At 45.1% G+C, this 120,818-nt stretch overlaps 4 protein-coding genes across 6 annotated transcripts; 2 read left to right on the top strand and 2 right to left on the bottom strand.

Annotated features, from left to right (window-relative positions):
* The first annotated feature begins 5,768 nt into the window (after positions 1-5,768).
* On the top strand, positions 5,769-25,196 carry TMOD1 (tropomodulin 1). Of its 3 annotated transcripts, none has more exons than XM_065745547.1 (10): positions 5,769-5,838; positions 6,191-6,354; positions 8,214-8,370; positions 10,795-10,914; positions 12,281-12,370; positions 14,550-14,680; positions 16,210-16,317; positions 18,063-18,206; positions 19,133-19,277; positions 23,495-24,934. In XM_065745547.1, the coding sequence occupies exons 2-10, from the start codon at positions 6,235-6,237 to the stop codon at positions 23,557-23,559; spliced, it is 1,080 nt and encodes a 359-aa protein (XP_065601619.1). In that variant the 5' UTR covers positions 5,769-5,838; positions 6,191-6,234; the 3' UTR covers positions 23,560-24,934. The 3 variants fall into 3 exon arrangements, with proteins under 3 accessions (XP_065601619.1, XP_065601618.1, XP_065601620.1); XM_065745546.1 differs by having other exon boundaries at positions 5,834-5,920; XM_065745548.1 differs by lacking the exon at positions 5,769-5,838 and adding an exon at positions 25,059-25,196 and having other exon boundaries at positions 6,126-6,354; positions 23,495-23,584.
* A 517-nt stretch (positions 25,197-25,713) lies between these two features.
* TSTD2 (thiosulfate sulfurtransferase like domain containing 2) lies at positions 25,714-43,283 on the bottom strand. The gene is made up of 9 exons (XM_065745545.1): positions 43,161-43,283; positions 42,813-43,090; positions 41,046-41,154; positions 38,116-38,241; positions 35,652-35,757; positions 32,882-33,000; positions 32,066-32,224; positions 31,065-31,203; positions 25,714-29,823 (listed from the first exon to the last, which is right to left on the bottom strand). Exons 1-9 carry the CDS (start codon positions 43,272-43,274, stop codon positions 29,564-29,566), a joined length of 1,410 nt encoding a protein of 469 aa, XP_065601617.1. The 5' UTR covers positions 43,275-43,283; the 3' UTR covers positions 25,714-29,563.
* A 70-nt stretch (positions 43,284-43,353) lies between these two features.
* On the top strand, positions 43,354-78,147 carry NCBP1 (nuclear cap binding protein subunit 1). Its single transcript, XM_065745544.1, has 23 exons — positions 43,354-43,465; positions 43,619-43,704; positions 44,094-44,194; positions 45,371-45,527; positions 47,434-47,541; positions 48,095-48,216; positions 49,683-49,752; positions 51,171-51,386; positions 52,295-52,392; positions 53,708-53,771; positions 60,872-60,982; positions 62,735-62,799; positions 63,373-63,435; positions 64,708-64,782; positions 66,279-66,382; positions 67,110-67,232; positions 68,659-68,761; positions 69,693-69,786; positions 72,187-72,290; positions 72,511-72,625; positions 74,680-74,811; positions 75,224-75,337; positions 75,816-78,147. Exons 1-23 carry the CDS (start codon positions 43,423-43,425, stop codon positions 75,927-75,929), a joined length of 2,382 nt encoding a protein of 793 aa, XP_065601616.1. The 5' UTR covers positions 43,354-43,422; the 3' UTR covers positions 75,930-78,147.
* A 1,532-nt stretch (positions 78,148-79,679) lies between these two features.
* Positions 79,680-85,634, bottom strand: XPA (XPA, DNA damage recognition and repair factor). The gene is made up of 6 exons (XM_065745638.1): positions 85,430-85,634; positions 84,936-85,052; positions 83,061-83,166; positions 81,528-81,693; positions 81,001-81,118; positions 79,680-79,868 (listed from the first exon to the last, which is right to left on the bottom strand). The coding sequence occupies exons 1-6, from the start codon at positions 85,587-85,589 to the stop codon at positions 79,720-79,722; spliced, it is 816 nt and encodes a 271-aa protein (XP_065601710.1). The 5' UTR covers positions 85,590-85,634; the 3' UTR covers positions 79,680-79,719.
* Between the last annotated feature and the right edge of the window lie 35,184 nt (positions 85,635-120,818).

Below are 120,818 nucleotides of genomic sequence, written 5' to 3'. Positions count from 1 at the left end.
CAGTCTGCTTGTTTGTTAGGAGCTGTACTGGTTTTCTGAATTCTGATGCCTTTCCTCCAGTTCAGGGCATTCCTTTCCCTTCTTTTTGATCGTTCACTCTTCATGGGAATTGATTCTGAGGAATTTTGAACTGCTGCTCCCTGGAAATGGGAGCAGGTAGCGTCCTACGAGCACATGCATGAGTGCTCTGAGCAAGGTATTTTATTTTATTGTTTTTGTCTACTTTTAAATGTGAATGGCTTTGAGAGTGCTTAGGGCTAATACAGACCTTATTGTGTTTCATAGCCTGTTGCCTGGATAATGCCAGCATGCTGCCTGCATGGGTAAGGGAGAATGGGCAGAAGGGGAACTATGGCTTGTAAATGTGCAGTGTAGAAGATGAAAGAGCCTGGCAGATGTTCAGGAGAATGAAGGTGCTTTTTGAGGTTCTTTTCTTATCCCTGCTCTCTTCTTAGTTGTAGCTAATGGTTGTTGTGGAATTCAAACAGCCTTGAGAAGAAGCAAGGACCATTACTCAGCATCATTGCCTTGGCACAGATCAATTTGGAGCCTTCATGTGGTGCCATGGCTAAGCTGTTATGTGATTAAACAGATCAGCGAATCTACACCATCACTCTCATAGAGAATTATTTTGTGTACGCAGGAGCATCCTAGTTTACTCAGGAATAGGGTTAACTATCTTCGTAACAGATGCTGTGTTTAGGCTTTGGGATGAAAACTGTGTGATAACACACAGATGTTTCAGCTGTTGCTGAGCAGTGCTGCACAGAGCGAAGGACATTTCAGCTCCTGGTGCTGCTCTGCCAGTGAGGGGGACACGAGGAGCAGGGAAGGCACAGAACTGGTACAGCTGACCCACACTGGCCATATGCTATCCTGTACCATGTGGTACCACGCACAATGGATGAAACCAGGGGAGCTGGCTGGGGGGCTGCTGCTGCTTGGGACTAATGGGCCATTGGTCAGCTGCTGGTGTGCAACTGCATTGTGCATCACTTATTTTTTCCTTATCTTTGTTCTTTTTTTTCCCTCTTATTGAACTGTCTGTATTATTAACAGATGTATAGTTAACAGAACAAGTGGTTCAAGTAGTATGGTCATCAGGATGTATAAGAAAGGTTGTTGTGGTGGGAGGGAGTAATCAGAAGGAGAGAGAATGCTCACCTGTTCCCAGGTTCACAGTGGAAACTCCAAAGGAGCAATTTCCAGAAAGAGATCCTTCCCCAGTGGTGGTCAGCCCTTAAATGGAGTCTAGGAGAGGTGGAGCCAGACTCCACCCCCTTCTGGTCACACAGGTGCATTGCCTTCACCTGTGCTCCTGCGTCTGACTCAGTGCTTGCCTCAGTGGTCAATCAGTGCTTCAGGCCGTGATTCAACAGTTGCCATACAATGTCTTTATCTCAACCTATGGGTTCTTACACTCTTCTTCAATTCTCTCTTCCCCTCTCCCACTGTGGGGCAGTGAGCAAATGGCCAGGTGGTGCTCAGCTTCCTGACAGGTTGAACCACAACCATTCTAGCACCCAAAACAGGACTTGAAGAGTTTTGATAACAGCGACCCACTGATTCCAGAGAACAGAATGGCTTCATTTGTTGTAACTACCATATTCATTCAGCAGTTGCTGTTTGCGATGTCGATTTCTTTGCAGTCAAAGTCGTTTTGTGTCACTGCATTTTTTGTTCCCTTTACTTCCTCTCACCTCCAGGCTGGCTAAGGGATGCTTTTCATTTTCTTAGCATGCCAGACCATGCAACACTCAGTTATGGTAAGAGCATTGGCCAGGAGCCTGACCTACTCTTGGTGACTTAATTATTAAACTTATTACTTTTCCTCCAATGGGATCCACTCTGTGATGGGAGATGAGGGATGGCCCCTTCCCCTTTCCTCGTGGACAACTACAGTAACTCCAGAGCATTTTGAACGTGCTTGGGATGCTGAAACCGGAATATTCCTATTGCTTTCTCCAAAATGTGGAGTTTTGTCCTTTTTTTTTCTAAGAGTAAGAATCATAGGGGTTGGAAGGGACCTCGAGAGATCATCGAGTCCAACCCCCGGAATATTTTAGAATGTCACCCAGAAGTGTGCCCTGAGTCAGAGTGGTGGCTGTGGGTGGCCAGGTGCATGGGAGGATATGAGCAGTCGTTACTGATGGTGGTTTTGGGACTTCACCCACAAGCAAAAAGCAGTGCTGGAGGTGCTCAAGGGAACGTGTAGATGTGCTACTGAGGGATGTGGTTAGTGAGCATTGCTGAGGGCGGGCTAATGTTACACTAGACAGTCTTACTGGTCTTTTCTGACACCAGTGATTCTACAACAACAGCTGTCAGCCTCCACAGGAGTCCTGCAGGCAGGTTTGGGTGCTCCCCCGCAAGAAAGATGTGGGTAATTTACAGGGAGTCCTTCTGAAGGCAAGAGCAATCACACCTAGGAAGTTTGGCTTAAATGGAAGGATTCAGAGTTAGCCTGGGTAAGAGAAGGCTGAAGAAGGAAAACTTGTAAAAGGTTTTGGGGATGAAAAATCTTTTATAGGTGGAGAAAGTAAGGGCACACAAGGGCTTAAACTGGAGAGAGGTGAATTCAGGTTGAGATGGTAGGGAATATCACTAAAGCCTAGCAACTCATCGGAATTCAGGTTTCATCGCAAGCTCTAAAAATGGGTAGGATGCACCGGCAGAAGCCGGGGCTGTCCTCTTCTCCGGGCTGGAGGTAGCTGTGAAAAATCCTCGTCCTCTCTTTACCGCGCTGAACGTACGGCGAGATCAGAGGAAACCCGGGGCGGACCGTGCCGGGGAAAGGGAGACGAGCGGGGAGCGGGGCGGGGAGCGGGCGGCGCCCGCGGAGCGAGGCGGACCCCGCGTGGAGCGGGAGGCGGCGGCGGCTCCGCAGGCGGTGCCCGGTACGTGCGCTGCGGTTGCTGCGCGTTGCGCCGGCTCGCGTGGCCCCGTTCCTTTCTCAGCGCGACCCGCGCGCTCCCGCTCCGCACCGCGCCGCGGTTTCCCCTCTGTCGCGGGGCCGGGAACCGCGCTGCCGCTCGCGGGCAAATCCGGCTGCCCCGGAGATGGACCGGAGCTGCACCGCGTCTCCCTGGGGCGGCGGCGGTGCGTGGGATGAGCCCGCGGTGCGGAGCGGGAGCGCGGGGTGACACGGCGCTGCGGCGATGCTCCGCTCCGCTCCGCTCGGGGCAGCGAAGAAGCCGCTGTCGCTCCTGCGGCCGTCCGGGAATGGATGGGGAGATGTGGGTCGGAACTGAGGAGGACGGCTTGCAGGCCGCTGAGTTTCCCGACGAACGCTTCGAGTCACAGAGCGCGAGCTGAGCGGACGGCACTGCCGGCGACCCAGCTGCGAGCTGGTGCTTTTCATAGGGGTTAGAACTCGAGCAATTAAGAAGCAGATAGCAGGTGCAGGACCGCCTGACCCGAAGGAGGATGCGGACCTGTTTTCGTGTACGCAGAGGCTGCGATGTTTGGTGATGGGACTTCGGCGGAGTTTGACCACGCCACGTGTTGCCTGGTTGCCGTTACGTTGTCTTGCATTAACAATGCGCTGATAATGAAGTCTGCTTAATGTGAGCCGGTGCTGAGTTGTGTGGCTGGGGAGAGGAAGTCTGGGAGGCACAGGTGTGCTTTGGCAGATCCTAAATGACAACTTCCAGATGCTGCTTTTCTAATACCTAACCGAGGTGAGCTTGAGTTTTTGCATTGTGCCTTAGTTAACAGCTGCTGGCTGTAAAGGTTTTGTCAGTCCTGAGGAAGTGCAGGTCTTCACGGATAGAAGTTCCCACCATCAGCAGGATGGAGGTGTGTCTGCTCACTGAGAGAAAGCCTGTTGGTTGAGAATAGGGGTGATTGGTCCTGATGCTCTTGAAGTTTTTTTTCCAGACCTAAACACTTCTGCGATGCTTGGCTAGTCTAGAAGCTGGTCAAGTGTTTCTCGACATAAGAAAGCTGCAAAGCAAGATGGGATGACAGCTCCTGGAGGCTGTCTTACACACTGCTGCAGAAGCAAGCAGCTTTGCCAAGGTGACCTTCAACTGCGACTGAGCTCACAGTGGCTTAGCAGCATATTGCAGGGGAAGGCAGCTAAACCAGCTTACATTGAACCAGAAATGAGTTCAGATGTGAGTCACAGCAGCAAGAACTTTGCTTCAGCTGGATAAATGAAGGGAACTAAGAAGACAGTTGTTTTATTCTTATAAAAAGTAGGGATCGCCTTGCAGCCCAGTTCCCATCCTGGCTTTTAAAGGAGGAACCTGGGCAGATTCTGTCAATTCTTCTAAGACCAAATTATGGAAATTTTAGATAGGATGGCAACTCTGGAACTTCCTAGTCTATCAGCCTCCTCTGAGCAGGCTCAGTCCCAAAGCTTGACCAGTCTGCCGAGGGCCTTCTCCAGCTGAATTTTGCAAACCCAAGTGGTGACCCCAGCAGCTCCCTGGTCCCTCTCCAAGTTCTGCATCGCTTTGTGGCAAGGAATTTTTCACACATTACCACTTAGAGTTCCTCTTGACACAGCTCATCCCTATTGCCCCCTGCACTTCTTCCAGGCACCTCTAAGAGAAGTTTGTTTCTGTCTTTCCTGCAATTTTTTTTTTTTTTTTTTTTTGGACAACGGATGACTGCAGTAAGAGTCCTCTGCTGCCTTCTGTCCTGATTTCCACAAGACAGTGGTGATTTTCTTCATAGTGTCTGATGTGATGCTGTGTTTTGGCTCTGGGAGAAAAGCAGTGTTGATAACACATGGCTGTTTTAGTTGCTGCTGAGTAGTGCTGCAGAAGGCCAAGGCTGTTTCAGCTTCTGGTGCTGTCCTGCCAGTGAGAGAGCTGGGGGGCACAAGGAGCTGAGGGTTCAACCACAACACTTCCCCCTTTAGGATGAAGATGTCTGGGTCTCTCATCTTCTCACACAGTGTTTCCTGATGGCCCTGCTTCCTATCCCTTCAGCTCACCCAGACCTCCCTTGTGCTGTGGGCAGCACACCAGATGCAGAATCCAGAAGCAGCTTTGCTGGTGCTCTCTGCAGGAGAATGACCTCAGTGGGCCTCCTGGCTACGCAACAGTGCAGCCAGACAGTGCGGGTATGGTCCCCTGCAGGACCAGCAGACATGCTGCTCGAGTCTGCCCGAGAAAGGGTGCTGGCTCCAGGTGTGATGCTTTGTATGTTGCATTGCATTCCCATGGCAGCACACTTGCTCTTGTGTCCCTCACGAGCAGGGGTTAGCAGCTGTCCATGGATTGTAGAACCAGGAAGACCTGCTTTTTGTATGGCTGCAGTCCTTCATAATAGTGGTGCCAGAGGTGTTGTTTGACATTGGCTTGTGGTTTTTGTGCTGTAATGATAACCATTTTGAATTTTATCACGTTTTTATGCTTAAGCCATGAAAAAAGAAATCTAATCAAAGGATGAGGTGAATAGGAGCTTTTCTCAGGCTGGACTGCCCCTCACAAGGGTAATCCCGTCCTCTGGTGCTGTTTAGCAGTCTACATGTGTTCTTACTCCATGTTTGCAAGTGCTCAGGCTCTGCGATGCACAGGGTCGCCCCAGGTGGGTGCTTAACACCTGCTGGGAGACAAGCTCGCTGCTGGCACCACCACAAACAGGGCATCGTTCCCCGGCCCCAGGTGCTGAGTGTCAGGAATGTGAGGACGGCAGTCGCGCCAGGGGAGGCCGAGCATCTGAGCAGATGACGGCTCTAAATTTAAGGGCTTGCCATTGAGCTATGTACGTGTTAATGTGCCCTTTTGTGGCCAGGCTAAAGATAATTTTCCTATCTGGAACAGCAGCTGCCCTACGGAGTTGTGTAGAGAAACCGCCCTGCTAAGGAAAACGTGCTTTAAATAAGTTCAGTACTGGCTGTAGGTCTGAGTCAGAAAGTGGTCAGGGGGCTCCAGAGGGGTCCGTGGGCACTGCTACTTCTCAAAGGGTGTGTTTTAGGGTGCAGCAGTGCAGCGTTCCCCTGGAGGTGGCTCACACCACAAATCTGTAGGACGAGGTGCTGCTGTGTCCATAGAGCGTGACTCCCATCTGGAAATGGGCAGGGGGCCCTTAGCAATCTGACGGGGCTCTGCAGCTAGCCACGCTTAGAGCATAAATCTTGTGCAACTCTGTGATAGCCAGCACTCCCCCGCCAGCCAGCAGGGCTGCCGGGTCATGTTTCATGCAGGCAGTGCTATGCTCTGTGTTTGCATTTCAGGTCCTGCTTCAGCACAGGAGTGAGATTCACCAGACTGCTTGAAGATGTCTTACAGAAAGGAGCTAGAGAAATACCGGGACCTGGATGAAGACAAGATCCTTGGAGCCCTGACAGAGGAGGAGCTCAGGAAGTTGGAAAATGAACTGGAAGAGCTGGACCCTGATGTAAGTCACTTTTAATTGAGACTTGCTCGGTGGTAAATCCCATGTAGCTATGGGCAGATGAGCTCTGCTAGTGACCTGTGGTGTGACCGAATCCTTGGTGGAGCCTGCATTTGGTGCAAGGATGGAGGAGCCTGCCCCAGAGAAGCAGGGGCTGTTGTGCCACTGTGAGCCCTGGCTGTGTGAGGGGCTTTGCTTTTGTGGTGCTCCCCTGCCTGATTCCAGCATGCACACATCAGTGTGACAGCACCGTACCAATTTCTGGCTCAATTAATGGCCAGACTGTTGGAAAACTTGCCTGTTGTTGCATGGTTGTTGCTCTGCACCACTTTTTGCAGCATGATCTTGGCTACTTGGGCTTTTTGCACCGTCTTAACGCCCTTATATTTTGGGAAGATCTGCCTTGATACATGGGAACCTGAGGAAGCTGGATAGTCACCTTGGAGGGGGTATTTGGGTTTTTTGGCTGGGTTTCATTTTCACAGCAGACCCCAGGTGGTTGATATTTCCCTATGCAAAGGCAGAAGAGCAAACCCCAAAGGGTTGCTACATCTCTTCCTGACATTGCCAAGGGCTGCATGAATGCACACACTGGATAGTGTGATGCCAAGCAGCGAAAGCCTTTTGGATGCAGAGCTGTCCTGTGCCCACGACAGGGGACATGCAGGGCCAGCTGGCGGGCTGCTGGCTTATGGCAGCACTAGGTGATGGGGCTGGGCACTGCCAAGTGAGGAATTGTTCCTGCAGTGTGCAGTCAGTACTTCTGGGGGAAACAATGGGTAGCACTGATTGCATCATCAGTATTTTTAATAGCAAATGACAACACAGAAGAATAATCAAGGGGTGTCAGGCTGTCTTACAGGATGAGGCGTGTGTGCTGGTAGGCTCACCTGGCACAGCACAACACACACAACGCAGCTTGAGTAGCTTGTGTTTGATCAGTGCTCTCCTGCACTGCCCTCCAGGTTTGGATTTATCTAGTTGTTTCCTATTAATTCTTCACAGGATCTTCACTGCAACAGGTTTCAGTTAAAATCAGTTATGTAGGTGGGCACAGAAAAATGAGCATCTTGTTGAAAATCACCTTGGATGCCTTAAAAAATAAATGGTGTCTTCTCTCCAGCAAAGCTTTAAAGAACATGCTTACTGCCAAATCAGGGAACAGTCTCTCTTATTGCATTAAGGCTGTTCTATATTTAAATATAAGCAGGTGCTTACGTGCCATATGTGTCAGGCACAAAGCAGCTTCCCATGGTGGCTGATGTGGCTGAATAATGAGGAGGCAGCCCTGAAGAAGAGCTGGGGCTCTCAGGGCTTGATTCTGCAGTGGAACTGCAGCCATTCCAGCATGACTTTCTCTGCCAAACCTCGTCTGTAGTTGTGTGAAGGGTCACAACTGTCCACAGAGAGCACTGCAGCTCTCTGGTGTGCTGCATGACAGATGTGGGGGTTTGCCTGAGTTGATCCTCATGGGACCAACGTGCACAGCCTCCACCTCCAAGTCCATGCTGGCATGCAAACAGGCACAGAGAAGATGTGTTGAGCTTGGACAGAAGTAGACAGTTAGCATGTGGGAAGAGGGCAGGGAGAGTGGCTGAGAGCCTCTGGGGAAAGGCTGGTAGTTGCTGCTGTAGAGAAGCATCCACTTGGCAGGATGGAGATCTTGCAGCAGAGCTTGTGTTTGAAATTTCATGCTGAAGTCTTCAATGGGGTGGGAGTCAGCAGGGCTGGATGGAGAGAGCCTGTGACACAAGGAGAAGGAAACTGTCCAGTGGTGTAGAAGAAAGGATAGAGGTGGAGAAGGGCAAGAGTAATGGACCTGGCCTGCAGGGGTAATCCATGTTCCTACCTTCTGTGCACAGAATGCGTTGCTGCCGGCAGGGCTTCGACAGAGAGATCAAACGCAAAAGCCGCCAACTGGCCCATTCAGAAGGGAAGAACTCATGGCCCACCTAGAGCAGCAGGCAAAAGACATTAAAGACAGAGAAGACTTGGTCCCTTTCACTGGTGAAAAGAGAGGTAAGGTCATCCTTTGTGCTGTGGTGGAGGCGGGGTGGGTGGGAAGCCTGCAACACATGCACGGTAGGATTACCCTTCCTTCTGCAGATGCTGTTGTGCCTTCCACCACCACTGCTTGTGCTCCATCCCTGCACCCCGAGTTCCTCTTGGTACAGAGGTGATATTCCTGATGGCTTCCTTCTGGTCTCCTTCGTGTTGTAACAGTCCCAGCTTTGTTTTCTGGTCTCCCACAACCTGTGTGCCTCTGCCTTCCCGCACCATCCCTGCAGCAGCTGACGCAGTTCCCATCTCCTTGGCTCAGGGTGTTGCTCTGCCTTATCTTTTTCCTCTCCTCCACACAAGTGGCTTCCCTGCTCCCACTGGCACTGTAAATGTGACCTGACATGGGACATGGTCTGTTCTATCCTCGTCTCTCCTCTCCAGGAGCTTCTCAGCCGCAACATTTTTGCTGCAGTGTGTCCCCACCCAGGAAAAAGAGCTATCCATACACTGTTCTCTGCTGGAACTAAAACACAACTGTGTGAACATGTGGTAAACACTGATATCACTACGTCCCAGTGCAGCCTCCCTTGAAGCTACCTGCCCCATCTTAGTGATCCCTATGCCTCGCTGGGCAAGGAGTGGCATTAGATGAATCTATTTGACAGAAAGGGGAGTTCTCCTTGGAATATCGATGAAAATATGGAACTGAGTGCTGTCAGCAGAATTTAGTGGCTTTCAGCATTCCTGAAACCAGCTTTGGTCACTGACCCTGCTACTGGAGCAGGAGGGTATTTGGATTAGTCCAGGTTTTCAGCTCTGCGCTGAGTTAATGATGCTCAGCGCAGTGTGATTCAAACACGTCGAGAACAGTTTGACTGGAGCAGACTGCTGAGCGAAGATACTATTTGAGTGTCAGCCAGAGATGGTGCATTTTTCATGGTAGGTGCTGGAACAGAAGTGAGGGATGATTGCCTTCCCAAGGGAGCGGTGCTCCCAGTTGTGCCACTGCACTGCCAGATGTAGCATCAGGTCTGCAGGTCTCACTTCACTTGTGCTACAGCACAGCCAAGAGAGGAAGCTTCCTGAAACTCAGACCCAGTGCTTACAGTGATACGGCCAAAATGAACTGCCAGAGCTGAGCTTGCCCAGTGTTTACTGTTTCTTGCCCAACTTGAGCAGACAGCGTGTACAGCCTGTGGGCTGTCTGGCCTTGCTGCTGTGCCCTGGGGTGCATGGGCACATGACCTGCTGTGCAGAGTGGCTTCGCCCTGTGTGAGGACAGCAGCACGGGGGGAGAGATGAGCCATTTTGCTGCTTATTGCCACCCCTGTCTCTCTTTGGGAGAGCCCTCCTTGCAGCTGCTTCTTTCCTGGGGCTAAATTTAGCTTGTCTGTGCCTGCACACCCCTGTGAGCAGGATCTTTGTTTCTCCCCTCCGGTCTCTGGCTCTGGTTTCAGAGAAGAGACAAAAATAGCCTGGCCAACATGCCAGGCCTTGCACTTGCTATCTCTGCAGTGATGCTGGTCTCTCAAGGGAGGGCTCGTAGGGCCTAGCCCCGCTGCTGGTGCCCTCCCAGAGCCTTCTGACCATGGGAGGGATCCCTGCCCAGCACATGCCCACCTTCAGGGGAAAGCCCAAGGGCTGTTGCTGCAAAGGGAGAGTGCCCTTCTTTCTTGGGGGCAGTTGGATGGGTAACACACTTTCCATTGCCCTCAGCCTGGGGCATGGGGCTGTTGTGCAGGACAGCAGAGAGTGCTCAGGTTCCCCAAGGAAGGCAAGGAGGCATTTGTAAAGGTGCACTTCTGTGATGCAACCTTCAGAGAAGTTTCTGAGGTCAAGCTGTGTTTTCTGAGTGCTGTGCACCAGAGGGTTGTGGTTCAGTATGAAGTGTCCCTCACCTGTTGCAGGTACAACTGTTAAAAGCATCCAGCTCTAGCTGGGAGGTGTACACAGGGTCTATCCTGGCATGCTGAGGTAGGATTGTGGTGGTTGCACCCTGATGTGCAGCTGTACTCTGCTACACCGCTCTCTTCTGCTCTCCTCAAGGGGGGAGAGAATGTGATGGAAAAAGGCTCAAGGGTTGAGATAAGTACAGAGAGATCACTTGCCAATTATGGTCGTGGGTCAAACACAGTATACTGGGATCAATGTCATCTATCGTTGATTGCTAAGAGATGAGAGCAGTGAGACCCACAAGCAAACTAAAATCACTCCCCCCACCCTCCCCCTTCTCCCTCTTTCCCGAAGCAGTACGGAGGAGTAGGGGCTGCAGTCAATCCCTAACACTCCATCTCTGCTGCTCCTCCATAGTCACTCTCTTCTTGGTCTGGGTGCCCCCTTGCCATTTGCACCGTGCAGATCTCACCCTAGCAAAACACAGCCCTGCAGCTATGGGACAGGAGCTGCAACTATGCTAAGTGTGACCTCACTTTACATTTATAGGAAAAGCTTGGATCCCCAAGCAGAAGCCAATGGATCCCGTTCTGGAAAGTGTGACTCTGGAGCCGGAGCTGGAAGAAGCCCTTGCTAACGCCTCTGATGCAGAGCTCTGTGACATTGCTGGTAAAACATGTGAATTGGGATTTGAGTTATTTAGATGCTAGTTTATTTTTTCTTTTTTCTGGGAAGTGAGCTATTGAGCTCTTTGCTGATCATGTGAACATCACCGGTTTTGACTGGATTTAGCTCTTCATTAAAAAGGAAACACATATTTACAGTTACTTTCAGTCCCACATCCCTGTGTGATTTGTGAGGAGTGTGCCTCATCCAAAGGGTGTGCAAACACCTCTTGGTTTCTTCACCAATTCTGTGTGCCCCCACTGGCATAGTTGTTAGTGGTAGTTCAGTACTGCTGGTGCCCTTTCCCTATGTGCAGCCTCAGTACTCATGGTGCTGGCAGGTAGAGGGGCTGCACTGTCAGACTAAGTGATGTGTACAGAGGCCTGAACCTGCAAATGAATCACTTTTCCTAGCAGTCTGTCACCCCTGGGAATTCAGTTGCCTGATAGAGAAGACAGAGACAAACACTAAAGTTGCCATCCCCACCTGAACAGCCATCCAAAGGAAAAAAAATAGTAATAATAATTCTATGTATTTATTTACAAAACATGTACAATGCAATTGCTCACCATCTGCACTGACTGATGCCCAGCAGCAACCCCCCAGCCAGCTCCCCCAGTTTTATAGATTGTGCATGGCACCACATGGTACAGGATATCCCTCTGGCCAGCGTGGGTCTGCTGTACCAGTTGTGTGCCTTCCCTGTTCCTTGTGCCCCACCTCCAGCCCCCTCACTGGCAGGGCAGCACCAGGAGCTGTGTGCAGCAGAGCAAGTAAAGTACAAAGGTTGATTTAGAGCTCCCCTCCAGCTTGTTGCTGGGCTTCGGATGATGTTCACCCTGTGTATTGCTGCTGGCCAGGCTGCTTTGGCAGAGTATCAGTCACCACTTATCCCATGACCAGTGGTACTGCAGAGCATGGCATGTGATGAGCATGGTGTCATGATCTAGTGCCATGATCATGCTCACCTGGGTGAGCATGGTGCTGAGGATATGCAGACTCCTGCTGCACTGGATCCCTCGGGTTGAATCCTGCCAATGGCTTTTTTTTTTAAGTTTACCTTCCCCATGCTTTTTTTACATGATGCTGAATAACGGGTGTTGTTAAGAGACTTTGGCTATTTGTTTGCTGTCTGCACAACAACGTTCCTTTTCTGTGAGTCAAGCTACACTGGCATGAACGAGAGAGCATTTGAGCCCTGCTGTGTGTCTGTGACAGCTGGGAGCTTGGTCCCACCTTCATATGCTGTTCTGTGCCTTGACAGAGAAATGCAGTGTGCTGCTGACTCTGTTTTGGGCAGCGCAGGCACGTGAGCTCACTGGCTGTGGACCCTGTACCAGATTTTGTTTTCCTTTCGTTTTATCTCTAGCCATCCTTGGCATGCATACCTTGATGAGTAACCAGCAGTACTACGAGGCACTGGGTAGCAGCACCATCGTGAACAAAGAAGGACTTAACAGTAAGTGATCCAGCACGCCTTACGGGCTGCAGCATTTGCCTGCCAGCTTGGATGCAGAGGTTAAGTGGAGATTATTTTTAGGCTGAGGGTTGGGGTTATATTTTCACTGGACTCCTGACACCCCTGCCAGGCTCGTGTGTGAGCAAAAGCCCTCTCTTTGGCTGGAACACAGTTGCTACAGCTGTCCAGCCTTGGGCTGGTGCCTGCCAGGGAGACGTCTCCTTTGCAGCCTGCCATCTCCTGGTGCTTGCCAGAGAAATGGCACTTCTGGGTGGTGGAGTGGCTGCACCTAGCCAGGGGTGACACATGAATGGAAGTGTGTCCTCCCATAGTCTGTTCAGCAGCTCCCCTGGGGAGGTCAGCTGAAAGGTTAGTCCACATTGAGCAGACAAGGCGTCCCTTGAGAAGGTGTTCCAGCCAGAATGATTTCTTCATGTCAAAAGTAAAGCGCATCACTTTCAAGAGGAGGTGAAGATATTTCATCATGCTCAGTCTTTCCTTCCAAATCATGATCAGTAAGAGACAGGAGCCACTCAGAGGAATGGTGGTATCAGATCAAGGTGATGGGAAAAAGCTGGTGCATTAGCTGACAGAACACTTTGCAGTGGTGTGGCTGTCCCTTCTTTTCCGTCTCCATGTGCATCTTAGCATGGGTCTGCTCTCTGTTGGGAGTTAAAAGTGTGTAGGATCATAGTATCCTATCCAGTTCCCACCCTCTGCCATGCACAGGACTGCCCCCACCAGCTCAAGCTGCCCAGGATCCCATCCAGTCTGGCCTTGAGCACCTCCAGAGATGGGACACCACAGCTTCTCTGGGCAGCTGTGCCGCTGCCTCATGAGCCTAGTAGTGAAGGTTCATAGTGAAGTCTTCCTAAAACCTAATCTGAATCTCCTCTCTTTTAGTTTAAAGCCATTATCCTCTGTCCTATCGCTGCACCCTCTGATAGAATCCCTCCCCATTTTTCCTGTAGCTCCCTTTAAGTTTTGGAAGGCCACACTGAGGTCTCCCCACAGCCTGCTCTTCTCTGGCCTGAACAAGACCAGCTCCCTCAGCCTGTCTCTGCAGTGGAGCTGCTCAGCCCTCTGATCATCTTTGTGGTCCATCTCTGCTCCCACTCCAGCAGCTCCACATCTCCCTTGTTTTGGGGGCTGCAGAACTGAGCACAGTGCTCCAAACTGAGTTTTGGGAGTGTGGAAAAGAGGGAGACAATCCATCCCCTCCCTCATTCTGCTGGACACCTCTCTTTTGATGCATCCCAGGATACATATGGACTTCTGGGCTGCAAGCTCATTGCCAAGTTATGCCAAACCTTGTGTCCACTAGAATTCCCAGGTCCTTCCCTGCAGGGCTGTTCCCTGTCCAGTTGTCACCGAGCCTCGGTTTGTGCTTGGGATTACCCTGACTGAGGTGCAGGACCTTGCACGTGGCCTTGTGGAACTGCAGCTTATTTGTGTGAGCCCACCTCACAAGCCTGTTGAGGCCTGTCCAGACAACATCTCATCCCTCAGGCATGTCAGCTGTATCACTCAGTTTGATGTCATCCACAGACCTGCTGAGGGTGCACTCAGTCCCATTGTTCATTTTGCCAATGAAGGTGTTAAGTAGTTTCCATCTCATTGTGGACCCTGGGGAAGAGCATTCACCACTGATCTCCACCTGGACACTGAGCTGTTGACTGCTCCTCTTTGGATGCAGACATCCAGCCGATTCCTTGTCCACTGAACAGTCTGTCCATCCACTCTGTATCTCTCCTAGTTAGAGACAAGGATGTTGAGTAGGACCATATCAAAGCAGGGGTCACGACTGGCAGAGCAGCCTGGAGCAGTCTCTGGTGCATTTTTGCTCTGTTGCATTTTTCCTCAGCCCTGGGCTCATCCAGGAGGATGTACAGCCCACACGGGTGAGATGCCTGCTGTCACGTGGCTCTGGTCCCCAGGAGCACATGGCAGCAGATGCCAGCCATCCCATGCTGGTTGTCTCTAGTGCCAGGCAGCATCCATGGATGCACATGAGCATGTGCCAGGCTGGTAAATGCTTGAGCAGTTTTTCTTCTTGTGTCTGCTGCTCAAATCGTTCTTCTCTCTTCCAGTGTTGCTCTTCAAAGAGGAGAAATACACCTAAGGAGGACATGCCATTACTCTGGGTGCTTACATTTTTTCCCTTGCTTTTCATTTTCAGGTGTGATTAAGCCCACAAAGTACAAACCAGTCCCTGATGAGGAGCCAAACTCCACGGACGTGGAAGAAACTCTGAAACGAATACAGAACAATGACCCTGATCTTGAGGAAGTCAACCTTAACAATATTATGGTGTGTGCACTTGCCTGCCCTCCTCTCTAACAGCACCAAACATTTGATATGCAGAGGGTGAAGACCAAGCCTGCTTTGCTGCATGGGGCAATACCATAATCCTGCATGTGGCCAGATAAGAAAACCTAGTGCTTCCCACCTTTTGGGCAGGAGGAATTGGTACCTGCTGTGGGATAACAGTGTGGAGCTGGTGCCTGGAAGAGTTGAGCTGCAGTGGGAGCAGGTGCAGAAAAGTTGTCTCCAGCCTATCTGGTTCTAGTGTTTGGATTCTTTAAATGGTTTAGTCAGTTGCATTTGGTAATGGTAAGGTAGAGACAGTGTTCTGTAAGACAAAATGGTGGGAAGATAATGGCTTTGTAATCTTGATCCTTGCCTTGAAAACACAAACTATGTAACACAGTCCATCTCCCACCTGTCCCTTCTGTGGGACTCCTTTACTTCTTGCAGAAAGCAGACCAGGGCAAGGCACCACTTCTTATGTGGCCCCTGTGGCTCCTGGTGGGAGGACCCCCAGCCCATGGGGTCTGCTGAATTATGATGGATTGAAATGGCATGTGCTTGTTGAGAACATTTGTGCTGTGTAGTATGCACCTTTCTGTAGTGAAAAGGTTTTTTACTTGTGCATATGCAATTCAGGCTAGTAAGCATGAATGTCTGGGGAGGACACCAGCCATAGGTTCTGGTTGGAAGATAGATTTTTTTAGTGTTAGATCCATGATTTTGGAACAGTTTGTAAAACTGGGAGGTGATGGTAAAGCAAATAATAAACTGCTGACTGCAAATGTCTTTGACTATGGGTAACACCAAATGTTGGACTCCAATGGCATGAAGCTACAGCTGAAAACTTTTAATCAGTGAAAATTCTGAAAAGGGCACCTGAAATGCTCATTAAGCAAATATTACTTGTGTATGAACTGAGGGTAAGCAGCATGAATTTCCATTCTATTCTGGTAATGGTAATGGTAAATGTTATTCTAAGAATGTTGTGTTTTATAGCTTCATTTATATTGCTTTGTAGCACTCAGAAGTGATTGTAGTTTGCACTAGAGGGAAATCATTTCAGGTCTTTCTGGATCAGGCCCTCATACTTGGAAAGTTTCTGGAATGTAATCTGGACGTTGCTCAGTCCCGTAATTCATACTAGAAAGCATAGGAACAGTGCTGTGTGGGCTTATGCATCCTAGCTACGTACATCTTTGTGAGTCTATGTTCACACGTATCTAAGTTTCTGGAGAATTAAATCTAACAGCAAAGAACTTGCAACTTCAAACTAAGGCAGTGAGCGGTCAGCAGGGTGGGAAACAGGATTAAGACATCACCAGGCTCCTTAGGCTATGCAATTATAGCAAGAGAGCTTATAAAAACTTCTCAGTCCTTTCCTAGATTGCTTCAGGGCATTTAGTGAGTTGATCTCAGAGATAATTTTGAAATACAGTTTAAAAGTATTGCATATCTTTCATACCAAATGTATTGTGTATCTTTCATACTGATGATGACATAACACAGGTCTTCTGCATTCCTTTTCACAGAATATTCCCATACCAACTTTAAAAGCCTGTGCTGAAGCACTGAAGACTAACACCTATGTGAAGAAGTTCAGTATAGTTGGAACGAGGAGCAATGACCCTGTTGCTTTTGTAAGTAGGATGTCACACCATGTTGGCTGCTTGCAATGGAGTTGTAACAGGGCTTGTTAATGGAGTTGTAACAGGGCTTGTTATTGAAGAAGGTGTTTTCAGACTCAGGTGGGCAAGACTTGCAACTGGTTGCAGTATGGTTTTAGTGTTCATGTGGAGGAAACCTTGGGCAAGTTCAAGGTTTTCCAAAGCCACTGTGCTGGCTTTGGAAGAGGGACAAATGAGAAGAAAGGCTATCACAGAGTAACCACGTGTGGGAGCTGTCCCTTTTTGGAGTGGGTCTAAACATTTCTGTGTACAAGGCATTGCTGTGGTCTCTAGCACACTCAGGTTCAAGAATTCCCTTAGAATTAGAGGGAATCCCCTTCATCTTTCACAGAATCGCAGAATTGTAGGGGCTGGAAGGGACTTCTAGAAATGATACACTCCAACTTCCCCTGCCAGCAAACTCTCCCTTGTGGTGGCAGTGACACCACAGAGCACACCAGCTCTTCCAGGTATCCTCCAGAGAAAAGAGGAGTGACCCACCTGGTGGATGAGGGAAAGGATGTTGATGTAGTCTACCTAGACTTCAGCAAAGCCTTTGACACTGTCCCCCACAGTGTTCTCCTGCAGAAGCTGTCAGCCCATGGCTTGGACAGATACACTCTTGTCTGGGTAAGAAACTGGCTGGAGAGCTGGGCCCAGAGAGTTGTGGTGAATGGAGTTAAATCCAGCTGGCAACCTGTCACAAGTGGTACTCCCAAGGGGTTGGCACTGGGGCCTGTCCTCTTCAGTATCTTTATGGATGACCTGGATGAGGGCATTAAATGCACCCTCAGTAAGTTTGCAGATGACACAAGTTGGCTGGAAGTGTTGATCTTCCTGGGGGTAGTGCAATCCCTACAGAGGGATCTGGACAGGCTGGATTGCTGGGATAAAGCCAATGGGATGAGGTTCAACAAGGCCAAGTACCAGGTCCTGCACTTTGTCCACAACAACCCCAGGCAGTGCTACAAGCTTGGGGCAGAATGGCTGGAAGACTGTGTAGAAGAAATGGACCTGGGGGTATTTGTCGATGCTCAATTGAACATGAGCTGGCAGTGTGCCCAGGTGGCTAAAAAGGCCAATGGCATCCTGGCTTGTATCAGAAATAGTGTAGCCAGCAGGAGCAGGGGAGTAGTTGTCCCCCTGTACTCAGCACTGGTGAGGCCACACCTCGAGTACTGTGTTCAGTTTTGGGCTCCTGACTGCAAGAATGACACTGAGGCCCTGGAGCGTGTTCAGAGAAGGGCAACAAAACTGGTGAGGTGTCTGGAGCACAGGCCTCATGAGGAATAGCTGATGGAGCTGGGATTGTTCAGTCTGGAGAAGAGGAGGCTCAGAGGAGACCTTATTGCTCCCTATAACTACCTGAAGTGGGGATTGTAGTGAGCTGTGGGTCGACCTCTCTTCTCTTGTGTAACTGGTGATAGGACTAGAGGCAATGGCTTCAAGTTGTGCCAGGGGACATTCAGACTGGATGTTAGGAAATACTATTTTTCTGAAAGAGTGGTCAGGCACTGGAATGGGCTGCCCATGGAAGTGGTGAAGTCACTGACCCCAGAGGTATTTAAGGAACATTTAAATGCTGTGTTGAGGAACATGGTTTAATGAGAACATTTGGTGATTGGTGGGCAGTTGGGCTGGATGATCTTCTAGGTCTTTTCCAACCTTGGTGAGTCTATGATTCTATGCCAACTCTTCCCATCTGCTTCTGCCTGCAGGCACTGGCAGAAATGCTGAAGGTCAATAACACGCTGAAGAGCCTGAATGTAGAGTCAAACTTTATCTCTGGGTCTGGCATCCTGTGTCTTGTTGAAGCACTCCAGAGTAACACATCCCTCATAGAGCTCCGAATCGACAACCAGGTAAAGCATGGATGAGCAGGAGCTCTGGCCAGGTGACAGTATCCTGTTTGCAGGGATTCAAGTGGCTGGTCAGGTGGGAGGGTAACTACCTTCTGTTGATGCCAGTTTGTTTTGGGGAGATTTTAGCTCCTAGCTTGTGCTGCAGGTCTGCTTCTACCTTCAACAGCAGAACAGGTTTCTGTATTCCCAGTGCTGCCCTGGAAGCGCAGTGATGCACCTGCCCAATGTCATTCTGTGCTCTCAGCTCTTAGTTTAGCTGGAAGTCTAAATAATAGTAGTAGTTCAGTAAAACTGAAATTATTACTGCAGTGCAGGGAAAGAGTTGGGTACATATCAGGAGGGCTGTGAAGAGCGCAGTGGTACAGATGTCTTGGCAAATTTGTCTTCTGCAGAAATCCAGTGGATGGAAATAAAGCTGCTTAGATATTAGGAGCTCTGGGTTGGGTGACTATGGGATCACAATGATGGGTTCCCTGGGCACCTCACAGCTGAAAGTCACTTCAACAAATATAGTCTTGGGCAGAACTTGTAGGTGTCTCCTAGAAGAGCTGGACCACCTGGTTATACTGGACCAGGCCAGCAGGTGTTCCAGCAGATCCAAGTCAGAAATGACAAATGAACCAACAAATCCACAAAAGGGAAGGAGTAGGATAGCAGATATAACTGCTCATTCTGAACCTGACCAGCTTGACAGAAGCTGTGAGTCTCCAGGCAGAGGGGACAAAAATGTGTGCAAGTCTCCTACAACAATGAAACATATGAACTTTAATAGAAGGGGTAGTAAGGGAGAAGCAGGAGCATCTGATCTATCTGCTGGCCAGCTGGTGGCAGCTGAGGGCTGTTGTATAGAGGCACATGCTGAACTGTTTAGCAGGAACGGAAGCACATCTATCCTCACTTGCTTTTCTGTTTTCTGTTTTCAAAAGAGCCAGCCTTTGGGCAACAACGTAGAAATGGAAATTGCAAACATGCTGGAAAAAAACACCACCCTGCTGAAGTTTGGGTACCATTTCACTCAGCAAGGTCCCCGGCTTCGTGCATCTAATGCCATGATGAATAACAATGACCTAGGTGAGTGGGGCTGGCTGCAAGCTCTGCAGCTACTGTGAGCAAGCCCTTGTGGGAGGAGGACAGCCATTCACTTGGAGGCTGTGGTGGGTGTACTTGAGCCAGATACCACCTCCCCAAAGGCCTGATGATTCCTTGATCCTCAAGGAGAAGCAGCCTCCACCAACCAGTTCCCAGATGCCACAGGACCGGTTGTGTTGCTGTTGGTGTGGCAATGGAATGTGCTCAAAACCTGGAGATGCTGTGCAGGGCAAAATCCTGGATGAGAATGTTTGTGGATATAACAGTGGGTGTTGGGAGGGAGTGAGAGCTGTAAATGTGCCTTGGTAATGATGTCCGTGATACAACATATGGCAGTGCTTGTGATTCCTGCCAACTGCCTGTCTTCCTCCAATTTCATTTCCACTTTAACAAGGAGATGAAATAGAGTTGAATTTGGAACACAGTGGGACTTGGCCTGTTCTCCTCCGTAAAGCAAGCTTGAAGTATTTCTAAGGAGACGTGGGAAGCCACGTGGCTTTCAGTTCTATTAATACTCTCAGAAATGTGATCAGAACTGCTTGGGAATCAAAACATGGAGTCTGAAAAGTGCTGTTTAAGCTAGTGCATGTAATAGAGGGTTACCATTGCCTGGCTACCAACTGCCATAGAGCACTGGATTTCTGTCCAGCAGATAAAGATTGGCAGTGCCAGCTCAGGTTGGGTAGATGAGGTGATGACAGACATAACCACCAAACCCTTCTGAGTAGTTTCAGACCTGACATGGAGGGAGGAGCAGAAGTTTGCAGACCAGGTGTTTGGTTTGCATACCTTCCTTGGAAACCTTTCCTTGGAAATTTGCACAGTGCCCAGGAACAAAGATTGCCCTGCCCCAGTGCAAGGGAGATTCCTGCAAGGAGGTGGGGCCATCTGAAGACAGACCTAATGTAAAAATGGCAGTGGTGAAGAAATGATGGAAAACCTAGGACCCTGCATTTTAATCTGCATGTGTTTTACCATATATGGTGTCTCCTGATCCTTTGTAAATCAACTTCAGATTGGAAAAGCACAAAAGTCAATAAGCAGTTGTCATACTTAGATGATAAATGTGATGTAATTTTTGTTTTGTTTTAAATAACAAAGTGCTCTTGCTTCAGGCAGTCCCATGTTCTTAGGAAACATGGTGAAACGTAGACCTACATGTCAATTCTTCACTGCCCACATAGAATACTTACTTATTACAGCTCATTGTGTATTTATTCTGCCTTCTGCTGGATTTCAGTTCACTAGAGAGCTGCTCCAGGAAAGGCTTGCCATTTTCTGTCTTCAAGAGCAAAGCTTTTAATGAACATGAATACACAGTATTCAGCTGGAAGATCTGGATTTAATATTTTAATTGTTTCTGCTTCAAAGGGAAGGAATGTACAGTTTTGCCTTCCATGTAACAGTTGTACATCTTGCCTCTTTGACTGTTAAGATCTGCATTTGTGTCTAACTTGGTTCTTGTTTGCAGCTTGCATTCATTGGTGTGATGGTCTCTGGCAATAGCTTCTCACCTCTACACCTGAATGATGTATAAGTATAGAAAAGCTTTTATCTTCCTCCCTGTCAGCAAATGTTCTCTCTGCTCTACTCCAGAGCTCTCGCTTACCATCACCTGATGCTACTTCTTTAAGATGCCCAATCTGAACCAGCTATGAAGGTGTTCCATGCTCATGAGCTAACTTCTGCATCCTCTCTGTACTTTCTATTCCGTTTGTTTTTTCCTCACGTGTCTTGAGAAGTCAGGGATGCAGCTGTCAGAACTGTAAAACCAACTCAAGCATAGCTATGAAGCTGCTTTGACCAACTTAATCATGATCAAAGGGCAGAACGCTCAAGTTGTTATATATATATAATCTAATACAATATATTATATATATATAATCTAATATAATATTATATATATATATAATCTGACTGTGAAAAACTAGAAAAGAACTATGACTGACAAGACAGACATCCCAGTGGGGGTCTGTTATAGACCACCTAACCTGGATGAAGAGACAGATGAGGTGTTCTGTGAGCAGCTGGTGGAAACTGTGAGATCACCAGCCCTTTTCCTCAGTGGGGACTACAACTTCCCTGACATGTGCTGGGAGTACTACAGAAGAAGCAGTCTAGGTGGTTTCTAGAGTGTATGGAAGATAACTTCCTTATGCAGCTGGTGAGAGAGCCTACCAGAAGAGCGGCCTCACTAGGTCTGGTGGGGGATGTGGAGGTGAGGGGCTGTTTTGGATAGAGTGACCATGAAATAGTAGAGTGCTCAATTCTGGGTGGAGTCAGGAGGAGGGACAGCAAAACTGCTACTGTGGACTTCCAACTGTCAGGCAACTATTAGGGGGGATCACCTGGGATTCAGTCTTGGAGGGTAAAGGGGTCCAGGACAGCTGGTTGCTCTGCAAGAAAGAAGGAAGAAGTCTTAAAGGCACAGGAGCAGACTGTCCCCCTGAGCCACAAAAATGAGCTGGCAGGAAGACCAGTGTGGATGAACAAGGCTTCAGGAGAAAAAAGAGAACCTACATCCGGTGGAAGAAGGGATGGGCAACTCAGAAGGATTACAAGGAGGTTGTTAAGGTGGGCAGAGAGAAAACCAGAAAGGCAAAAGCCCAGCTTGAGCTCAGTCTGGCTGCTGGGGTAAATAGGAACGAGAAACTCTTTTACAAATGTATCAACAGTAAGAGTAGGACTCAGGAGTGTCTCCATTCTTTGCTGGATGAGATTGAAAATGTGACCACTGAGGATAAGGCTGATGTTCTCAATGCCTTCTTTACATCTGTCTTTAAAAGTCAGACCAGTTATCCTCAGGGTACTGGGGTGAGAGGTCTGGGGAATGGAAGGCTTCCCTTTGGTGAGGCAAGAGATGGTCTGAGTGTGTCTAGGCAGCATCAGTGTATGTAAATCCATGGGCCTCAACAGGATTCACCCACCTAAGCTGAGGGAGTTGGCAGAGGTGATTGTTGAGCTGCTCTCTCATCTTTGAAAGGTCTTGGAGAATGGGAGAGGTGCCTGAAGACTGGAGGATAGCCAATGTCACCCCAGTCTTCAGAAAGGGCAAGAAGGAGGATCCAGGGAACTACAGGCCAGTCAGCCTCATCTCCATCCCTGGAAAGGTGATGGAACAGCTTGTTCTAGATGCTGTCTCCAGGCAGTTGGAAGAGATGAGAGTTATCAGGAGTAGTCAGCATGAGTTTACCGGGGGGTGGGGAGAGGGGGATCATGGTCTATGTGGTGGCCTTCTGTGATGTCTTTACTGGCTGTGTTCCTATGGGGTTGGTGATGGGTCTGGTCCTGTTCAACATCTTCATCAAAGAACTTGATGGGGGGATAGAGTCCACCCTAAGCAAGTTTGCTGATGATACAAAGCTGGGAGGAATGGCTGACACAGCAGAAGGCTGTGCTGCCATTCAGTGAGACCTGGACAGGCTGGAGAGCTGGGCAGAAAGGAACTAGAGAAGGTTTAACAAGAGCAAGTGTAGAGTCTTGCACCTAGGGAGGAATAATTACATGCACCAGTACAGGCTGGGGAATGAACTGCTGGAGAGGAGCCCTGAGGAAAGAGACCTGGGTGTCCTGGTGGATGACAGGCTGGCCATGAGCCAGCAGTGTGCCCTGGTGGCCAAGAGGGCCAATGGGATCCCGGGGGGCATTAAGAACGTGGCCAGCAGGTCAAGGGAGGTGACCCTCTCCCTCTACTCCACCTTGGTGAGGCCTCATCTGGAGTACTGTGTCCAGTTCTGGGCTCTCCTGTACAAAAAAGACAGGGATCTCTTGGAAAGAGTCCAGCAGAGGGCCACAAAAATGGTGAAGGGCCTGGAGCACTTCTCTGATGAGGAACAACTGAGACCTGTGTGTGTTTAGGCTTGAAGAAAGAAGACTCAGAGGGGATCTGATCCATGTCTATATGGATCTACATGGAGTGGGAGGCAAAGGGACGAGACTTGACTATTCTCTGCAGTGCTGTGAAGTCTCCATCTCTGGAGACGTTCCAGACCCGCCTGGACGCCTACCTGTGCAACCTGGGCTAGGGAGCTGCTTTGGCAGGGGGTTGGACTCCATGATCTCAAGAGGTCCCTTCCAACCCTACAATTCCGTGTCGCTGTGGAAAGTGTTTCTGAGGTCCTTCTCACAGTGGCAAAACCACCCCCACCATCCACACCTTCCCACTGCCACCACTGACCCCTCTTCCTCTTCTTTTTCAGTGAGGAAGAGAAGACTTGCAGAGTTGAATGGACCCATTTTTCCCAAATGCAGAACTGGAGTGTAGTTCCAAATCGTGGAGGTCATACCCAGTGGGTCTGTGCTACTGTGAAAACCTAAAGGCAAAAAGTGCCTTGACAGAGTTATTTGCGGTGCCTCGGTTCTGTTTCGTGCACTAACAGTTAAAAGTAACTAGCAGCTGTAGTTGAAGATTTTTACCCAGTAGGACTGTTATGTTTTCTGTAGAGCTGGAAACTACTCAAGCCAGTACCAACCTGCCAGTGTTCTGCAATCTCAGTCAACTGTACATCCCAGTGTAGAAGTAACTAAATTAACCTGGGACCTCATTTTTCTGTAAACTTTCTGCACACTGTGTCATTCTGGTAGGATGTGGTTTGCCTGAGTGAAAGATAAAACCGTTCCACACAAATTACACAAGTATTAGAAAAATACTTTATTTTTTTTCCCAAAATGATCTCAAGTAACTACAGAGGAGAACCTAGTTTAACAAGTGCTAATACTATTCTGAAACATGGCTAAATTAGAGAATCGCAAACTGCACCTTTGTTTGTTTTTTTACCAACGTTTGCTGACTCAGATGTGCTGTTTCAAATGAATCCCCATGTTTGTTTGGAAAGATTGATTCTCACCCATATCCACACAGTTAAGTTGAACGTAAGGCCACCAACTGTAAAATAAGAATCTCAGAAACTGAGTGCTGGAGAATGGGTTAGCATCATTCTACCCTGTGCATGTCTGAGTCAAAATATCACTTTTAGGGATCTGATACAAATTGCAATTTTAGCCTGAAATAGCCAAACTAATCAGTAAATGAGAGTCCTCTCTTCTTATCCCCACAGTTTCCTGATGTTAAAAGTGCACGTCCAGCTTTTCACTGGAAACAAGTCAAATCCCTTCTCTTTGCAGTTTTGTCAAGATGACCCTGTGCATTAATTAAATTCTGTTATGCTGCACATTGTTTTGCTTAATGCCACCCCTAACATATGCATAGGCATAAATGCAATACTAAACACTGCATCTTCAGAAAGCTGCTAGCATAAACATCCTGACTCTAAACTTACACTGCACAAAGTCTGGAAGCCTTCTGTCATTCCCAGAGGAGTAATTCCCCCCTGGGGATACATACCTCCCAGACACACAGTGCACTGGACCCAGGACAACCCCATCCAGCATCCTTGCTGCTAATGTGGCTAAGATCCTGGCTGATTTGGGAAGAGTTGCAAGGCAGAAGCATTGCCATACGAAAGCCTCACTCTTGGTCTGACGACAACATACCCTAGCAAGCATTCTCACTGACACCAATCTATCTGTACACATCCATAACAAGTACTTCTGCAGCCTCTTACACATACTTCAGCAAAAGCCCCACAGATTTCTAGAGAGCTTGTACACAAATACACACAATTTCGATGCAGCCAACAGAGCAGGGAAACACTGTACTTTGATCAACGTGGGAAACATACTTATTGCTCTTCAAAGCTTAATAAATGTGCCAGCAATAACAAATGAAATGCGTTACTATAGCTTCTTCCTCCCTCCCCCCAGGCCTGCAAGTTCCATTTCATAAAATGAAAATAATAACTAAGAAAGTGGCTTGAAAATATTAAACAATAAAAAAGAAACTGGCAGAAAACAAACCTCTTTCTACCATAAGTACTGTGAAGAGTTCAACTAATTCATCAAACCAGCCAGTTTCAGCTGAGCCATCTTCTCAGATTTGCATGGTATGTGCTCAGCAGCCCAGTGCCTTTAGAAGAACATAAACACACCTCATCCTGGGAAATGCTGATGGTGCCCAGGGACCCAGACATGCAGTGAGATGCAGACAGCACTGTCATGGATGTGACAGCAGCATTTAGTCTTCAACAATAAAAGCTCTTTAAGAAACATCTTTTCCTCTTTTGCTGTAGTAGCATCCGCATTAACCATGTAGTCCAAATGTAGTCAGGCTGCTGGGACCAGACCTGATAACTCAGCTGGTGCTGCACATGGAACTGCTTTGCTAAACATGCAGGTAAGAGAACGTAAGCAAGCTAAGCACTGTGTAGCAAAGATGCAGCATCAGGCTTTGTGGTGAAAGGCATCAAGTTCTGCAGCAGTGGAGTTACAAAACAGTGATATTTGGGAGCAAATGGATCACTGTTTCATCTCAGCAGCTCTTCAGAAAAAGGGGAAGGAAGCCCCTCGGTGACTGCTGGGTGACTGCAGCACCTGGCAGTCACAGCCAGCCCTGCTTCATTCACCTACCCTGGAGCTGACATGCCTTTCACTAAGGAGTTACCACTGAGGTGCCTGGACCCCTGCACACAGCAATTCACATTTTGCACACCAAGTGCTTTCCGGTGTTAATCTTGGAAAAGCAATCCAGAAAACAGGATAAAGAGGCTGCTCATGGGACTAAGATTGCATCTTCCACTCACTTCTCCACAACAGAAGGAACCTGACTGCATATTTCAAACCCTTCTCCACTCTTGCCTTAATACAGCAAGGACCAGAGAAGGCTCTGTGACTTTGAGGTAGGTAGGCTCTCCAGCTGTCAGCTCTCAAGAAACTTGTACCTGGTAGCCAGGTCTGCCACATGGCAGTTAGCTGGGTTTCAGCATTTACTGCTACCAAATTAAGCACCAGCAATGTACAAATGAAGTGTATTTGTGCAGTACTTCAAAAACTATGATGGAAGCACTAAAGGTTATTTATCATAGCAGTTTCAGAGGATTACATATGAAAAACAGTCTTCCTTGCTCCATTCTGTACTGAGAAGTGATACAGAAACAATCTTTCAACTGGATTACACCATTGGACATTTGCTGATACACTGAATTACAAAATGTCCTTTTTAAGTTAATACCTGACAGTACTGACCAGAAACGGTGTTGTGTACAAGCTTAAGCTCCTCCACCATTGCATTTGAAAAGTCTTGCAACTAGAACTTGCATATTTTTCCACTAATATTCCAATCTTCCCCAGAAGTTAACTGGACAGCAAACCTTTGGGGAGTAAGATACCAGGGGACCATGGGACCCACGAAGGCTTCTACTGGCAGTAAGCAACTACAGAAGCATAAGTAAATATGCTTTTATCTTGCTTTTAGAAGTTGCCTGATTGAAAAAAGAACATTAAAGTCACCATTAACTGATTCTGTTTTACTAATGAGTTATTACTAAGAATGACAGGATGTTTCAAAGAGATTTTTCAGTCAGTAAACACATCCTGGTTGGACTGTATGCGATCCCTTCCAATCCCTACAGTTTTATGATTCAATATTTTACACTACTTACAAAACCCCTCCTTATGTTACACAGCATCAGGGAGGTGGGACAGCAGCAAGCAAAGTATTTTGAGCTCATATGCTGTGTATTCCTTCAAAGTCAAAGACAATTCCCCACTATTACGATCTGAAAATTGCATAAGCACTGCTTGTGCCTTTGCTAATGAGTGTAGCGAAGGTGTCAAGAGAACTGCCTTTTTCATGAGAAAAGATGCTAACCACTTGAATAAATGGGTGGGAAATTCTGAACAATAGCTTTGTTTATTATTTGACAGGCATATCAGATGAGACCTTCAATCATTTGCTTTGATGATCTTGCTCCTGTTAAGGCCAATAAACAAGATCAGGTTCATAGTTCCACATTACTGATGCCTTTGGCACTTAGGTATGGCTTAGAAAGCAGAAGGAAGACTGCAGTAAACTGAGGCACCAACAGACAAGATTCCAGAGATCCTTCTTTGTGAAGACCTGGATTCTTTGATCCAGACTTCTACCCATGCCAGATAAAGAGGCTAGAAACAAGTTTTCAAGATACACATCCACAGCTGGGCACAGATCTTGATGAGCTCGCTGAAGAATGTGTTGGATCCTGTGGTGCTGATGTAAAATGTCTACATGCTGAATCTGCCCTATGTGCCCTGCACTGATGCTCTCCTCAGATACACACAAGCAGTATATTAAAATGAAAGCAAAATTCTTCAGGGCAGTGCAGAAGACTACTGCAGCATTGCAGAGGACTGTGGGCACTTCTTAGAAATACACTAGAAAGAATTCTAAGCCTTGCAGAGGTTACTTCCATACGCAGACCTTGCACAAAAGGACCAAATGCAAGAAAGTACGAATCAGCCATGTCCAACCTGTGGCACAGGAGTGCTAGTAATTAGCTTCTCAGATTTGTCCCACATAAATTCGTGATGGTCTCCTTGAAGAAGGTAACACAGCTGACAGTCCAGCTGAAGTACAACCAATGGTCACAACATGGAAAAAAAGCAGGAGCAGATGAAAGCCACTGCAACTAGACATCCGTGGCATAAGAGCTACCACAGAAATGCGATGAGACAAATCATCCAAGTGGAACACTAAAATTGAGGGCTACAAGCTTTTTAGAAGAGAAAAGCAGGGAAGGAGGAATGAAGGAGTAGCCCTCTTCTTTAAGAAACAGATAGATGGTAGAGCTGCCTCTGAAAAACCACCACGAACAGGTTAAGAACTTGGGTAAAATTTGAGATCAGACCAATGAAGGGCACCTGTGGTTGCTGTCTTCCACAGGCTCCTGATCAAGAGCCTGTTGATGAGATCCTCTTGCTTCATCTATGAGAAGAATCACACTCTCAGGCTCTTACCCTGATGGAGGAACCTCAGCCACCCATGTCTGCTGGGAAAGCAACATGGCAGGCTGTAAGCAATCCAGGAGACACCTAGAGTGCACTCATGGTAACCTCCAGGTCCAGATTAGACAGCCCAACTGTGGCTGAAGTATTCCTGGACCTGGTCCTCACTGATGCAGAAGAGCTCATTAAAGAGGCTAGAACTGGAGGCAGTGTGGGCCATACCAATCATAGAATGGATAGGCTTGGAAGTGACCTCAAAGATGACCTATTTGCAATGCAGCACAGAAAGCCAATTGTATCCTGGGCTGCATGAAAAGAGGGGTGGCCAGCAGAGCAAGGGAGGTTACTGTTCCCCTCTACTCTGCCTTCATGAGGCCCCAGGTGGATTAATGCGTTCAGGCCTGCAGTCACCAGTGCAGGACAAGGAAAGGGGGTTGAAGTTCATTCAACCCAAAAGTCATTCTGTTTCTGTGATACCAAAACTCAACCTGTATTTGCACAACACAAATGCTGCCAACATCTTGAATTATTTAATGTGGATAAAGAATCTCCTTATTGCTGTTTCAGACATTTACACACATATGGCAATGGAAGTGATGGCGATAACTGGTATTATGACAGTCTCTGTCCTCCTGAGTCTCAGTACCAACATGCTTCAAGCTGTCTTTTTTTTTTTTCCCCAGTGCAAGCAGAGCTGAGTCCTGGATGTTTAATGTACTCACCAGCTGAGGGAAAAAAGGCAAACAAAAGCATCAAAATGGGAATCACTTCTGCTGGTCAACCCACAGGTCACAAGCAAGTTCAGCCAGGCAGACAGTACCTGTGTGCAATGCATATCCTCAACCTTTTCTGCAGTTGTGATGGGGGTCCTTAGTCTGCCTTCAAGCTTTTACACTGAAGTTGAGTCTTTGCCCTCCAGTAACTATTGCGTGCTTCTCACTATTATAAAGCAAGAGGTGCATGCAGATGATATGTATGTGGAAAATACCTTCCACTCTAATCTGGTGATTTAGCCAGGCATTCATAAATCTGCAGTCCTTATAATGCTAGCACTATCTATTACAGCAAATGCACAATTAATGGAGAGGCCAGAAAGATCCAACTTCATGGAAGAAGAACAGTGGAATCTTTTTTTTTTTGTCTCTTCAGTTTCTTTTCTAAATTGTGAGCAGCTGTGTCCCATCACTCAACCTCTGCTGCAAAATCCCCATGGTAGAGGCCTGGATACAAGACTATGCAGGGAGAGGAATCTTATAGCACTAGTAACAGATTGTACACTCCAGTATATATGTTCAAGTAATGCACATTTTTTTCGGGAAATTAAAGTGGGTTATAAACAAGACGTTCCAAGCAAATGAACTTTTGTGATTTCTTAATCCAGTTGAGTAACAGATAGGGATTTGGTTTTAGAAGCCCTTCAAATTAGCTATCAGATCAGCTAATAAAACAGCTTAATCTCTTGCTGTGCCCCATGTCCCTTCTGAGATATGTTCAATAGGTACCCTTGGCCGTCTCTGTGTACATTCACATTCCTCCTTCAGTGCCTGTCCTGAAGCCCCTGAGGTCACCTGAAGCTCTTTCTCTTGACAAACAGGGCAGCAAGCTGTGAGACCTTTCTTGCGACAACTCAGACATGTCAGAACAAGCTGTCGGCAGTGCTGGCTGGAACAAAGTTTATACTGGTCCCACAGCATCCCACAGTATCTGCATGCTAGAGGGAGGAGGAAAAAACAAACAAACAAAAAACAGTTAAGACCCACACCAGCCCCCCTCTGACCCTCATGCAGAAAGTCTTCCATGGCACAAGGAGGTTCATCTCTCATTTAAATGGCTATCCATTGTCTTCCTGCTTTAGTTTTATTTTCTAAAGACATACTTCAGTTTTAAAAATCTGATTGATAATGAATAAAGTCACCTTAGAACAAGGAAAAAGCACTTGCTATTTTTCCTCTAGTTCTAGATCAGACATGACAGAACAGATCTCTGCTGCCAGGAGAAATTTAAAGATACTTTGGTGCAGAACTCAGGAACGTTTTCCACCTAAATACAATCGCATATGGGTTGTCATTAGCAGTTCTACTAGATTCCTTTCACAACATCTGACGCCCTTTAAAAGAAAGCCTTCTGCTTTTAAACGGCACACCATCAGCTACACCATTGAGAAAGTGCCTTGTGAAACTTCTGGATGAACGAGTGTGATATATCCAGAGTGTATTTTGTTTCTGCACCAAGCCAAGGACCTTCAAGATGGCACGGTAAAATGTAGAGGAGAAATGGGAAGTTATGCGGAAAAAGTTACCTAGTCTGAGAAAAAGCAGCACTGCTTCCTAAAGGAAGGTAAAGCCAGGTTTCCTCTGTTAACTTGGCAACTGAGTACCTGGCAACTGAGAAGACAGCAGCAGGTATTTCATTTGAAATAGATGAAGAGTGACTACAGCCAGAAGACTTAAGTCAAATTCTTATCAACTTCAGCTAGAAGTCACTGAAATTCTGCAGGCCATAGAAAGCTTCAGAAAGCATGAAAATAACTAAGTGCCATTTATGCTGATGTTCTCTGAGATCACTGGAGCAGAGACCACCTGATAGCAAAACTCTTTAATGCTTCCATCACTTGGCCAACTGCAGTCTGATCGTGGCTATGGGCAACAAGCAGATAACACTAGTGTTTGACATCCCCATTGCTCCTGATAGCACTTAACAGCAGCAGCTCTGCAGGAGATGCTTCATTTTACTGCCCAGCTTAAGGAACTGTTTAGTGTCGCTTTTGCTCTTATTTCTACTTTATGTATCAAGACCACAGAGTTGACTATCATAATGAAAAGTCACCATACTGACAGATGGTGCATCAGTACAAAGATGAAATATACAGACCAGTCTGGTGTTCTACACATCTCAGAGGAACCCACTGCAGTAACTTCTTGGCCTTTTGTTGCTTCTGCTATCTAGTCTTACCTGAGATGACATCTTCATTGGAAGAAATGGCATAACGATCATCAAATACAAACAGCTTCCCCCTGTAGAACCCATCTGGAAATTCCTCCAAGTACTTGTGAATTCCACCTTTTAGCTGGTAGACCTCTTTGCACACTGCCTGTTTAACACACAATAACAGAAATGCTGAAGGAGACAGTAGCAGTGTGCCTGTGCCAGGGCTACAAAAGCAAATATGAAGACAGTAGGGGGTCACTGAAAACAAGCAGTTTCTCAGTGACCCCAGGATAGCACCACATGTGCCCACAAATCTAGTCGGTGCAACTGGACAGCTCTCACTATGCTGGCTTGTTGACAGAATTCCAAATCTACAGTTCATGGTACACTAAGGAAAAAAAAAAAAGATGGAAACCACCTTGACTGAGGGAGCTTTGCTGCATCACAGGCCAAATACCTGAACCTCTGTAAACACTGCTTATTTTTGTTTTATGTAGTGAGCAGTTAAAAGGAGCAGAATTTCTGAATGTTCATCTTGGTGCAGCAGAGAAAGAATCAAGGTTTACACATCTGGAATCAAGGTTTACACATCATTCCCGTGCACTGTTGCCTTGTTCCATACAGGAGTGGGACCTAGGACAACAGTGGGATGGAATAGAACAATGCAGTTCTAACTCCACTGCACTGGAAAATCAGTGATAAGCTGACATGCACCACAATAAAATGCTCAAGCTGTGCAGTAACAAGCGCAGAGCATAACGTAGATAGAGCTTGCAGAAACACTATCAAATGCTCTCAAACTCTCCTGAAACACCACTGAAATGGTCATCCTGCTACTCTAGCCCATGCTTCTCATGCTGAGATGCAATACATCACCTGCATCCTGGACAGGCACCACGAAGCAGATGTGAGACACAAGTTTCCCAATACCAAGCAGTTCATACTTGTAAGAATTTACCAGTAAAATAAATGACAGCCTACCTCTGAAGCAATCTCAACATAGAGCACTCAGAACGATATCTCACCTTGCTCCGCAGGTAAGCAGAGCCTCTTTCACAACGAATGCCTCCTGTGCAGTACATCAGGACACGCTTGTTTTTAAACAGCTTCAGGTTTTCATCAATGTAGCTGGGAAAATAGCTGAACTTCCTGATGTCTGGAGCCAGACAGCCCAGGAAATGTCCCTGCAACAACAACAACAAATAGGTACATGAATAGATATAAGCTCCCCTACATGGTAAGGTCTATGTCTCGGACTAGAGGAAGTAGCTAATTCTGGGTCTAGATCAACCAGGTCACTGCACACACCCAACACTACACATACTTCAGACTGCTCCTCAACTATGTTTATGCATCAAAATAGCTGTTCAAATCTTTAAGAAAATTTAGTTTATGTTTCCTCACATTCAAACATAAATTAAGGATCTAATCAGAACACAACTGTCAGAGAAAGGATGAACTTACTGTATAACAGTGCAGAAGAGTTGGTAAACAGAACACAACAGGCAGGACAAATCCATTCACACATTGTGACATATGGACAAGTCAAAAATGCTGGAAAACGTTCTCACAAATTTACTAATTTATTTCAAACTGTAAGCTATTCCGTACTCATGTTCTATGAATCATTTTGTCTTTTCACTCCAAGATGTGTAAGCACCCTGCCAGGCAGGCTCCATTCTAGGACATCACTGCCTCTATCTAAACATCACTGCTCAGCTGAACTTGTTACATATTCCAGTCAGTGTGACCAATCCTCTGCAGTGGAGTTACATCCCCCAGATGTGGACTGCTTCCCTGCAATAACTGTAACACACTACAAGAAGCAAATGAACACTTACTATTTTACTTTCATAGAAGTTCCTACAATCCAGCAAGATGGTATCACTTTGTCCTTGACTGGACTGAGACAGATAGCGTTCTACTTCTCTGTGAAATTCCTGAGGGGTTAAATGGATTCCTTTAAAGTAAAGAAAAAGAAAAAACAAAACAAAAACAAACAAAAAAACAGTTTTGAGAATCAGAACTACAATATAATATAATACTACATATGATCTTAACTGATTGATATTTTCTTCAGATTTCCAACAGAAAGCTAGAACAGAAAATATTCCGTACAGTTTACAGTGTTATCATCTCAACTCATCCAGAAGTGTATCCATGTTCAGCTTCCAATTGGTAAATGAAAGAAACCACAGTTATTTCTGTTCCACGTGACAAAAAAAAAAAAAGCAACAGATACTTGCCTGTCTCTATGACCTTTGTTACATCCTTCTGGCAACTTTTATAACTCTAAAGAAATAAGAAAATACATTTCCTTTCACTTGGTTCGTCTTTTATTGCATTTTGACATGCAGAAACTTAGAGAAGCAACCTGAAATTCACCTCTGTTGATGAAAATGGAAAATTATTCTACATGCAACCTAGGTTTACAGTTTCCCTGCTTTAAAGTTGCTCAGGACTTAGAACTCGCAACCTACTAGAAAACAGATAAGCCTCATTCACTAAAATCCCTTAACATACTAAAAAATAGCCCTACAAGCAAATCACCAAAGTGACGGGAAGTATCTCCACAAAATACTGTTAAACAGAAGTTAAAAAAAAATAGAAAAAAGAAAAATACAAGCAGAAAAGAAAAATACTAGCAGAACATAAAATGCCTAGAAATGGGGAAAAAAATCACCTGCCAAAACTGCAGAAAAACACTGGGGAGAGGGGAAGTCACGAAAAGATGCTGTAGAAATTTGCCACCATCAGTAACTACTGGTAGGAAAAAAGACCAAAACTGCTCTGTTAATTGGTATCTGTAGTACTACTACTCACTGTTCAAGTGCACAGTAACACAAGACAATTTAGGACTGATCAGAGATGCTTTATGAACTACGATCAAGAGCAAGTTTGGACAGCAGCTCCCCTGTCCTCTGTGATGTGAGAGCAGAAACCCAAACAATATACAATTTCAGAAAAAGGGGTGAGAAAAAACAATCACTCCAACGCTAAAGCAGCAAGGTATCCGTGCCTGGGAGGGATGACTCCAAACAATTAAATAATTGTTAATTAGGGCTCCCAAGAAGGCGCTCCCTCAGTAGCTTGTTAACTGAGGAATCCTAAGTATTCAAACGGTAAATAAGACAGAGACGGCTCTTGACATAGCCCATAGGAATGAAATATCCAATGTTTTAAGCTTAGAAGTGAGGCACTGCAACAGTCACAGACTGTTAGCTTTTGGTTTAAGCAAATGTTCTTTTACTTGATTAACTCCTTACCCAGACTCCTTAATCTCAAATATAAATAATTCTACCAACCCATTACCACCTATGCAAGTGTCCTTACAGTAGACACTTAGCCAGTTCCTTCTTACCAGCCTTAATCCATACTATGCACTTATAGGAAGCAGGAAACAAATGTTCCTGGCAGGATCTGGCATGGATCTGATTCATAAGTGGCTCTACTGTACTGTGACAGACAGTGGCTATTAACTTCAACACAAAGAAAGGCAGATCAACAGTGCCAAACAAGGAAAGATGTATATACTCAAGAATAAGCTCCAGCAGGATTCTAGTACTTTCTAGAAAAAAAAGTTATATGCAGGTCTCCGCACCCACAGCAAGAGAATCTATTGGATCCAAAGGTCTACAGGATAACAATGACAATAAGAGCACTAGAACTCTCTACTCTTTTCTAAGCAATCACAAGCACCTACAAAATATTCTGAATACATATACTCCTGGATTGAGCGTCCTTCCTATGTCATACCATAATAATCTCACTCTACACTGCCTTTAGCAGGTGTTCAGGACGCTCCCTGATGAAAGAACAAAGTCCTTGCCTACCTCAAAACAAGGCAGCTGCTTGCCACAGAGTTATCTCTAGATCTGAGTCCATGACAAAGATACAAAAAAAAAAATTAAAAAAAAACAACCAGAAAAAAATAGAGAGGGAGAGAAAAAAAAAACTGCCCTGCCTTTTGCGCCTCAAGTCTCTGAGCAGGAGAGGGGGAGAGGGGAAAGAATATGGAGTGAGCTGATGGGTCTAAAAAAAGCAACGGCAACGACTTGAGGAGGAACAGTAAATTTGACAAAAAAAAAATCAAACAAACTGAGAGACAACAGTGTACTCTGCAGTACACTGGCAGAGTGCAGGGGAAGCACACATGCTTTTCTCCACAGCCAAAACTGAAAGAAAAAAGCGTGCAATCCAGAAGGAGAGGGCCTTGGAGTCTGGCCAGGAGCTCCACCCCTCTTTCTCTGACCCACCACATTAACTCTTCAACTCTCACTGTTTTATGTGATGTTCTGATGTGGAATCACAGAACCACAACACTGCTTGATGTCATCCGAACTGTGAAGAGTTTGCTACAGAAAAAGCAGTTAATTCCATGCTTTTTGAAGCAGATAAACACTTTGGAAACCAAACCCCAGGCCAACAAATTCCCTGTACCATAAAATTATACCATAAATTTTGACTACTAGTGAGAGACCAATTTCTGTATTTACTCTTTCTGCATCCTGGCCACCGTGCAGAAAGAAGTGGTTTTTCGTGAAGCTACTTTATTCTCATTTACACCTCAACTTGGGTGAGATATTTTTATTTTTCATGTAATCAGCTTACCAGTTTCTTTATAAGAGACTTCTTTTGGATCAATGCCCAGTGGTACAATTTCTTTGAATACTCCAACTCGAAGATCCGGGAAACAGTGAGCTCCTCCTGCACTACTCTAGGAAATAAAACATAGGAATGACTGAATACAGTGTTTTAGATGTGAAGATCAAAAATTTACACTTGAATTTGTACATACCACTAGAATTTGAAAATGTCTCAGTGGCTGAGAGAAAGAACCTGCAAAAATCCATATTCTGAATCCAGAGGGCTAGAGATCAGTTCACTCCCACCACCAACAGAAAAGTGTCTGTCCCAGTGACTACCCAGTATGTGTGTCAGGCCCCATTTGGCAGGAGTCAGCAAGCAGTGGTAGGTCTGAAAAAAACTGTTATTTCTTAATTAAAAACTATGTTACTAGCATCTATGATGAGAAAGTCAAGGCTATTACCCAGCTTACTGACTCTGACAGATATGTTAAACAAATAATCCCTTCCAGTGACAGATCATTTTGATGCACCTGAGTCTGCAGATCTCTTCAGCTCCTCTGATCACCACAGTAAGCACAGATAGGCCTCTTGTCACATGTCCAAAGGAGACTGCAGTGTTTCACAGACTTGAAAAAGACATTTGGAAGGTGTACTAGATTTAAGTCTTTAACAATAGAGCCTGTCTCCCCTATGAGACTCAACTTTGGAGGTCATGGCAAAACCTTTCTGGTAGGCAACTCTCAGCAGAGGACATGATGTGAAAATTTATGTAGAAACAACTCTCAAATATAGTTTAGAAACTATGGAACATACAAACACACTAATGAAAGTGCAGAGCAGTACTATGCCAGCTCTCACAGAAATCAGTTTGCAGCAACTCTGAATATTTTCACAGCCACAGGCCCAACACTCGCTTGCTTGTTCCCATATTCTTGGCATAGGAACTGGAAACACTCATATTGGTATTCAGCATGCAGAGGAACCGTGACACAGAAAATACCACCATGGGCTAATGCATGAGTGCTGGTGCTTGGAGAGGTCATAAAAGACCACAGACTTTTCCTAGGTAAAATTCCATCTGTACTTTGTTTTTGCAACTGCATATCACAGTAACAAGTCAGGGTTTACCTATGTGTTTCATGCAAATGCAATACACAAAATGCTAAGACTGAATCAGCACTGCAGTTCTGTGTGGGATTTGAGTCACACATTTCACTAACACTTTTCAGCTTAGTTATTTATGGGAAATAAAACAGTACTACCTGCAAGTAAAACTGCGTGCAAAAGAAAACAGTCCTAAAAACAAAAGCAGCTTTTCTTCCCTTCAGAAAATCTACATACAGGGAAGGGGTAGCAAAAGCCCTCCAGAAAGCCATATGGTGCACACAGCTACCACCATCATCTTAAGACAGTAATCAGCACATATACTCATGCTCAGGTAGAGTTAGGCACTAAGAAGAGTGAGGAGAAAACTCTTGGTGCTGCCCATATTTATTTGTTTATCATAAAACACATCCAATTCATAGAACTGACAATGCACCTGTAAGGACAGCAACGGCTGCACACTTAAACCAGTAGGTCAGGACGGGAATACTCTGCATGGATTGTGATACCTAGATTTTGACAGTCAAGTGAGAGCAAATGCTTGTTTAAGAACTGCAGAATAGAAGCATATTCCCTGCTTCACATGTGTGCAGACCACAAGACTTTAAAACTGATGCTGTTGCTTGCAGTAACTGCTATTGCTGCTTGTACCAGCAGATTTCTAAACAAAGTTTAGGAACACATTTCTTCGGTTAGCACAGAGAGAGCAGAACTGCTACTGAACAGTATAAGTACTGAGAGAAAAGAGGTTTGTGAACAAGGTGACCTTGCAAAATAGTTCCACAGAAGTTTGCATGTTCCTCTCTGCTTGATGTCTGTAATTATTTTGTTACCTTTCAACAAATACAGCTTAAGTTACAAAGGTTGATCGGCAACTTGAATTTATGAACTTTGGACTTAAAGCACAGGCTTAATCAGCTAATTAGTATTAATTAATATATTCTTCACCCCAGGTAGCATTAAGTTGGAGTTAATTACACATGCAATGCATGATATAAAGTGGGGGTTTACATATCAGGGGAAACACTTATGTGGCAGACCAGGAAGTCTGTAACCTCCAAGTATTTCAGCTAATGAGGAAAGGAAGAGGGACAATAGAGGAGATAGGCATATAAAGGTGGCTGTGCCTTTGACCCTCTGAGATCCTAAGGGGAAAATGTCCCTAGTAGACTGTCCCTGTATATGAATAAATAAAACTAAAGACTCTCCTCTGTATATTTTTTGGGGGAAAAAGAGAACTGAGCAAACACATTTGAGCAAAATTTTTCCCATCAAGTATACTATTAAGTATATTAACTTAACACGCTATTAACTAGTGTGCTAATTTCTTAAAAATTATATGTGCTGCATTAACAATGCCTATGTAGAAAAGTCTTTCATACCTTGAAATCATCTCGACACAAAATGTCTTTGAAGAGAGGCTGAGCAAGCATAACTTCAATGTAGAGATTGGTAGCTACTTTGCTTCCACCAACTGTTCCATTAATTCCTTCTGAAGCAACTCGTACCTAGAAGGCAAGAGGAGAAGACAGGCCTACAGCTTAGTAACAGCAGAAACAGATCATGGTGAAAATGAGCAAAATATGATTCAGTGATGAAACACAGATGCAGAAGGAGGTTTGAAAAAGAGACTACTGAGGCAGGAAAGGAGGCAAAGATGATTACAGTTAAGTTGAGCAGAAAAAGAAAACAGTAAAATAAAAACTGGAATTAAAAAAGCAGTAACTACTTTAAGTTGTTTCAGAAGACTGACATAAGAGAGCTAAGTTTGAGCAATAAACAGAAACGATAACCGGTTAACAAGCATACTGCACTCAGCATTAAAATTCCTACTGAAAGTCTGCTTCAGGAAGAGCAGTGGGATTGTGCTCAATGACTCAGATAGCTAAAAGGAAAATGTGATAATGTGTGATATAGCATGCAATACTAAATGTCAGCATGAGTAATTTTACCTACACCACTGGAAAAGTTCTGAGGTGGAGGGAAAAGAAAAAAAAAAGACCGAATACAAGAAAGGAAAAAAAAAAGCATTTGAAAAGGCAATTGTTGAACCAATTTGGAAAAGAAAAGAAATAAAAGACACCTTGACACCTTTCTCCTCCCCTATCCAACCATCAGACAAGATACTGAGCAAAGAAAAGAAGTTAGTGGTCAGGACATTTCACCCCCAAACTATGCAGATGTAGAACAAGAAAGATGCCTTCTTTTCATTCCTTCAGAACAAGGAAGGCTGGGTCTGTAGAATGCAGAGCACTGAATCCACTCTGCTTTAAACAGAACCAGCTCTGAGAAACACATTAGACTGGATGCAAATCTGTTAGCTGAGTTATAATACCTTAAGAAATTTCTGTTGCCAGAAATTAAAAACAACAACAAAAAGAAGAAAAATAAAAATACTATCTTTTGAAAGAAGACAAAAAAATAAGGTTTTGAAGTTACAATCCATCCTGCACCAGTGCATACAAATAGACACTGTCCATACAGTAATTTCTTATTTTGCAAGAAGGAAGATCCTGGTAATTATAGGCCAGTCAGCCTCAGCTCTGTCTCTGGAAAGGTGATGGAACAGCTTGAGCTGGATGCCAGCTCCAGACAATTGGAGAAAAAGGAGGTTACCAGGAGTAGCCAGCACGGGTTCACCAAGGGGAGGTCATGCTCAACCAACCTGGTGACCTTCTATGATGTTGTCACTGGTTGGGTGGATGGGGGAGGGTGGTGGGTGTAGTCTACCTTGATTTCAGCAAGGCATCTGATTCTGTCCCCCATGACATAACAAAGCTAAGGAAAGGTGGGACAAATGAACAGACAGTGAAGTGTGTTGAGAACTGGCTGACTGGCAGAGTGCAGAGGGTTGTCGTTGGCGGTGCAGAATCCAGTTGGAGCCCTGTAACCAGCAGTGTCCCCCAGGGGTCCGTGCTGGGTCCAGTAATGTTCAACATCTTCATCAATGACCTTAATGAGGGAATAGTGGCCACCCACAGCAAGTTTGCTGATGATACGAAGTTGGGAGGATTGGCTGACACACCTGAAGGCTGTGCTGCCATTCAGCAAGACCTGGACAGGCTGGAGAGCTGGGCAGTCAGAAGATGGATGAAATTTAACAAGAGTTAAGTGTAGAGTCTTGCACCTAGGGAGGAATAATTGCATGCACCAGTACAGGCTGGAGGGTGAGCTGCTGGAGAGGAGCTATGCAGAGAGGGACCTGGGTGTACTGGTGGATGACAGGTTGACCATGAGCCAGCAGTGTGCCCTGGTGGCCAAGAAGGCCAATGGGATCCTGGGAGGCATTAAGAAGAGCGTGGCCAGCAGGTCAAGGGAGGTGACCCTCCCCCTCTACTCTGCCCTGGTGAGGCCTCATCTGGAGTACTGTGTCCAGTTCTAGGCTCTCCTGTACAAAAAAGATGGGGATCTCTTGGAAAGAGTCCAGCGCAGGGCCACAAAGATGGTGAAGGGCCCGGAGGATCTCCCCTATGAAGAAAGGCTGAGTGAACTGGGTCTCTTTAGCCTTGAGAAAAGAAGACTGAGAGGGGACCTGATTCAGTTTATAAATATCTGAGGTGTGGGGGACAAAGTGGTGAAGCCAGACTCTTTTCAGCAGTGTGTGGAGACAGGACAAGGGAGAACGGACAGAAACTGCAGCACAGGAACTTCTTTACGGTGAGGGTGACGGAGCACTGGCACAGCTGCACAGAGGGGTTGTGGAGTCTCCTTCTCTGGAGATATTCAAGACCCACCTGGACACCTACCCTGGTGTAGGGAATCTGGTGTAGGGAACCTGCTTTGGCAGGGGGTTGGACTCGATGATCTCTTGAGGTCTCTTCCAACCTCTGTGATTCTATGAATCCATAGCTAAGCCACAAAGAGCTCACATGAACATTCAGAATTAAAACAAGAAAAAGAGTCTTACCAGGAAGTAAAGGATTAATAATAAGAAACAAACACAAATAACACAGAAAATAATAAAAAGTAATAAAAAATAAAAGTGTATGAATGGTCAAACTGGAGTAACCCTTCATGCATGGGGAGGGCAACAGTATGCTGCACATACACTGGAGTCTTACTCAATATGAAACAATTAATGTTTCCCAGCATCCTAAAGGATGTAAAATCATCTGCAGTTTCTTTTTTGCTTTAGCTCTAACAATAATGTTCTAAATGATACTTCACAGACCCAGAATGCCATACTTAATGAAACAGTAACAGACCAGCACCTTGTAATGCAAAACACTTGCTGGCTCACAAGCCCACGATTCTGCAGTAAACAAAGAGTATGCTTTTCTGTAAGGAATACAACTGTTGCCTAAAACCTTACCTTGCCAGTGAGATGCAGATGCTGGCACAGAGCCTTTTGCCAAGCACAGAGTTTCTCTGGATCCTTCACCTCACAGTAGCAGTAATACAGAAGTACTTCTCCCACCTTGCTGCCCATAGCACAGCAAAGATGAACAAACAGGGAAAGGATGTTAAGAGTTGAAAGCACAAAAATATATTATTACCATTAAACCTTTAAAAAGCAACCTATTTTCTCCTGGTGGATGTGATGGGAAAAAAAAAACCACAAAATTTTAGACAGGTTAGCACTGCTGAGTCTAACTAATTTCCAAGAGAAAGGACAAAAACTAAGTGAAGTTTCAAATTCACTTCCTCCATGAAGTGAGGGATGGACGTCCAACCCTCTAGCTTGCCTGGGCCACAGTGAGTGAAGAGGAATAGTCCCTGGTCACATACATGTAGGTCATTCCAAAACTAATGCCTCCTTCCTAATTTCCAACCCATTCAAAGAACAATAACAGTAATAGAAAAAATTATTAGCTAGAAAACACATTTTCAGCATTATCACCACCATTTGCTACACATTTCACCAGCAATGAACAAAAGTCTGCATTCCAAGCTTGTAAAAATCTCTACCAGTCCAGGTAATCTACTGCTGCTGTTGCCACTGCTGAAACACACCAGCCAGCACCTCACTGTTCTCACATCCACTGTTTGGTCTCCAGAAAAGTTCAACAAAAGTAGATGAATATCATTGGGTGCCATTTTTTTCCACATGCAGAAATTCAATGACACACATTTACTTCATCCACACTTCCATGCCAGTCACTGTTCAGTCAGACCACCCCTCTGCTGCCATCTCTCGCACAGCAACAAAGTGGAACAGAACTGACAGGAAGATTCAACCCCTACGGCCATACCTCCAACATCTGCCTCTGACATTGTGGGTGAACACTGCAAAATAGAAGGCATCAATCTTGGAGCAGCCCTCAAAAAATTGATAATATAGTTAATGCATTTAAGTAACAAAGTTTACTCTGATTTCAACAAAACATAAAACTAGTGGGATACTTGAGCTGCTTTTGTGAAACCAGCACACCAAGCTCATTCAGTGGCAATGGCTGTAATTCCTAGTGAGCTCTCAAAGTGTTCATCAGAGATATTTGATGAAAATATTTGTACTTCCACCTGTTCACAACTGTACAAACTACCAAAAAGTGATGACGTGAAGGGAAGGATATTTCTCTGTGCTAAGAGGGGGCTCATAAACATCTGGTAAGAGACATGATCGGGCTTTTGAGTTGAACATCTGATTGCAACTCCATACGTTCAATTTGAAAACTTGCAAGCTGTATATTTATGTTGATTAAAAACGGATTCACAAATATACCAAAAAAATCAGAAGCTATTGGCAAATTCCTGTATGGAATGGAAAGCAAGAGCACACACTCATACACACAGAGCAAACTGCACCGTTCTCCCTTCTACTGCTGCCCGTCCTCACAGACTCCAGATGTCAGAAGCACAGAGCTGCTCTGACAGCCTGCTTCTCCAGAGCTCCAATCTTAAAAGGAAATGCAATTTTACTTCACCATCGGGAACTTAAGTCTGTTTCACACGGGATTCAAGAGGGCTTATCTGAAGTCTCTTGAAGTGATTCCTGCAGGCAGTCTATAGCTGCCGATTCAAGGAGACACCTAAAGAAGGCTCCTGAGCGCCACGAGGTCTGACAGCTAACTTCCTGCAGGCGGAGTATCACCCCCACAGAAGCGCGGTGAAAGCAAGTGCCCGGCGACGGTGGCCTTACCTGGTTAGCTCCTCAATGCGGAGACCGCTGGTATCGGGGAGCGCCTCGCAGAGCTCTTCACAGCCTCGTCCCCCCGTCCCCTCAGCGGACACCGCCCTGCCCGCACATCCAGGCCCAGTCGCCTGCTGCTCCACGTCCCCGCCGTGCTGCGTGCCAACGTGCCGGTGGATGCTGCGGCGCTCGCGGAACGTCTGCCGGCAGCACCTCCACCACACGGCCGCCCCACTGCCCGGGTACGTGGCCGGCACCTCTTTCGCCTTGACGAACAGGGAGAACGCCTGCAAGGCAGCCGGCCGTTACCGCAGGCGGCAGCAGCAGCCCCGAGCACCATGTCCGCGCCCTACATACCTTCCTGCGGGCGGAGGCGCGTTGCTTCCTGGCGGCGGCAGCGGCGGCCGCCTGAGGCGCAGCGCTGCCCCGAGGCACGATGCCCACCCCGGGCTGCACCTCGCCCGGCGCCATCTCCCGCCGCGAGCCCCGCCCCGGAAGAGCTGCCCGACAGAAAGCGGAAGCGGAAGTGGAGGCGAAACCGCCGGAAACGGGTGGGGAGGGAGCGCGGTCGTCTCAGTCCCGCGCGGTGCGGCTCGGTCCTCGCTTCTTGCCTGGCGCCATGTCGCGGCGGCGGCACAGTGACGATAGCGATGATAGCGATGGTGAGCACTGGTCGTCCTCGCGCTTTTGCCTGCCTGGCCCTGGGCGGGCGCGGGCTGTGGTGGGAGGCCGGGTGGGACGGGACGGGACGGGACGGGTGGGCGGAAGATGAATGGCGGGCGGGCGGTAACGGTGTTCTCGGTGTGTTGGAGCAGGGCAGCCTCACAAGCGGCGGAGGACGTCAGAGCCATCGGAGATCGAGGAGAGGCTCGAGTCGCTCATTTGCAGAGTGGGGGAGAAGGTAGGGACGGTAACGGCGTGCTGGCGGGGCGGAAAGCGCCGGGCTCGGGGCTGGCACTGGGGCAGCTTTCGGCGGCAGCGTTGTATTTCCAGGACGCTGCGGGATCCCCGGGAGCGGCCGCTGCGCTGTGTGCCGTCTAAGCTCCCGGGGGCTGGGGATTTTCCGCGTGCGAGGCCGTGCCTGAAACGCTGCCGTGAGGAGGGGGGGACCAGGTGTGCCTCTTGCCAGGGGTCGTCAGCTCTCTTGGGAGCTGCGGGTTGGGCTGAGCAGCCGTTCAGCACGGGTTCACCTGGACGATGCTCGCAGTCTGTGTGATTTCAGTGTCGAGACTTAGTGTTTCCTGGTCAAGTCTGAAATATTGTCTTTTTTTTTCGTTTTGCCTTTCTTAGAGTAATTCATCCCTGGAAAGCAACCTGGAGGGCCTAGCTGGTGTGTTGGAAGCTGATCTACCAAATTATAAAAGCAAGATACTAAGAATTCTGTGTACTGTGTACGTATGTGGAAGATCAGGGGGACTGAGGGGTGCTTGATTTCTTTGTGTTGGTTGTGTAATTTGAAGTGTTTATGGCAAATTGAGCATCTGTGCTGGTATTTAGTTCTTGAATGCTGTTACTATGTTGAGTTGGCTTTCCTATAAGCAGAAGAAATAGAAAGGATGAACTCACTGAGCACTGGGTGTAATTTAAGGAAAATATTTCCTTACAATATTTTAACTTGAAACGTATACAGGGCTTCAAGCAGAAGAAAATCAGTACAGCTCCCTAGCAGCAATAAAAGTTCAGTACTGGATAACACTGTGCTTCCCAAAGAAACAGAGGTATTGAAGCTGTATGGTGCCAATACCTACTGTCTGTGATGCTTTCCTGTGGCCTATTCCTCTGCTCTGACCATTTGGTGCTCCTGATTAATGAGCCTGTTCTTGGGAATGCAGGGGGCTAATGGCAGTACTCCATTTGCTCCATAATGAGCAACAGAAGCAGATGAGCCCTGCGTGGAGATGGACCTGTGCAAGGTGCTGCCACAGTGCATGAGAGCAGCACAAAAGAAGTGAAGAGGGAAAAATTTCCAGCAGTTTGTGCTATAGCATTGCATGTTTTAAAACTGTTGTGCAGAAATGTTTGTTGATATAATGTCATTTTTTCCTATAGTACTAAGATGTATTTGAAAACATAGAGTTAGTCTACAGATATTAAAAAGAAATTGAGGTAATTAATTATTTAGAGTAGAATCCAGCATTTTCTGTTTCTTCCCTGTGCCTTCCCTTAATCAATTGCTTTGACTCAAACTTAATGGTGTAAAATGTGTAAATCTCACGTAGTCTTGCTACATCTAAACTATGAATTTAAAAGACTGTTTGCATGTTTGGATAAATTATGTTACTTGGCCAGGGCTCCAGAATACTTAGCAATTAGATATAAATAAAAAGCAGATAACTTAAATGTAGTTGCAAGTGATAACTGCTTTTCTAAATGTAATCACTCCACCCCTCAAAAAAAGTCTGTAGAGTATTAAGCACAGGACACAACTAAAGATCATGCTAGCACTTTTTGTTACTTCTGCACAAAACAAGTTTAACTTACTATAAGCAGGTTCTGAGCTGCTATGCTGTTGCCAGTTGGCGTACGATGAATAAGCTGCTAACACTGTGTTTCTTTTTCTGTGTCAGTGCACGTCTGTTACCAGAAAAGCTTACTGTTTACACAACACTAGTTGGGTTGCTGAATGCCAGGAACTACAACTTTGGTGGGGAATTTGTAGAAGCCATGATTCGTCAGCTTAAGGAATGTCTGAAAGTCAATATGTACAATGAAGCTGTGCATTTAGTAAGTGTCTCTTTGTGTTAGACATTTGTCCTCACATCCCTTTCACCTTTCTTATTCCACAAGAGCTTGGTCTTTCTGTATGTATTATGGTCTTTACAGTATCTTTACACACATCACTGCGTGGTGTGGTGTTACGTAGATATACTGAAATGAAACATGTTTTGTGAGGAGTATGTCCTTCTCAGCGGGAGAAGAATAATATCACAGTTCCAAATGTTTATTTTTTCAGTTGGAAATTAACTTGCAGCCATAGGAGGTCATTCTACCATCCCCAATGTTTTCTGCAGCGAAATACAAAACGTGAATGAAAGTCATGCTTTACTTGATCATTTTGTATACGTTGCTCTTTTTGGAGGTAGAAGAAAAGGCTCAGTCTTAACAGCATTTTCATGGCTGGATTGTGTTATCTGTCCCCCAGAGAGGAGCAGTCACCAAGCAGACAGTTTTTAGTGCTTTCTCTGAAACCACTTGTTCAGCTCTCACTGCTTGTAAGTTGAAGTTTATAAAAAATTACTAAGGCTTTGGAGGTCTCATAAGTAAGAAGTCCAGTTGCAAGCTACCCTGCCTAATTTAAACCCCATAGGTGAAAATGCATTTCTAGTATATCAGTGCACCATGTCAAGTGACTGCTGTTTTGCAGTGGGACCTCTATGGTAATAACATTCTCGTTATGCTGTTGAACGTGCTGTCCTTTGTTTTCAGCTTCACCTCTGGTTGTGCTCACTCACAAATGACTTGTGAGAGAATAACGATTAAGAAGGTGGCAGTGGAAGGCTATTCTCAGCTTTGTCAGAGGCATGTCAAAGACTATTCTTTGCAATTAATATTAGGAAAGTGAAAATTGGATACTTCTCTCTGCTGCGGTTACTCTTTGAGCACTGCACTGTGCTTAGCTCAGATTTATTTCTTTCTAATGATAGGCCTTCATGAAAAAAAAGCCCTTTGGTGTATTCAGCTGGGTTATTTATTTATTTATTTATTTGTTTGTTTATTTATTTATTTATTTATTAGACTTCTGTGTGTGAGTATATCCTTAGGAAAAAATAAACCTTAAAAAAAAAAGTAAGATTATCATTGTTAGAATTTAACTGTTTCTTGAGATCGTGGCAATACTATGAGTTACACCAAGACAGGATACAGAGCAATCAAAATGTTGGTAATGGAGGAAAGAAGAGTAGAAGACAGTTCCCAGTGTAACTTGTAGCACTGGAGTACTCCACATTTATGTCAGTCTAGATTTCTTGCTAGTATGCCACCAAATCTGTAATGTATTCCTGCCATGAAGAATATTTTCCTTCCAAAGACTGATTCCCAGCCTTTGTCACCTTTGTGGGACAATGCAGTCAGCTTTTGTGCAGGCTTCCTCTGTGTAGCGATCTGTATTTAAGAACAAATAACGACAGAAATTTCTTTTGTCTGAGAGACTGTCTGTATGGTATAAAGATTCACTTCTGCTATTTCTGGTGTACCTCTGGACTCAGGAAGAAACTGATCAATGCATCATCATCATTTAAGAAGGCTTTTTTTTTTTTTTGCCAATTCTGTAATTTTAGTGATCTTTTTCCAGAGAAAGTGTGATCATGGTTGTTCTGTAGCATGTTTGCATGCCTTTAAATGCATATTCCTGTGTTCCATCCTGACATAATTAGGAATTGTAACTTTAAAATTATTGCAGATGTTACAGACATTATGGATCTTATGAACATTACAGTGGACAAACTGTTACACTGTGCTTACGTTACTTGTTTCTTGTGGTTGCCAGATGTGCCTGTCCAGCGTGCAGTGTTTCTGCCTTCTTAGTACTGAGTGATTACCCACATTTGGTTGTGGATGTTCAAGTAATGCTTATCTAGGACAGTGAGCTAAAATACACTAATTGTAAACACTTTCTTTGGACTTTTTTTAGGTTCGTTTTCTGTCTGATCTTGTAAATTGTCATGTTATAGCTGCACCTTCGATGGTCGCTATGTTTGAGAACTTTGTGAGTGTGACACAGGAGGAAGACGTACCACAAGTAAGCCAAACATCTGTAGGCTCCTCCAGGGCTGTTTTCACAGGCACCGTTACTATACCATTGCTTTTATACTTTGATTTGGTTTGGAAGGTTTTAGAGACAGCAACCTAAATGGACTGTCATCTGTGTGTTCCTTGTTCTGAGTGAAAGTGGCTCCTGGTGGTTAGGAAATACTTGTGTACAGTAAGGAAGTGTGGGCCTCTGTAGTGAGGTGTCTGTATTGAATTAATCTTACTTTACCTTGGCAACTGCATAGAGCCTGGCTTGTTCTGCCAGGTTTGTTTACACTCAAAATGTAAAGATAATCTGCAGAAAGACTGTGAAAGTAATTGTTTTCAAGTCTGATTGTCATAATTCAAGTTAAAAATTGTGCATTTCAAACAGTACTATGTTTTTGGGTGTTTTTGTTTTTTTTTCATGACTTGCCAGTCCAGTGTTTAGCTCTGATCTTTGTGTCATCACAAAACAGTAGTTTAAAGTAAAATGGAAGAGTGTATGAAATCTTCTGGAGCTTACTTGTATGCTCAAGTTTCAGAATATTTCTTTCCTTTAGGTACGATGTGACTGGTATATGTTTGCATTTTTGTCATCTTTGCCTTGGGTTGGAAAGGAATTGTATGAGAAAAAGGATGCTGAGATGGATCGTCTCTTATCTCAGACAGAAAGCTATCTGAAGTAAGTTGTAAAATATTGTTTTAGATACTTATTCAGGATAACAATAGCTTTGATTTGTGTTCCTTTAAAAAATACTGGGGCCTAGGTCTCAGTCATTATGTTGGGGGGTGGGGTGGGGCGGGAAGAAGAACACTGAAAAAATGAATGGATGTAGTGATCTTCCTTTCTAATTTGAAAAGGTAATATGCATTATGCTTGGTGTCCCCTAAGTATTGGGGCCCATCTTGTTTAATATCTTTATTGATGACCTAGACGAGGGGATTTAGTGTACCCTCAGTAAGTTTGCAGATGACACCAAGTTGGGAGGATGTGTCAAACTGCCTGAGGGTAGGGAGGCCCTTCAGAGGGATTTGGATAGGCTGAATAGCTGGGCTGAGCTCAGTGGGATGAGGTTCAGTAAGACCAAGTGCCGGGTCCTGCACTTTGCCCACAATAACCCCATGCAATGCTATAGGCTTGGGGCAGAATGGCTTGAAGAATGTAGAGAGGAAAAGGACCTGGGGGTGTTGGTTGATGCTTGGCTTAACATGAGCCAGCAGTGTGCCCAGGTGGCCAAGAAGGCCAACGGCATCCTGGCCTGTATTAGAAATAGTGTAGCCAGCAGGAGCAGGGAGGTGATCATCCCCCTGTACTCAGCTCTGGTACGGCTGCACCTCGAGTACTGTGTTCAGTTTTGGGCGCCTCACTACAAGAAGGACATTGAGGCCCTGGTGCGTGTTCAGAGAAGGGCAACAAAACTGGTGAGGGGTCTGGAGCACAAGTCTTATGAGGAGCGGCTGAGGGAGCTGGGATTGTTTAGCCTGGAGAAGAGGAGGCTCAGAGGAGACCTTATGGCACTCTACCACTTCCTGAAGGGGGGTTGTGGTGAGGAGGGGGTGGGCCTCTTCTCCCTGATAAATAATGACAGGACGAGAGGGAATGGCCACAAGTTGCACCGGGGAAGATTTAGATTAGATTTGAGGAAGATTTTCTCTGAAAGAGTGGTCAGTCTCTGGGATGGCCTGCCCAGGGAGGTGGTTGAGGCACCATCCCTAGCGCTGTTCAAGAAATGTTAAGATGAGGTGCTGAGGGATTTGATTTAGTAGTTCAGTGGGTAGGGATGATGATAGGAGGATGGTTGGACTCTTGTAGGTCCTTTCCAATCTATGAATCTATGAATTATCTAGTGCAAGGGTATGGTGACGGTCTTGTCCAGCTTGTGCTGGGACAGCTGTAGCAGTAACTGCTGAGAATACTGAAAGCTTGCTTTAGTACTCTGCAATGAGACTAAATTTTCTCTAGTTGATTCAAGTTAACGTTGCTCTCAGGATGTAATAACAGAGATTATAATTACAACTCTTCTTCTTTTTTCTTTTGCATACTAGACTTCAACAACTGAAGAGATTAAGTAGTAGGGTACTTTTTTTTTTTTTGTGACTGTACTAAAAATGCTGTTAAGGGTTAGGTTTTCTTTTCTGTGTAAACAGACGCCGCCAGAAGATTCATGTACCAATGTTGCAAGTTTGGACTGCTGATAAACCACATCCACAGGAAGAGGTGAGTGGTTTCTGTATTATATTATTTGAGAAAGTTTGAAAAACTGTTGTCTGAAATGTGCTTTCATCACAACTGCAATATTAAGAGGTACCTCTGAAGGTATTAGTGCTGTGAATTGTCTCCTGTTTGTCTATTTCTAACGAGCTCTATTTAAGGAGTTCTCGTCTGCTTTGACCTAAATTGTAGCGTTTTATGGGTGAGTAGAAAAGCATTTTCTAGCTTGCCCACAAGTCCATGAGGAGGTGTTATTAAATGAAGAATGGTTGTGAGCTGCAGCAACATTTTTGGAACTGCAAATACAAGGCTTCATGCTACTTTTATGAAAATCAGAGTGTAATTTCTTACTTCATGATGTCTTCTCTTTGCTAGGAAGGAACCTTTCAAGTGACTTTGCTTTTTCAGCACTGGAAGTGCCAAACAAATGTACAGAAACTGTACTCAGCAGCTTCTGTGCCATCTTTCACAGTTAAAGTAAAAATACTACAGGGGAAAGGTGTCATCTGTCTAGCTTAGTGGTAGAGTTTACCTTCTCTGATTGTTTTCATTTGCTTTTGTTTTTCTTCCTCCTCCCTCAGTTGTAAGAACAAACTTGTTTGGAAAGTGTGATAAAAATTAAATTGTTCTTCTGGGAATTGTTTGACTAGTAACTTTTGACTTTTAAGTTTTTACGACTGTTTTTAAATTCCCAGTCTTAATAACTGTCTTGTTAATCTCAATTTGAATAAATGGCATTTCTGATTATGGGTGATTCATCACTATGAGTATCCTCCCTGCTCAATACCTATTTTCTGACTTAGTTCAGTAAAAAAGAGGTTAGTGGAGTGCATTTTAGCCCTTGTGCTTTCCAGAGTACCTTAAACGGCACTTTCATGTCAGGTACTAGTCTTTTTTTTTTTCCTATTTCATAATGTGATGCAATGACTGCCATGTGGAGGTATTTCGACAGTTGTACCTTGAAACTTGCATTCAGTAAGGCCACAGGCAGGTAGCTAGAGTTTGTGGCCTCCAGGGTTCTTGAACATGCTTTTAAAGTAATAAACAAAGTAATCCTGTTGCTAGTTGTACAAGTAGATGTTTGTGCCATTTCTAAGGAGCTTGCAATCAATTTGAAAATCATAGGAAAGATATTTAATATTTGGTACTATTGTATTTGTCTTGAATATGCAGCAGCTGGGAGTTGTGAGCAACTTGGTGGTTTTCCAGGATGTCTCTTCACTTTTAATATGATACTGCCTCTCTTTTAATACCACTTGTGAGCACTGACTGAAATGACTGTAGTCTTGCTGACGTGTTCAAAGGATGGATGTCAAGACATACATTTCTGATTGCTCCATGAGCTGCAAGTTTTGTTACAAGATTTACCTGTTATTAGATGATGTTTCTTGTAACATTTTGTTTCTCACTGTTTTTCCCTTCAGTATTTAGACTGCCTCTGGTCTCAGATTCAGAAGCTGAAAAAAGACCGTTGGCAAGAACGACACATTCTGAGGCCATACCTGGCTTTTGATAGCATTCTTTGTGAAGCACTACAACACAATCTGCCCCCATTCACTCCTCCACCTCACACGGAAGACTCAGTATATCCTATGCCAAGGGTTATTTTTAGGATGTTTGACTACACTGATGACCCTGAGGTACGTGACCCCTGCTGGGAGGGTGAGCTGATTTTACAGGTAGTGTCGTGGTACAGCCCAGGTCAAAGTGTGATGTCCTTTCTCCTGGGGTAGTTAGTGGTTTGAATATCAGCAGTAATTATACTGTGGAAGTGAACTGGATGATCAAGTTACCGCACAAAGGAAGTCTATGAGGAGCAGAATTTAGGAAGTGAAATGTTTCTGATGCTTTGATTCAGAATGACAATGTTGAATAAATTCTCTAATGTCTCTAGTAACAGCATTCACAGGAGCAGCATTTCTTTCTTTAAAGTTGGTGATTTTGATCTTTTTTTCTGACAAGGTATTTGTTGTGATGTTTGTGAAGTACTGTGTACTTCTTAAAACTAGATGATGCAAATTATGGGAGAAAAAATTTGTGATTCATTGGTCTAGGTTGAAGGTCCATCTAACCCACACAGACTACTTCCAGCACATCTGCAGCATGTGCATAGATAAAACTGTGTAGAAATAGGGAATAATATTGTATTTTTTAAGTCCCTTTGCTTTCTATCAATTTATTGCTTAGTGATTTTTGCAGTCAATGAGATCATGACTTTGTTCTCTCCACTCTGGCCTTTTCTATCATATCCTTACTCAAGAGTTTTTCTGAACAGCATCTCAGTTGACTGCCTGATTTCTGTATAGACCAAAAGAGGAACTGGATGCTTCATGAACTTGTAATTATTTTCTCTGATTTTGTTCTCCTCTGTAATGAATCCTTGTATTCGTTTTGTTTTAAATACAGGTCTTGGGTGTGCATGGAACTGTGTCACACCAGCTTCTCAGTAGGATTGTTGAGAGCTCACCATGTCTGTTCTATAAATTGCTAACTGCAGTAGCACTGCAGTAGTTTTTCATGAGTCCTCACTTTTTTTTTTTTTAACTAGGGCCCTGTCATGCCTGGCAGCCACTCTGTTGAACGATTTGTAATAGAAGAGAACCTTCATTGCATCATCAAATCCCACTGGAAAGAGAGAAAGACTTGGTAGGAAGAGCTTTGCATTATGGAGCCCAAGCGCTTTTTATATAAGAACATGGCTTTGGTAGCATCAGGAATATGCAGAGTCCTGGACTGGTTAAGCTAGAGCTTGAGATTAAACATTTCCTAGAGCATTTAATGAACTTGTTTCACTGCAGTTATCTGTTCTGAAACTGCTAGCTGGAGAACTATGGGGCTGTAGTAGTGAAGAGTCCATGTGATCCCAGGGTTGAAGTGACTGTGATCCCTTGGGAAGGGAATTTGTTGATAATAAAGAGCATGCTGCAAAAGTTGATGCAGATATGCCTAGCTCTTCCTGCTTCCTATGGAAGAAGCCTTATGAAGAGTGTGGCTGTATGATGCTTCCTGGAATTTTAGAGAAGCTGATTTGTTGAGGTGCAGTGAAAGAAAACCTTGAGTTAGTTTATCTGTAGCTGGTATTCATGAATGTGCTTTGCAACCTACTCCTTGTTGCAGTCTTATTTTTGGGATCACATGGGAGAGATAACTCTGAGCAGTTGTTACAGGGCTGGCAAATTTCTTTTGTTTGAATTTGGAAGTGCCAGGAACCAGTCAAGCCCTGTTTCTTTCTGCTTGGGGAAAGTTTGATGTGGGTCATCAGTAATCCAGGTTGTTTGCCATGGGTGATAGTCTGTGTCATACTTCTGTGTGAAACCACTAAACTTGGTACAGTATGTAAAAATGGTCAGAACCAGTGTTTGATAGTATTTGGTGAAGTTATTTGCTTGAATTTTTTTATTCTCTTGAGTCAGGGTTTTTGCAGTTACTGGAGTAGTCTGTTATTCCTCTGAGAAAGTAAAAGAAGATTTAAGGTTTGCTAGAGGTAAAAATGAACTCAAGAAATTATCAGTAGTTTTCTATGAAATGATAGATAATTAACTATTTAAAAGAGGAACCATTTGAAGACTAAAAGTTTCTTATATAACCAGTTAGCTTTATTGTGCTTCTGAGTCATTCTGAATGTCTGTTAGAGTTTGGGGTTTTCTTTCCTCTTCATATACATATCCCAGAATTGCAGGTGATTGTGAAACTACATTGTTTAACAGTATAAAATTCAAATAAAGAGAGGATGAGAAAATACATCCTTACAGATCTTAAGTTTGGGCTGCGCTGGTGTGATCTTATGCTGATTGTGTCATGTACAGCAAGGGGCAGTCTTTGGAAGGGCTGTTGATTGGTGCGTGCTGATTTTTGCATGAATTCCTGCCCAAAATTAAACGTTTCCTGTAATTTTGTTAGCTAATCTTTACATTATGTTTGCTCTGTTACACTGTGAACTAAATTTTCCGTGCTTTTGCAGTGCTGCCCAGCTGTTGAGCTATCCAGGAAATAACAAGATACCCTTGAACTATCACATAGTAGAGGTATGAATTTTATGTTATCTCTTGTGGCTCTTTTTTCTCTAAAAAGAAGTTCCAGTTAGCTCAGTGGTAGTTCAGTTAAATTAGTTTGATTTGGAAGTCAACCCAATGCTTTAATGGGCAAGTTAAGGTATATACAAAACAATTAGTAGTTTTATTCTTTCTGTTGTTACTTGGTGGGGAGGGGAGAGTGGTGTTTGTTACTCAAATTGATTGTGTTATCCTGGTCCTGAAAAAAGCTTGATGTGAAAAGTGGCTTGCTTTCTTTAGGGCTCCTTTCGTTTTAGAGGGTGTTTCAGAAAAACAATACGAATTTTCACTTGCTGCCTACTTTGAAGATTTCTCCTCAAAGAAAAAACTTTCTGTTTTCAGGATACAGGGCTGTTTAAAACTTTGCTCAACATCATTCAGAGTTTAAAGGAATTAACAGATTTCAGCAACAGTGGCAACTTGTCATCAAAAGGCTTTATGAGGAACTAAGTATAAGCAGAAATTTTGTAGTTAATTATAACAATGAATATCTTACATGGAAGATTTAATAAGGATGGGATTGAGAATTCCTGCTGCCACCAAAATGACAAATATTCTAAATGCAGTTGTGTTACTTATGGTCGGGCTGCTCTTTTTGTAATTTTGATTTCATAAGGGAGAAATCTTAATACTGGCAGTAATTTTCTGTCTTAACATCAAAGCATCTTCAGTGGCCTTCTGTATCTTGAGGAACTGTGTGTGGCAGGGCTCTCACACATTACTGTTGGCTATTGCAGTTCCCAAATATGTTAGTTAAACATTTTGGAAATTCACTGATTAGAAAAGTTGCAGGGTATGAGAATAAAGAAGGTCTGCATAGATAAAATGCCTGCAGAGAAGTGACAGTTACAGTCATACAATTCATATACCAATCTTGCACAGTTTTCTTTTTTCTGCAATTTCCAGTTCTTTCAGAATTTTAACATTATTACCTATGACCAGAATTTTAATGACTTTCCAGATGTTTTAAGACTTAGCATGTATTTTACAGACTTTTATACAATCTACTTGCTGCTGGTCCTTTATAAGGTCTCTCTCAACAGTCAGGTTAGAATTATGTTGCTTTCAACAACAGTCCAGCAGGAAATTTCTCTCAACTTCTGTAGTACAGTGCAGAACAGTAGAAATAATGTAGTCTAACAAATACAGGAAAGGATTTAAAGGATTCTGAAAGTAGCAGACAGAAAAGTAAGAAAGACAGAAGTAAATGTATTCTGATGCTGCTTGGTACCTTCCCAAAATAAACTTATTTTTGAAGTCCATGACACTGCATGTCATGGTCTGTGTGGTCAAGCATGGAATGCTCCATGCACAGTACTCTAAAATGGGTCACCTTTCTCTATGTAGTTTCTTATTTTTGTTTCTTTGGGTAATACTGGCAGCTATGTGCAGAGGTTGTCTGCACAGCATCACTAGGCTGATGAACTAGTACGAATGTACCTGTAATATTAGTATGAAAATACCTGTAGTATTCGTAAAGGTTTTGGTACAACTTGGGCTTGACAAAGTTCATAATTCAGGTTGTCGGTGTCTTGACCTTTCTTGTTACTCTGGTGTTTCCATGAAATATGGTAAGACGTTACATGCTTTACATGAATATTTGATAATGAGCATATGATGAATATCAGAATTAACCATCTTAAGCAGTATCTGAAATACATAATGATTGATCATCCAATTGTTGCTATTTCCTATTTTGAGAGCAGAAGCATTTCTGTACCTAACGTGTTCCCCTGTGCCCTTTTACTACAGCTGTCTTTAACAGTATAATATAATCGTAGAATGGCTTAGAATGGAAGAGACCTTAAGGCAAACCAACCCTGAAGGATTGCCACCCCACAGCTGAGACTGTCCGAGGCCCCATTCACCCTGGCCTTGAGCATCTCCAGGGATGGGGCATCCACAGCTTCTCTGGGCAGCTGTGTCAGGGCCTCACCACCTTCTGAGGAAGAATTGCCTGCTTATATATAACCTGAATTTCCTGGTTTAGTTTGAAACTGTTCCCCTTGTGCTCTGTCACTATCAGACCATGTAAAAAGTCTGTTTCCCTCCTGTTAATAAGCTTGCTTTAAGTACTCTAAGGCTGTATTGAGGTCTCCCTGAAGCCTTCTCTTCAAGGCTGAACAAGCCTAGTTCCTCAGCTTTTCTTCATAGGAAAGTTGGTCTACACCTCCTATCATCTTGAGTAAAGAGGGACAGTTCCTCCCCTCTCCCTGCTGGACCCCCCCAGTTTTGTTGCAGCCCAGGATACAGTTGGTCTTTAGGGCTGCAAGCACACAGTGCTGCCTCATGTCCACCTTTTTGTCCACCCAAACTCTCCTGTCCCTTTCCACAAGGCTGCTGTTGGTAAGTTCCTTTCCTGGTCTGTGTACATATCTGGAATTGCTCTGACCTAGGTGCAACCCCTTGCTCTTGGCCTTGTTTGATTTTTTTTTTTTTAGGTTCACATGCGTGCACTTCTCAAAGACTGTACAGGTTTCTTTGGATGGCATCCCTTCTGCTGCGTCACCTGCACCACTCAGCATTGTGCCATCAGCAAATTTGCTGAGACTCTGCTCAATCCCACTTTATAAATCATTGATAAAGGTGTTGGAGAACACCAGTCCCATGATGGACCCCTGGGGGACACCAGTCAGTCACCAGCCTCTACATGGATGTAAAGCTGCTGAGCACAACCCTCTGGCTTCTACTTCTACTCCTGGCCCAACTACTTCTTTATCCACCCTTAAAATCTGTATCTCTCTAATTCAAAGATAAGGATGTGGCGTTTTGTTGCACCAGAGGAGGTTCAGGTTGGATATTAAGAAAAATCTTTCCTGAGAAAGGATGGTTAGGCATGGGAACGAGGTGCTCAGAGAAGTGGTGGAGTCACCATCCCTGGAGGTTTTCAAGAAATGTGTAGGTGTGACATTGAGGGATGTCATTTAGTAGAAGTGGTAGTTGGTTGACGATTGTAGTTGAGCATTTTAAAAGTCTTTTCCAACCTTAATGATTCTATGAACATGTCAGAGGCCTTGCAGAAGTCTAGGTAGATAACACCACTTGTATTTCCATTGTCCACTGATGCTGTCACTCCATTATAGGTCACCAGATTGGTCAGGCACTGTCAGCCCTTGGTGAAGCTGTGGTTTCTGTCTCAGATCATCTCCATGTCTTTCAGGTGTCATAACATTAGCTTCCAGGTGGATCTGTTCCTTGATTTTACAAGGCACAGAGGTGAGGCTTACTGGCCTGTAGTTTCACAGGTTTTCTGCCTTAAAAATGGAAGCAATGTTTCCCTTTCTCCATTCACTGGGGACTCTCCCTGACAGCCATCACTTCTCAAATATGATGGAGAGTGGCATGGCAACACATCAACCAGTTCCTTTAGGACTCTGGGGTGTATGTTCAGCCCTGCAGACTTGTACACTTTCAGTCTCATAAGGTGGCCTCAGATTTGCATTTTGCTTTCAGTGGGAGTGACAAAACAGCAGCAACGATCTGAGGAGGAAAGCTAATTTACTAAATAAGATATCAGAAAGCAAAATTACACAGTATAATACAATATAATTGGAATTGAGACAAATGAATCAAATAAAATGAGCAAGAGAGAGTGTCTGATAAACCGAAGGCCTTAACGCTAACGCTGAAGGCGGACGGCTGCAACAAACACCCACTGCCAAGTTCCATCCCCAAGGGAAGAGAGATGGTCCTGTGACCGCAGACAGTTTTTATCTTTCCCTCTGAGCAGAAACACTTAAAATGCAAAGCATGGCACAGTCCTCTGGGGAATGTAGTTCTTCCTCTCTTCTGAGACAGGTATACCTGGAACTATCAATGATCCATATATTAATTCTTTAACTCCCAATACACCACACGGTGCTATGATGTGGAATATCAACAATATAACAAAAATCATAAAACCATAACAAGATCCTTTGAATCATAGAATGCTAGAATTGCTCAAGTTAGAAAAGACCTTCAGAGGGCTTGGACAAGATGATCTTTGGAGGTCCCTTCTAGCTCCTACAATTCTGTGATCATTCCGTCCAACCTGAACCTATCTAACAACCCACTGCTAAATGACTTCCCTGAGCACCACATCCAAACAGATTTTAAACACATTTAGGGATAGTGACTCAAGCGCCTCCCTGAGGAGCCTATTCCAGTGTTTAACAACCTTTTCTGTACAGAAGTTTTTCCTTATTATCCAACCTAAACCTTCCCTGGTGCACCTTGAAGCTATTTCCACTTGTCCTGTCAGTGTCACCAGTGAGAAGAGACCAATCTCACTCCCACTGCAGTAGGGTCTCCCCTCAGCCCACCTCTTCCCCAGAACAAACAGCCTCAGCTCCTTCAGTCACTCCTCATAGGGCATATTGTCCAGGCCCTTCACAAGCCTTGCTGCCCTTCTTTGGACCTGCTCCAGCACCTTAATGTCCTTTCTGTATTGAGCGGCCCAAAACTGAACACACTACTCAAGGTGGGGCCTCATCAGTGCTGAGTACAGAGGGAGCAATTCTTAGTAGTCCTACTCACCACACCATTCCTGATACTGGCAGGATGTCATTGGTCTTCTTTGCCACCTGGGCACACTGCTGGCTCATATTCAGCCTATTGTCCATCACCAGACTAAGGTCCCTTTCTGTCAGGCAGCTTTCCAACCACTCCTCCCCAAGTCTAGGGTTTCCTGGGGTTGTTGTGACTAGGATGGAGGACCTGACATTGGCCCTATTGAAACTCATACAGTTTATCTTGGCCCATCAATCCTGTCTATCCAGGTCCCTGTAATTCTCAGGCAGGTCAACACTCCTTCCCAACTTGGTGTCATCTGCAAACTTATTAAGGATGCACTCCATCCCTTGTTGAGCCATGCCAGTTTCCTTCCTTCTCTGCTTGATTTCTCATTCTGGAACTGGGGAATTCTTGTGCTCTCCGAAGGGTGTCTTTGAAGAGTTGCCAGCTCCATTACCTTCCTTTGTCCATAACAACAGCTTTCAGGGGATCCCATCCAGTAATTCTTAACAGATTAGATATCACTCTCCTGAATTTCAGGGTCCTGACTTTGCTTTGTGCCAGGCCCATAGGTTCATAGGTTCATAAGGTTGGAAAGGACCTACAAGATCATCTAGTCCAACCATCCTCCTATCACTATCCCTACCCAACTACTACTAAATCAAATCCCTTAGCACCTCATCTAAACGCTTCTTGAACAGCACTAGGGATGGTGCCTCAACCATCTTCCTTAAAATCACAAACTCAACCAGGACATGGTTTCTACAGCCCACACTGCCTCTAGTCTTAACCTCTTCCATGATTTCATCTGCATTGGGAAGCACCAGGTCCATGCTTCATCTCCTGTTAGTATGTCTGGTCTGTCAGAGACAGCTCTTTGCTTTCTGTTCATTTCTTAACATATAGAGCAGCTCCTCTGCCCCTTCTCTCTCACCTATGTCTTCTAAAAACCTTGTAGACCTCAATCAAAGTGTTTCCATTGTTGTGACTTGTCTCACTACGTTCCTGTGATAGCAATTGCATCATAGCTTTCTAAGCACCATGGCATCCATCTCCTCCTGCTTATTTCCCATGGTGCATGTACTGATTCAGAGGCACTTCATGCAGGCTTCTGGACATGTTACCTTCTTGTAAGAGTCCTCTGAGACAAATCTGAGGTTTTTCTTTGCTGCTTCTTAAGCGAAGGTGTTTTCTTTCTTTTCTCTGTCACTTAAAAGTACAAGCCCCTCCCCCATCAGATCTTATTTTAAGTTCTGTTAGTCAGCCCAGCCAGCTTGATTCTCATTAAATTGTTGACCCATCCCAACAGTTGCATCCCATCCAGTGTAAGCCTGCCCAACCTCTTGAATGTGTGTCTGGAATCATAGAACCCATAATCCTAAGCGTAATCCCTAAGAACACCATCTGTGCAGCCAGTCATTGAAGTTGTCCTTTTGCTGCATGCTAAGTGGGTCCCAGTCTCCAGCAGGAAGAACCTGTATTACTGATATTCTATATGTTCCTGATAGTCCCATATCCCAAGGGAGAATCGCATAGTTTTTTTTTGTAATTTCCTTGTGTCTTACTCGCATAACCTGTCTTGAAAGAGCAGGAGTGGATAGTAGTCATCCATCTTTATCAGACCTGGCAGCTTTTTCCATGGAGAAGTTCTTCAGCTTGTTATAGTCTTGTTAGGACTGCATGTCTGTCCTCAGAATATAGCATTTTCTAATCAGTATGTTTTCATGTGATGTTTGTGAAACCTATGACAGTGGTTTCTTAAACTAGTAAGAATATTATCTACTGCTTACTAGTTTAAGCTTTAATTTTTCTGTGTTTATTCAGAAGTTTAAGGTTGTCGTTGAGGAAAATTACCAACTGTAATGAGTGGTTCACAATTCCTGTGATGTAATTTAAACCTAGTTGAGACTGGCACACAGACTAACCAGAAACTCAGATATGAATGTTGCACAGTGATGACTTCTTCATAGCCTTTAAAGATAGACATACTACTATAAGCAAATTTGGGGGAAAAAAAAAAGAATGCTGGCTGCAAGATTTTTAGTTTTAAAAGGATCCTCAGCCAAGAGGGTACAGAGCATGCATTTTTGTCATGTGGAATCGTAGTTATTATCTTCTGTTGCAGGTCATGGCTTTATTCATTTATGATTTTGTGTAAAAGAGAAGAGTGTACTTTGAAAAAGTACAGTCTAATTTTCATGTAAAACTTCTTTCCTATGTTTAATTTTCGCTTAATATGTTTATTGTTTAATAGAATCAGATCATTCAGCTTTGTGTTGCCAGCATCATTTGGTAATGCTACAGTAGGGCATAATATAGGTGTATTCACTTTCCTAGATGTAACATGTTTGACGCTGTGACTATGTTATGTGAGTACAAAATGATGAGGGTGGTTTTACTATGATGTAGAGTTATCACTGTCTTTATAAGCTTCACCTTTTTATCCTAGAACTTGTGCTTGACAATAATATCAGCCTATTTGGTTACGTGCTTTTTTAAAACTGATGTTGCTGTTCTGAACCTGAGGGTTTTGTAGGACCTATCAAATTGCTTTGATTCTATTTCTTCTGTTCCTACAGGTAATTTTTGCAGAGTTGTTTCAACTTCCTTCTCCACCACACATCGAGGTCATGTACACAACACTCCTAATTGAACTGTGCAAACTTCAGCCTGGTTCTTTACCACAAGTTGTATCCTTTCTTTGCTTCTGGCAAGCATTTTTTAACTGGAGTCTTTATGTCAATTCTTTGGAAATAGCAATAAATACCGTCAGTAATCTATTTTGCAGTTGCCATATAAAGCTTTGTTTGTAATACTTACATGAAATAACAACACAACCCATGTAGTTGGGGTCTAGTCTTGCTGGCTGGGCAAGACTCCTCAGGTTTCTGGACATTACTCTGGTACTCCCTCTCACATTCCAAAGAAATGCTGTTCTAGTGTCCTGTTAGGACTGTATGTGTGGCTTGACTGCATATTGAAGGCTGAGAAGGAAAGGAAGGGACAAATATAATGTATACTTCTAAGAACTGTGAGCGTAGCAGGTGATTTAAATGGACCTGCTCAAGTTTCCACTCAAGTGCTCTCACTGGAAGCATTCAGAATGTCAGTAATAGTCTGTCAGCTCAAATAGAGTAGTTAAATGATGTGGAAGAAGGCATGACTCTCAGTTAATTCTGTCTCATAAATTGTTCCTGTTCTGTTGCAGTATTGGATAATGTTAGCTCATCATTTCACATCAAACTACATACTCTGAGAACAGATGCCCATCTACTGGTAGCTTCATTCACGAATTTTCATTATATATCATGATGTCATTATAGAATCATGGAATTGTAGGTGTTGGAAGGGACCTCTGGAGATCATCTAGTCCAACCACACCCTAAAGCACATTTCATTCAGCAGTTTGCAAAGGAAGTCACCCAGGTAGGTTTTGAATGTCTCCAGAGAAGGATAATTCACGGTCTCTCTGATCAGCTTGTTCCATTGCTCTGTTAGCATCTCAGTAAAGAAGTTTTTCCTCAGGTGGAATTACTTGTATTCCCATTTGTGCCCATTGCCCCTTTTCAGTAGTGTCCACTGACATGACAAGAGCCTAGCCCCACCCACTCAACACCCATCTTTTATGTAGTTACAAGCACAGACAAGGTCACTTCAGACTTCTCTCATCCAGGCTGAACAGCCCCATGTCTTTCAGCCTTTCCTCAGATGGGAGATGCTCTGTGTCCCTAGTCATCTTTGTGGCCCTGTGCTGGACCCTCTCTAGAAGAACCCTGTCTTCCCTGAACTGGAGAGCCCAGAACTGGATGCATTACTCCAGATGTGGCCTCACCAGGGGAGGAAAGGGAAGGATCATCTCCCTTAGCACACTAACCACACTCGTTTAAGTGCACCCCAGGGTAGCTTTAGTCTTCTTAGTCACAATGCCACACTGTTTGAAAATCATATCATCAGTGATCAGAGCTTGAAGCGTTCCTAGAATTGTGGGGATCTCTATGCAAAAGACTTTTAATGTTAATAGGGATGCTGTAAAAAGAATAAAGCCCTTATTTGGTGAAGCCAGTATAGACACAGTTCCTTGAGTTTCACTGACAATCAAAGGTTGTTTGTGAGTGAGTATCAACAGCAGTGTGTGAAGGTACAGGGAATGTTACAGAAATACTTGTTTGTTATCTGTTCATGTCTGTGCAGTTTCCCTTGTGTGAAGAGAATTCTGACTTTCTGTAGGAGCCAACAGTCTCACTGCAGTGGAAGAAAAATAGCATTAGACACTTCTTGGCCTCTTGTTTTCCTTTTTTTTCCCCCACTATGGATTCACTGTGATTTCTCTGCTGCTGGAATAGTCCAAGGGAGCTATCATAGAGCTATTCTATTCCAGAACTGAATGAAATTGCATTTTATTTATGTAGTGCTTTTCTATTAACCTTAACAAGAAATTTCAGCTTGCACAAGCCACAGAAATGCTCTACATGCGTTTGGATACAATGAATACAACCTGTGTAGACAGGTAAATGTGTTTTAGAGAGATGGAAAATATTATTTGTTTTTCCTATGTGTTGGGCATTAAGGAATCTATGGAAAGAATAATCCAAAATCCTTGTTATAAATTCATGGTTGCTGTTCATAACAATTTTGGAGGGTTCTTGGTTTGATCAATCCAAATAGAAGTTTGGGGGGCTTGTGCCTTCCCAAAGCACTCCACTAAAGTGCTGTAAAAAACTTCAAGAACTGAAATTGTGGTACTTTTGCCACACAGAGGTGGAGCAGAGAGTTGGTTTGAGTGAAGGAGAACTGTTAATTACTCATCAAAAATGTGAAAGCTGGATGTTAATAGTGAGTTTGTTTTAATTGTAGCTTATTATGTCATCTGTCTGTACGGAGCAGTAGAACACGACAAGCTGTCTATTGACTAGAATATTTAGTTTCTGATTTTCTGAACTTAGTCTTTTGTATCCACCAACATAAATGTAATGCTGTACTGCCTTTGACATACAGAATATATTTACAAGAAAATCTCACATGAAAGTTTTTCTGCACTTTGAATATTTAATAGAGCTTTTTTTCCCCTCTTATGATGAAGATTCATTAACTGGTTTTCTCACCACTTGAGCAACTTCCAGTTCCGTTGGAGCTGGGAAGACTGGTAAGTTTTCTCATGTTAATCTGAAATTCATATTGCAAAGACCATAAACTTTCAGACTTACCAGAAGGTGTCACAGTATGCTAGCCCTGTTAATTGCTTTCTTCCAGCTTTTCAGAGATTTATATTTTTGATGGTTCATCACCGTTGTAGAGGTAGATTTCCTGATAATCCTTTCAGTCTCTCTGTATTGTCCCTAATTTTGTGATAAATATCAAACCAGTGCAAGTGTTCCCTGAAGAGGAGAAGTAAAAACACCATTCCTTTGTTTTATCCTGTGCCCTCTTGGTTGTTGGCAGACTTCCTGGAATGGCTCCCTAGCTTTAGTGATTAGCCCTTGTGTTCTGTCTATCCCATGCTCATTCTGTGATGTTACTCTCTGTCCTATGCCAAACCTTCAATTTTCAACTTTATCTGTGCGATCTTGGAATCAGTTTCCCTCCTGCAAAATCTTCATACCTGACTTTCCAGTCGGGCTGGCCCTGCTGTCCATTCTTATGCTAAATTTTGAACTTGCATTCCTGGCATGAGCTCGCTAGTCTCCAGCAATGCCTAACCACAGGCTTCCATGGGATTTGTATTCTGGGCACTGTGCTGGCTGCCTGCTGCTGACTTTCTGTTTAAATCCTTCATTCAGACCCAGTTTCTGTAGATTGCTACCATATTTACTCCACGACTGATCTGCCCAGCTCTCATGGGGAGGGGTTCCGTCTTTAAGATACATTAATTGTGGCATTACTTTAAGTTTCTTTTGTTGTCCATCATAGAGTTGTGTGCTTGCTGGTTAGTCTTAAGTGCATTGTTGACTGACCCATTGGAGATCTTCAGAGAACCAGTTTTTAATTTGCATGGATGTTTCTTGATGGGAGTTCTTATGTTCTTTTTCTTACAAGCTGCAGTTTTTCACAAATCTTGTAATTATTTGAGATACTACATTCGAAATCAACCAGAAGCTCAGAAATTCATGTGAGGGAGAAGCAGACTATAAAATTGCACAATGTTCTCTTAGGGAAAAAAGCACAAGTTACTTTTCATCTGTTGTGCAAAAGATTGCTACTTAAATATATCACATAAAGATGACTTTTCAAGATTACTGATAGTAAGGAAATAACAGTGAGCTATCTTGCTGTCTTAAGAATGTGTATACTGTAAAAGAGTGTCGAGCAGTCCAGCTGTGCTTACACCATGATTGTTTTATACATATTAGACCAAGCCAAAAAGAGACTAAATCACAAACTCTTTCCCTAAAAGCCATCACCTTCTTTTCTGTGGTAGGTCAGATTGTCTTACTCAGGACCTTGAAAAGCCCAAACCCAAATTTGTGAGAGAGGTTTTGGAAAAATGCATGCGGTAAGTAAAATCTGTAAGTAGCTATACTCTAGGTTGAGCGATCTTTGCTTCTGGATGCTGACAAACTCCTTGTAACTTGTTCTGTATGTCTGTTGATAATTCCATTTCAGCTGAGACAAGTCTGCTGTTTGTATGATGTCATTCTAATTCAGTTGTTGTAGGGCACTACTAGCAGACAGAGAGAGAAATTGGTGAAACATGTAGCAGTGAACTATTTCCTCTAGTTATGCTTTCATCTGCTTATGAAGAGACACCCTTCACCATAGGCATGGAGAGAAAGAGATCAGCCAATAGTCCTGAGAAGTATTTGGATTTAGGTACTCTAAAAATTAAAAGTGGAATTTTAGTTCTTGTGAGTCTCTTTGATGTCAGTAGTCAATTTAAAAAAATACACAAAAGTAATGCAGAAGTAATGTTTCCTGTTTTACTATGTTGCCCACACTGTCAGAAGCAGATGTTGATGGTGTGGCAGCAGGAGTTGAATCTCCATGCCAATATTCCATTCCATGTTGTGGCCATGCAACAGATGGCAGCAGAGGGGCAGTCTGATGTATGGTACAAAGTGCATATGAAGCAAAGGCGAGGGATTTAATTCCTCCTTGGGGAAAAGTGGCACCCTTTATTATGTTGAGTATTCATGGACACCAGCCAGTGGATGTAAGCACAGTGAGGGGTGAATGGTGCATTTCAGCAGTGGTGACAGCGACTGAGGTCAGCTCTGTTGGTGTAGATTTTAACAAGCACAGCATGCAGGCTCTTGTTAGTTCTGCATTTTCACCAATGAACAAGGTGACCATGCTGAAAAGTAGTCTTTCATAGCTGAGAATTTGCTCCATCGAATAGTGTTATTGTGTTTACTGTAGTTTCTATAAGAATCTACTAGGAGTCATTACATTCAGATCAACCTACATATTATAACCTACAAACTAAATGCTGGCAGAACCCAAAAAGAATGCACTATCACAGTTTCTGACATAAAGGGATAGGAGACATAGTAAAATGTTCATAAAGACAACACTGTTCAGAATCTTAGGTATAAACAGTCTGTTTTGGAGTGAGTTTAATACAGGCATATGCAGTATTAACGTGTTGCAGATCTAACCCAGGTTTTCTGCTGTGTATCTCCATTTTACCAAATTACTCCTTTTTAGGCTGGAAGTGAGCTAGAAAGTAAAAATCAAAGATCTTTAGACTTGAATTTTTTTTGTCCTTTGACTGACAACGTCTTAGTTTTCTGAATAGCATCTTAAGCTTTTGCACGAGACATCCTAGCAAGCAGCCTCTAAGAAAAGCTGCGTGGTGTGAGGATGAAGTCCTAGTATCAAGGTATTCAAGAAGCAAGCATCTATTAATAATTCACATAGATCTTACTCATGAGCACCTCATTCAGTACAATTGTATTATCTTAACATACGTGAAACTTATATACCAGGAAGCCATTGTAAAGGAATGACTTTAGAATTAACCCAGTTCTACTGCTGTTAAATTATTTGCAGGCTCTCCTACCATCAGCGAATAATTGATATTGTTCCTGCAAGCTTTTCTGTCCTCAGCCCTGCAAATCCAGTGTGTATCTACAAGTATGGAGATGAAAGCAATAGTAAGTATTAAAGTCAAAAAGTCGAAGCAAGGGAGCACACCACTGTTTTGAATTCAATAGAACATTCCCCTAGTATTGTTTTCACTAGTAAATGTTTCACCATTCAAGATAAAGTGAAGGAAAAAAAAAAGAAAGCTAGTATTGTATTTTAGGAAGTTGAGGGAAGCTGTTGTTAATGGCAACAGGCCAACACAATGAGAAGATATTAAGAAGAAAGAAGAAAAGGGAATGCTCACCCTTCTCTGAAGATTGAGGCTTGCAGTAAAAACTCCAAAAAGGAGAGATCTTCAACAAGAGATCCTTCCTCAGTGGCAGTCAGCCCTTATATGAGGTCTAAGAGGAGTGGAGCCTGGCTTCCCCCCCTCCAGTTGCGCAGGTGAATTGCCCTCACCTGTGCTCCCAGGACTGACTGGTTCTTTTATCCAGGTGCTCTTAAATCAGTGGTTCAGGTGGTGACTCAGCAATTACCATACAGCTATATAGGGCTTTAAGATAAAAGAGTGATTTCTTGCACTTAGCTCTAAAGATTCTGCCAAAAGTTTTGAATTTGGTACAAAGATGAAACTTGCTTGAATAGTTTTAATGGAATAGTGATGTGGACAGTGATGTTGAAACAGCTACTTAGGCGCAGCTGGGAAACGTACTTGCTTCTTTGATAGGCAAGCTTGTATTAAAAGATAGTCAGTTCCTTTCTAATTTTTTTTTTTACCTCTTTGCTTTTGTTTAGGGTCTCTTCCTGGATATACCGTGGCACTCTGTTTAACAATTGCAATTAAAAATAAGGCCAGTAATGATGAAATCTTCAGCATTTTAAAAGATGTGCCTAATCCAAACCAGGATGATGATGATGGTAAGGTATCTGCTGTTAGGTTTTGCAAGACTCTAGTTAACGTGCAGTCCTTTTGCACTGTATGTGTGCTGGTTAACCACATTTTGTGTTTTTCCTTCAAATAGATGGTTTGAATGTAATAGTAAATGATAATATTATGTGAGAGTAATCCATAATTGTTAGGGTTTGTTGTAAACACATTATATAAATGTTATGCACATATAAATGTTGCTCGTTTACCTGTGAACCTGCTCTAGGGAGCCTACTTTGGCGGGGGAGTGGACTAGATGATCTCTAGAAGTCCCTTCCAACCCCTGCAATTCTGTGACTCTGTGATATGTAGAAGCAGGCTTGTTTTTCTTAACAGAAGTAACTCAGTGTTTGATATGGGTTTTCTTGAGATTGTTGACAGAGGCAGCGTGATAGAATTTAGCATCTCCCTTGCATTTACCAGCAGAATACAGTTCATGCCATTTGTCTTACCTCTAGTAAATCATTGCCCTAAGAGCTCCCATCTTCTCAAAGCAGTCCCAGTGCAGATAAGATAACCTGAATCCTGACTAATGGTCCATAGAAGATTCTACTAAGATAGAAACTCAAAATGGGACTCCACTTGAGTTCTTTTTAGATCTGTAGTCACAGACAGTATTGATTCCTAAAGCCTGCACATTTTAGGGAATGAAGAGTGCAAGAGTGAGAATTTTAACTTTTAAGAAAATGAGAGAACTGATCTGCACAATGAAGTTCAGTGTTTCCACTGTATAAGACAGTGTCTGATATGCAAGCAAAGGGCAACAGTAACCTGTTTTCTGCCCTGGAATGCACTGTTGTGTTTCCCAGTTTGCTCTAGTTCACTCAGTAATGTTCTTTAACCTGCTTGTCTTTAGGTGTACAGGAGACTTGGCACCATTCACCTCTACTACCTATATTGGTTATGCATGCTTGCTGGACTTTTCTTCTATAGCAGAAAAAGCCATCTTCTGCATTCTAATTGTTCTTAGCAATTGTCCACATCCACTCTCCTTTCCTCATGGTTGTTATGGTTTTATGATTTTTGTTGTATTATCGATATTCCACATCATAACATCATGTGGTGTATTGGGTCTACCAGGCCTTCATCTTGTTGCATACCTCTACAGCTTCCTTGGCTGTCCTCTGTTGCTGTCCATGAGTACTGCTGTGTTATTGTATAGGTGCTGTGTCTCTGGTAGCTTTTTCACTGGCCTTGGAATTCTTCCCATGTGTTTTCCCCATGACAAAATGGGAGTGTGATTTTTTGCAACATAGATAGTGCTTAGTAAAAATAAATGTAAAATCGTTTGCCAGCTCCCTTCTCTGCCTTGCACAGCCATATTGCCAAAACTTTTTCATGAAATGAGTTAAAACCACTGGTTCTCTGTACAGTTTTACCTAATACTTAACAGTATCAACTTTAAATAATTTGCAGATGAAGGATTTACTTTCAATCCTTTGAAAATAGAAGTCTTTGTTCAGACTCTGCTCCATCTAGCTGCAAAGTCTTTCAGCCACTCCTTCAGTGCCCTGGCGAAGTAAGTGTAATATCTGCATTATTTGAGGGTTGGCAGAGCTTTTTAGGTGTAATAATGAGGTGGTTAAAAAAAAAATAATCTGCAAGCTTCAGCAGTGTTGTAAGTACTTCACAATGCAGTAGGACTCTTGAGAGCTAATGACAGCCTTATTGAAGAAAGGGAAGTGTTGTAAATGTGAACTTACACATGTGTATAGAGTTAACAGGAATGTATACATCACATTGAGTTGAATACTTTGTGCTTCTGAGGTACTAAGTATCCGTTATCCGGGAAAGTGGATGCACTTTAATTAATCATTTTTCTGTTTCTCAGTAGAAGTATGTGGTTAATACAAAAATCTGTACCAGGAAGCATTTTGGAGGCATGTGTACAATAAACTGTAGGTAGTAACCTGCAGTCAGTAGTATAAGAGACAGGCTGAGGTGAGTATTTTCACTGCTGCACACCAACATACACGGCACTGACATCGTGCTCTGTAGTAACTCACAAAATGCTGAGTTATGCTGAGTGCTACACAGCATTCTTAATTTTGTTAGAGGCTTTAGCAGCATTTCCTTCAAAAGGGGCAGATTGGGTGAGCATCTGAAATTATGGAAGTGTATCAAGGACTAAGGCTCTAAAAGCAGCACATTTTGCCTCAGCTGAGCGTAGGTAAGCACATGAAGCATTTTCGTGTGCCTCCTACTTCTAGGAAAATGAGAAACACAGTCCACCTTCCAGGAGAAAAATTGCCACTGAGATTTAAGGTGCTTTTAGGAGTATATAATTTTTAGCTCAAATGATTGTATTTTCCTGTTAGTAGTTGTTCAGGAATTGCTGTATCAAGTCCCAAAACTTTCTTTTTTGGGCAGTCTAAACTACTTATCTCATAGCAGATACTCTTTTGTGCTGAGCACTGCTCTTTCACTGACTAATCTACATCTCTTAAAAGGTTTCATGAAGTCTTCAAAACACTTGCTGAAAGTGATGAGGGAAAACTCCATGTTCTGAGAGTTGTGTACGAGGTCTGGAAGAACCATCCTCAGGTAAGGGGCTGGAATGTCAAGCATCATTGTGAGTTTGAACTCTCAGAGGTCACATTAAATAAGGCATTACAGTTTACTTTTTATCTTGTAAAATTTGCTTCACTGTTGTCTTCTTTCAACTAAAGTTCAAATCATATGGCAGTTTATTTCTCAGAGTTACTTGTGGGAGAGCAAAGGTTGTGTCATTGTAACTTAGGTTTGTGCTGTTTGTTGTGCAGGAAAACTTGTTTCTGTTCAAAAATGGAAAATGGTGTGGATGCATAGAATTGAAATAAGATGTAGATGTCATAACAGTAGCAGACCAAATTCTTGGAAATGGGGAGGCCTGGTTAGTCTTTAGGCTTTTTTCCATTTGCTGTCAAAAGCTCTGCAGTTATTCCACAGAGTTGAAGTTGGTGTTGCAACTCAGCAGAGCTGCAGTCAGTAACTGTTAAGAATGGAGCAGTCTGATAGAGGCATGATCACGTTTGATTCTTGAATCAAAAGAAATAGCACCCTGGAAGACCTATGGAAAACACCTCAGTTGTTTGGTTTATTCACAGCAGTTGTTTTCTCCCTCAGCTGTCATTCTCCTAGACTTGGAAATAAAAATGAGGAGCTCACAGTGAATTTGCCTGTGTTAATTGTGTATTCTGTACTGATGTGCTTGAGTTCCATGTTACTGTATTTGAAAGGGGACTGTACCTCACAGCTGCATTGTTACAGACATTCAGAAGTGATTCCACTGTAAAGAGGGGATAATCCTTGCATCTGCCATTAAACCTGTGGTCTCTTTTCCATGGTTCCTAAAGGAAACTTAGTGCCTGAAAAAACAAGTAGCATCTTGTATAAGTATATTTAAATACAGTTTTATGTGTGTGTGTGTATATATATATATTAAAAACACTACTTCTGTTATATTTCTTGCCCAAAATACTGACCTTGAAAATGCAATGATCACAATCTGACCTACATTTACTTTACTTGAATTGGATTAGAAGAAGCTACATTATTGCATTCTAGTGTCCATATCCTTTTCCTCTTTGTTCCTTTGAATTGCAATATGACCAAGCTGAGATGGAGACTTCAAACTCATACTAAACAGTTAGGATAGATTTTTAAGAATAAATCAAAATTGCATTTAAAATATTCCAAGTGATGATGTGTTTTAGGCCTTGATCTTGGAATCAAAATTTCCTCCCCTGCATGTGCTGAGTCTTTTACTTCTGCTCACGTGCTTTCTTGTCTGTGTGTCTACAACATCTCTGGCACATAGGTACTTGTAGAGCCAGTTTCCTTGCAGTTCACCGTACTCTGTTGTAAATGGGAGTGTCTTTTGGTCTGGTTTAAGTTTCCAGTATTTTGAAGGCTCTGCTGCAGACGGTGGTTTTGGTAGTCACTGGACTAGTTTAGTGTGGTTGTGGTGGTGACTTCATAAAGAGAAATTTTAACACAGAGATAAAGTGTTTTCCCAAAATCCTAAGCTTGCTCCCTGGAACATCAGGCGAAGTAATCAAAGGTTGTTCTTGGCATTACAGGAAGACACACAGAGCATAGGATGCTATCCTGGGATATGAAAGTTGAGTCCTGAGTCTTCTGTATGATTCGTTGGGTTATTTTAATTTCCCTTCCTTAAAGGGAATTTTGTTACACTTCCTTATGTGACAAAGGGTGGTTGTGAGGGTAAATAAACTGCAGACTGTGGTTCTTAGACATTGTGACATTCAAGCACATGCATAATTAAGATAAGCCCTTTTTTTTTTTTTTTTTTTTTCTGAATGGCTTGTAGCTGCTTTAGTCTGCAGTTTCCTTCTGGTTTACTTGCAGAGGTCCTGGAATCATGGCACAGCCCACAGCAAGCAAGCACTTTGCTAACTGGCCCTAAAATGTCTGTCCTAAAATGCAGTAGTAGCTGTAGGAAAGAGGTTACTTCCATATTTGAAAACTACTGCATTTCACTGAGAGTGTAGGCCAACAGCTGCTCTTTCTGTATGATGATGTGACAGTTATGTAGGCTCTGGTTGGAGTACCTTGATGTCATATACTTGGAGCTGTGTCCGTGCTGCTTCACTTCCAGCCTTAATGCTTGTAATTTTTGTTTTTAAAAGAAAGTATATGTGCTAATGAAGAAGAATTAATTACTTTCACAAGGAATAGATGAAAATGTTAAAGAAAATAAGAATGTTTGTTTTATGCAGTTGCTGCTGATACCTTAAATTAAGTAGTTTTAGGCTAGACCAGTCAGATATCATTTCTAGACAGCTATGGTTTTCTAAAGACTTTGAAATCACCTAGTAATAGTGCTGTTGAGTTCATCAAACCGTTCTGGCTTTAAGTGATGAGGCTGGAGTACTTCTTATGTTGCCCAAGACCTTCTCTTATTTCAGTAGAAATGACTGTTTTGTCTTTCACAAAATACAGATGATTGCTGTGCTTGTGGACAAGATGATTCGGACACAGATTGTCGACTGTGCTGCAGTAGCAAACTGGATCTTCTCCTCAGAGCTTGCACATGATTTTACTAGGTAACATGTGAACTTGTCTCTATATTAGTATTTTACTGTTCTTTAGTCTTTTCTACAGAATATGTACTTTATCATTTTTTCTTTCTGAGGTGGAATTGTGTTTATATGTTGAGAATCTTTCGAGCGTGTCATTTTGCAGTTAGTCTCTGAACATGTCAGGGTGAAAGAACACTGGAAAATATTGCTAGACAAAGGCTGTTAGCCTGTGTTGTGTATTTAGGTTTTACATCTGGGAGATCTTGCATTCTACAATTCGTAAGATGAATAAGCATGTTCTGAAGATTCACAAAGAACTGGAGGAGACTAAAGCAAGATTGGCCAGACAACACAAAAGAGTGAGTAATTTATTTGTCGTTTTTAATTATTTTAAGTGAAGTGAAACAAACCTTAGTGCAGTCAAAATGATGCATAGCTGCTTTTGGGGCAGGACAGAATAAATATGCTTACCAGGATGTGTGTGTGTATACATACATACATATATACATATATATATATATATGGTCATCTATTGTAGAAAGGCATCAAAACTGGATACATATTCTCAGTCCACATTTCTGAAGGTGACCATAACCTGGGAATTTAGTAAAAGCTTTAATTTGTACGTCTGTGCTTTGTCCAGGCTTTCTCAGAGAAGTTTATTTTCCAGTATTAGCATCTTTTCCATTTGCATTCTTGTATGGATTCCGTTACCTAATTGGTTAACAGAAAGAACAGGTAAAAACTGTTTATGTATTTACAACTGAGTTTTGTTGAAGAGTATTCTTGTGGCTTCCATGCAGAAGTGCACGGAAACAGCTGTTTGCTATCGAAAAGTTGGCTGTTACTGTTCTTCTGATGGAGGCTGCTGGATTCTGACACCGGCACCTGTTGTCTTCTCTTCCATGTTATTTTTCTGAGCAATTTTGTGTGACCTACGTTACTGTATGCCACAGACTGATGAGCAAGCCACTGTTGTGTTCTCTTGTCCCAGGTGGGATAGTAAAATGGGGTGAGAGTGTCTGCCTGGCAGCTGCAGGGACAATATTTTGTTTGAGTGTAACATTTCTGTCAGTAACAGAAATCAGTTTATGGGCAAGTTTTCTAGTTAATACATGATCTTTGAATGTAATTGCTTGCACAGAGCCTTCAACTTGTTCCAAAAACTTATAGTTTTTGAAGAAACCCACACAAGTCATTAACTCTTTCAGAAGTTTTTCTGGAGAGTTCACTAACAACTTGCAGTCTACTGCTGTCAGTTTGTCCTAGCCCCTTTGTCTTGTTCTCTTCTCCAAGCAACAGCTGTTACAGCTGTCTGCGTCCTCAATTTACATTGATCAGCAGTTAATAAATGCCAGTAATTATTGAAGTCCTGGCTACAGTCATGGATCATACTGCGAGGCAAAGAGCTTCTCTGGCATACTGAAACAAATACGTCAGTGTTTTTGTGTCCTCATCTCTTGCTGCAGCCCTTTATTACTGAATACTTCAAATGAGTATTTTGCCAGGAAGAAGCATTTGTATGCAGCAGTGAGTGGTCCTGCAGGCTGGTGCTCTGCTGCATCATCGTTCCTTTTAGAGGAAGTAGACCATCAGATTTGGATGTTCCCAGCACAGAGTGGATTGCCTTACTATGGAATGAGTCCAAAGCTTCTCTTAGGTTGCATTCACCATTTTAAGTTCAAGAATTCTTTGTAGATGAGGAGCAGAGGATGGAAGTGAGATCCTATGAAAAGGATACCAGGAAATTCCCATTGTTCTGGTCTTTCCATTTTTTTATGCTAGCTAGGACCTATCACTATCTCCTGATAACTAGTTTCATTTGCTATTTAATAGATAAGGCGAGATATGTCCCTGTGCTTGTCACAAATTGTACATATTTGAAGTCTTAACTGATAATTTGTGGGTATTTTTACAAGGAAACAATCTTTTTAGGGGAAGCAACATCTGTATTTGAGTGTAGCATAATCTGTCAGACTGTATCCTGTATCCTATTTTATCTTACGTAAGACCTTTCTGTGTGAGATCACAGGTTTGGTACCATGATCTTGTGGGTATTCTGTGTGTCCATGTTTTATCTGCTCATTTTGTGAAGGGAGTTATTGCTTTTCTTTGGAGGAGTGGTGTGTTTTGGTTTGCAGGCAGTGAGAAAACCATGTTTTGACTTTCATCCTAGTAAATATGTAAGCTTCCTCTGGCTACTCTGATAGCATTTTTTTCAGACCTTTCCTGTACTGGCGTTTTTATTCCAAGTGGATTTTCTGGTCCTACTGAAAGTAAATGCCCTTCCAAATAGAAAACTTGACAGGCTAAAAGGCAGCGCCAGTCTCTGTGCAGCATTATGCCAGGTGGAATCAGGGCATTGACAGTGTCCACGTGTTGCTGCTAGTTAGGCCTGTGTTGTCCCTTGCAGCGAGACAGCGATGATGATGACCGGAGCAGTGATCGGGAGGATGGACCTCTGGAGGAGCAGATAGAGCGCTTGCAGGAGAAGGTCGAGTCAGCACAGAGTGAGCAGAAGAATCTCTTCCTTGTTATATTCCAGGTAACGGTGGGCAAGCTCTCCTCTCTTACAGGCTTTTAAGGTTACTGAATTTACAAGCTTCCAGTGTCAGTTTTAACTCAGGCGTCTTGTAGGGATGAGGACGTATGAAAGAGCTGATGGGCTTGCTCTGGGTCAGAGTTGATCCTTAATCCCACAGCAAACTGCAGCCAAGCACAACGGGACCTTTTTAGTTTTAAATGCACAAGAATGGAGTTCTTTGACCACGTGGATTCCTCAATGAAAAAGCAATTTGATTTTTGTTTGTTGACTATAATCCAGTGTCTGTGAAGTGAAACCGTTATCCTCACATTGTTATTTTAAGTTTCTGTTCTCTAGATGCACTTACCTGAGGTTAGGAACCTGCTTTCATTTGATGACAGAGAGTAAATGTATTTTTTCTTTCCTCTTGAAGCGCTTCATTATGTTGTTAACTGAGCACTTAGTGCGCTGTGAAACTGGTGGAATTGATGTATTTACACCGTGGTACAAGAGCTGCATAGAACGGCTGCAGCAGATCTTCCTGCAGGTGAGTGCCCTCTCTCTGCTCAGCTCGGGAGGTGTGGGCAGGTGCAGGAGTGCTGGTGGCCGCTGAGCCCAGCAGTTGTAGCCTCTATTGAATCATGTAATTAGGTAAAAGTTGCAGTAATAGAAAATTGTACCTGTGTGAGCAGAAAGGGCATGGAAGGATGGGTGACTGAAAGGAGTGGTGGTGTAATTCCTGAGTGGGCTGAACCCTTATCTGTCGTGGCTGCAGATTAAGGCAGATGCCTTGCATCTGTTAGAGTGTCCCTGCAGTAGTCTGTGGGACACCCTGCACCCTGTGTGGTGTCTGGGGCTGGAAGTACAGTGTTTCCTGGTACCATGTAGCAGTGTGTGCTTTCCCTCTGCTACCAGCTCTGCATTGAGCTTTTAGTCAGTGGTGCACGTGTTGAGGAGATGCAGCGTGCACGACAACTTTGATGACAACATTCACCAACACAGATGTTTTTTTATTTGTCTGCCAGCATCACCAGATCATCCAGCAGTACATGGTGACCTTCGAGAACCTCCTGTTTACAGCTGAGTTGGACCATCACATACTGGCTGTCTTTCAGCAGTTCTGTGCTCTGCAGGCCTGAGGAGTATTCCTGGTTGAAGTCTTGTTTGCAAGACTGCAGTGATAATTTTTTTTTTTTAACTTGACATGGGGATGAAAAAAAAAACTTTGACTAAAACTGGCTTTCATATGCTCCCATACGAAAGAATTCAATTCTCTAACCAACAGCAGACTGTAAGCATCCTAAGCCTTACTAGATACAGCTTATAGGGGATTGACGTGAAGCAAAGCGTGAATTCTTTTAATCTTTTTTTATTTTGGTTTGACTCTTGACTTCATGATAGCATTTCTGTTTCTCCCTTGTTTTTATATAATCTAGCCAAAACACAGTATAGGATTTGTTACCTCTGCCTGGCCCTTAAATCAAAGAAATTGGAGAAATGTGAAACAGTTTGTAAGTGGTTTTTTAAGTGTGAAAGGGAATGCACTTTCTAAGTGAGCAGTGTGATAAACTCTCTAGTACAGCATAGGAAAAGTGATTAATTTGGGGCATGTGAAAGAAGGAGTTAAGCTTTTGAAGTAGTCTAGAGCATATGGATTGAGTATGTTTTTAAAATGTATTGTCCAGTGTCTTATTCCAGTAGCTATAAGCAATCAGTAGAGGAATTTGATGGATAAATTCTGAAAAATGCAATCTTTTTTTGCAGTCTGGTCAAAATTGTGAACCCCTTCTGGCAGTACCTTGTCCACTGGTAAATAGAAGCAGTAAGCAATATTTGGGAGTGGGACAGATTTTCTGCTTTGGTGCTGCAGCCCTTACTGTGTTTTGGGAGACTCCAGCCCTGAACACCAGGGGTGAGGGAGCGGCAGCGTTCAACTTGCTCTTGAGGTCCCACCTGTGATTAGTTGGTCTGCCATGCTTGCACTGGACTAGACCTGCAGGCCTGCAGTGATGCCAGAAATGCTTCTCTTACCCATGGTGGATAAACAGGGTGCCACTCCTTGTCTGGCTTAGCAGCAGTTGCTTTGTGGTGGCTGTATCTGCTACCCTTTCCCGCTTTAAAGTGTGACGGCAGCATGCAGCTCCCATGTCACCTTGAGAGCATTTTAATGCTAACTGAAGTGGTACCTCGCCAGGAGACTCAGACTGGGGAAACACATAACCTGAAAATAGAGTAGCCTTAGTTTTGAGTTATGCAAATAACGTTACTTATATAAATGCCAAATCACAGTGGTCTGTTATGATAAGTAGTGATGAATGGCAAAGACACTGCCTTAGGTGCTCAGGTCTGTACTGTACAGCATACTTTCAAGCTGTTTATGTTCTCTTTACTCTGCGGGTGAATGTTTAAAGAATTTCATACCCAGTGCTACTCAGTTCGAGCTTGAAATTGATGAATTCTAAATAATTTTATTCCTGTACAATTTTTTTTTTTCGGTGTTATGCTTCGTGATGCAGTTCATCCCAACACTGATAAATTGACCTCCTAATAAAGTGAGGAGAGCAAGAAGGAAATTTGAGTGTTGACATAAGCTTATACGTGGCTTGTAGCAGTTGGATTTGTCCTCATAGACTTCAGTTCGTTACTTCTGCTTTTACTGCTTACCCCTTCTGGTTTGACTGATCCCTCTTTTAGAGTATACTGTTACGTGTTATAGATTTGCTTTATGCAAGGGTTTTGTCAGTCATGCACAGTTCTGCTTCAGAATCTTTGTTAATGTTCTTGAGCAATTAAATAGTGTTTTTTAAAAGAAACATTTAGCATCGTAGAGGTTTTAATTGGTGTATGGTTTTTTCTTCCGCTGTTTCAGATCAGAAAGGAGTTCTGATATGAACTAATGATGGGGATCAAATGACTGTAAATGTGATTTCTGTAAAGGTGACAATGTGCTTGCCACGTGCAGACCTGTAACTTGCTCTGAGCCTTGACAAATAGCAGTGCTGGGGATCCAGCTGCAAATACTGGCACGTGGACAGCGTAATCCTGTTTTTAAACAAAATTTGCACTTTCACAATGGATTGAACTCCCATGATGGGCTTTGACATCTCTATAGCCTTTTGGAAACCTTCCCCTCTTCAAGTCCAGTAGCATACACCTGTCTTGACTTGGGAAACTGGGTCAGTCTATAGGAAGAATGAGATGCCTGTACAGTGATACCAGCAGCTAGCTAACTTGGGGAACTTGGAACTGCTGCAGCATGGGGTGGTGGAGAGTGTAAAGGTGCTGTGGAAATGTGGTGTGGTTGGAAAAAAATATATGCACAATTATTAAAGTCAAAAATAAATGAAGGTGAAGCGGGTCACTGCTGTGTTTGTCCTACCTCTTTGTGGGGAGCCGCTGAAATAGAGCAGTCATTGCAGAGCTACACTGCTGTCAGATGCTGATGGGTATGGAGCCCTTTTATCCCCCTGTCCCACTGCTGGTATGCTAACACACGCACCCGTGCTCCGTGTGCTATGGACTGTTAACAAACTGACCCTGTGTGCACAGCTAAGTGATGCATGTGTGCATGCTGCCTGGTGCTAGGAGCATGCTGATGCACAGGTTTTCCCCTCCCTTGCCCCCACCTCTTTTCTGAGGTGTGCTGTTACCCAACTGCAGCAGGCAAAAAGTAGGCCCCGGGTATTTGCTGTGGGAGGCAAGTCATTCAGCAGCCATTACACAGCACCATTCTGCCCTGAGCTGCAAGGGAGCTGGGGACCCACAGCACATGCGGTCTGATGGACCTGCTGCATTGAGGAGCCTAGAGCCACGACTGAATGGCTGCCTCCAAAAGCCCCGCAGGTAACTCGCTCCACACGCCCATTTTCTTGCCCTCAGAGAAGTCTCTGCACTTGGTGGTGGGGAAGCAGGTCACCAAGGTCTGCAGATCATGGGAGAGCTGCTGAGAAGCGAAGGTCAGCAGTACCACGAAGGTCAGCAGTACCACCAGCCTTCCTCCCTGCCCTGTTTCAGTGCTGCGCAGGCACAGGGGTCCCAGCTCCCCATATGCCTCAGATTTCATGGTGAGCAAATACAGAACCCCTGAGAGAACACTCCTTCACAGTGGCCATTTTCACATGCGTTCCCTGGTCATTGTGTGTAAAAGCAGTGAAGATAAAAAAAAATGAGGAATTTGAACTTGGATCCAAGTCCACCTCTAGTGTAAACAAACAATGTTTGGATCAGTTTAGATAAATCTACCCTGGAATGCTGCTCCCCACTTGCCCACCAATAGGTTTTTATCAGAAACCGTTCACACAAGCCATACTGGTAAATGAAAGTATGCTTTTACTGTGAGAACCATTTTGGTCCAAAACAGGAAAGAAACAGGACAGAATACTTAAGCCTTCACAGTACAAAACATGGCAGCAACCTGTCTGAATCTTGTAGCACACTACCTTCCTTTGAGAATTCTCCTGAAACAAGAAACCTCCCTCCATCAAGCTTGGAGGTCTCCATCTCCATATAGAAGGAGAACATCCTCGTGGCATACCCCTCTAATCACCTGAGCAGTGCCTTTAGCAACTGGCTGCCTGTGGCTAATAGCAGCAAAGCAACATCAGCTAATAGCAGGAGCAACTACGGGAGACTTCCTTGTCCCCTGAAAGAAGGAAGACTAGAGGGAAATTTACCTTGTTCAAATTTCATCAGCGTGTAAAATGAATGTAACAATGCCAACATCTCATCCCACCAGGCAACCATTTCCAACCTGTTAAAAATGTGCATGTTCTGCCCCAAGATCGAGCTGAAAAGCCTCACCTTCTTCTGTACAGACAGAACTGACTGAATTATTTATGGAGCTCGCAACAGCTTCTTCCCCACTCTCATTTCTTTAATAAAGAATATGATTAAAAATGATAATAAAGAAATTTAACGAACAGATTAACTTTACATCTTTTCATAAGTTAATTCATGGCCACATACAGTACACGTCTTCTTGTATGTCTCTTCATCGATGCTTTCTTCTGGTCCGTATTCATGTTCATGGATACTAGCTGTCTTCTTCCACAAACTGCTCCTCACTGCACGGCGAAGTTCTGATGAGAAATTACAGAAGATTTCTGGAAGGTTTTGAAGTGTTAATAATACTCAAGCCACCCCCTTTCCAAGGCCTACCATTTGGCAACCTGCTAGCTGACTGTCTTCCATGAATGTGAAGGCAAAGCTGGTACTGCAAGAACAAGTTTTGATCTGCCTAGCAGCCAACCTAACTTCACCTCGTTTGCATGATTTTAAAGGCGGGGTGCTACCATGAGAATATCTCACAGGAGTTTTTTATCTGGAGGGAGCACGTGTTGCCCACTGCCTCTTTAGGGCTGCCCTTCAACGGCATCTAGAAAGGTTAGCTGGAACAAGGAGGAAAAGGTTTCATTAAAAAAAGCTTTTATAAAGCCACCTCTCATTTTGCAGGGCTGAGAAGTGCTTTTGATCCCAGTCCCAGTGTGCTCTCTAAGCATTACGCCCCACGGTGTGAGCTGGGTGTGCAGCTGTGGCAGCCATGTTGCAACTGAGCAGGACGTGCTATCCGGATGCTGCAAGTGGGCAGCAAGAGTACTAAGCAGCAAAGGGCGGCAACGTTCTCAACCAAGTCAGGCAGGGTGCAACCGCTGTCAAGTCGAGGCCTGTTCTTGCCCTGCACTCCACCATCTTGGCTGCAGCCTGCTGCAATTCCTGTCTTTGCTCAATCCTATGTTCTGCCTCCTCTCGGCTCCATGAGAAAGAACCTGAACGGGTGTGATATGGGCAACACAGATGCCATGCGAAGCCAGTCTTTGCCAAGAAACAAATATGCAGTCTTAAAAAAACAACTAGCATGTCAGAGCTGAAAGCACCTGTCAGAATTACTCCATCTGAAAATAATTCTAAATGTTAATTTAGAATAGTAAGGATGTTAACCACTGAGGACAGGAGCTGAGAATATCTAAGGTACATTCTGCATAATATCAGAGAATTTAAAAAGCATTGTAATGCACTGTCCTAATTCCCTTCTGTCACTTCTGGTCAGCTCTGAGAGCAGACCAGACTGCTCCTGGCTCATTCACATGGGTCACGATGAACCTCCATTTTGTCATACTGAAAACTGACAATTCTGAGCAGATACAGGAATGAACTGACAGAGAACTGCTTTAGGTCCCGCATTATCTAAGTGAGTGAAGTTTAACCATTTACCTTTAACTTTCTTATCAAACTTCTTCTGTTTCATCTTTTCTCTGCTGTCCCGGCGGAGCTCCTTTGCTTCTTGCAAGGATTCCTCATTCCCCCAGACTTCCAGAGCACGCTTGACTACCTACAGGATGGACACAAAAGCATCGTTTAGCCCTAAAACAACAGAAGTAAACTATTCTAACTCCTCAGTATGATCTACACGCGTTGTTAACCTCACCACAAATCCTGCCTCTGCCTCAAGAAGTCTGGCTCCCAGATTTGAACGTTCCTTCCACAGGTAACTCTGGGGATTTGTTTTTGTTACCAGGTGGGCAAGCTCACTCAGTGTGTTCACAATGCTCCCACACACAGATCCCTGCGTGGATTTGGACCGCACTTCTCTACTTCAGCCACAGAGAGAACTGACGCAGCTGATGTGAACATGCCCACCCTCACCACAGGGCTCAGAACTCCAAACTGAACTAACAGATTCAGGTTATCGGCAAAGTCATACAAAACAAGAGTCATAAATGCCCCCGGATTTTCTATACCTGCAGTTTTAAGTAAAGTTTCATGTCACCCCACCGAGGATTATGAGGGTTTTTCTTCACAATGAATCTGAGCACTGGTTCCCTCTTGTCTAAGTCACAGTCCTTAAGAAGATACTCTTCTTTCGCCTCAGTCCTTGTGATGAGCTTATGTTTATCTTCAGCATCTCTGGAAGAGGTAAAGTAACAATGAGAAAGCGACCCAGGAAAACCCAGCGTTATTGAGTCACTAAAGTTCCCATCAAGTCTGTTCGCATTCCTGAGATTCCAGCAGAGCAGCAGCCCCCATCCACGCGCTCGTTTTCACACATGCAACTAATGGTGAGCTCCAAGCACCTATAGCTCAACTCCGGGACGGGTTTCCCGGGACCGCGTCCCATTTCGGCCAACAGGCCGAGCCTCTTTTGTCTGAAACCTGCAGGGCTTTCCTCTCTCCATTTTTATTTTCCCACAAGGGAAGTAACCGAAACTCCACGGGATTACAAATAATTTCAGGCAGTTCGCCCAACGCGGGCGCGATTCGGAGGACAAAAGCACAGCCCCGACACACGGCCAGGAGATAAGGAATGGGTAACGTGAGCCGGGCCGGTCACCCGAGTCACCGCGGATCCCGGCGGTTCGCAGGGCGGGCAGCCTGCTTCTTGCTGCAAGGCAGCAGGCCGACAGCGAAACCGAGCCCTGAGAATATTACAGCGTGCATCGCGCAGACGGAAAGCCGTCTGCCCACGGAGGCACTCATAACGGGAAAAAATAAAAATAAAAAAAAACCCTGACAGCATCCCGTCCTGAGCGCAGCCGGGCCGGCCGGGCGAGGACCCGCGTGCCGAGCAGGAAGCGCCGCAGCTCTCCGCACCGCACCGCACCGCACCGCACCGCGCGCTCAGCCGGGACGCGGCACCGACGGCAGCCCGCCCTGCAGGGCTGCCGGCCGCGGCCGCCTCCGCCGCACGTGGCTACCTGCCCGCGGAGCTCTCGCAGCCATCTTTAATTCCCCACCCATTCATTGCTGAACCGGTGGTTGGCTGCGGCTCGCTGCCCCAGACAGCTCCGCGGCGCTTCCAGCATTTTCTCCGCGCTAAGGGGACGCGATGGCCGCACCGGCTCCGTCCCCCACACGCTGTGTGTAGCACCCCGCCTCCCCCCCCCGCCGGCTCTACTCCTGGCCTGCACTGCCGTGCCATCCATCCTCCCCCTCCCCGGGTCTTCGCTCCTGACCCCCTTTCCCACCCCGCCCCCCGCCACGTCCTGCCCCTCCGCGACCCCGCACCCCCAGGCACCACCTTCACTCCGCCATGCGGCAGCCGCCCCTCCCCCCGCTGAGCGGGCGTTACGAAGCGATCCGGCCGCAAGCCCGAGGCCACTGTGCGGTGCCGCACCGCACCCCACCCCACCCCTCCCTCCCCTCGCTTTCGCAATGCGAGACACAAAGGTCAGCGCTGCACCTAAGTTTTATGGTGACTGGCACAACTCCGTGCTGACAGGCTCTGAATCGGAGGCTACGTAATAAAACGAGGGCTCGCCCACTGTCTGCAATACCTGCAATTATCGCACGTGGCCCAATCAAAGTGCTGCATTAGGTACGAGTCCATGAATTCTTTGCCACAGTCGCCACAGAGGAGATAGTCAAATTCTAGCACGGGCGCTAATGGAAAGAAAAATCCGTCGTTTTTTTTTCTGTAGGCAACTACCGCGTTAAACACAACGTGAGCGAGTGGTACTGCAAGCAACTTTACTATCATTTAATAGTATTTCACACTAATCGTTACAGACCGGTTTCATTTCTCTATATAAAACGTTTTCCAGGAAGGTACAATACAAATGCAAAGCCACCGCCATGCGCCCGCACCCCGGCCGGCGCCACTTCTACACCACTTGCTAGAAGTTTCCCTGCACCAAGCGTCAGGTTTCAGCATTCAAAGCGCACGCGTCAGTTCCCATTTAACAATGGCTACGAGAGAAAGAAAAGAGGACCCCCGCTCCCCTCCGAGCACCGCACGTCCGCTCCCACCGCTCCCTCCCCCCGGCCGCACATCGCGTCCTCGCGGTGCGGGAGCCGTGCGGGGCCGGGAGGAGGGCCCGGAGAAGGGGACGGCCGAGAGGAGTGCGGCGGGGGCGGCGGGGACGGCGAGCTGGCTCCGCAACGGCCTCAGCTCGGCCGCCCGGCTCCCACCCGGCACGCCTGCCTCTCCCCGAGGGCGCGGCAGCGGCGGACACGGCTCCATGTTCGGCCGGCAGCAGCGGGGGTGGATGGCCAGAGAGCTGCTAGGAGTGGAATGGGGATGGAGCTCCACTACAATCCTCTCCCCAAGCCCTCTCAGCACTGCTCCAAGCCCAGGCTCGTCCTGCGCCGGCCGGGTTGCTGTCCTCGCCGGGTGCTCAGCGCCGTTCGCTCGTGATCCGCGTGACACCGACGGCTGACGCCGAGAACCGCCGCTACGGGGAAGGCTCGTTTAAAACGGAAAGAAAGCGATCCTAGCCAAAACGAATGTTTTACACACTTCTCCTAGGCAGCGCTGCAACAGGAAAAACGTTAATAAAACCTGAAAAGAGAAAATTTAATTCACGGCGCGCGGCGTCCTTCATCGTTAATAGCGCCCGCAGCGGGAGCGGATCGCGTCCAGCCGACATCTTATATCCGGCTCAGCCCTCCGCATGGCATGCTCTTACATCACGCCTCGTAATGCACGGCAGCGCGCCCCAGCAGAAAGCCGCTTTATTAGGACAATGACATCATGAATTGCTCAGCAGCAACCACCCGCAGCAAAGCCATCCCGCATTCCCACACTTGGCTTTCGGGGAAAAAAAAAATTAAAATGTATATATAAAAGATTAAAAAAAAGAAGAAAAAAAATCAGACCGAAAACGAGGCGTTTTAGACGCGGAGCTGCGGGCTGCTCGTTTCCTGAATGGAAGCCACCGCCATCCCGAACAAAGAGGGTCACTGCACCACCGGCTCTGCGGCTGAGCCAGCGCAGAACAAAGCGAGACAAAGGCATTCCCAGAAAAGAAAACTGCATCTATTTCGGGATCGCGACGCCTCCATTTGCTGCCGGGGAAGAATATCGCGACGCCAATATGTCGGCATCCGCCGCCCAGCACTGCGGCGCGGGGCTGCCGGCCACGCGGGGTGCGCTCCGCCGCCATCTCGAATCCCACATCGACAAATAAAAGCCGGCAAGGGCGCTTACCGGGACGGAGGAAGGCAGGGAAGGAGGGAGGGCAGCGCCGTGCCCCACTTTCCCGTTCCGCAGTGCCGGCAGGCGCGGGCGCGCACAGCAGTGCGCACGGCGCGGCGCGCCGGGAAGAATGGGGGGAAGGAGAACAAGGAGGGAACTAAAAAACCCGGGAAGAAAAAAAAAACCCGCGGAACCGCCCTGCCCGCGTGCCCCCGCCCCCGCCCCGCGCCGTTACCGGGGGGATGCACGATCCTCTCGGCGCCGCCGCGCTGCTGCTCCTCCTCCTCCTCCTCCAGGAAGAATCCCCCTCCCGTGTCCACGACCTTGGGGGGGCCCCGCGCCCGCGCGCCGCCTGCGGAAGACAAACCGCGCGCCGCGCGGACTCAGCGCTCGCAGCCGCCGCCGCCAGGGGGCGCACAAACGCGACCTTACCCCCCCCTCCATCCTCCCCCCCCGCAGAGCGGGGAGGCGCGGAGCGCGCGCGCGATTCCCCCTCCCCCACTGGGTGGGGGAGGGGGGCCCTCGCGCGCGCCCCCCCATGGCCGCTCTTTCCCCCTCCCCCCACCCCCCCCCGTTTCCAAACGCCTCCCGCGCTCCCCCTCCCCCTCCCGCCGCCCCCGCCCGGCGCCCAACGGCTCCGCGGCTTCGACCACCCCCTCCGCCCCCCGCAGCCCCGTAACCCCGCAGCCCCGAAAGAAGGGCGCGGGGCGCTACCCGCCGCCATCCGACCTGCGGCGGGGTAGGGCCGGGCCGCCAGCCGCGCCTGCCGCAGCGCCAGCGCCCGCAGCCGGTTCCGCTCCATCCGCGCCAGCGCCGCCGCCGAGATAGACGGCCGCTCGCCCGCCGGCCCCGCCGCGTCCTCATCCGGGCCGGGCGCCGAGCCCGCCATGCCGGCGGCGGAGTGGAAGAGCCGCGCCGGTCCCCCCCGCTCCGGAGCGCGGCTCGCCCTTCCCTCGCCGAGCCGCCGCCGCACTGCGCCTGCGCAGAGGAGGCGGAGGGGGAGGGAGCAAAAGGGGCGAGGCCCACGCGCATGCGCGCTGCCTTCGCCCCGCCTCCCCGCGCCGCCGCCGCGCTTGGGGCGCCGGGAAGAGCGGGGGAAGGGAAGGGTGGGGGGGGCCGGCCCTGCCGGGGCGGGGGCCGCGGCCTGCGTGGCGCCGGGCGCGGGGGCACCGCCCGGCCCGGGGGGCTCCTGCGGGCGGGGGGAGGGGAGCGCGTGGCCCGGCGATTTCCGCGCGGCGTTCGAGCGCTTTCTGCCCCGACGGAGCTAAATAAATAAATAAATAAGAGGGAAAAAAAAAAAAAAAAAAGCAGCGCGGCCCGCGGTGACCGCTTTGTCCTCAGCGCCGCACGGCACCGCGCGTCCTGCGGGAAAAGGGCCGCGCACTCTGCCCCGAGCACAAACCTCCTCCCAATTAGAAAATGAATTAAAAAGAAAAAAAAAAACTTTTTTTTACCTCCCCTTTCTCAATAAAATGCAGCACGTTCTCCTTGAAAAAAAAAAAAAAAAGAAAAGAAAAGAAAAGAAAAACCCTCCGCATCCCCTTCCTCCTCTGCCCACAAAGCCCGCGTCGGCCCCGTTTCCGCCCCGGCCCCGCGCGCACCGCCGGCCCTTCTAAGCAATGGCCCTCCACGGGGCGGCTTTGTCATGCTAATGCGGAGCCGCGGCCCGACGGCGAGCAGGGGGGATGAAGACATCAGCGCCCGCCCGCCCAGCCCCGCGCGGCCGCCATTACCTGCGCGGCCCGGCCCGGCCCGGCCCGGCACGTGCGCTCGGCTCCGCGCCGCGTCCTGCTGCCGGCAGCGGGGCGACGGCCGCGTCCCGAGCGCCGACGTTTCGAGAGGCCGGGCCGTCCGCGGCGCGGGGCGGGCGGCCGCTGATGGCACATCCCGGAACCTTGCCCTGAAAAAATGAATCGCCGAGTCATCGCGAGCCGCCCGCCGTCCTGCAGGAAGCCGGAAAGTACCGCAATGGGCACGTCCCGGTGCCTCCCCGCCGGGCGGGCCGGGGCGGGACGGACTCGATAGAGGGGCGCGTTTAAATCGAGGCGCTACCCCGCAGGAAACGGCTCTCGCGCCGCTGCAGAGCCCGCCGGGCTTCTCGGGAGGCAGAGCCGCGATATCAGCGGGGGTTCTGCACATTGATAGCCAACCTAAGCGCCGCGGTGGCCGAGATTCGGAAATGAGCTCTTTGTTTGGAAAACATTCGCACATTTCGAGAACTATCAGTCCCATGTTTAAAAACACTTCTATCCGTTTGGATTCTTTGCGGTATTCTTATCTTGTCAGGGTTTCTCCTGTCCCACCGCAGCTTAGGACCAGGGAGAAGTGAACTGCTGAAGCTGAAGCTGAAGCTGCGTTTGGTACCATTAAAGGGTTTTGAGCCTAGGAGGATATTGCTGTTATGCAACGAAATCGGAATTAGGATTAGAAGAATCCATAAACAAAAGCAAATTCAGAGGCGAGGCACTTAAACAAAGTAGGCCGTGGGCCACAACGAGCCGTGCAATGCAGCTGGCACTTGACCAAGGGTACGGTGGTAGAGGCGTGCTCTATGGGTCTTTCTGATTCCTAGGATCATTCTGACTAGGCAATCTGAGCAGAATATCCTTCCCAACTGTCCTTCCTACCAGAATGAGTCAAATACAGTGCTCCTAGTTTTCATGGTCAAAAGAAGGCAAGAAGCACCGTATTGCTCATATTCATACCATTAAATATGAATGCCTTAATGTCTGCACATGAGTTAATAATCTCAGAATCATAGAATCCTCTAAATTGGAAGAGACCTTTGAAGGGCATCTCATTTAGTCCAACTCCCCTCCAGTGAGCAGGGACACCCACAGCTCCATCAGGTGTGGAGCCCCCTCCATTCAGGGCCCCATCCCCTGGTTTTGAGTGCCTCCAGGGATGGGGCCCCACTGCCTCTCTGGACAACCTGTGCCAGTGTCTTACCACCCTTATTGTAAAAATCTTCCTCTTTATATCCAATCTAAATCGCCTCTCTTTCTGCTTGATACCATTTCCCCTTGTCCTGTCACAGCAGGCCCCACTAAAGAGTCTGTTCCCTTCCTTCTTACAGCCATCCTTTAGATACTGAAGGCTGCTCTCAGGTCTCCTGGAGCCTTCAACGTGCTGCACAACCCCAGCTCTCCCAGTCTGTCCTCAGAGGAGAGGTAACCATGGAACCACAGAATATCCTAAGATGAAAGATCATTGTCTCCAGCTCCTAACATCGCACAGGACCACCCAAAAATCAAACCAAAAATCAAAATCATCAGGTTGACCACATTTAGGTAGTTCTTCAGGTGCAGTGTGCCAGGCAGCTCATGGCTGCAGTTACTTGGCTGCTGGTCACCAGTCGTGGCCATTCTTGCTTAACAAGGGTAGGCCAGCATTAACTCATGGCTGTAGAGTGTCAGTGAGCAGCTGAGTGTGGGGAAGTGTCTTCACGTGCAGCACTTGACAACTCAGCATTTCTGTGGAGGAGATAAAGGATGAGCAGTAAGACAGCAGTGTCTGCTGGCAACACCACCACTATTGAGTTGGCATTGCAACTCTTGTCTGCTGGCAATACAAACCTTGTCAAGGATAAGGGTCATCTGAAGAACTGTGGGTGTCTAGGCAGTAAAAAGATGTTAAATTCAGGGTAAATAAATGATGCGTCTGGGGAAAACTTGTCCTAAATGTACACTAGTGGTGGTAGTGGTATCTGAAATGGTTGCTGGCTATCAGGAGTGACCATTTTGGTTTGTGCAGACTGCATAGCTGCCATCTTCATATTTGGAAAAGCAAAACAAATCGTACAAAAAGAGATTGGGAGCAAACCAGGGAGTAAAATGATGCTCGTACTGTGAGCACTGCATCCAGCTGGGTTTCCTGCTTCTCAGAAGAGGATATTGGAAGTGGGAAGGGAAACTGGAAAACAGTTGCTGAGCTGCCTGGCACTGCCTCTCGTGAGAAGCAGTTTGGTAGGTCTGGACCCTGCATCCTTAAAATAAGCTACTCAGAAGGGGTGTGCCTGAGGCCTATCTCATCCCAAGGAAGCACCATCTGATGTGTGGTGGTAGGCAGCCACATCAGAGGAGTCCCTCTTTGTGCAGTGCCTTGGGACTGACGGTACACCGCGTCTCTGCACAATGCATGATGCAGACAGAAGGTGTGCAGGATTGGCCAAGCACTGGGGAGAGGCTGTGTAGTCAGTGAATGAACACCCTCTCAAGATGCAGCAGTCAGCCCTGTGCTGAAAATAGTTGGAGGCTGTGGGAGTGTTGTGGAGGAGGAAGCACGTACTTGCCTCATTTTTCATCTTCCCTTAATGTTTGCCCGTGGCCAGTGGAGGAAGCAGGACTGAGTAGACTTGCTATCCCAGTCAGTGTGCCTCTTCCTCCTATTCTCTGAGTGCTGTTATTTACTATCTGAAGCCATGTGTGATGGGATCTTTCAAACCAGCCTCCATTCATCTGTGCTGGGAGTCACTTGCAGAGCAGCTGCTGTGCTGCGAATTTACATTTTGCTTCACAATGCATTTGTTTCTGTGTCCAGAAAGTATTAATAGCAATCTGCATGCAGTTGCACATCTACAACAGAACCTCTTTTTGCCCTTCAGTACAAACATTTGCTCCACAAGAGATCCAATGTCATCTCGTTTTCCTTGGGCTTGCCTATTGAAGGGAGTGGCAATGCAGAGAAATCTCTCCCCTCTCCCTCTGATGGCTCAGGTGGCCGCATGAATTTTAGCCGCATTTGAGTTGTGTAGTCAGCAGCTGAGCGGCCAATACGCACAGGGTGATTAAGTGGTTGGCTGCTTCCTCCTAGCATGACTAAGGAATTGGACTTTGCCCAATGATTTCAAACGTTTTCACTGGAGAGAAGACATTTACTTCACCCTCAGGGACGTGAGGCAAAAAATACTATGCCCTTTAAGATTGGGCTTCCAGTGGGTTTTTAGTTTGATGCACCCATGTTTCACCCTAAATAAATAAGTGGCAAAGTGTTGGAGAATGGCTAGCTAAGCAAAGTAATGAATCAATGGAGGCCTTATAAGAATCAATAAGGGTCTTATGAGTTGTAGCAGTGTTGAACGCTGTCTTGTTCAGCGAGGACAGCATGTAGCAATATACATAGCAATATGCAGGTGTGAACAGGGAACAATTGGTGAGAGTAAGGCACAAAGGCGGGTAGCTAACTTGCTTAGGGTGTAACTTTATCAGGGCAGTATTAACCAATCATGTATGTGATGCTACCTCCTATATCCAATCACTTTGTGACATGCACTTGAGCTGAGGTTAGGAAAAGGTATATCTGTAAGACACAAAGTAGAATAAAGTGGAACCGTGCTTATCAACCACATTGGCTGGCTTGTCATGTGTCTCCTCGCCGACATCCCCTCACATCAAAGCATTCCTAGCTTCTTGGTGAAAAAGTAGCATGAGACCTAGGGTATAGGAAGGGAGTGTACCTGCCTGGACGCCTGTCATCTCTGCCTGCACTCACCACTGCCATAGCATCGGGGTCAGACAGACGCACTGAGTCATCGCGGTGGACAGAGTGGGGCACGCAGGGTAAATTGATGCCCATCTCTCTGCGAGATTTCCTCGTTTGTTCGCTAGCTGTAGGAGGGGATTTCCATAGTAATGTGACCTGTCTTCATGCTCCATTAATCGTCTCCCAATTGATGTAGATCGTCTTGGTTGAACGGATAGATAATGGAGGAAAAGTGTTGAGTGCTTGAGCAGGGCATCTGAAAGGAACAGGTAGGCAAGAATTGAAGTGCAAATGTTTAAAGACAAAACCCGGCATTCCGCTCTGGCAGGAGGACATCTTCATGCAAGTTTATTGTTATTTTCTACTTAACAGGACACGATGAAACTGGATGAGAAATTACAATGTAAATCTCTTTAATTTTCTAGTCTTGTACGTGACTTCTCTATTTTATTACTTTTCCTAAACATCGCTCTAATGTGTTGACCCTTAATACCAACAGCAACCACTGATTTCACATCTGCGAGCAAGAAAATGCCAAGGCGTGATAAAAACGTTGTTTTTTACAGTGTCAGAGATCACCACAAAGCTAACTCCACACTTCTGTTGTTGGTTGGTAACCCAGAAAAAAGAAATGCACCATCACGAATTTGCCAGGAAAATCCATCTTCCATCTATATAAAAAGTTGGAAAAAGTAGCGCAACAGCCTGTGACGCCATCTTCAATGCTAAGACTAATGAAAATAGTCGGAAGGTAGGAAAGAATACCTTTTTTACCCTTTCTTGTTTGTTTGTTTGCCCCCGAAACTAAGGCACCGGGAGGTTTTTCTTATCTCACCCACGACCGGCAGACACATTACAGAAATGGGTTTGAAAACCGCTCTTAACTGCCGTGAATTCTGTGAATTCCGACTTGAGCAATAAAGGGGGGATGGGGGGGAAGGAAGAAAAAAAAAAAAAGAGAGAGCCATCAGGCTGGAATTCCTTAACAGCAGCTAATGACCCTTTTGTCCTTAAAGCACCACTCAGTCTCTGCTTTTATATCCCGGCTTGTTTTGTTCTGCAGGAATATTCGCATATCACATGAAAGGGATGTGTGAACAGATGTACTTTTTTTTTTTTCCCTATCAATATTCCTGTTTTGTCAGTTATTTAATGCATGCAGGAACCTTTCCCATAGCAACACAGAAACCTTAAGAAACTTTGCCTAATTCTTTAATTACCTTTTTTTTTTTTTTTCCCTATTAAGAGCATCTCGGGCATTTCTGAGACAGAAAATCAATACTTCATCTGTTGTATTAGTCTCAGGAAAGGGAGATCTGGCTGTACCGATGGTAAAAGGCTGAGTGTTCTGGAATAAAGTGTAGACTTCTGATCTTACTGAAGTATTTGAGGAGACTGAGAATTTATTTATATAGAAACTTCAGATTTCTGATTTATATTATTCAAAGTATTATGGTCTTTATTTTTTTCTTTTTTGTTTTAGCAACACCATAAAGAGATTATGATTTCAAGTCAGCATGATTTGTTCTAATGCGCACAATACCTGGATGAGAAAGCCAGACAACAGGTGATGGAGTTGGCTGCAGCAGGAAAATGATATCTCCATTTCCAGGACTTCAGCAAGATGAGTTCAATACATCCAAAAACTGCAAATCTCTGCAAAACGTTTTGGTGCTGCTGTCTACAGGTTTGATCAGATCTTGGTGATCTCCTCCTTTATGCACTCCAGGGCCCAGTCCTGCTCTTCAGGATGGATGTGGCCCAAAACTGTGACTGATTCAGTGTGCTGAAGGAGAGAAGGAGGATGAGGAGTTGATCTTCATAACTGGCCTATGTATTTTAGGTAATGTGTAACGCGTCACATTTATTCTAGGCTCACAACAACCTAATTGTGAGAAAAATGTGGAACCAACATATGGCTTAAAACTGCTAGCAGGAGGTGCTTCTACACCATTCACAACACTTGAATTTTGAATGTGATCTGAGTGTGTCCTCTGAGCGTGACCTGGTAATAATTATTGATCAGGATCTTCAGTCACTGCTTGGATTCCTTGGGTCAGTTGATTTTGTCGTCTTTGTTTTGCTTGCATAGGGGAAAAGTTGTTTTTGCCTGGAGGGAGGGAATAGCACTGACTGTAGCACTCGAACATGCAGCATTAATGGATTTCATTCTTGAAACAAAAAAGTGGGTTTCCAAGGTTCCGATAGTCCCGGTTAAACCGAAGCCCTTCGCAAGGACAATTGGAAGAGTTACTGATGCTCTTGGCTCCTTTCTTACAGTTCCGAGACGCTGACGACATGACTGCGCTAATTCCCCTTCATCTAAACGGTCCTGACTGATGCTCGCCTTGCCCCGAGCAGAAGGGTGAAAGAGAGATCCTTCCATTTGTGGCGGAGATGGCTTTTTTCCTGCGTTGGCTTTCATTGTGGCCTAGGTACGCTGAACCCCGCCGCTTTTTCAGAAGGCTGTGGTATGTCCAGCTATTGCCCGGGGCTTGGGGCCATTTGGGGGAGGGAAAGCGCTAGGGGAGGGGGAATCTTTGTCTTTTCCCGGGCAGATTTGAGATCTTGCGAAACCGCACCGCTTTTGTTGCAGGAGACTACAGTTTCCCTCAGCCAAAAGTTTTAATTACATCAGGGGTCAAAGGCTCGCCGTTTGCGGCCCGCGGTTTGAATGCGGAGGCAATGGAACGGGTTCGCCTTTGAGCGAAGGCATTCACACTTGCCCGCACATCTGTCCGCGCCGTGTCACACGCCGCTGCCCACCATTGTGCCGCGGCCGAGCTGCGGCCCCACGCTGCGAGCAACGCGCGGCTCTCTGCGAGCCGGGACGCTCTGTCTCTCTGCTTGGTGATAAACCTTTCTGCACCGCGCCCACAGCTTCCATGCCGGCCCCGGCAAAGTTCGCGTCTTCCCGAAAACCTCTTCCCCCCCTCCCCCTCTCCCTTTGTTTTCCTTCGCCTGTTTTGAAATTTGCAGGGGGTGTCCCGAATTTTAGGACCTTTTTCTGGGTTGTCAATTGAAGCACTGATGAGTTTCTCATTTGTTTATTTATTTACAGCTTTTCTGAGAAAGCAGTGGATGGTCCGAAGCGGAGATGGTGAAGTGTTGGCAACGTGTAATGAATTCATTAGCCTCTCTGTGCCAGCCAGCACAGAAGGGCCTGCACAAATCGCCTCCGAGGTCCGTGGGCTCCAGCAGGTCTGCATTGCTGCCCTGTCTTTTCACAAATCCATCTCTGATGTCATACACAGAGTGCTGCACCTCTCTGTCATTATTTTCTGTGTCTGTGCCAGCGGGAGTGGTCTTCCTACTGCAGAGCAGAGATGTAAGCTCAGCTTTATCCCTAACGCCCCAAGAACTTAAATGCACATCTTCTTTATTATTTTTTTGTCCGTTTCTATGCTCTTGGCACTGTGAAACTTGCTGACTTACTCCTCTGAGAGACTCTTCTGCTCACCGACTGAACACTGTCAAATGTAAACTATGCATACAAAAACGAGCATATGTATGTAAAAAAGGTACGTGACATGTATGTGAACAGGTAAAAAATGTCAGTACATGTAACACAGTACATCACCTTCACGTAGGCAGAGCAGCGGCTGCAGAGCCCCTCACGTGGCACACAAGCCATGCTGACTCACGCACTCACACGGGAAATCCCAGCATGCTTTCCATCCGCTTCCCATTCAAACGGTTCTTCCTGCTCTTTCTGCCTTTGGGATGTGAGCCTCAGTCCGTGTCTCACACCCCGGCACTCTGATGTTGTAATTCCTGCTGAGCACATAGCTAACCCAGCTAACTTGACCAGAGCTGCCTGCAAGTCACCTCCACGCAGCACATGTAACTCCATTTTTACATCTCACAGTTATCACAGGCTAACTTTTGCATTACAGCAAATGCTGTACTCAGGCTGCTTTTAAAATGCATGGCTAAACAGAAGCATACACGTTCCACAATTCTTTCAGAGAACTCCAAGGCGATCTGTGGAGATCTGCAAACATGAGTCCTTTTACAAGAGCCTCATTGCTTTCTTCTCATCTCTGCAGATGTCCATTAATTTCTGCTGTAGGTTCTAACAAGGCATCTGGTAGAGAGACAAAATGTTATTCTCTATGCTTCTGTCTTTCTTGAGAAATTCCTTGAAAATTTTGAACGTTGCAAATGAAAAATGTATTTTGCCCTAAACTACAACAAGTATTATTTCTATTAAGTCAACAGATGTATTAGTGGATAAACGATATACAGAATTGTGACTGTGCTGAGAAAGCAGGAACAGCATACAGCGCATGCGCATGCATATTCTGATGAGCTCTTTGAGCAGGCTGTCTTAAGAGCAGATCCATTAACCGTCTGCATTAATTAATATCCGCGTTAATGACCACTAGAGGGTGCTCTTGTCTCTGTTGGTGAGCGCGGCTGCCTTTCCGTCCTCTGAGCAAATGGGACCCCTGATTCCAGCACCGTAAAAATGGGAGTGAACTGGTAAGGAGTCGAGCTCTATCAGGTATTTAACTCAGCCACAGCGCCTGGCTGCGAGCCTCCCATCCCACCCAGATGTGTTCTCCTCTGACTGGAGGCTGCCTGAACCAGGCAGAAGACACTTCTGCTCTACGGCTTCACTGCCATGCGCATTTCTTACATTAATGCAGCCATGACAGTGGCAAGGATTTTAATTTAGCTAAGTTGCAAGTATTAAAGTTAAAAAGTACCTACTAAAATGCTTTGTATTCGATATGAAAGACAGTAATTATTTTCCAAAAGTAAAAAGAATGTTCATGCTTGGTACAGCAAAGGCTGCAGTCAGGGTTTTACAACCAGAGAACCTCCAGCCAAAAGGCAGAATTTTGCTTTCAGTCTTGTGTATTTCGTTTTTGTTTTCATGGGAGATGGGCAAGCAGTCTGCTACCCCATTTTTGAAAACATATCTTTTTCAAAGCCCCAGAGATCTCACTCGTGTTGGGTTGCTCTCTGTCTTGCCCTTTGCTGCAGTGGGTATCTCTCGGCAGCTTCACTGATTTCTGTGCAGTCTGAGCTTGGAATTCCACCTGCCATGCAGCTGACGCCCCGAGCTGGTGGGAACATCTCCTTTCTGTTGATCCGTGTGTAAAATCAGAGGATATCTATCTCGTTTTGAAAGAGCCAGTGAGAATCATGACAGCGCGTGGTGTACTGTCATTGCACCACGGCTCTCTTGGCTGCCCGACAGAGCAGCACAGCTGGCTGTGGTTCAGTATGCAGGTAAGCCGCTTGGCTGAGCTGTTCTCTATGTGATGCTACCAGGATGCCGATCTGTATGCACATCGACAGTGCTGAAACCGCAGCAACTTCCAAGCAGACCACCCCCTCTACCGCCCAGGAATGCATTTTACATATTTGGCAGACCTTGAGTTGTTTCCTTTTATTTTATTTTTTTTCCTAAATCATGTTCCTCCAAATCTGTCATTTATAGAACAAAAGATGTGAATAATGGTTCAGGTTTATGTGTGTACACACTTGATGACAAGAAATTTGAGCAGAGTGTTGTCTCTGTAGATACCAAAGTGGATGATATTACTGCTGCTGCAACTCACAGTGTGCAGTTCTGAATGAGGCAGCCAGCTCCTGACTGAGCCTTTTTCTTCCTCACAAAATGAAAGGAGGTAGCCCTAAGAGACACACCAACTGCAGTGAAAGCTGCCGTGCTCCTGAATTAGTCCAAACCACAGCTGTGTCATTCGGAGCTGGGAGCTTGAGGCTTTCCTATGCAGCAGCACTGGCATCCAGCATGACGGAGGGGTGAAGGCAGAGACATTATTACGATGGGTCCTGGGACAGCTCTGGGATGGTGCTGTCAGAAATATCCTTGTCTCTCCAAGGGCTGGCAGTGCTGAGTTGCTCTGCCATGTTACAGCTGCCCTGGCAGACATAATGCTCCAAAACGTGCATTCCCTGGGGTTGGTACTGTTTCTTCTTAACAGCTTAAATTCTGTTTGGTTGAAATGTGTTTTGTAGACTTTTGTAATTAGATATTTTGATTAAAAATACAGGTGTCTTAAGGCAAACAGTTTGGAAAAGTGCATAATTTTGGAACCCTTTGCAGGGCAAACAGGGTGCATTCCTCTGTATTTAATGTGATTTTCAGACAGCACTGCAAAGTTGCCCAAGCATACTTGAGACCCTGGTGAGACCTTCTCAGAAAGACCTGTATTGGGCAGCACTGGTGGCAAGAGATGCTGGCCAGCATGTGCAAAAGTACATTGATGTGAGGATTGCAGTTCTGGTTAGCAGAACTTATTTGGACTCCTATGAGAAGCAAGGAACAAATTAACTCCTCCTGTAGACTCAGGGGATCTTAAAGCACTTGGAATCCATACCTTAAATTATTCATAAATCTTATATACGTAGATTGCTCTGAAAGTAATCCTTCCTATTTATTTATTTCCACTGAAACTACATCAGATACAAAGAGCACAATAACACTATTTGATCGAGCAAATTATCAGCTACAAAACATATTTTTTTCAACATAGTCATCACCATTAGCTATGCATTTTCATCAGCATTGAACAAGAGCCTGCATGCTGTACTTGTTAAGATTGCAGAAATGGAGCTCACACACTGTCTCTGTCACCGGTGCTGAAATGTGCCACCCCACCTGCTTCTCACCATGTTTACGTCTGCTTTTTGGTGTGCAGAAACGTTTACTGAACATCAGTGGATGTCAGTGGGTGCCATCTTTTCCACGTGGAGGAATTCTGTGATACACCTGTTCTTCATCCACACTTCATGCCAGATGTCTTTCATTCAGACCACCCCTCTGCTGTCCGTCATCTGTTGCACAGCAACAACACTGAATGGGATACTGGTGGGAAGGTGCAACCCCTACTGCCATACCACCGACATCCATTCTGATGTCGTTGGGCGATATCACAAAATAGGGGGCATTACTTTTGGAGCAGCCCTTGTGCAAAGTGGTTTGTGGGTGTATTGTGGTTCATCACTTTTCTTTTTTCAGCCACTAGCCCTGCTGACTTGCAGCATGCAGCATGTTCTGTTCAGGTTGCTGGGGAGTGGAAGAAGAAAACAGCTCAGAATGAGCTACGAAGTGTACAGTTTCTTTACTGTTGAGACCTCAAGATCTGGGGAGTGATGCTAGAGTCATGAACCCTCAGCAAGTCCTCCTTTTCCCATACATAAACTTTTCCAGTCCAAAAAACAAAATCTGGTGTTTTTTTACTTCTTTTCCCAGCATCTGTGGGTGTGTGGTAGTCTATTCAAAGAGTGTAACCTAGCAATAAGTATCTCAGAATGCACTGTCAGTATCCAGGAATCCTTAGTGGAGACCAAGGCATCTGTTTTTTATTTTTTAATTTTTTTTTTTAGCAACCAGTGGATCCAAAAGACCTGCAGGGTTTGAAGTCCTGGCCCATAACATCCGTAGTCAGCCTTCCTGTGCTCAGACAGTCCTGGGTGTTCCAGGCACATCTGTAAAACCATTCCCTGAGTGCTCACTGTATGTACACAATGATTACCACACAACTGCTGCATGACATGTGTGTCTATATCTAGAATGTCATCTGGTAGAAACATGGGAGCCTCATATAAGAATGTTACTGATTATTATGTCATTACCTCAACCAAGACACTGATTTTGGATTAAAATCCAGTGCTGAATTTGTGTTTGAGGCAATTTTGTTTCATGCACAGTGTGTAAAGAATGTTTCACAAGGTAACATTTGTCCACTGTTGTAAGATTGATACGCATTGCTGGTCACAGAGAATCATAGAATCACCAGGGTTGGAAAAGACCTCCGAGATCACTGAGTCCAACCATCCCTCTGCCCACTAAATTGCTCTCTGAACCACGTCTCTCAGTACAGCATCTAAATGTTTCTTGAACACCTCCAGTGGTGCTGACAACACCACCTCCCTGGGCAGCTCTGTTCCAGCACCTCACCACTCCTTCTGAGATGACATTTTTTCTAATATAAAACCTGAACCTCCCCTGGTGCAACTTGAAGGCATTCCCTTTTGTCCTATCGGTAGTTACATGGGAGTGGAGACTGACCCCCACCTCACCACAACCTCCCTTCAGGCAGTTGTAAAGAGCAGTGAACTCTCCCCTGAGCCTCCTTTTCTCCAGACTGAACAATCCCAGTTCCATCAACTGCTCCTCATAAGACTTCTGCTCCAGACCCCTCACAGCTTCACTGCCCTTCTCTGGGCACACTCCAAGTCCTCAGTGTCTTTTCTGTAATGAAGGGCCCAACACTGAACACAGTACTTGAGTTGCTGCCTCACCGGGGCTGAGTACAAAGGGATGCTCACCTCCCTGCTCCTGCTGGCTACACTATTTCTCATACAAGCCAGAATGCCATTGGCCTTTTTGGCCACCTGGACACACTGCTGCCTCATGTTCAGCTGAGTGCTGACCAACACCCCCAGGCCCATTTCCTGTACACAGTCTTACAGCCTCTCTACCCCAAGCCCTTGATGCATCTTGGGGTGGTTGTGGCAGAAGTGCAGGACCTGGCACTTGGTCTTGTTGAACCTCATCCCACTGGCTTCAGCCCAGCTATCCAGCCTGTTCAGATCCCTTTTTAGGGTATCCTACCCCCAGGCAAATCAATGCTTTCAGCCAACTTGGTGTCATCTGTGAAGTTACTGAGGGTGCACTCAGTGCTCTCACCCAGATCATCAATTAAGACATTGAACAGGACAGGCCCCAGCACTGATCCCCTGGGGAACACAACTGGTGGCTGGTTGCCAGATAGATTTAACTGTTTACCACCAGTCACCCCTGATCAATTTCTGTCACTTCTGAGACCTCCAGCTGCATTAAAATGAGCAAATGAGTGGAGCTCCTTGGTTGCAACAGGGACAAGGCCAATGTACATTACAGTTGGGCTTTTCTTGAGGAGTTAGATCCAGGTCAACTGAGTACATTCAGCTGCTAATTTTTTCTGAAATTGATGAATAAATACCTGAGGTATGTCAGGAACTGGAGAAATAAGTGAGGCAAAAAAAGAAGTATGTTCTTTGAATGGCCTTTGTTGCTATCTCAGTACTCAGTAAGCAAGCACAAGGATAGGTCTCTCCAGGTTTGTGAAGTGCTCCCATACATGCTCAGCTTCATAAAGTTTTCTCTTAGTGACAGAAGATGCTCTTCAGGGCTTGTTAGTCTTGCAACACTGCCTCCTTTCACTTCCTCCAGAAACAGCAAATTGCAGAAGTGAGACAGAGAGAAAAACAATGTTGTTGCAGGGGGTGTGAAGATTTTAATGGGGAAATTCAGTTGAACTTGTCGGTCTGAGCTCTGTGTGCCTACTGTACTTCTTGTTCTAGTTCCAACAAGTGTATCTTGCAGTAATGATTTTGCTCACCTCTTGTAGGCATGAAAACATATGGTCTTCTCATCTAGAGCAGTCCTCTAAATTGTGTGTGATGTCAACCATGGGGTGAGGGGAAGTGCTATGGATTATTTGGCCTATGTGTTATAAGGGCTATAACCACAGAAGCTGCTCTATGTCAGGGCCACAGGCAGTGTCACTGCCTATTCCCACCTTTTCCATCTGTACAGGAATCCCTCACTGCGGTAGAGCTGGTGTTGCAGGTCCTGGTGTACATTAATGGGACACTTAGCTTGTAGTACAGCTGGTAGGAGACACTTTCATATGAAGGGTGATTACAAGCAAGGCATCGCTTTTCTTTTCTGTAAAATATCCCCTGGAGGGCACCACTTGAGGGCTACTGGGTGCAGTTCCTAAGGATGATCGCTGGGAGCTTCCTTCCCGTTTCCTGGTCAGCACACCCCGGGTCATGTGGACGCTTTGTCTTGCACTTAGCTCAGTGGGCATGAAAGATTGTCTACAACCAACTTGGAGCATGCTGTTTCAAGCAGACAGCCTCCAAAATGGTATGAAATACCAGTTTTCAGCCTAGCTATCATTTCTACCAGGGAAAAAGCAACACCTGTGAGATCTGTGGGAATCACTGTTGCAGATAATTAATTGCAGCAAGATGGTCGAGAAGTACTGCAGTGTGTGTGCTAGATACAGTATCTCCCAAAGCCTTTCCAGGACTGCAGGGCAGGCAGCAGTGTAGAGGTGCAGGTAGCAGTGCAGAGGTGCTGCATGACTCACAGAGCTGAAGGCTGAGCACTGAACCACCCAAGAAATTATGGGCTGATGTCACAGCCACACATGGAGGATGTCCTTCTGTCAAAAACACTCAATGTATTCGATTAAACATGGATGATCTGTCCTGGATTGCAAAGATGGTCACACTGCATGGGATGTGATTCCAAGAATTAACATAGATTTATGTCCAAATATGTCTCTGGAGGTTTCCAGTCTAATGCTGTAGTCACAGGGATCACCACAGGAAAACACCAAGTAGCTCAGAGCCTCATCTTTCTGAGTGCTTCCTACTGCCAAGGACCAAAATCCCACTTCCTGTGACCAGGCCAGGTTACCTCTGGGGGAAGTCTGGCTCCCATTTGCTCTGTGATGCTCTGTAATGCTCATGAGGACTATTTCTTTTCCACACTAAGCAGACTTTTTTATTTTTTATTTTTATTTTTTATTTTTGTACAAAACATTATCTGTGTTCTGCAGAATGGCTTCTGCTGAGAACAGCAGACATGTTTGTTTCCAGACAAGAGCATGGAAGCAGCACGCATCTTTAGATGACACAAGACAACCTGCTGCCTGCAGGTACGGATGTCCAGCTTTAGGATAGGGGACAAAGGGGATGCAAGTGGAGTTTCACCACAATACATCAGCCCATTTTTTAAGTGATTTTGCATGAATGTGAGGCCTGGCAGTGAGCAGCTGCAGTTCTCCGTGAAAAGCTCACTGTGGGCAGGAGTATCACACATCTCCCTGCTCAGCATCACTGTTTGGCTGTTTGCTGAGTCAGAGTGTATTCCTCCTGACTATGGTAATGTTTGCTTTACAGATGTGGTGGCTCTTCTCTTCTACTCTGACTTTATCCATAGACTTCTGTGAATTTGTTCTACACGTTTTCTGAGCTAGGTAAAACTGACAGAGATAGAACATCTAACAGTTATGGGTCACATGGTTTAGTTTTGTCTGGTAAGAAGAAATGCCTCCTTGTGCTGAGGGTGAAGCTGCCATATCCTCGTTTCACTTATTGCCTATTTGTTCATAAACTTAGAGATGCGTGAGCAGATTCTGCCAGCTGATCTCTTTGCCTTTCATTGCTGGTGGGATCTGCCTTCCTATTTGTAATCTCTTTTTTTGTGTCTGTGTCTCCATATAGCTGACCGATGAAGAAACTTTTCTGACTTCTGATCATCCTTTAATACATTTCTGTCAATTTCCATTTCTTCCATCTCTTTCTGAGTTGAAGACATAGAGGTTAAAAGTTGCTCAGTGGCACTGAAAGAGGCGTATGAATGAGGAGATACCAGAGGGAGCATTCAGGTGTGTTTAATAAGGAACAGAGAATTGCCTAGTTGCTAATTGTTTATCTGGATGGCTGGAGTCTTCTCAGTGGTGTAGGCAAAAATGGTGACCTGTACAAGGTTTTCTCTTCATCACTGTCACCTTCTCCTATATCCAGGCCCTGGTTCCCTGGGCAGCTTTGGTAAAGGTCCCAGTGGTGCTGTAACCATTTGCGTGTTGCCTAATTCACTGCTTGCTAAGACGTGTCTGAAAACAGTCCCATCCCCCGCCCTGAGGATGAGACCAGCACAGATTGTTTTTAAAGAAAAACATCTCCTTTTATTTCATCTCTCATTTTTTTCTCCCCTGCCCGCAGTGGTCGAGATAGAGAGGTTAAATATTGCTCAGTGGCTAACATTGTATGATAAATATTGTTTGTTTCAAGGTGGTATCTGAAAGCTCATTTTCACTCACAACTAAAACAGTTATACCAGGACTGGCATAATGTGGAGATGTTTCTCTTACCCATTTCTAGGGTCTTTTTAAGTATCCAGAGCAGTGCCATATGTTGGAATGTCTTTGCTGTGTCCAGGTGAAAAGACAGAGTACTTCAGCAATGGCATCTATGGCAGGGACATACACATGAGCTGATCTAAATCAGGACCAAGAGGATAGTATGATAGAAGAGACTTGTCTAAGTTGATGCGGGCCATGAGGTAAGGCTGGTGGAGAAACATCTGGCAGAATGAGGGGCAGTGAGGGGCACTCATGGGAAGCATAAAAGGGCAGAGAAAGCAGCAATTTACTAATAGGAATGATGTGCTAGTAAAATGTGCTGTTTCTTGCAATTATCACGCTATTGAAACATTTTGTCCTTCAAAGTCATTAAATACACCTGAAAAGCAAAAACTCTGCCCAGAGAGCAGCAAACAGCAGGTTTTTGCAAACCGTTTTTTCAAACAGTCCTTCTGGGCCATCCATGTGGTTCAAGATATGATGGCAGTACTTCAGACAAACATATAATGCTGTGCAGCTCTGTGCTGCCTTGAGAGCTGCACTACCTGTGGTAAGAAACAATGTGATGTGTGCCATTTTGGCTTTGAATTCCATGACAGCTGTCATTCCTTGCCCCCCAGTTGTGCTTCACAACCCAATTTTTTTTTTCCACCAGAATACCATACGTGTGCTTTCCTTTAACTTACACCAAATTCTGCAGGGATCTGGTATGCAGGAGAGTTTCCGCCTCTGGCTACACACCTGAGAAAGAGCAATAACAAAACCAGAAGATGGCCAGAGATTTTGTGTTCCTGATATTCCTTGTAGCAAATAGACATCCACTGGGTAAATCAGGTTGTTTTCTTATCTCAGGAGCTGCTGTAGATGAGCCTCCTTCAAATCCTCACTGGGATTGAGCAACTGCTGCTGGCAGCAATTAAAACACATGCCATGGAAGGAACTGTTGGAGTTATTTCAGTATTGGTGAAATGCTGCTCCCCACAGAGACCATGCCCACCACCCATCACATCAGAACACAGCACAATTTATCCTCCATCACTCCAGGGAGCTGTGCAGATTTCCCACTGCCAGGTCAGAACCAGTGCCTGGGCCTGGCTGAAGGTGAACAGCAAAACAGAGGAAAACAAACAGCAGAACTCCTCCCTCAAATGAAAACAGGCCTGGAAAGGCCCAGGAGAAACAAGAAGACAGCACACACTAATGGCAGTGCAATTTCTATAGGCTGAATATACATCAGGAGACCTCGACCACATCTGTGATCAGCAGACCACCATACCACTCCACTGCCAGCATCACCCACAGTCTGTGTGAGCTCTGCTCAGAGTATAGAGCTAGGTTTTGTCTGTGCAACAGTCATTTATTTCTGTTTTCATTACTTAATGAGCAGTACAGACCCTGCTTGTAGTGCTAGGGAATGGCCTCTTGCAGGACTGGGGGCAGCATGAATTGCAGCTGGGCCTTCTCTTTGACTGCACAGATGCACAGTGGAGTCAGTGAGCCCACTGATGAACTCTGCTGTGCTGTGCTGCAGGCTAGCTTGCAGCTGCAGCAGCAGACCAATCCTGTCCAGCCCAAGTGTCACAGGTTTTGCATGATGATGCTCTTTACTGCCTTTTCTGTCCAGCACTGTGCTGGTCATGACTAGCTCCCAACAAAGCCAGAGCTGCACAGGGTCGAGGATCTCCTGGTTCTGCCTAAAAAGTACCACCAGGACTTTAGGCAGAAGACCACTCAATACAGCCCTGGTCTCCAGCTCTGTATCCTTCTGCTTTTCCACAGGGGGTTCAGGTGTGAAACAGCGCACTCCAGGAAGTTATGATCTCTCTGTACAGACACCTTGATGGTGTTCATGTCCAGTCTGCAGAGTGGACAGCCCACATGCAGCTTTGCCTACTCCAGTATAGAATGCAACCATGGCAGAACTGGCATTCACAGAGTTATGGCATAGGTGATGCCCACTCAGATGTCATAGCAGATGGTATACACGTCCCCTCTTAGGCTCACTGCAGTCAGCTGAGGAGAGCTGAGGATGTGCCTGATGCACTCCAACCTTGTCCCTGCTCCTCATGCCTTGTATCAGGACAAATTGTTCCAGTTCGGGAAGGCTGATGAAACTGCCTTGAGTCTACAGCCATGTATCTAGATTCAGTGGTGATGGTCTTCATGGGCAGACATTCAGAGATGTAAAGAACTGACTGGATGAACAGATCAGTGATGGTTTGGCTAATGGGTCATATCTGCCTGGATACAGGGGCCCCAGGGGATACCACAGTGTCTCTCCTGGGTTCTGTCCTGTTTCCTACCTCCAAAGAAAACCTGGGAGAAGTGACAATGCATTATCCATGTCTTTGTGCATCCAAAATGATTGCAGCTCTTTCCTCCTCCATTCACTTCCCCTATCTTCCCTCTTCTTAGGCCTGAGTCAGCCTTACAGTTTGGTTCTCCTTGACCTTCTCAGTGCCAGCAGCTGCAGATCTGCTGCTCCAGGAGAACACAGCCTGCTGGGAGGGCCCCACAATCCTTCCTACAGCAGCGGTGTCCCCAGGCTGGTGCTGGCTGGCTGCTCAAGTAGGCAGAGATGAAGCTGGGAGACAAAGATGGAGCCTAGGGCCAGCAAAGGAGGTTCATAGGTTCATAGGTACATTAGGTTGGAAAGGACCTACAAGATCATCTAGTCCAACCATCCTCCTAACACCATCCCTGCCCACTAAACCACTAAATCAAATCCCTCAGCACCCCATCTAAACACTTCCTGAGCAGCGCTAGGGATGGTGCCTCAACCACCTCCCTAGGCAGGCCATTCCAGTGCCTGACCACTCTTTCAGAGAAATAAAGTTTCCTCAAATCTAATCTAAATCTTCCCCAGTGCAACTTGTGGCCATGAGGAGCAGAGGGTATTTATGTGTTTGGCATCCTGCTCTCTGCTCTCTGGTCCTGGTGAGAAAAGCATTCAATGAGAGCCATTGTGCAGTACTGGTACACCAGGTCTTCATCACATTGTCCATGGAGAGAGCAGCAGACAGTTCTCAACCTGTCTGATTGCCGCTGAGGGCATGGTTTGTACTTGCTTCCCTTCTGCCTCTCTCATTGCTCCATGGCTCATTTGGCTGAGCTCTTCATACAGAATAGCGTGTTAGACAAGCTCTGTGCTGGGAGCATTGCAGGAAGGCACTAACTGTCCAGAGAAGGGATGGGCAAAGGGAAGTCTGCTTTCAGCATCCACACTGCCTGCCACGCAATTGAGCTTGTTTGCTTTGTTAACCCATATAGAATAATAATAACATTTCAAGTCAAAGAAACACACCTATGAAACCAACCTTTTCTGGCCAGTGACTGTGCCCCCAAGCTTCCCACAGCATGTCCAACCAGTGTGTTGCAATTCCTTGCTTTGTGGCTAACAAGGAAGAATGAGACTAGCACGTGCTTGACATTTTGGTGATTTATTGATTGATATTATTCAGTATTTATATATATTTAATGAATACTGATATGTTTGATAATACATTGGCATATTCCGTGATGAATGAGTGGAGGAGATACTTCCTTTCCAGAGCTCCATTTTCAATCCCTTTTCAGTAATGCTGCAAAACTTTTTATCTGGCTTAAAAAGCCTAGAATCAACTTCTTTTTTTTTTTTGTTTGTTTGTTTGTTTGTTTTTTGGAGAACAGGACTGGAGGGATGCTCTGATGAAAATCACCAACAGGGCACTGCAATGCATGAATGAGGTTTGGGGGTAGAAAGGGAAAGACGTAGGTGAAGGTATGGACTGTGAAGATAAGAGAAACGCAGTCTTCTTCTGTTAGCAGCACATTGGTTCCTTCTCCATGGAGGGGGGACTGGTGAGGGGCTGGGAGGGCTGGGGCATATCCAACCTGCCCCACTGCTGGCCTTGTGCAATGGGGCGTGCCAGGATAAGAGTCAGCACAAGCACCTACATCCCCTGTCCTGGCTTAGCCTGAAATTTACTTTCTGGTTCTGAAAGCTTCCTTGCAAACCATGAAGGTAGATGGGTGGCTATGAAGATACCCTCAAACACCTGCTGAGTGCACAGATGTGTATAAACTAAGGCATATTTCAATTACTGGTCAGAGACACTAAGGGCTTCCTTTGTCTCCAAGTCAAACAACTCTAAAATCCAAACCTGAGGGGCATAAAAATCCTGGAGTGATACATATATTATAAAATGAACATAGAGAGGTCATTGTGGCTGGGTTCAGTAGCCATGTCAAAAGGGAGGTGAGTGCATGGCTTCTTTCACCACCTATTCCTGCAGCCCCCAGGGAGCATTGAGCTGAGCTAGGGCCAGTGGAGTACACTCATGAGCCTGGCCCAGAGCTCATGCTGGTGTCTGGGATGTTAAAGAACCCTGCACAGAACTCTGGCTGCTTTGTCTGCATTGTTGACTCCATTTGCATCTGCTGTCTGACAGATCCACACATGAACCAGCACTGGTTTTAGAAATCCCCAGTGGAAGTACATCAGGCATAATTCCACTCTGTTTGGAAGCATTGCTTACATGCTTCTTATTACTTCGTATTTACATCATTTCTCTCCATGTTTATGTTCTTGCAATTTCTAGTGGGCATATATTTGCAGAACAGGGTGCAAAAAGTACTTCTGACAGACGCATGTAGTGACTGGTTGCAGAAAGATGGGGCGGGGCTCGTCTCAGACTTAATTAGGAAGAGTTGTGGGGAGAAACAGCTGCACCTACATTTTTTCTGTTTCCCACTGCTTTTGGCTGCTGTGTTGTGCAGGATACACTTTTTTGTGTGCAAAGTGAAGTTCAACTGAGTCTATATCACAGTGGTTTGGCAGGTAGAGACTGTTCCCAGCTGCCAGCTGGTCTGGTTGCCCTTGGTGCAGAGCATTGTGGGGCTGCAGATCACTGAATGGATAACCCCCTGCCAAAGCAACAAGTGCTGTGTCAGCCTTAGGGATTTTGTCTTCATTTGTGGCAGCGCAGATCTTCACATGGTTGTAGCTGCCCCCTCTAGTCTATGCCTAGGAAAGGTGATCTTCCTTCTTAATGGTGTGCTGACAGACAGGTTGTCTTGCCATTCCAAGAAACTTTTTTGCTGGTTTGATCTGGGCCCTGCAGCAGCACCAGGTAAGCCAGGAGTCTTAGTTGTCTCTGAGAAGGTAGATCCTGCAGAAACAAAAGGTACAAAAATGACTGCATCTCCTGTGTTTTAGTACAGAAAGCAATTTATTTTCTAAAAAAGTGGCTAAGGGGTTTGATTCATCACTTGATCCTCCAAAACTATATGCTGCTTGCGTAAGCTGCTTGCTGACTAAATTCTGTAGACTGCTGTAAATCAAGTTCTGCACTTCCTCAGAAGTGACTGGAAGCAATCTTGCTGATCTCTCCAGCATTAAGTGCACATTATTTCCTCCCATCCAAGGTATTTTCCAGGATTACACAAAGCAAGTGGAGTTTGGGAAAAACTATTTCATATTTTGGAAATGAGTGACTCCTGAGTTATTTTCAACATTTTCAGTAGTCAGAATGGTTATATTACTCATCAGTTCTCATTAAAAAGAATTCAGGATCTGATTCAGCATCAAAAGGTGAATTCCAGATGTGTGTATCCTCCCAACTGAGTGGCTGCTTATAGACAAAATAATTGCTTATAGTTAAATTAGATATATCTATCTTCCATTTGTAAGGTAATATGTACACAGCCATATCTGATTGTGGCATTATGCTCATTATTGCCTTTTATGCAGCAAGAAGAAATTGAAGGGCACGTCTTGCAGTAGTGAACTGGAAATAAATGCTGAAAGCTAGGTTCCTTTCCCCCCAGATGATTTTGTTCAACTGTCAGATATTGTGATGGCTATTGCTATTGTTTTAATTGAAACGAGGGAATTGAGTGTACCCTCAGTAAGTTTGCAGATGACACCAAGTTGGGAGGATGTGTCAAACTGCCTGAGGGTAGGGAGGCCCTACAGAGGGATTTGGATAGGCTGAACAGCTGGGCTGAGCAAAATGGGATGAGGTTCAATAAGACCAAGTGCTGGGTCCTGCACTTTGGCCACAATAACCCCATGCAATGCTCTAGGCTTGGGGCAGAATGGCTTGAAGAATGTATAGAGGAAAAGGACCTGGGGGTGTTGGTTGATGCTCGGCTCAACATGAGCTGGCAGTGTGCCCAGGTGGCCAAGAAGGCCAACAGCATCCTGGCCTGTATTAGAAATAGTGTAGCCAGCAGGAGCAGGGAGGTGATCATCCCCCTGTACTCAGCTCTGGTACGGCCGCACCTCGAGTACTGTGTTCAGTTTTGGGCCCCTCACTACAAGAAGGACATTGAGGCCCTGGAGTGTGTTCAGAGAAGGGCAACAAAACTGGTGAGGGGCCTGGAGCACAAGTCTTATGAGGAGCAGCTGAGGGAGCTGGGATTGTTCAGTCTGGAGAAGAGGAGGCTCAGAGGAGACCTTATTGCACTCTACCACTTCCTGAAGGGGGGTTGTGGTGAGGAGGGGGTGGGCCTCTTCTCCCTGATAAATAACGACAGGACGAGAGGGAATGGCCACAAGTTGCGCCAGGGAAGATTTAGATTGGACCTGAGGAAGCATTTCTTTTCTGAAAGAGTGGTCAGGCACTGGAATGGCCTGCCTAGGGAGGTGGTTGAGGCACCATCCCTGGCGCTGTTCAAGAAGCGTTTAGATGAGGTGCTAAAGGATTTAATTTAGTAGTTGGGTTGAGATAGTGATAGGAGGATGGTTGGACTAGATGATCTTATAGGTCCTTTCCAACCTTATGAACTTATGAACTTATGAAAGCTGGGATCCTTATATAACTGTATACCTATGGGAGTAGGGTTTTGAGAAGAGCACAGAGCAGTGCAGGACAGGGAAATTCAAGAAGGCTTGTGGCAGCACATATATACTCATAGGCTGGTTGCCACAGTGCTGCGACACATTTTGATTCTTAGAGGTACCCAGTTTGCTGCCTGGACAATCTCTCTAGCAATGTTTGCAGTCTGAAGAGTATCCACATATATGATGTCAAGAAGAGGCTACCAGGTCTGATTAAGATGGAAGGCCACTGTTCATTCCTTCTCCTTCAAGCTGGCTGATGTGAGCTGCAACAAGGAGATGACAAAATCTCAGAAGCTAATCTAAGTCCCTTGGAAGGATGTAGAAGGCACGAGGAGTACAGGTGGGGTTTGTAGTGTTCTCCTTGATCCTCCTTGTTGTTACAGACCCAGGAAGAAGAAGGAAAATGGGCCAGGTGAATGACTGGCAGTGAGATTGTGTTGTGCTCAGGGTTATGGGTACTATGATCACAGGCACATCTTCTAGACACCAGGCACATCGATGTTGGATGACATGCAGCTGACCATGAGAGGCAAGAATTCTGGGCAGCATGCTGGCTGGGGTGATTAATAGAGCTTCAAATTAGATCTGGTGGGAGAAGGGGGGTGTCTGACCTATCTAGTGGTTTTCTATGACTAATGGCATCAGTGGACTTAAAAAGAGCAAGTAATGCCATCTGCTTCTGGAAGGACTTTTATATGGTTCCACACCACATTCTTTGGATTTGAAGAGTTGATTATTCAGTGAATAAAGGCTTGGTTGGATTTCCACAGCCAAAGGTCATTATGTGCACATGGACACTGGTGATGAATGGTGTTCTTCAAAGGTCCAAACTAGGACCATTGTTATTCAGCATCTTTATTGATTACATAAATAGTGAATTGAGTGCACTCTTGCAAGTTTTCTGATGACGCTGAATAGGTGGTGCAGTTTATACAACAGAAGGAAGAGATGCTATTCAAGGGATCTGGGCAGTCTTCAGAAATGTACCCAAGTGAAGCCAATGAGGTTCAACAAGGCCAAGTGTAAGGTGTTGCACTTGGATCTGGGCAATTCCATATGTGTACAGACTGGGAGAACTTCTTGAGAGCAGCCCTGTGGAAAAGGACTTGGGGATCCTGGTGGATGAAAAGCTGGGTGTGAGCCAGCAGTGTGTGCTTGCAGTCCAGAAAGGCCAACAGTGTCCTGAGCTGCATCAAAATATAGGCAGCCAGCAGGATGAGAGAGGTGATTTTACCCCTCTGTTCTATCCTTGTGAGGCCCCATCTGGAGTGGCAACACTGCCCATAGCATGGAGGTTGGAACTAGATGATCTTTAAGATCTCTTCCAGTCCAACCTGTTCTCTGATTCTATGATTCTACAATTCTCTGCTAAAATGAATTTAGCCCCACCGAGTTCCTCAGCTCATGAGAGGCGTACCAGGACATGGCAATAAGGTAGGAGATACCTCTTGCAAGATATTCTATCTGCATCCAGGCTTAGACGGCCACCTTTAAGGTCATCTGTGTACTTTCCTGTGTGGAGAATTCTCCTTGGGATGGAATGGATGTGCTTCTGGCCACTACTGGTGCACTGGTGCACTTCGGTGCGCTAAGTTCTCAGATGCACAGTGAGTTGACATGCAACCCTTATCTATTACTGAGAAAATTGAATGTAAAAGGGAGAGGGAAGTCATGAACTGTTCTTTGACTCATCTTGCTTTGAGGCTTTTTTTTTTTTCCTGCATGTCAAGAGAATGAAATGTACTCAGCAGATCACAAAGACCCTTAAGTCTTTAGCTTAAAGTTAATGTTGGCTAAGGGATCAAGAAATTTCTTTTATCATGCCTTTCTGCTGTAGTGGTCTGATGATAATGCTCTAACAATAGTAATAGATCGAAGAAAGCAGAACCTTGTGTGCTTTTCAGATCCTGTTAGAAGTAGGAAAGGATTAATTATCACTCCGGGAATGTTCCTTTGTCTGTCCAGCAACCTTGCAGCCATGTTCCAGGAAAACATTAATCATGTGGGTTTTTTTTGTACTGCAGTTTGCCTGAGGTTGGAGAGGAAGGTAGTAGCTGGCTTATACTTATAACTATTCAATAATTGCTAGATGTTTGCAACTTTACCATCTCAGCTTAATCTCAAGGTTGTGGAAGTACTCATATCTACAAACCCGAGGAGATAGATGGACAGGCAAAAGCTAAACTCTGCCTATTAGGTTAAGAGCATTGAGCTTCTGGAGTTGCTCACCTGGTCCTTTTGCACTGTGGTTCCAAAATTCAGGAAGGACAGTCACCTGGTTTTTAAGATCCTCAGCAGGTATACACTGCAAACAGACTTTCCAGAAGTGCTGAGCAGTAAAACTGCTGCTCATTTTAAGGAACAGTGAATGATGCACAGAAATAAAACGGTTCTCTGACAGAAAAAAGAAAACACAGAAGAGTACAACTACTGGGCTTTCAAACCATGTTTGCAGTCCTAAGGACTGCTAATGGGAAAACACAATTTAAGCTTGAACTTTGGGGTTTCTATTTGTAATGGACTTAGTTACTCCTAGGTATGGAGTCTTTTTTGTTTGTTCATTTGTTTGAGTTTTTAAAGCATATGTAACTTAAATAGCTCTCATTTTATGCTTTTTGCATCTCTAATTTAATAGGACAAGAGGGTTGTAGGTACATAGTAAAGTTACCGACCCTGTCCATCAGTATTAATCCTATTAGAGGGCACAATGGCTACCTGCTGCTCTGGACTCAACAGGAGTGTAGGCCAAACTGTCTGTTCTTGCCTATGTAATAACCTCTGTGCTGGTAATTTGATTGCTGGGTTCTGGGTTGTTTTGTTTGTGACACATTTATAGTACTACAAACACAAAAGACTGCTAGAGGGAGATGTAAAATTACTGTAGAATTACAGTCCTTTGGATTTATGTGTTATTTATGTTAATGTGATTGCTCATTGCTCTGGAAGTATTTTTGGTGTGATAAAGCTTGATATACATATTTGAAGTGCATGTAAAATGTAGAATCTGGATGAGGAGAAAAGAGTGCAGCTCCCTCATTTTTGGCTTAGAGTATCTAGGGCATCACAGCATACATGCAGGTATTTTATCTTGATTGGTAACTTGTGAAATTGAAACCCAGGCCTTTGAAGTGTGTTCTTGAAGGGAGCTGGTTGCAAGAGTGTACCTGTCCAAGACACAGGCAGCCAGCTTCTCTAGGAGAATGCTGTGTCGAAGGCTTTGCTTAAGTCTAGGTAGACTACATCAACAGCCTTTCCCTCATCCACCAGATCACTCACTAGATCATAGAAGGAGACCAGGTTGGTCAAGCAAGACTTGCCCTTCATGAACCCATGTTGGCTGGGCCTGGCCTTTCAGTTGTCCTGCACATGCTGCATGATCTCCCTCAAAACAATGTGCTCCATAACCTTCCCTGGCATCGAGGTCAGGCTGACAGGCCTGTAGTTCTCCAGATCCTCCTTACAACCTTACTCATAGATGGGAATCACATTGGCAAGCTTCCAGTCATCTGGGACCTCACTAGTCAACGAGGAGTGCTGATAGATAATGGAAAGCAGCTCAGCTACCACCTCAGCCAGTTCCCTCAGCACTGTTGACTGAATTTCATCCAGCCCCATGGACTTGTGGCAGTCCAGTTGTAGTAGTAGGTCTCTGTTTCCTCCTGCATTGGAGGGGGGGGGGGGGGGGGGGGGGCAGGGGAGGTTTATTCTGCTCACCAACCAAGACTTCCAGGTTACAGAGCGGGGTACCCGTCTGACTTTTAAAGACAGACATAAAGAAGGCATTGAGAACCTCAGCCTTTTCTTCATCCTCAGTAGTCACATTCCCAGCCACATCCAGTAAAGAATGGAGATTCTCCTTGATCCTTCCCTTACTGTTGATATATATGTAAAAAAGTTTGTTGTTCTCTTACAACAGTGGCGAAGTTGAGTTCAAGCTGAGCTTTTGCCTTTCTAATTTTCTAGCAATTTCTTTGTAGGGCAGGATATGGCAACCCTTTGTTAAGCTGGGTATTTTACTGAGTGACCATGACATCATTATATGCTTCTGCTTTCAGAGTGGAGTTCAAAGTGTATCTTCTGATCAGTAAGGCCTCTGCATTCTGCCATCTCAGATGTGCTTGGTATGTAATCAAATGTAAGGTTCTCTGGTTTACCAGGGATAAGCTGCTCAAGGTTTACCCCCTGCAGCAGACTCTTAACCTCACAGGCCTTCTACTTCCCTCATTTGAACCAGTGGTGCTTCAATCTTTGACCCCAAAAGCATGCTGCAAAGTTTTTGTACACTTGACATACATGTTTGAGTGGGGAGGAAAGCAAGTACAGAGACCAGTCCTGATGGCAAGTGCATTGTTCCTGCATTGTCACTTTCTCTGCAGTGTTTTACACTGTGATAGCATACACATTTAATGACTGATTTGATAGTAACAGGGGTTCCACTGAAATATGAACTGGAGCACTCCAGGAAAGAATCTTTATTCTTCTGTCCTGTGCATGTAATCAAGTAAACAATCCAGGCAAACCCAGTTCCTGGCATTGCAGACAGTGAAAGAAGCAGAGATCCAAAGTTATCTCTGCACTAAAAATGCTTTATTGTGAGAGCAATTGCAGAAGAGCTTCCTGGAGCTGTTCCTACCCCATGAATTTGAAATCTGCTATAGCCATGCAGTGACTGAGCCAGTTGTTTAATTTTATCAGACTGTGAACAGTTTTCCAAAATTAAAATGTGCTCCTTTCCTCAGAAGAAAGGATGATATAACAGTGCTGTATCTGAGATGGCATAGGGTAGAAAGTTCCCACAGGCAAGATCTTATATTTGTTGTTTAGTTTGTAATAGAGTCATTGTAAGTATGATTAAATATGTTCATCTTTTAAAATCCACAGCCTTTAGGTACCAGAAGACCTTCCTAGCTATTCACACAGTACTAGCAACTAGTAGAAATGAAAGTCAAGAAAAGTGAGAGACTTAGGAATAGCAAAGGACCCATCCAGAAGGAAGGTGGTGCTGGGTTTCTTCAGGGTTTTCTGTGAAGGATTCTCTAAAATACCAACTGAGAGCATTCCCTGCCCAGTAAGCAGTGGAGTGAAGTTGACGAAGATGTACAAGAAGAAAGAGGTCAACAATAGGAGTAATATTGCCTATAATGTAAAACCAATTTTTTCACATCTCAGAATCACAGAATGATTGATTTCAGAAGGGACCTCTGGGGGTTATCTGGTGCAGTCTCCCTGCTCAAGCAGAGCCAGCTAGAGATAGTTGCCTCACACCATATCCTTTTGAAAATCTCCAAGGAGGGAGACTACACAGCATCTCTGAGCAATCTGTGCCAGTGCTCAGGCACCCACACAATAAATAAGTGCTTCCTAGTGATCAGAGAGAGCCTCCTGTGTTCCAGTTTGTTCCCACTGTCTCTTTTCCTGGCACTTGACACCACTGGAAACAGCCTGGCTTCATCTTCGTTGCATCCTAAGCCTTCTCTTCTGTAGGCTGAAAAGTTGACATTTTCCTAGCTTTTCCTAATAGGAAAGGTGCTCCAGTTTCTTCATTATCTTGGTGGCCTTAACCTTTCCATTATGTCTATGCCTCTCTTGCACTGGAGCCTAGAACTGTGACGTGATATGTGACCTGACAGGTGGCCTGATAGTGGCCTTCCATTATCTAAAGCGGAGCTATGAGAAAGAAGGTAGCAGACTCCAGCAAGATCTGCTGTGATAGGACAAGGGGAAATGGTTTCAAACTAAAGGAGAGGAGATTTGGGCTGGGTATAAGGAAAAAGTCTTTTACAGTGAAGGTAGTGGGGGACTGGCACAGGTTGCCCAGAGATGTGGTGGATGCCCTATCCCTGGAGGCATTCAGGGTCAGGCTGGACCTGACTCTGAGCGACATGATTCAGCTGTGGGTGTCCCTGCACGTTGCAGGGGAGTTGGACTGGGTGACCTTTAAAAGTCCCTTCCAACTCTACAGATTCTATGAACTGGACACAGCACTCCAGGTGCAGCCTCACTAATGCTGAGAAAAGCTAAGTAGACCTGCTGGTGATACTTTACTAATGCAGCCAAGAATGTCATTAGCTTTCTTAGTGGGCAGGGCGTATCACTGAGTTACATTCAACTTGATGTCTGTCAGGACTCCTAGGTTCTTTTCTGTCAAGCTGCTTTCTTATTGTGACAGCCCTCAGAGCATACTAGTGCCTGGAGTAGTTCCTCCCCAGGTACATGACTTTGCAGTTCTTGTTGAACTTAATGAGATTATTATAAACTCATTTTGCCAGTGCACTGAGGACCCTCTGGATGGCAGTATGACCCTCTGTTAACTATGGCCCTTCACAAGTTTCCTGTAACCTGTGAATACACTGAGGGTACACTCTGCCCTATCACCTTGATCACCAAAGAAGATATTAAGCAAGAGTGGACCTAGTGTTGATCTCTAGGGTACTTTACTCATTACTGACTTCCAACTGGACTTTGCACTACTGAGCACTGAACTCAGGGTCCAGCTGTTCAGCCAGTTTTCAATACCTGTCACTGTCTGCCCATCTAGCCCATACTTCAACAGCTTCCCTGTGAGGATCTTATGGGGAACAGCATAAAAGAATCATAGAATCACCAAGGCTGGAAAAGACCTCAAAGATCATCAGGTCCAACCATCCACATATCACCAGTACTTTCTACTAACACATTTTTTCACCAACGTTAAAAAAGACCCCTAAGGTCTGACTGAAGTCCAGGTAGGCAATATGTATTGCTCTCCTTTCATCCATTAAGTTGGTCATTTCATAGAATCACAAAATAACTGAACATCCTAAGCTGGATCCCACAAGGATCATTGAGTGTAAACCATGAGTTTGCACAGAACCACACAAAATTCAAACATCTTGTCCAGATTCTTCTTGAACTCTGGCACCTTGGTGATGTGACCACATCTCTCAGGAGCCTGTTCCATGAAGAACCTGCTCCTAATATCAAACCTGAATCTCTGCTAACACAGCCCTATTGGGTGCTGTTGCTGTCCAAGAGCAGAGCCCAGTGGTGCCCTTGGCTCCCTGTGAGGAGCTGCAGCCTCCACAAGGCCTCCACCCAACCATGTGCTCTGGGATGAGCTCACTAGGCTCTCTTCTGAGGTCTACACTCTCTACACTCGAGGGAGTCAAGAGCTCCTCATAATTTAGTTCTGTTCACAAATTCAGCGTGTACTTGTGTACTCAACACTTGTGTACATGTAATCAGTGGAAATACTGAAGAGGAACTGCTTTAAAATTGAATGCTGGGGAACCCCTGGTGACTGATTGCCAGTCTGATGCAACCTTGTTTATTATAACTCCTACTTCATTATTGAAATTTATCAGGTTGGTCAAGTATGATTTTCCTTTGGAGAATACACAATGATTACTTCTTAGAATTTTCCAGTCATACGTGTACCTGGAAGAAACTCCTGAGGTTATCTGCTCCATCACGTTATGAGGGTTTGAGCTGAGGCTGTCTGGGCCACAGTTGCTCAAGTCCTTTTTCTTGCTTTTTGAGAAGATAAGAGTGATGTTTGCTTTCCTCCAGTCTTTGGGTACTCCTGTCAGTTGCCACAATCGACCAAAAATTATCAAGAGTTCTCCTGCCATCAGCTCTTCCAGCCCTCTCACCACTAGAGGGTGCCTCCCATCCAGGCCCATGGAATTAGAAATGTCCAGTTTCCTCAAGTATGTACCTCGCTTTTGTGAGATGTACTGGAAAATGTATTCAAATGTATTGGAAAATAAGATTAATTTTTTTTTTTTTGTTAGGGTCCAACAACTTAGAGCATTCACTAGTTATATGAGGTATTCACGGATTTGTCAGTATGCTTTTTCCTGAGAAAAAAAGGAAGTACTGAAAACTAATGTTTTAGAGACAGATGTAGAGAATGACTGTCTAAGTTTCCTAGTACTCCATCACGGCAAAATGAGCTTCAGAATGCATGTAAAGATGGAGTCATCCTGTAAAAGGTGAGTCAGTTTTTTTTGCTGAAACTCTACAGCATAGATGTCCAACCTATAAATATTATGTTTTTGTTTCCATATTTTCTTTTTATTTAACATTTTACTTAAAATATATATTAAAAGAAGCTTTTTACTTATCACATATTACATCTTATATTGTATTATATTATATTTTTTACGTGTGGCCCTTTATGTGTAGACTAAGACAATTCCTCTTCACCAAGCCAGAAGGTTGAATGCCCCTTTTCTACTGCATGCAGTGATTTGCAAGTGCCATGTGAGTTTAAGCATGTTAGCTTTCATACTAGAAATATAGCTAAAGCAAAGGAAGACTGTATTTGTGTGTGTGTGAGCTCTACACCTGAAGTAATCTGAAAGGAAGCTCCCTACTGCAGCAGCCAGATGCTGCAGGCAATGCAGAGCCTTAAGGATTAGTATCCTGCTATTCATTTTGGTCTTTATAGAGTGACAAACAGAGTAATACTTTAGCTTTGGCAGGCATACTGTGGGTATTACTCACCACACACCTTTGTCAGGATGTCAGATTAAAGCACACCCAACCTGTGGATAAATCCAGATTTCTTTGCAGCATGTAGCGCATTCCAGTAGTTCACGTTTTGTCCCAAGATAATAAAAGTGTCAGTACTCCTTTTTTGCTAATTAGTGAAGCTACGTTTACAAGGTACTATCCATCCACTTCCTTCATATTATCTATTTTATTATCTGGGGAACAATATGTGAACTTTCTAACTGTACAATTTTACAAAAGATGGATTTCCCTGCTAGTTTTCATACATGAGAGAGACTTTTTGCTGGTGCCATTATGAAACGAAGAGTGGGTGTTCTTTTTTTATAATGAAAAGATATTCATAACATCTGGCACTATAACAATAAACTTATTCTCAGGTTGAAAACTTATCCTCAGGTTGAGTCAACACCAAAGCATCACAAAAAGTGTGTCCAAAAAAGAAAAGTTTAGGTCTGAAAATGCTGATGTTTTAGGAAGGGAAATAATTCTGCACAAGTTATTTTTGTGTTTCACAAACATTACTTTTGTAGCTAAACTGATGAAATATAGACCTCATAGATTAACTGCAAAAGTGGCTGGAAAACTGGACGGTCCAACAACTCCAAGGATGGTGCTCCATCATTCAGCATCTGGTTGGCAACAACTCACAAATGCTACTTTTCAGGAGTCAGTATCTGGCCAAGATTTTTCAAAACCTCACCAACTGACTAGAAGAGAGGATGGAGGGCACTGGTGATGGTACCAGTCTGGAGGAGGATTGCACAACGATGGAAGGGAACGCTGCCCTTCAGAGGGAATGCAGCAGACTAAAGAAATGGGCTTCTGGCAGCCACCTGGAGCACAGCCCTGTGTTCTGCCCCTGGCTGGGGGGAGCCTGTAGCACACAGCCTGCAGAATAGCTCTGCAGCCCTGGTGGACAGCCAGCACATGTTATCCACGGACTGAGTGGCTAACCAGGGTCTGGGTGATCCTGGCAAGATTACTGAGGCTTTCCCACTTCTTCTTGATGCTCATCTGTCTGCTTGTAGAACTGAGCCCACTTTGGGAACCTCCAGTTTAAGAGAGATTTTCAGAAAATAGTGACAAATCTATCCAACAAGAGAAGTGTAAATCTGGGAAAGACCCAGAGACTGTGGGATCTCCATCTTTAGAGATATTAAGTACTCAGAGGGACTGTAGGAACCTCATCTATCTTTGTTGTGAGCCCTGTTTTAGTTAGGTTGGACAAGACACCTGCAGTTGTGCTTTCCAGTCTAAAACATTCTCAGTACCTTTGATTACATTCTGCAGGACTCTTGCAGAATGACTGAAATTGAGTCAGATAGTTTGTTTTAACTGGTCTTATCCTATTTCTACCAGCTTTAACAGCAGGAGACAGTATGTAAAGATACTCTGCACAGAGATCAAAAAGAGATCAAAAAGGTAAAAGTTCATTTTTGCAGCCTGGCAGATGTGAAATGAATTTGAAACAAATACTGTAGTTATACCTGAATACAGCCAAAAATGGCAGTTTAGGTTTGGCAAATGGCCTTTCTTCCTACTAGCAACACATAGATAATTACCTGCCTGTTTGAATCCTTCTCCTAAACAGATACACAGTATTGGAGAAGATGCTGTATCAGAGCAACAGATGAGGAAGTATAGGTGGAAATCTTGTGTGTCCACCCTCCAGATACTGTTGGAGGCTAAATGATAAACTCTGGGATGTTGAGTTATGCTTAGTTTTTCAATTAAGTGCAAGTCCTGCACTTGGTATGCATGCAAGTAAAACCCTGGGTTAAATTAATAATCCTCAGAATTACTGTGAATTTAATTTGTAAGACATGATTGACACACGTCTGGGAGTTGCATGCTTTGCTCAAACAGAAACAGAAGCCCTTTGCATCCCTGAGAGGATGCTGGTAACCACCTGCAAGGTGGTGTACATCTGTAATTAGGTCTTACCTGGAACATCTCCACTCCAGGCTGAAGAATACTGGTTCCTTCAGTCTCTCTTCAAATGCATCCTGATCACCTCCATGGCCTTGCACTGAGCTCACTCCCATTTGCCAGTGTTTGTCTCCATTCCTGATCAGCTGCACACAGGGATTGCAGCTTCTCTAGAAGACAAAGGCTCTTCTGGGAGGATATGTTAATGTTAAAATGGTTCCACCATGCTGTCAGTGCTGGCAAGGGTTGCTCTCTAGATAATGCTGTAACATGTCATCTCTCATGTGAGACTAAAAGATAGAAAATTGTAAGACCACACAGGAATTAGGTCTGTTCCTTATGCAAGGTGTTAGGCCAAGAAAGAGTAGGCAGTGTGGGAGCTTGTGGTCAGCTGGTGAGTGCAGTTTGGGCCTTAACCAAGTCAAAAGGTAAAAGTCCATCCTGAGACTTGGGCATGAGACTTCAGCTGGGATACCAGGCTCTTTCCATGAAAACACTAAACCATTACATAAATAAAGCACGCTGTGTTTCTGTTTGACATGTCCTTCTCTCCTTTTTAATCAACTTTGCTTTTCCTTTTCCTTCCTCCCTCCCTCCCATTCCTTTCCTCCCCAGTTCCTTTCCTCCCCAGTTCCTTTCCTCCCCAGTTCCTTCCCTTCCCTTCCCTTCCCTTCCCTTCCCTTCCCTTCCCTTCCCTTCCCTTCCCTTCCCTTCCCTTCCCTTCCCTTCCCTTCCCTTCCCTTCCCTTCCCTTCCCTTCCCTTCCCTTCCCTTCCCTTCCCTTCCCTTCCCTTCCCTTCCCTTCCCTTCCCTTCCCTTCCCTTCCCTTCCCTTCCCTTCCCTTCCCTTCCCTTTTCCCTTTTCCCTTTTCCCTTTTCCCTTTTCCCTTTTCCCTCTTTCCCTCTTTCCTCTTTCCTCTTTCCTCTTTCCTCTTTCCTCTTTCCTCTTTCCTCTTTCCTCTTTCCTCTTTCCTCTTTCCTCTTTCCTCTTTCCTCTTTCCTCTTTCCTCTTCCCTTTTCCCTTTTCCCTTCCCTTCCCTTTTCCCCTCCCTTTTCCCTTCCCTTTCCTTTCCTACCCAGAAATTGGCCTGGTAATGGCTTTCTGCTAGCAATGTCACCACATATCTGAGGTCCCCAGAATAGGCACTAGCTCCTTATAACTGTTGGGAAATGCTGCAAAATCTGCAGGTTTGATTTCTACCAAGGGATACTCCTACCACATAGACAGCATAGTCATATCAAGTACAAATCCGCATTACCTTGCCTCTCTCTGCAGTTCCCTGATGGACGTTAATACAGCTTAATACTTGAGGACTGAAATGTGAAGAGTCACTGAGAGAGAAAAGCAGAGCTGGTCTCATTGAGCTAAGACTGCTTAGTACTAGAGAGTACAAACTTTTTTCTAGCATTTGATAAAATGAATGCATACAGCATGCATACATGCAAGGTAGAGCAAGGTAGTAAATCTGATGGTGTCAGCCT

The sequence above is a fragment of the Cyrtonyx montezumae genome, unplaced genomic scaffold (assembly GCF_038088225.1).
Source record: "Cyrtonyx montezumae isolate F1298 unplaced genomic scaffold, pur_monq_1.0 scaffold_36, whole genome shotgun sequence".
NCBI lineage: Eukaryota > Metazoa > Chordata > Aves > Galliformes > Odontophoridae > Cyrtonyx > Cyrtonyx montezumae.
This window is presented reverse-complemented; position numbering and strand designations above follow the sequence as displayed.

Bases quoted from the DNA above. Each gene is read 5' to 3' on its own strand.
- TMOD1 (XM_065745548.1), top strand. From the start codon at position 6,235: ATGTCTTACAGAAAGGAGCTAGAGAAATACCGGGACCTGGATGAAGAC. The intron at 18,207-19,132 runs GTAAAGCATGGA...TGTTTTCAAAAG, and splicing joins AGCTCCGAATCGACAACCAG to AGCCAGCCTTTGGGCAACAA. The intron at 19,278-23,494 runs GTGAGTGGGGCT...CTTCTTTTTCAG, and splicing joins GATGAATAACAATGACCTAG to TGAGGAAGAGAAGACTTGCA.
- TSTD2 (XM_065745545.1), bottom strand. From the start codon at position 43,274: ATGGCGCCGGGCGAGGTGCAGCCCGGGGTGGGCATCGTGCCTCGGGGC. The intron at 41,155-42,812 runs GTAAGGCCACCG...TGCTATGGGCAG, and splicing joins CGCATTGAGGAGCTAACCAG to CAAGGTGGGAGAAGTACTTC. The intron at 38,242-41,045 runs GTAAGGTTTTAG...CTTGCCTTCTAG, and splicing joins ATCTGCATCTCACTGGCAAG to GTACGAGTTGCTTCAGAAGG.
- NCBP1 (XM_065745544.1), top strand. From the start codon at position 43,423: ATGTCGCGGCGGCGGCACAGTGACGATAGCGATGATAGCGATG. The intron at 53,772-60,871 runs GTATGAATTTTA...CTGTTCCTACAG, and splicing joins TGAACTATCACATAGTAGAG to GTAATTTTTGCAGAGTTGTT. The intron at 68,762-69,692 runs GTAAGTGTAATA...ATCTCTTAAAAG, and splicing joins TCCTTCAGTGCCCTGGCGAA to GTTTCATGAAGTCTTCAAAA.
- XPA (XM_065745638.1), bottom strand. From the start codon at position 85,589: ATGGCGGGCTCGGCGCCCGGCCCGGATGAGGACGCGGCGGGGCCGGCG. The intron at 81,694-83,060 runs GTATTGCAGACA...TACCTCTTCCAG, and splicing joins GCCACGTGCGATAATTGCAG to AGATGCTGAAGATAAACATA. The intron at 79,869-81,000 runs GTAAATGGTTAA...ATTTCTCATCAG, and splicing joins GTTTGATAAGAAAGTTAAAG to AACTTCGCCGTGCAGTGAGG.